Consider the following 123,183-nt stretch of genomic DNA (forward strand, 5'->3'; position numbering starts at 1 on the left):
GGCACCACTGCTGTGAGCAGGACCTGTGCAACACGGCCACCACGCTGCGGCCGCTCCCCAGCCCCCTCCTCGCCGCCCTTCTCCTCCTAGTGGCCAGCTTCACCTGGGGAGGCCCTCTCCTCCGCTGGCTTCACAGTGATCTGCAGCCTTCAACCCAGGACTCTGCCCCCATCACCACCGCCCTCGAGACACCTGCATCTAAGATATGCCCAAGAACCTAATTCTGTAGAGACCTCAGATGCCCGGCCTCACACCCTCCCAGACCCCTCCCAGGCCTGGTTCCACCTAGCCCCTATAGGCACCTGCCCAGAGCCCCGCCTCATAAAGAACACCTGTTCTAGGTCTTTTGTCTTTTCTAGATGCCCACTGCTGATGCCCTATCTCAGCTCCAGGTCTTGGGCAAGGCAGGCAGTTTGATGGAGCCGCGGGTCCCAGGCAAGGGGCTTGAAGGGGCACCAGGTATGGTGAGGAGAACAGTCTTGCTAGAAAGATTAATTTGGCAGGTCGGGAACTCAGGAGGGAGGTTCTTGGGGGAACTGTGAAGAGTAAATTTAATAAAAGTGCTATCTGGGACATTGCTCTGTGTGTGTGTGTGTGTGTGTGCGTGCGTGCGCACTCTCTCTCTCTCTCAAAACAAACTAGACCTGTTTGGTGGGTTGGGCTGGGCTGCTGGGTCCTGAACTGTAACTTTCACCTCATTCTCCATCTGTGTCATTCGCGTCCTGCTTCTTGCTAATAGCTTAGCTGTAGCATGAAGGCTTTCGGTGAGACTTCCGCGAAAGCTTTTCTCCAGGGAGGCCCAAGCTTGAGCAGACTCACAAAAGGGCATCTGGTGGAGCTGCCTGTGAGGGCGTGGTGGGCAGTCTAGTTCCTCTCTGCCTGACACTGGGAATGGACCAGTTAGGAGCATCAGTGGCCTCCCCTGCTTGACCAGCCCAGGCTTGTCCGTGGTTCACAGACAGCCCAGGACACACCCCACCAGGGAATCCACCCACCCACCCCTGTGGACACTCCCTCTACGCAGGGAGATAGCATGTGACTCTTGGGGCTCCCAGGATGTCAGGATGTTGATAAGCCTCTCACTGCTCCGGATGCCACATGAAGCGCTAGGATAAGGAGGGTGACTCGGAGTGGGGGCTAAGCATAACCACCCCCATCCTGAGTCAGTGCCCTCCCCATCCATGCAAGGAAGTCTGAGGTCTGATTAAAGGTGCGTGTTCTCCCTCAACTTCTCTGTGCGAATAAGATTGAGTGGGGATGAGGGGATGGGGGTGGGGGGTGACCTGGCTTAATTTAGAGGCAACCCGAGTCTTCCCATTCTCTGTTATTCAGTCCTCCTGCTTGGTGCTTCTGTTGTTTTCCCTCTCTGCCCGTCTCTTTCCTCTAACTTGAGTCCCTTCCCTTCCCTCTTCTTCAGTTCCCTCCGTTTGTCCTGTAGTTTCCCCAAGACTGACTCTCCACAATTGCTCAAGTCTCTGGATTCTTCTATCTCGTTTCTGCCCATCCCCACCCCTCCTCACCCCCTCGTCAGCCACCCTGGGCTCCCCTCAATCCCACGGTACTGGGGACTCAGGGCCGCCCCTTCACTGGCTGCTATGAAACAGGAGACTACACCTTCTCACAGGTAACATCACAGAATAATGCTTCTGCATTCCTTCAGTGCCTCCCCAAAACACACACACACGCACACGCACACACGCACACGTACACACACACACACACACATAGCTTGGCTGCTGGAGACCAGCTGTAAAGTAGCACTCTCAGCCCTTCCCCCCTTGCCAAGGTTTTCAGGCGAAGCCTTCAGGTGCCAAATGGCCAGAGAGACAGCAGGTCACACTTCCAGCAGATGTCACGGAGATCATCTGATCTTGGGAGCAGGTGGGCTGTGGGTTTTGTGAAGTAGAAAGACAGATTAAGCATACTTCCATTCTCCAACTCCTCAGGAACGGAGACCCCCATACCCACCCCAACCCCAGTCTCCTCTGGGATTTAAGCCTGCACCCCCTAGTGTTCCTCACCTGAGATGGGCCAAATGGATGTTCTCATAGACCTGGATTTCAGGTTTGAACTGAGGAATCGAGGCATCTGGGAAGAAGGAGCCACCTGGGGTACAGCAGAGAAATCACCAGATAACTCAGAGCTATATTTCTTACCATCCTCCTCCCCTGGAGAAGATCGGGTATAGAAGCAAGATGTGAGCTCCACCCTCTGCCTCACACCCACATGTTCTCTTCTTTCCCTCTGGGAGGGAGGGACTCACCTTGGCGCTGAGCCCCCTGGACCCTCTGCCTGCAGAGCATGACGCTGAGGGCCAGGATGGTGAACCCCTGACCCACTGTGAGCGACAGCATCAGGATCCAGGACACATCCCAGCCCGTGGAAGGGGCACAGAGGGCAGGGGAGGCATCCATGGAGGCTACAGTAAGGGCAAGACAATAGGGATAAGGAGGGAGGTGGTGAGGGGTTTGTTCCTGTGCCCCAAAGAAAGGCTTCCCCTCATAGTCTAGTGGGCTCTTCCCACCAAAAAAAACTTCATAAGCTTCTTTGCCCCCAGTTTCCACCAATCCACTTGGCCCATTTTCAAGCCTCTCATGCTGACCCCGTCAAGCCCTGTTGGTAGCGAATATCGACACACCCCCACCCACATATGGACAGCTAACTCCAGAGCAGACCGTCAGCCATAACTGCAATCTTCCCTCAAATCCTTAATAGTAATCCAAACTTTCAGGAAAAAGTAGTGCCTTCCAATTCATTCATTTTTTCACTCATTTACTCCATAAGCATTCCCTGAGTGCCCACCAAATGCCAGGCGCCGTACTCGGTGCTGAGGTTGTAGAGAGACCCAGTCACTCTACCTGGCCTTTGCTTACCAAAATAATGGCCATTTGCTCCTCCCTCCTGCCTTGTTAATGGGTTATTCTACATCCAATAGCATTCGTCTGTGTATAATGGACTTCTAATTATAAAACAATTATATATATTTTTCCCCTTCTATTTTCACTCTCAGTAGTCGTTATAACGATAGCACATATATCTTTTCTTCAAAAGACAATTCCCCCATCAATAATTCTTCTTCTCTTCCTCTCTGCTAGGAGATAGTCCACAAAAGACATAGATTACCCTATTTCTAAGTAATGGTATATTCTGCCAGAGTCCTTCTCACCCTTTTTGGCCAATGGTCTACTCCACCAGAGAACTGGCTTAAACAACCCCCTTCTCTGTTAGGGAGTTAGTCAGGGAGAAAAAAGCCCCCCTCCTACAGGTGATGGTCTGTTCCACCAGAAATAATCCCCCACCCAAATCTGGCCAAGTACAAAGTCTCGTGCTCCTCCCCTAGCCAGCAGGTGCGGAATGCACCAGAGGCAATATCCTCTCCCACATTCTCCCTCAGTTTACCTGCCAGGCTAAAGCTGACTCCTTTGTGGTGAGGCACGAGGCAGCGGATGATTCTTGGTCTGTGTTCCCCGGGCTCAGAGAGCCCCTCCCCAGGACACACCAAGAGCAGGGCAGCTCCATCTCCCCAAAATGACTGTACATGGCCCCTCACAGAACCCTTTCCCTCTAGCCAGGTCACAGAGTCTAGGCGTCTGGCAGGGGCCACAGAGCACAAAAGGACAGAGCAGGGGGACCCATCTGCAGCCCTCGCGGATAGCTGGGATCCTGTGGGGAGAGAGGGACCTCTTAGTTCTCTGCTGGACTTCCTGGTCCCAGTGGCCCCTGATCCACATGCCTTCACTCACCTCTGAGCACGGAGACATCATACACCCTCCAGTTCTGGTACTTGTGGTGCTGACCCAGCACGGCACACCAGTACCGACCGGCGTCTGCCTCTTTGGCCCCTTCCAGCCACAATGAGTAGTTCCCCAGCACTTTGAGCCTCGATGCCCTTATGGGCTTCCCAGGGTCCGGGGCTGGTCTGGCCACTTGGACTTGGGCCACCAGGGCGGTGGAGGAGCCTGCTACAGGACTGCGGAGCCAGGACAGGAGTTCGTCTCCACTCAGCGTGGGTGGTAAGGGACATGGCAGCTCCATTGCCTCCCCCAAGGCTACATAGATGGTCTGGATGTTGTCTGTGGGGTGGAGGTTGTATGAGACTAGAAAGCTCCATCAGATCAACAGCTCCCACTTGACCTCCAACCCCCAGCTTCTGCCCTCTCGGGGATTTCCCAGCATGGATCTGTCTATGAGCACGTTTCTCAAGTGACAGCTACAAAAAAGTGAGGAGGGGAGGAGAGGGCAGGGCCTTCCTCCCCTCTCCTCCAGTCGGTGAGGGAATCTGAAGGCAAGAGAAAAAAGGCTAGAATAGTTGGCAAAGGCCCTTTCTCTTCCTCTCATTGGACGCATTTTCTCATCTATTCTTATTTTCTAAGGGAAATTATACATAACCAAAAAAAAAAAAAAAAGAAGAAGAAGAAGAAGAAAGAAAAAGAAAAGAAATAGACTGTACAAAACAAAACAAAAGCTCCCAAAATTAAAAAATTAAACATTAGGGATGCCTGGGTGGCTCAGTTGGTTAAGCATCTGCCTTCTGCTTAGGTCGCAATCCCAGGGTCCTGGGATTAAGTCCGGCATTGGGTTCCCTGCTCAGCGGAGAGCCTACTTCTCTCTCTGCCTGCTGCTCCCCCTGCTTATGCTCACTTGCTCACTCGCTCTCTCGCTCTCTCATTCTGATAGATAGATAGATAGATAGATAGATAAATTAAAAATTAAACATTAAAAAAACAAAGAAACTGTACATGACCTGGACCCTCATAGTCTCTGGGTCTTCCCCAGAATTAGAGGCAGGGGGAGTCAGTTGGGGTAAATCTATCTTCTTGAGTCAGATGCCTTCCCCAGGCCTCTAAGGAGAAATAGCAGTAGTTCCTTACAACCTTTGGAATAGGCAAAGAATCCCCCACCTCCTGCTCCTTACCTGCAGCAGCCCGGGGGGGTCCACATAGGAACGGAAGGAGGAGGAATAAGGCGGCCATGGGGAGAGCCTGCCAAGTTCTCTTGCCCAGGACCTGGTGCCCCATGGAGGAAGCAGAACCCAGATAAAGTCCCACGCTCTCTGGTCTGCAGTGACATGGGCCTCTAAGGGGATGGGAATGCTGGGGAGATAAAAGACTAGCTTCATGTCTACTAGGGAAAAAGTGACCATCACCTTTCAGTCCCGAGGGGTACAAGACCCAGTCCAGGGTGTTCTGAAGATAATCTCCTCACACTTCTGACTCCACATCAGCTGAAGGACACAGATCAAAGACTTCATGCTAAAAAGCCTGTGCAGAAGGGGGCACAGCTGTCCACCTTCATTCAGTCTCGAAGTACATTCTGTGCTCTCTCCTCCATCCTGAGAGAGACGCCAACCATGAGCGAAGAAGCTGAGTCTTCATGTTGGTCTCCACACAGCACAGCATAAGGCTGCATACCTGGTCAATACTCCATAAATAATTTAGAATGGCTTTCCCTGTGGCTGCCTGGCACACCACAGACCTCTTCTGAGCCCCTGATGAGTGGATTAAGTTACTACCGAAGGAAAAGGATAGCAGGAGCCTGGAGAATTCACCAAATCCCGTTACCCCAGGCAGGATTCTCAAAGCAGTTCTTCATATAGCTTTAATAGTTTTTAATGTGTTATTTATTTTTAAAGGTTATTTAAAATTTTTATGGTTGATATATTTTTAATTATTTATTTATTTTTTAAAAGATTTTATTTATTTGAGAGAGAGAACGCATACGCCTGAGAGAGCACAGTGGAGGGGGTGGGGCAGAAGGAGAGGAAGCTGCAGACTCCCTACCAAGCAGGGAGCCCAATGCAGGGCTCAATCCCAGGACCCCCGGGGGATCATGACCTGAGCCAAAAGCAGATGCTTAACTGACTGAGTCACCCAGGAGCCCCTTTAAGTTTTTATTTTAATTCCAGTTAGTTAACATACAGTGTTTTATTAGTTTCAGGTGTATAATATAGTGTACTTCTATACATCACCTGGTTCTCATCACGACCAGTGCCCTCCTTAATCCCCATCACCTTTTTTACCCATGTCCCACCTCCCCAACCACAAGTTTGTTCTCTATAATTAAGAGTCTGTTTCTTTTCTTTCTTTCTTTTTAAGATTTTATGTATTTATTTGAGCCACCCAGGTACCTCAAGAGACTGTTTCTTGATTTCTCTCTCTCTCTTTTTTCCCTTTGCTTGTTTGTTTTGCTTCTTAAATTCCACATATGGGGGCGCTTGGTGGCTCAGTCAGTTAAGCGTCTGCCTTTGGCTCAGGTCATAATCTCAGGGTCCTGGGATGGAGCCCCATGCAGGCTCCCTGCTCAGTGGGGAGCCTGCTTCTCCTTCTCCCTCTGCTGCTCCTCCTGCATGTACTCTCTCGTGCGCACTCTTTCTGTTAGACAAATAAATAAAATCTTAAATAAAATAAAATCTTTAGAAAAAATTCCACACGAGTGAAATCAAATGGTATTTGTCTTTCTCTGGCTGACTTATTTTGCTTAGCATTATACTCTCTAGCTCCAACCATATCATTGCAAATGGCAAGATTTCATTATTTTTTATGGCTGCATAATATTCCATATATATGTGTGTGTACACACCCACAAACGCACATACACATATCTCACATCTTCTTTCTCCATTCATCAACGGACAAATAATGCAATAAACATAGGGGTGCCTGTATCTCTTTGAATTGGTGTTTTTTGTCATTGTTGTAAAATTGTTTCTTTTTTTAAAGATTTTACTTATTTGAGAGCAAGCGAGCACAAGCAGGTGGGGGGGTAGGGGCAGAAGGAGAGGGAGAAGCAGGCTCCCCACTGAGCAGAGAGCCCAACATGGGGCTCCATCCCGGGACCCTGGGATCATGACCTGAGCTGAAGGTAGACCCTTAACCGACTGACCCACCCAGGCACTCCATTAAAATTGTTGCTGATGAAATATTCCATGCATACCAAAGACTATATCAAATGTAACATAACAAGTAAAAGAAGCAAGAAACAAAGAGCATGATTTGTATGATTCCATTTACATAAAGTATAAAATTAGGCAAAACTAATCTATGAATTTAGAAATTAAGATAGTGTTTACCCTTGGTGGGGCAGGTAGTGACAAATCAAAAGGAAGAACTTGTAGATGTGGTATAATGTATTCTTGATCAGGATACTGATTACATGGAGATATTCAAATGGTGCACTTTTCTGTATAGGTGTTTACTGCAATAAAAAGCTAAAGAATGTATATATTATGTAGGTGTAAGGTACAAAGAAAAATAAAACAAACCTGAATATCTATTAAGAAATAGTATTACCATTTCAAAGATCCTCTATGCTGTGTTACACTATTCTAAATTTGCTCTTTATCTTTCACTCTCTTGATCGTTAAATTTTCTTTTTGGACGTTATACAATGGTGTTATTTTGTATGTAAGCTGTGGCTTTCTTTTTTCCACTCAACATAATGGTTTTGAGGTTTTGAGATTCATCCACGCTTAAGAACGATAATTATTCTTTTTTTTTTTTTGACCAGTATTTCACACCCCTTAACAATACTGAGTCCTCCTACCAATGACTGCGATGTAGCTCTCCATTTATTCAAGTCTTCGTTTATCTCTTTCAAAAACTTGTGTAATTTTCTTCATAAAATCTTGCATTTCTTTGGTTAGGTGTATTCCTAGACACTTTTTCTTTTTTGTTGCTATTGTCAAGTGCTCCTAATTTTACCCTTCGTTCCCACTGTCGCTCGACAGCCTGCCAACATTAAGGAATTAAAAAAAAAAAAAGGACTTAACTACGCCTGATGATCTAACTCGCCGCGATCTAAACGCCTCCAACTAATTTCTGACCATTGCTCTACCCGTAGGTCCAACTGCACGAAAACCGTCCCAGGCAGCGCGGAAAATGTCTCCCTCGGCACGAGGCGGGGCCGGTACGTGCTGACGCCAAGGGCACGCAATACCTTAGAGGCCGGGAAAGGGCGGGGCCGGCAGGGGGACCTGCTGCTGGGAGAGCAGCGGCCGGAGCGGGGGCCATGGCGAAGCTGCTGAGCTGCGTCCTAGGCCCCCGGCTCTACAAAATCTACCGGGAAAGGGACTCGGAAAGGGCCCCGTCCGGCGTCCCCGAGACTCCAACTTCAGTCACTGCCCCCCCTTCCAGCTCCTGGGTGAGTCGTGTTCTCCCCTGGTCAAAAACATGGTACGGCCCAAACCCTTTTGTGGCCTTCGCTCCCCAGAAGCGCCCATTACTGGAAATCGGGGGAGCCTGCTTGTCAAGCCAGTTGTCTGCAAAGTGCTCTTTGTGCTTCCTGGGTTAAAGCCACGCCTGCGGACCGGCTGCCCCTTTATCGCTGTTTGCCACCGCTTTCTCGTTCTGACTGCCACTCCTTGCTTTTTCCTCACGCGGCCCCCCACCCTGTCTTTCGTGGTTCGTGCTGGTCCCAGTTGACTCTAAGTCCTGGAAGAGACCCTGCGCGGATTCGAGAGCTGGATGATTTTGCCGTCTGACTCTCGATTTCTTCTGACTCGGCGCCTTCCCCGGTTTTGTTTTATCTTCCTTCTACCCTGGCCTTGAATTTCAAGATGACTTCGACATGTGTATCCGCTACCTCCCACCCGACAGCCCACCCTATCTTGGAGACCCCAGGGTCATCGCATCCGTGAAAGCTGGGGGTGGTGGTAGACTGTGCCCCTACATTTTCTCTACCTTTTCATTGGTAGTCTCAGATTGTGTTTATTGCCCTCCAGAACTGCCTGCTCTCGGCCACGTTCTCTTCCTTAATCACCCTACTGTTATTTCTGATCTTCTTCTTTCCCTCTTAAAGTTGTCATGGTGTCTCCTTTCTTCTCTAACTCCTCTCCCCACACGCACATGCCCACAACTCATTTGAAACTGGGTTGTGGAAAAGGAGCACAAAATGTCCAGTGAGGCTTTGACTTTTCCTCGCAAGTCCAGGCCCCTATGTTCTCATGGTCTGGGGTAGAAAATCAGGTTTGGAGTGGGGGTTGGGAAGAGGGGCTTTTTCCAGAGCCAGAGATGTCCCAGAAGGGATAGCTTTGGAGGCTAGAACCAGAGGACACATCAGGGCTCTCAAAGGGGAAGGGGAAGGGCTTGTCAATGGACATGGTCCTTGACACAGCCATCCGTTTTGGCAGGATACGTACTACCAACCCCGTGCCCTGGAGAAGCATGCTGACAGCATTCTGGCACTGGTATGTCTGCGCTGGCGTCTGGGACAACTGCGTCTTTTCCTACCCGGTTGGCCTCCCGAACTTTCTCCTCCCCAGCCTGGGAGAAGGCAGCGCCCCTGGGGGTGGGGGATGTTCTGGGCTCTGCAGCCAACCTCTCCAACCAACCTCTCCAACACACATGTGGACACACTCTCAAGCACACATACTTGGCACTCCCCTTTTGTGTGTGCACTGCTTTCTCTGGGGCAGCCTGAACCCTGAGGAAAATGTGTTTACTCTTGGGACCATCTGCAGGTGCTGAGTCCTGTGGTCCCCAGTGACCTGTCCTCCCTGGCAACTAACCTCTTTGGCTGCAAAGACAGCTGTTTTCTCTGGCAGGGTTCCGATGGTGACGTTTGTGCATCTCTTGGGGACCAGGCCAGGCGCTGTCCTGAGCAGGGCTGATTGAAAAGGCTTGATGAACTTGAGCAGAAAAAGAAACTGGCCTTTAAACATGATGAAATTATGTTCGGAGAAAAAAGGAAGAAAACAACCTGTACCTAATTTCCCCAGCCTCTGTTAGGCTTTGATACATTGCCTTTCAACAAATATTAAGCACCTACTGTGTTATGCACAGAATAGGTACTTGATAACAACCTCCCTCGGGTTATCCACTTTGCTCAGAGACTAGGCCTGGAAATGGCAGACCTCTGTGTGTACTGATTGCTTGTTCCTGTCTCCCTGCTGCAGGCTTCAGTCTTCTGGTCCATCTCTTATTACTCCTCTCCCTTCGCCTTCTTCTACTTATACAGGAAAGGTCAGTGTGGTTTCAGAGGTGGTGGGCAGGTTGTTGGCAGATGAGCTGACCCCCCGAAAGAGGAAAGGGGACCTGTGAGGATGGCTTGGCTTCCCTCTTCCATCAAGCATCTTCTTCCTCCAAGGGCATGGCTGTCCCAAAGAGAGGGTATGGGGCGGAGGTTGGGGCTGACCTGGGAAGAGAAGCCAAGGAGCAGTGGGGAAAACCTCTCATATAACACCTTTCCCCTCCCAGGTTACTTGAGCTTGTCCAAAGTGGTGCCGTTTTCTCACTATGCTGGGACATTGCTACTACTCTTGGCAGGCGTGGCCTGTCTCCGAGGTAGGTCCAGAGAGAGCCTGGTTTGGACCTATCCTTCCCTGGGTAAATATTTATTAAGTATCTTTTGCAAATATAATTTTGTGCTGGGCCCTGAGGGGGAATAATTGGGAATGGTGAAGACATCATCTTTTCCTTAAAGCGCTTGGTTGTAAGTATGAAAAACTAAGTATGGCAGAAAACTTTGCTGTTACCTGGAAAAGATGCATACACCCTACAAGAATTCCCCATATGTCCGTATATATGTTTGTAATAATCCGAAACTGGAAACAAGTCCATGGCCACAAAGAGTAGGATGGATAAATACGTTAGAGGGTCCAGTTCTACAACAGAACACAACACAGCAATGCAAGTGAACAAATTTAAGCTACCCCCAGCAGTGCAGATGAGTCTCACAATTGTAATGTTGAATGCAAGAGGCAGACGACCAGATAATGTATGCAGTGTGTTTCCATCGATGTAAAGTTCAAAAGGGATGCATATAGAAGTAGCAAAACACAGGCGTGGTTATCTTGAAAGTCAGAGTGATTACCTGGGAGAGGGAGGGAACGGGATGGGGTGGACTCCTGGGGGGACGTGACTGTCTTCTCTTCCTTGACTCGGGTGATGGTCACATGAATGTTTGCCTTGTATTTTTTAAACTGAATGTGTGTTGTATGTTATATCTCACAATTTAAAAATGAAGAGATGATCCAAATCATTGCCCCTTGGCAGGTGCACATGACAAAAACTGGGCAAGGGAATGCTTGGAGAGGGAGTGGCGGGTCAGGAGCTGGATGGCTGCAGTTGGGCAGGGGTGAGGACCTTCTGGCTGCGGTGTTCTGCCTCCTGATCTCCACTGGGCTGAGCTCCCTCCTCAGAGAGGCCTTCGCTGACCTCCCAATCTAAAAGTAGCTCCCACTCCTTGGTTTTGTCTTACTTTTAAATTTTATTTGTTTTTGATTTGGGCACAAAAATTAAATACAGAAAAGTCCAGAGAACACAATATCATAATAATTATTTTCCTAAGATTTTATTTATTTATTTGACACACAGAGAAAGCAAGCACAAGCAGGGGGTTGGGCAGAGGGAGAGGGAGAAGCTCAGCAGGGAGCCCGACACGGGTCTCCATCCCAGGACCCTAGGGTCATGACCTGAGCCAAAGGCAGACACTTAACCGACCAAGCCACCCAGGCGCCCCATTATCATAAAGAACTGAAATGCTTATGTTCTGTGATATTGCTTCAGGTACCTTTTGTCAATACCTTTTGTCAGAGTTGGCATTCCCATTGGAATCTTCCCCAGTTCTGTGTTCTTCTTTCCACAGAAGTAACCATTGCCATTTGGCGTGGTTTCTTTCCTGGTCAACATTTTTATACTTTTGTGAAAGATAGGCCTCATTTTATCAAATCTAAGCTGTTATGAATTGTAAACTGCATTCCGATTTCAGTTTTCAAATGTGAAAGAAAAATAGGCATTTTAGAACCTATGAAATATGGTAACTGAAAACAATATATAGCCATTCTTTTGTTCATTTTACATTTTTGGCACAAATGGCATCACGCTGTACAAGTCATTTTGCACCTTGCTTGGTTCCGTAGTATTTTCTGGGGTCTCTACCCCTGATGATGATAGCATTGTAGTTCGTTCTGGTTTTATTTTCTTGATAGCACTTACCCCTCTCTGAAATGTACTTGTTTACTGGCTTACCGTTTTTCTCCAGCGAACCCCACCCCCAACCAAAGCCCCAGCCCTCAGGGCTAGAACCTGTGTGTCTCATTTCCAGTGCCTCCCATGCCAGTGGTGCCTGCCCCTGTCAGGTCAGTGGAAGCAGAGAAGTCAGGGCTTGAGACTCCTTGGCAGTGAAGGGAGAGCAGACGTGATCGCCAGAGGGCCAGGTGAAGAGAGGAAAGAGAGGAGCATTGAGGATGGCTCTTGTTGCAGACAGGAAAGTGGAAGGGAGGCTGGGAGGAGCAGTCTGGGAATCGGAAGGTGGCAGAAAGGGACCCAGGAAGCGGAGGAGGAAGGAGTCTCGAGGGACAGTTGGAAGAGTAGGGACAGAGGAGGGGCACTCGGATTCAGTGAGGAAGTGATTATGGGGCAGGAGCGGGAGCCAGGAAGCCAGATGGCGGGGAGTTAGACCGTGTGGGAAAGAGATGGAAAGCAAGCAGCAGAGAACGCTGGCAGGGACAAGAAGAGAAACTCTGTGCTCACCAGGGTGAATAGTAAGGTTGCATGACGCTGTGGTAAGACTGGGAAAGTGAACATTCTGGAGGGTGGAGGGTTGGTAGCCTATCAGGAAACAAACTAAAGCCGCTGGGTGGAAGGAGAACACTGAAGCCAGATACGGAGGAAGGAGGTCAGTTCGACTCTCCTATTTCCCCAGACCCTGGGCCATCTGTTCCTTTTCCTCCCACTTCTCTTTCTGGGGCCTTCTCCTTGCCCATCTCTAACCCTCTTCCTGAAGCTTACTCAGCTTGCTCTTCCCACTTTTCCTAACACTGTTTCCTATCCTCTCTCTACCAGGCATCGGCCGCTGGACCAACCCCCAGTACCGGCAGTTCATTACCATCTTGGAGGCAACACATAGGAACCATTCTGCAGAAAACAAGGTGAGAGGTGCCAGACGGGCGCCCTGGCAGCAGTTTCCTCAGCTGTGTCCCCGGAGCGCCGGGTGCCAGCTTCTGCCCAGGGGAGGAGGTGGGTTTTGCCACAGACCACACTGGGTTTTCGCTTGCCCATTGCTATATCCCTTCTCCCCAGTGCAAGTGAACTGTCCACCCAAGGGATCTTCCTCTCTACCACTGCTAATGGAATGTTCCATGGTGTTTCTTAGAAGGGGGTCTTCTATCACAGCAGCTCAGTTCTGTAAATGGTGTTTATTTTGGCTGTGTGCATCGAACACTATGCTAGTTTTGTTCAGGGATGGGACAAGATGGACAGGTATGTCCACTCTTGTGCCCAGAAGCACAGTGTGGTGCCAAGAGGGAGAAAAGCCAGGGCCCAGTGTCCTTGGAGTTGTGCCAGCCCATCTGGTGCTGGAGTGTGATTATCTTGCAGAAGGGGCTTTGGGGCCCCGTAAAGTTCTTTCCTGTTACAAAGCGGTTCCTGGGAGCAAACAGCCGTGACCACCACCATCATGCCCCCCGCCGCCGTTTGCGGAGCAGTGGAATGATGCTCTGGCACACCGCCGTCTGAGGCGTTTTGCACACACCCTTCCCGACCCTCACAACAACCACAGGAGGTGCTATTATTACACCTTGGAGGGAACAGACATAAAGAGGTTAAGTGACAAGCAGAGTCACAGAGCAAAGGAAGTGGCTGGGTCTGGATTTGCGTCCAGGTCTGAGCAAAGCCTGCCTGAAATTTGCTTTTCTTCATTTTGTTTTGTTTTGCCATTTACATTTTTGTACAGTGTTTCTATTGTTCCCTCTTCGTCAAGTTATTTCTGAAAATGTCAAAAAAATTCTGTGACGGAAAATAAAAAACAGCTCTGAAAATAGAGTGCTGGGTGCTCCGGGGGTGAGGGAGGGAGCACAGCAAAACAGAAGACACAGCTCCCGCCACCCTCAAAAAGCATGTGGGCAGACTCGGTGGGGTGACTGGAGGCGTAGATAGTCTGGGAGGCGTCCCCAGCCCCTGGCTGCAGAAGCTGAGGGAAGGGAGGTGGTCATGAGGATGGAACAGTCAGAGAGGGCCTCATTCAAAAGGTAGTCCCAATGCAAAGGAACCACCGTAGGCATGACTTCCCTCTTTCCCTCTCACCCAGCCTCATCAGGACCCCATCAGGTAAAGGACCCAGTAGGGGAGGGGGGCATGACGAGCCAACAGACCCCCCACTTCCTCCCTCACAAGCACCAGCACCTCCAGCCACCCATTCTGGGAGTGGGTCTGTCTTACATTTTGGAAAAGCAAGACTGTTAAGTTCCTCTTCTGGAAGCAGCCAGGGCAGTCTTGATAGCAGATAGGGCATCCCCTCTTGCCTGATTTTTCTGGCCATGACGGAGCTTACCCTCTGTAAACTGGGGGGGCAGGGGGCGGGGTGTTGACTTGTCTCCCCATGATTGGGGGGGCCCGTCCTGTGGATGATGAGGTTGACCAGGGTGGGTAGGTAGGCCTGTCTTCTGAGTCCCCCTTTGCCTCCCCTCCTCTTTCTCCCTGCCCACCACAGAGGCAGCTCGCCAACTACAACTTTGACTTTAAGAGCTGGCCAGTCGACTTCCACTGGGAAGAGCCCAGCAGCCGGTGAGGTCCCAGTTCTTTCACTCCCTCCCTACTCTGCCCTGTCCTACACCTCCAGCCCCATCTCCTGCAGCTCCAGGGCCTGCTGTCCAGCGCCATCTCCTCGTTCCTAGACCCCCCTGCCCTCCGGACCGCAGATGTCCAGCTTTCCGCTCCTGACTCCATCCTCCCCCGCATCTTTCCATCCTCAGGAAGGAGTCTCGAGGGGGCCCTTCCCGCCAGGGTGTGGCCCTGCTTCGCCCAGAGCCCCTGCACCGGGGGACAGCAGACACCCTCCTCAACCGGGTCAAGAAGCTGCCCTGTCAGATCACCAGGTGGGAAGCAACAGGGAGGGAGGCCAGCTGGGGTGGAGGGGATGTGGAGCGGGGACTCCAGGACTGGGTGCTCCATTGTAAGGTAGCTGTCATTTATTTGGCCTCATGCTGTGTACTTTGCATTGTTTGTGGGAGTTTCTAATCTAGATTTTTATGTGAAGAAAAGATACTCAGAGAGGTCCAGAGTCTCACAGATGGTGAGTGAAGGATTGGAATACTAACACAATTCTGTCTGATACAAAAGCTCTTTCATTTTGTTATTTTAAAAATTTATCTATTTAAGTAAGCTCTACGCCCAACATGGTCCTTGAAGTCATGACCCTGAGAGCAAGAGTCACATGTTCTACCAACTGAGCCAGCAGGGCACCCCACAAAAGCTCTTTTAATGAGGCTGGGAGGGAAGAATGAGGTTGGGGGTGTGGTGGAAACAGATAGCCTTAGCCGGAGCAATGCCTGGTGGCAGCTGTGTCCCTGTCTTGGGCCCTCTGCACCTTGGCTATTCTACCTTAAGCAAGCTACAATTTCTGCATCCGTGAATAACCCACCTCGTAGGATTGGTGAGGTTAAGTAGGGTAACATATTCACAAGGGCTTCCAGCTTGCCTGGGGGCCTGAGATCAGAGCACATGGCAAAGCCCAAGTAAATCACAGTTGAGGACACTGATGATGTCAGAAGTAACAGCAGTAAGCGTCCATATCTTACGTGGCTCAGATGCTGGGGGAATTTTCTGTTGCTGGAGGCTGGGAGGCAGGTTCCGGGATACCAAGGAAAGGGGAGGGCTTAGTGATCAGTGTGGATAGTGTGCGGATTGGTCAGAGGGGAAAGCCAAATTTTCAGTTTTCAGGGGATGCTGGACAGAGTGGTACGGTGTTTTTCTGGGGACAAATCCAATTTCAGGATTAACTGGAAATGATTAATTGTCTTTTTCAGGAACAGCACCTCCCAGTCCGTCAGGATTAGCTCATTGGTTCAGTAACTATTTAAGCCCCTACTCTGTGTCGGGCTCTGGCCACCTGCTACATGGCGGAGACAGGGCACATGGCAGTGACTAGAACAGTCAGGTCTCTGCCCTGGCGGGGTCTGCAGTTTAGTTTGGTGTCTTTCAAACTGTGGATCTTGAGGCGCTTGGGTGGCTCAGTTGGTTGGGCGTCCAACTCTTGATTTTGGCTCAGGTCATGATGTCAGGGTTGTGGGATTGGCCCACTTCTAGCGCCGTGCTTGCTGGGGAGTCTGCTTCCCTCCCACTCCATCCCTCCCCTCATACATACACACACATACACTCTCGTGCATACACACACACTCTCTCTGTCTCTCAAATAAATAAATAAATCTTAACACAAAAACCAAACTATGGATCTTGACCCGTTTGTGAATCTTGAAATCAATTAAGTGAAGTACAGCTGTCATTTTTTTAAAAGTATTATTTACTTGGAGACTTTTAATAAGGTGCATTTTTTAAGATTAATTTATTTGAGTGAGAGAGAGCGAGCGCATCCGTACACAGGCATACACGGGGTGGGGTGGGGTGGAGGAGGGGCAAAGGGAGAGAAAATCTTAAGCAGACTCCGCACTGAGCCCGGAGCCCCATGCAGGGCATGATTCCACGACCCTGAAATCGTGATCTGAGCCGAAACCAAAGGTTGGACGCTTAACTGACTGCGCCACCCAGGCGCCCCTGAGTTGTACTTACACATTAACAGAATCATAATTAATAATAACTTTACTTTTACTTATCATATACAGAAAACATCATCTCCTAAACTTTTCAGTATTTGTACGGATGTGTGTACTGGGCCACAATGTAAAATGTGCCCCTTATAAAGGTTGTAGTAAAAAAAGTTTGAAAAACACCAGCTTGGTACATATAATTTCATTAAGTCCTTCAAAAGGCAAACAAACCAAACCTGTAAAGGTCAAGAAAACAAAACTGAAGGTCAGGGGTGAAGCAGGCCCCATGGTCTCTGGGTGCTAGGGCTGGGTTGGTCCCTAGCCCTCCTGAGGTCAAGGGTCGGTTAACCCCCCCTCCCTGTTCCCCGCAGCTACTTGGTCGCGCACACCCTGGGGCGCCGGATGCTGTACCCCGGCTCAGTGTACTTGCTCCAGAAGGCCCTCATGCCTGTGCTGCTGCAGGGCCAGGCCCGGCTGGTGGAAGAGGTGAGGCGCCCCCGCCCCCGCGCCCCGATGCTCCTTCCCCCCCCAACCAGGGATGTGACCTCCCACCCCTCACATGTCCCTCACTCAGTGTAACGGGCGACGCGCGAAGCTGCTGGCCTGCGATGGCAATGAAATTGACACCATGTTTGTGGACCGGCGGGGGACAGCCGAGCCCCAGGGACAGAAGCTGGTGAGGAGCAGGGAGCCCAGAGGCAGTTGGGGGCGGTGGCAGTGGAGGCTCTGGGGATCGCAGGTCTCCAGCAGCCCCAAGGAAGGACAGCTGGGGATAGTCCCTGTCTCAAGACCTCTTGGTGTCGGAAAGCCCTGCCATAGCAAAATGGAGGAAGTAGGAGTTGCTATTCAAGGACCAAAAAGTAATCTCGTAATAGTTACCACTTAGACAGCATTTGTCACATAGAAGGCATATATTTCATCCTTACCACGACCCTGTAGAATAGGAACTATTTTTATATTGCAGCCCATTTTACGGATGATGAAACTAAGGCCTGGGATAATTTTCCCAGATCACATAGTAAGTGAGAGAGCTGGGATTTGAACCCAGGCAGCCTGGCCTCCCAAGCGGCCTGCCTCCATGAAGCAGCCGTGGAAGGAGCCCTGAGCCAACAGTCTAGGGAGCTGGCTTCTGGTCCCGGCTCTTCCCGACTGCTGAGAGAGTCCATGCCAGCCCCGCCATCTCTGGGCTTCGGCATGGGGCACTGTGGAATTAGAGTTTATCTGACTATAGGTCTGGAGCCCAGAGATGGAAAGCGAGTAGCATACCACACAAAAGAAACAGTCATGGGAAAAAATAGACCCCAAAACCAGAAAGGAAACAAAGTATCCATAACCCCATTTCTGAGAGCCAGCCCCCTGCTGGTCTTCCAAAGAGAAGTGGACACTGTGCTGGGTGGTTGAGCAGTTCCTCTTCCTCTGAGGGCTCAGTTTGCTAAGCCTTTGCATCCACTTTGCTTCTCTTCTTACGCACCTTGTGGGGTGAGAAATTTCCATTCCCCTTGAAGAGAACAGGCCCTTTCCTCTTCCCTACAAAGCGGCCATATCCTACCGCATGGGGGATTTTCTGTCCCAACTTGGCTCCTTCCCAGCCCTCCTTCCGGCCTCCCTCCGTAGGTGATCTGCTGTGAGGGGAACGCGGGCTTCTATGAGGTGGGCTGCATTTCTACGCCTCTGGAAGGTAGGCCCGTGCCTCAGCTCTTTTGTCCCTGCCCTTTGGAATGGAACAGCCCCACCTTCCCACACTGACAGAACCTCCCTGGGCCCGATCACCTCATCTGAGTGAGGTTTAAAACGCTCACATCAGGGGCAAAGTGTACTCCCCATTTGCTTTGCTAACTGTACATCGCTCCCCTTGGGCTGTGTCCCTAACAGGATGGCCTCTTTCTGTCCCCCCTACACAATCACTTATCTCTCCCTTCTGCTGCCTCAGAACCTCTGGTGTCATCTCCCCATTCTGGGAAGGCTTGGAGTTCCTCGCCTCTGAGTTTGGGGGTGTTTAGAGCTCCACTGTTCTGTTGCTCTTTCCCCCAGGGCTGGAAGGGAGGGAGGTGTGCTCCATGAGGTCCTAGCCCCTCTCCCTCCTCTGTTGCAGCTGGATATTCAGTCCTGGGTTGGAACCATCCAGGCTTTGCTGGAAGCACGGTGAGACCCTCTCTGAAATCCCTTTCTTTTCCTGAATTATGGTCTGTTTACCCCTGGTCAGCCACTGGAGTTAGGGAAAGGGGTGTGTATTTTTTGGGGGGGCTCAGCAGGAAGTCAGACCCCTCCTCTTGCATTGGGGAGTGGTGGGCAGGCTGGTTTCTGGGGAGTGCAGCCCCTCCCACTACCCTTTTCTTCTGCACCCTCCCTGTCTGTTGCAGGGAGCTGCAAGAGTCCATGCTGGGAGCCTGCGAGTAACCCAGGTGGCATTTGGTGCTGACTCACTCCTGCCTTTGCCCTTCCTCCTGCAGGGGGTGCCATTTCCTCAGAATGAGGCCAACGCCATGGATGTGGTGGTCCAGTTTGCCATCCACCGCCTGGGCTTCCAGCCCCAGGACATCATCATCTATGCCTGGTCCATCGGCGGCTTCACTGGTACCAACCTGCCTCCTGCCTCTCCCCTCCCAATTTGTGCCACCCCTACCCTACCCCAAGGAGAGGTAGGGAAGTGCACTGGGGGCCCGGCAGTGGAGTCGAGGCTTAAGGGAGGAGAGAATGGAGGTGGGATATCTGCTTGGGTCTGGAAGATGGTATCCTATTTGTATACATTCACATTTCTTCTACTCTTATGCCCATTTTTTTTTTAAGATTTTATTTATTTGAGAGAGCGATGGGGAGGGGCAGAGGCAGAGGGAGAGAGAGAGAGAGAGAATCCCACGCAGACTCCCCGCCAAGTGTGGAGCCTGACACAAGGCTCAGTCTCACCACCCCGAGATCATGACCCAAGCCAAAACCAAGAGTTGGATGCCTAACTCACTGAGCCACCAGGTGCCCCTCTTTCGCCCATTATTAAAAGAAGTAGGGCAGGGCCCTGGGCAGCGTGGGGATCAGGAAAGTGAATCTTTCCTCTGCACATCGTCTTTGATGCCCTTTGATGTTCTCTCTCCATCCTCTCTGGATAGTACCCTGGCCAAGTGAATTGAGGGGTGAAGGGAGACCTGGGGCTAGCCTAGTAGGGAGGATGGCGTCAGCCTGTGGGGTCAATGGGACAAGGGTGGGGTGGTGGGCAGTAGCCCCTCGGTCTTCACCCTTCTTCCCTGTCCTGGTACCAGCCACGTGGGCAGCCATGTCCTACCCAGACATTAGTGCCGTGATCCTGGATGCCTCCTTTGATGACCTGGTGCCCTTGGCCTTGAAGGTCATGCCAGATAGCTGGAGTGAGTGCAGCTCCCAGGCCTGCCCTTCCAGGGAAGGGGTGGGCTGGACCTGGGAGCTTAATTCTAACTGGAGATGGATCCTTTTTCTGTGGGTGGGGAGTGGGTCCGCCCATTGTTGAGAAGCAGGAGGACTCCCCTGTCTGGGGCCTCAGTTTTCTTTTTCTGTGAACAATGGGGACCTTTGTGTTGGGCAAGGGCTTTGTCTTTGTCGTCCCTTCACTTTTATCCCACTCCAGGGGGCCTGGTGACCAGGACTGTGAGGCAGCATCTCAATCTGAACAACGCAGAACAGCTATGCCGGTGAGGGCAGGCCAGTGCCCAGCATGTAGCACCCTTCCCCACCTCCCCCTGCACAGGCTCAGCTGGGTATTTGAGCAGATCTCCCAGTAAGGCCAGACTTTGGGCAATGCCCATTCTTAAATATTTTCTCACCCCTGGGTGATGGGCTAGCCCATGGCTGGGGGTGGCCAGTTGTCACCATCTCCCTCTGAGCACTCCCTCCCCACAACTCTCTCCTCTGAAGGTACCAGGGCCCTGTGCTGCTGATCCGCAGAACCAAGGATGAGATCATCACTACTACGTGAGTGCCTGGGAGGCTCTGCCCTCCTGGATCCCAGACGGAGCTAGGAAGTTGCCCCTCCCACCTCTGCCTACCAGAAACCTGGGTATCCAGACCCTTCCTCCCCAACCTCCAGCCCCTGCAGTATCCATTCTTCCCACCCCAGGGTTCCCGAGGACATCATGTCCAACCGAGGCAACGACCTCCTGCTGAAGCTCCTGCAGTATCGGTGAGCTGGGGCGGGGTGGGGGGTGTGTGTGTGTACATGTGTGTACTGCCACTGGCACGGCAGGGAGGGAGGGAGAAGGGTTTTGGGGTGAGGAGCGAAGGGAATTGGGTCCTGACCTCCCGTCCTGGTGCTCCCTCTGTAGGTATCCCCGTGTGATGGCAGAGGACGGTCTGCGAGTGGTGAGGCAGTGGCTGGAGGCCTCCTCACAGCTGGAGGAAGGTGCCAGGGGACGCCGTGAGGCCTTTGGGTGGGGACGTGGCAAGGCCAGGTCACTGACGGGCGCCCCTCTCTCTCCCTGAGCAGCTTCGATTTACAGCCGTTGGGAGGTGGAGGAGGACTGGTGCCTGTCCGTCCTCCGCTCCTACCAGGCAGAACACGGGCCTGACTTCCCCTGGAGTGTGGGTAAGGAGGTCCTGGGGCAGGAGCGGGTGTCGGGAAGAGTCCGGGAGGGGGATGAATACCGGGATGTATGTATGGTCCCTGTGTGAGTGCCTCTTCCCTGCAGGGGAGGACATGGATGCAGACGGAAGGCAGCAGCTGGCCTTGTTTCTGGTGAGCTAAGGGGTGGCAGCAGGAAGGGGGTGCCGGAACGGCCAGGGGGCGCGTGTGGGGCTGGGGGGCAGCATTGGAAGCTGCGGCTTGTAGAGAGTGAGCGGTTTCAGGGGCCATGGAGGCGTTCGGTGACTGCTGCTCACCGCAGTGCTCTGCACCGCACCTGTCCTGCCCTCTTTCTTCAGGCTCAGAAGCATCTGCACAACTTTGAGGCCACACACTGCACCCCACTCCCAGCTCAGAACTTCCAGATGCCCTGGCACCTCTAGCGACCACAGTGGGACTCGTTCTGAAAGAGTGGGACAGGAGGGGACATGAGGAAGGATCCTCTTATTTCTCTGTGTTCATGTTGCTGTTTATAGTTTGTGGAAAGTGGGGGACTGTCCCCCTTCTCACTGCCCTCTTGCACGTTTCCCCTCATCCATCCGGCAGTACCTAATCTTCCCCAACACACACCCTGCATTCAATGAATGGGTTATTCCTAATAATTAATAAAAAGGTATTTTTTCTACCTTCTGGCTAATTGTTTGACTTCCCAAATGTCCAGGATCCTGTGGCTGGTAGTGGGGACAGCTGAAGTCCCGAAGGGCTGGGTTTTGGGAAACCCAACCCCGGCCAGCCAATTTAACCCTCCCCATCCCTGCTGTTCCCCCAAGCCTTCAGCCCCCAACCTGAACTGTCCTCATGCAGTGGGTCCCCAAGCCTCCCCGTCCACTGGTCTGTCTAGTAGTAGTACCACGTACAGCCTCCCCTGCCCACGCCCCAGTCTGTCCTGCGTGACCCTGCAGCCGTCCGAGGAGCTCATGGTTGCCCGCTCTCTGCTTACAGCTTCACAGCTTTGTCGCTTACAAAGTGTTTTCTAGTACCTGATTTCCCCTACTCTGGACTCTTCTCCTGATTTCCAGATTCAACCCGCGTGGCTTCACCATCAGTGCCCCCAGTGTTCCTTGCTCAGCTCTTGTTATTCCCATGGGGAGTGAGGAACACCCACCCCCCACGTCTTAAGCAGCAAACCCTACACACCTCCTCACCGTGTCATCAAGTCTGTCTCCTCACACATTTGTTGCAATTCCACAACAGGGCCTGCCAGGGGCTGAGGCCTGGGCACCAAGGGCTTATGATCTCCCAGAGCCACACTTCACCCTTCTGGACAACTTAGAAGAAATTCCTTAGGTTGAACCTGAGGAAATTAGTTTCCTCTAACTTCTGTCCTATTTCCAATCCTTGGATTTCATGAAACAGAATTGGTCCTTCTCCCACCCATCAGTATGTTCCCTGGCCACCTCCTTCTTTGGGAACCTCTTTTCTAGATGAAATTCCCACAGATTTACCCTCCTTGGCCACTGTTTTGAACAAGCTTAACATGGGGAAGCAATAATGCTTTGATGTCCCAGATGGCCTCTGGCTAATTTCAGGGTCTCCTGGAACCCCAGGGCATGAAGCTCCTTCTGCAGTCTCTGGGGCAGAAGCAGACTGAGTCTCCACTGGAAGGGTGATCTCTGGGACTTGTCAGGTGATATGACACCCGGATATTTGGGGTTAAAAGAGAGGAGGTGGCCACAGTTCCAGAATGCTCCACTTCTGGCAAATACTGGAGAGTTGATGCTGGCACTCCGCTCCTCTGCCTGTCCCAGGGGGCACACAGGGTGGGAAGCGTGGAGCATGAAGCTGTAGGGCCAGTTGCTGGATTCTGAATGTCACCCTCCCTGACCTACCAAGACAGTTAATCCCCTAGAAAACAACTCTGTTCAGCTAAGTTAACAACCTTCTTGAATGCAAATAGGGGGCACCTTCCACACCCCGGAGACAAAGGACTTCCCCTTCCTGGCCATGGCCACCAGGAACTCTGTTGACCTGCCTCAACCACCATTTCCCCCTCCCCTCTTCTTCCTGCACGTACTATAAAGAACAGTGGATGTTATGAGGAGCCCTTGGATATCTGAAGTGGATGGAGAGGGGGAGGGGGATTTGAATTCTGGACACCCCCACCCACCCAGGGGCCTCCGTCTACCTCCTTAGATTACTCCCCACCTGATAAAGCTCACATCAGCTGTTTGTTTTCAGAACAACCCCTCACCAGGGTGGAACCAGCTCCCTGTCCAATCCTCACCCCCTATAGCAGGGTTCCAACAGTCTCAGGAGAAGAACAGCTGAGATGCAGATCCCACAGCTGCTGGGGCTCTGGACCTTGCCTTCCTGGGCACCAGGTAAGGCCCGGACGGCCAGGCGTCCCCGAGGGGCTGGGCACACTGGGAGAGAGGATGGAGGCTGAAACAAAAAAGAATTAGCACCTGGGCAGGAAACCTGGGAAGGAGAGGTGGGCCCTAGCCTGGGCCATTCCTCATCCTTCCCTATCTTTTAGGCGCTGGCTCTACCTGCGCTGCGTTCAGTGTGAGCTGCAGGAGTCGGCTCTGGGCTCCATGTTTGGCCTGAGGATTTGCTCCACTTCCCCGGGAGGGGCAGGTGTCTGCTTCACGGCTGTCACAAGTGAGTGAGGGCCACGTACCTATCCATTCATTCAGCCAGCCACTCAACAAGCCATCCCAACTCCCTGAGGAACCAAGTCATTCATTTCTTCCCATTCATTTATATTCGGATTAAAGATCGCTTCTCCATGTCCTTTCCAGACCACCTAGTCTAGCCGTTCGGCTAACAGAACTTGGCTCTCGCCCAGCCCAATCATCTACGGCCCCGCCCCCTGTTGGCCCCGCCCCATACCCCCTGACTGTAGAATTCTGTCCTCAGGCCCCACCTCCTTCTTTCGTCACTCGGCGGCTTACCCCCAGGTATCCCCTGTCCCGGGGGAGGGGCACTCAGCGCAGATACCGCCCTTCGCTGCTGTCACCATGGCGACTATAGAAGCGCCCCGCCTCTTCACCCAGGGAAAGCCTCCTTGGAGCCCGTCACCATGGCAACGAACTCGGGAGGCTCTGCCCGCGCGCTGGCCGCGCCGGGTGGCTTAGACTGGGGAGTAACAAAACGAAACAGGGGCAGCATTGATGGCCCTGAGGCCACGCCCCTTCCGAACAACACCTCTTCCAGCCCCACCCAGCCCAGCCCCGAAATACCTCTCCTGTCTTCCCTCCGGCTCCGCGCGGGGCGCATGGTCTCAAACTCCACAGCGAGTCTTCCCGGACCTCTCAGGGTGTCTCCTTCAGGGAGCCCAGCCTCAGCTACCCATAACTCCCTAGTGCTTGGACTTTGAGCTGCGGTTGTATTCGAGAGAGGGATTCTGAGGACGCTGTGAAATTCCCTTTTAACTCCCTTTTGCCCCCTTCGCTTCAAGAGGAGCTCCCGCTCTCTGATTCTCTTCGTCTACCACTCTGTCGTTCATTCAACAGACATTTCGGCTGGTGCCAGGCGGCCCCCCACTAACTTCATTACTCTGACTTTTCAGTAATACATTTTTCTTATTTCATTCATCCCAAGGCTCTTGGGAGCGCAGTGGCGTGCGTTTTCCTTTCGTGTTTCTTCTTTCCCGTGCGTCTCCCTTGGGGCGAGTCTTCGTCCATTTCTTCCCATCTTCCCCATCAGCACCTCGAGGCCGGATGATTCTTGGATGGTCCGGGACTGTAAGCAGGGAGCCCTCCTGCAAACGGATAAGTGAAATCTTAATAAAACAAAAATAAAGTGAAAACCCCGAGTCCCTCAGACAGACTGATCTGGAGAGGGGCATGCAGAGGGCCCGCCAGGTGGAGAAGCCGGGCAGGCACCGTCCCCCGCCGCCCGCAGAGGAAGGGGGCGGGCGCCTGCGACGCCCACCGCCACTTATTGGTTGTTAAGTAGCCTCGCACCTGGGAGGGTTGGTGGCGCCACAGCGCCGCCTTCCGGGGAAGCCTCATAGTGCTCTGGGTGTCCGTTAGGGGTGGATGTCTGGGTCGGATGCGGGCGTGGCTTTCCCAGGTTTTCTTCTCAGCGGCTCCCGGCCGAGAACGGAGCTCGGCCTGGGGGCCGCCCCCTCATCCTCCTGGGAGCCTTGAGATGCAGTCAAGCTCGGAAAGCGAGCGCACGGCGCCGGAGCCTGTGGGCGCCGGAGATCAGAGCCACTGACCTGCTGCTGAGCTTAGGCGGGGCCGGGAAAGGGGGGCGTAAGGAAATGTGCTGGCCACCCGGAACCCCCACAGAGGCCACTGGACTGAATAGGACACTGGGGACCCAGGTGTCCTCGCTTTGGGATTTCTTACCGTTCCACGTTTTCCCCATCTTGGAAAATGGTACCACCAATCACCTCCTTGTGCAAGCCTATTCCCCCACCTTCCCTCTTTCCATATTCAGTCTAACTCCAAATCTGTCCAGTGTTTCTTCCAAATATGTGTCAGATTCATTCATGGCTTCGCCTGCCTCTCTTCTGCTAGAGCAGGCCGCCATCTTGTGACTGGACTCAGGAATAGCTTCCTAAATGTTTCCCCGGCCTCGCAATCTTTTACAAACAGAAATCTGATCTCACTGCTCTTTTGGTCAGTGCCTCCCGGGAAGCACTCGTCTCCCCGCCCCCCATTACTTCTTGTCTCCCCCACTAGACTGCTCTGTGAGGGCAGGGATTTTGTGCAATGTTGTATCCCCAACACCAGATACCGTGAATAAACTTCTGTAGATTAAATATGAAAGAAAGTTTCCCTCTCATTTCCCTCTTGCCAGGGTCCTGTCCCCAAGCCAGGAGGTTAGGCCTTAGAGTGGTCATGGGTGAGGACACTCTGTCTCTCTGGCTATTCTGGCACTGATTGCCACCCCAAATGGGTGTTACCTGTCTCCTTCCTCTTGGCCAATTTCTCTTCCATCAATATAAGCCCCAGCTGGAGGCTGGTGGGCAGTCATGCATTTTATGGCAGGTCCTGCGGGTAGTCGGAGTATGGGGCCCCTGGGCCTCCACAGCACCCCCCAAGCCCTTTGCATGGTCCTTTCAATAGCGCTGGTCATGATGAGCTTGGTGTTTGGTAAGTGGCTCTAAGGGGTCAGACGGGTCTCCTGGTCTGCAGGGTAGAGAAACCCACAGACACCAGGTGTCTGGGTCCATCTGCTTAGGATGCTCAGGGAAACCCAGGCGGGAGGAAAGATGGGATGGATGGGCTTGGTGGGATAATGCCTGGGGATTGGTAATGGACTGATGTTCACTCTGAGGGAGATTTCTAGTTATCACCCCAGGGCCGTCTCAACAGCAGTGACCTGAATGGAGATGTTGAAGGGACCCATTCCAATCTGGGGCAGTGCAGAATAGGAAGGGTTCCAGGAATGTGCTAAATGACAGAACCAGGATCCACAGACTAGAACAAGCCTCAATCCAGCCTGATAATCTCCTCACTTGGCTGCAAACCACCACCTATGTAGAAACAGGATTCAAAGTGTTTGTTCAGTATCTGCCTTACACTAAGTGCTCCGCTGGGTCTGGGGACTCACAAACATGTGGTCTGGGCCTGGGACCAGAGGAAGAGGGAGGTGTATATACTCGTAGTGGGGAAGGGCTTTGGTGACGGAGTTTAATATGAGTCTTTCCAGTGATAAGACCACCAAAGGAAGAATGTGGTGGTGGGCTGCTTGAGGTCTGTCTACACAAAGCACAGATTCCTCCTATCCTGTGATGATGCAGACTTGTTTTCACTTCTGAACACTACAGATTAAGAAAGCATATTCAAAAGCGAGTCCATAGGGATGAGGGACTGTAAAACAAGAGCCAGAGGACGAACTGTCTTCACTGAACTGCCCAAAGCTGGGATGAGCTGTCCCTGCCTAACCTTTGAACTTAGAAGCTTGCAGAGCGCTGGGCACTCAAATACATGTTGAATGAGTGAATGAAATCCTCTTAATGAGTTCCTTATTTTAGGATGTGTAAGAGCAGAGAATGGAGATTTTAACAAGGACTAAAGCCTCTGTTAGAGAATTAAGCGAGATGGTTTTCAAGAATTGGTGATTTTATGGTTTTCCAAGATGGGGAGGTACGGAGGGGGTTGACCAGCCGGGAAATTAGGTGGGTTTGAAGTTAGTGTTTCTCTGTGTTCTAGGTAACTTTGATCCTGAACCCCCTCATCCAGTTCAGCTCCCCAAATACCTGCGCTGCTATCGATGCCTCTTGGAGACCAAGGAGTTGGGATGCCTTCTTGGATCTGACATCTGCCTCGCCCCCCCTGGCAGCAGCTGCATGACTCTCCTCATAAAGAACAGTGAGCTGCTTGTCTTTGGCTCAGCCCATTCCCAAAATGCATCTTTCGGCTGCACCCCGCGCCAGGTTCCTGCAACTCCTAGACGCTGCTCCCCATCTTGGTCTCTCTTTCCTTACCTTCAGAGCCATTCTCTGTCTCCGCTTCCATGCTCCTGTTTCCCCAGCCTGCAGCTGACCGGCTTCTGCCTTCCTTACAGCACCCAGCCTTGTGGGGGACCCTTGTGATCACCAGATCCCCCTGCCTGTCCTCAGGCTGCCTTCTCCCTGCCTGACAGCCACAGGTCCTGCAGACATCTCTGCTTCATCCACTGCTTCTTCCCAGCCTCTTTCCCTTCCTTGACCCTTAAGGGTTCATGTTCACCAAAGTTCAGGCCTTAGCTGTCTTCCCGCTTTACTCTTCCCACAGAGGATTTGCTCTGCTTCCTCCCGAATTTGAATGTTAAGCCAAACTGTCATGTCAAATGGCCCTCTGGACAGCTCCACCTCATTTTCAATTTGCTGAAAATTGACTATATTCCCCTGTTCCTCATGCCTGCTCTTCCACACAATCCCTCACACTTTTCTTTCTCTTCTCCTCTTTTCTTTCTTCTTTTTCTTTCTCTTTCCTTCCTTCCTTTTTCTTCTTTCCTCTCTCCCTTCCTTCCTTCCTTTTCTTTTTCTTTCTTTCCTCTCTCCCTCCTTCTTCCTTTCCTTCCTTCCTTTTCTTTTTTCCTTTCCTCTCTCCCTCTTTCTTTTCTTTCCTTCCTTTCTTTCCTCTCTCTCCCCCTCCTTTTTCCTTTCTTTCCTTCTTTCTCTTTCTCCCCTCCCCTCTCTCTTTTCCTTCCTTCCTTCCAGCTGGGTGCCCCTCCCTTACCCTTTTTAAAACACAAAACATGTATTATGTGCCAGCACCATTCTAAGCACTTACAACCCTCTGAGATAGGTATTGTTATTACTACCCCCACCCCATTTTACAGATGAGGAAACAGAGGCACAGAAAGGTCAATACCTTGCCCAAGTCTCCTAGAAGCTGAGTCAGTTTGTGGTGATTCCAGAGATGGTGCTCTTAACAACCACTACATGAAATTACCTTCAAATTCAAATTCAAGTCTTTTTATTACACTTCTTAAACATAGATATGGACCAATATCAGAGTACTCAAACATATCAAAGAGAAGCCTCTCCCAACTTCTTATATGGTCCCGGCCAAAGTGATGGTTCTCACCCATCAAGACCCAACTCAGCCCCCTACAACCATCATCATATTTTGAATGGCTCTTTCCTACCAACCTTCCACAAATCCATAGCTGGTGACTCCTGGGCATTCCCAGCCCCTGCCCAGTTCCAGGAATCTTTGCCTTTTGGGGGTCCAGGGAAGGGTGTGGGGGCAGTGATCCTAAGTCCATATGGAGTGAGGGGGTGGAAGGGTTTGGGGCTGTTCCTGGGGCCTGGGATCTCTGTATCACTGGTTGCTGCCACCCTTCCCCAGACAGTGGCCCCGACATCATGGTGAGTGACTGCCGCCGCAAGGAGCAGATGAGTGATTGTTCATATACCCGCTCTTCTCCAGTGTTTGGCTTCTGGATATTTTCTCGATGCTGCTTCCGGGAGTTCTGCAATAATCCCCAGAACAGAGTCTTCTATATTCCTTAGAATTTCTGCAGAAACTTTTAGAATAAAATCCTGCCAGTCGCCTTTCATCTTCCTGATTTCCAGCTGGCTGGCACAGCCAGAACAACTTCCAGTTCCTTCTACCAGGCCTCCCAGCCTCCCTCAAGTTACTGGACCCCAGCCCTATCTGCCTCTTGGTTGACACCCCTCAACACCCCTATTCCCAACGCTGTCCCTCTCAGCTGCTTTTTTGCCCGGCTTTGTCCCTTTTCCCACCATAGGCCTCTCTCACCTCAAGTCCCCAGGTGTTCCTCCCAAATAAATTGTTGTGCAAAACATACGGCTTGTGTCTCTTCTGGTAGTGGTGGAGGCTGACAGAGGCTGAGGTCCTGCCTGACTGCCCCATTGTGGGGGCAGGTAAGGGGCTCCCAACTCTGCTGAGCTCTGCTCCTGCCCGGACTCCATGTCTTGGATTCAGCTTTAGGCACAAAAAAGTGAAGAGGAACAGGAAACACTCCTGCAAGGAAGGCCAAAAGGGAAGGGGGCATCCTTGGCAGTGGGGTCAAACCCAGAGCTGTGTGAAAACTGGAAGGGAAGTCCACAGGAGCAAGAGAAGGGTGCTGGTGGGAGTGGAGCTATGAGAGGCCAAGGCCCAGGGAGAGGGTTGGGGAGGCACTCTGTGGAAGAGTCCCTAGGTCTCATGGAGCCCTGGCCTGATCCCAGCCTCAGCTTCCCTCTTCAAGGACTGTGTGGGAAGTCACTGCAGTTTTGGGCCTTGCATTCCTCAACCTCTGAGACCATCCTCCACTTGACTTGCTAGAGCTGCATAAACCTAGACTTTTACACTGAAGTCAGAGGTGGTGGAGAAAGTGGCCCCAGACAGAGGCGAGGCACACTGAAGGTTTGGACCTATTTTTTCTACCTCCAACTGCTCCCTGACCTACAAATTAGTATCGGTGCTTCCTGCCAGAGCACAGGCCACGAAAGGGGCACAGAGCTCTGTTAACATACGCACAAAATGTGTTAAGTGAACATATATGCTGCATGATGCCATTTGTATCAAGCACAGACAAAACTCCTCTAAGCAGCTACAACTCAGGACATTGGCTACTGCTGAGTTGGGGACGTGCCTGGGAGGGTGCACAAAGGCAGTTTTTGGCGCTGATAAAGGCCTTTATACTGACTTGGAGACTGGTAACACAGGTGTGTGGTTTATAAAAACTCAAGTTATGATGTATGCAAGGTTCTGTGTTTTGCCAGAGGTTTAAAAATAGGCCAAAGGGGCACCTGGTTGGCTCAGTTGGTACAACTTGTCACTCAATCTTGGGGTCGTGAGTTCAAGCCCCATGTTGCGGATAGAGATAACTTTAAAAAGTAGTAATCAGGAACTTGGTGGCTCAGTCGGTTAAGTGTCTGCCTTTGGCTCAGGTCATGATCCCAGGGTCCTGGGATCAAGCCCAGCATCAAACTCCCTTCTCAGCTGAGGGTCTGCTTCTCTCCCTCCTCCCTGCTTGTGCTCTCTCTCAAATAATAAAATCTTTAAAATTTAAAAAGTAGTAGTAATAATAAATACATACATAAATAAATACAAATGCCACAATCCGTATGTACCTTTGTCCCTAAGGTATGTGTCAATTTTGGAGGCTCTAATTTTCACCTGTGCACACACTTACGTGCATTCTTTCAACCCTATGAGGTACTATCCCTCCTTGACAGGTGACCAAACTAAGGTAGAGACTAACTTACCCAAATGGCAGAGGGGCTGGGACTGGGTCCCCCAACCACAAAGCTGCACTACTTTTCAGAGAAAGGTTTCACAACCCCAGCACTGGTTTACAAGACTCAGAAGGGCAGGCACCCAGCTGTATTCATGAACACCAAGCCCAGAGCAGTGTGTTTATTGTATGTATGGAAAAAGTTATGAATATTCATTATTGCTTTCTTTATGCTTGTGGTTTTTTGAATGAAGTATTAAAGATCTAATCATGTATCTCTGAACACCCCCCAACACCCCAACCTGCTCCGTACTGAGGGGTCCTGGGTGCCAGTATCCTAAAAAGAACAGGCACGAACGAACTCAGATCCCTCAGTACCAGGTAACTTGAGATACAGACCTGGGCCCTTTGGTTTGTTCCCGAGTTTTCCTGGTTCAAAAGAGAGTTTTCCCCCGCTCTCTTATCTGGAAAACCCTGAGGTAACCAGGGGTTTAACTTTCTAGGTTTTGTTTCTAAGGCAAGTTTGTCTGTTTTTTTTAATTAAAGATTTTAAGTAATCTCTACACCCAACATGGGGCCCGAACTTACAACCCCAAGATCAAGAGTCACATGCTCTACTGACAACCAGCCAGCCGCCCCTGTGGGGTAAGTCAAAGGCTGACAGAAGTCATACTCCTCATCGCTGAACAGATCTCTAGCTAAGCAGAAGGTGGGATGGTTATAGGCTCTTAGGGGGCAAGCCATGAGGAAGCCACAAAGGCCAAGTGGAGTGGGCCAGGCTGTAGATGGTTTGATCCCCATGCCCAGTCAACCTTCTTTAACTGGTCTATACTTGCCCATACCTGAGCCTGACCCCATAAACAGTGTGACACAGACTTAGCCCAGTCCATTTATTGTGGAGGTTGTGGAGAGCAAGCAGTGGATGTGGAAGAGAGCAGGCCAGACCCTCGCCTCTCCTCTCCTCTCCCCTGGCATCTATTGAAGTGGGTGTCAGGACTCAGTGACGCGAAGTGGGGCTGAGAAAGCCAGGGACTGCAACGAAAGGAGAGCAACAGACAACCAGGGCAAGGGTGGGGGTGGAGGCAGTGAGGCAGGGACACCACAATGCCTAGTCAGGAGATGTGCACAGAAGTCTACCCTTCATTCTTCTTGCTTCAAGTTCAGTCTGGGTCTAAAGACAGGCATAGGATGTGATCTACAACCAGATCGGAATGGGGACAGCAGGTGACCAGATTGACAGGGGACTGGAAAGATGAAGGGGATGATGGACCCCGGTGACAGGAAAGGGACGAGGAAGCCACTGTGTCTTCCCAGGCCAGCCTGGGCAGACTCTGACCTCATTATTTTCTGGGAGGTGCACCACCACCAGTTTCTGGGCAAGAAAAGACACCAAGATCGTAGTCACGATAGAAGTACAGTGGAAGGGAGGCCAGAGTAATCACAGAGCAGAGAACGTGGGTGTTCTAGGAGGGCAGTGCAGGGGGCTGTGGTGTTAGGGGAGAGATGCTGGAATAGAGTGAAATCCAGGAAGGCTAAGGCATCAAGGCCTAGCCCAGGGAAGAACCAAAAGCCCCGAGCTGTTGAGGAACAAATATATGCGGCGCAGGTCAGCAATGGACAAGCTCAGGTTCAGGGGCAGGATGGCCGGGGGGTTCGGGCCTTCGGGCTCCTTCCCAGCATGGAAGCTGTGGAGGGGCAGTGAGAGGTTCAGGGCCTGGTAGAACCACTGAATCTGGGACTCGGACAGAGGCACAGCCCCGGCCCCGGCTGGGGGATCAGGCGGGGAGCTGTGGAGCTGGGGGCTGGACCAGGAGTTGCAGTAATCGTACTGGCAGCACTGAGCCTGGTACCAGTACTCCGAGAAGTAGGTATTGCGTTTTTCTTGGCAGCGGTAAGAATTATACTGTCCACAGCCTCGGATGAAGAAACGAATCTTGGTATCTGGAGAAGAGGGAACAGCTAGCTGATAACCCCCGCTGCCTCCCACAGTCCCCAAACCTGGTATCCTTACCCTAGACTCTCCCCATCCCTCACCCAGACTTCCAACCCAGACTCCTCCAGAAGGGGCCAGAAAAACTGGCTCAGCAGCTCCCCCAGAACCCTAGACTACTCCTTCCAGGATCCTGCTGTCTTCCTCTTGCACCCCAGGCCCTGAACAGCCCTCATCTGAGAGGAAAGGAGGCCAAGCCATGGTCTATCCCGCCAGCAACCCCTTCCCGGGGCTTGACTCACCATAATAGATGGTGATCACCATACATGGCGATGGGGTGCTGATGGTGCACTTCTCTGAGCCTGAAATGCAGCCCGTAGAAGGGTCTTCTAAGAGGCAGAGGTGGCAGGTTCGGACTTCAGGAACAGGAGCTGGGAAAGCAGCAGACAGGAGGGATGGGAGTGTCGGCTCATTCCAAGTTCTCTGCCTTGTGGGGAGCCCGTGAACCAGCGCTACAGCCCCACCCTCTTCCAGGACTCAGTCACCCCTCCCTCCTTGCCCCTGGGCCCCACTTACCTTTTCCCACTGCGAAGCCCACCATGACCAGCACACCTACAAGCATACGGCCCTTCGTGATGGGATTCGGGGGGAGAGGGCAGTCCCTGCGGGGTATCCCGAAACCCCACCTTCCTGTGACCATGCTCCTTGATCCTGAGCTGCAGGGTGGTTTGGACAGACAGTTTGAGCAGGAGCTGTAGACGCAGAGCTATATTCCCTGGCTGGGGGAGGAAGTTATTAACTTGGCTGGAGGACAGCATGTCCTCACCCACAAGGTCGGGTTCCTGAACGTGGGAGCAGCGGCCCAGACACCACCACCTAGGCCTTTATCCAGCTGTCTATCTTTGTCCCTCGTGCCCTTATAAGATTTATTCCCACACCTCAAGGGTCCATGGATCAGCTTCTGTCTCTGGTACCACATGCTGTCCTCCCTACACAACAGAACCATCCCTACTGTGCTGGGAAAAACTTTGGCCAGGCACCCAGGGCCCCCATCCTTCTGAGATGAGCATTGTCTTAGCTCCCCCAGCAGGGGGCGCACAAACACCACCTGACAACAATTCTGGACCTTGTCCCTCTCTCCACCCCCTGCAGTCCTGTTTATTTCAGGACCACTTGCCCTGTAAAATCAAAATCGAAGATTTTGCTGTTGATTATACTCCTTACAGTAAAAATATACAGCCTTAGATGGCCGAAAAAGAAGAAATATGTCTCTACACTTTGAAATCTGTTTTCCCCTGGTCTTTTCCTTGTGGCCTTGCACATCTCCATATCCAGTACTAGAAATTCTGCTCTACTGCTAAAAACCTCACCCAATCCACTGGGGATCAATCTGTGCTGGCTTTCAACTTGAGGAGGGTGGGCTGGGCCATGAGGGTCCCTGGAATCAAGCACGGCTGTACCCTCCCGTTCCCCAACCCCAAGCACCAGCAGACCAGCTCATGGCCTTTTCTTCCACTTTATTTCATATTCCCACCACAATAATGACTCCTTTAATTTAAACTAAAAACCATAGAGGGTTCCTGAAAGGGTTGCAGCAAAGGATCGGAGGTGTCAAAGACTGAGGGACAGGTGGGATGGGGAATCAGCGAATCGTCTTGACTGGGCTCTTGAAGTTGCTGGCGGCTTGGAGCTGCAGCTGGTAGGCCATTGGATGGATCTTGAAACCGTAGAGCCTGGGCCGGGGCAGAGGTCAGAGAGGCAGCAGGGTGAGCCCCACCCTGGCCCTGCCAGTGGCCTGAGTTTCTACCTCCCCACCCCAGCTTCTCCATGGGTCTGCTCAGTGCTTAGGACAGGGCTCCCAAATATCTTTCCTCCAGAATATTGGGAAATGCACCTTAAACAGCCATTAAAACTCAAAGTCTAGGCTACATGTAAACACACACACACGTAGGTGATTGTGTGTTTGTGTGTGTGCAGATCAGCGCTTATTTCAATATAACACCAAACTGTTCTTCCCAGTAAACATGATATTCCAGAAACACAAACCACACTTTCTCCTGGCAAAAGGCTGAACATCCAAGATGATGACAAGAACAGCTACCATTTAAATGGTACTTCAGGTGCCAAATGCTTTTCAAAGCAACTATCTAAATACACCCTATTGGTCAGATACTATCATCATCCCGGTTTCATGGATAAGGGAACAGAGGCACAATGAGGCAAATACCTTCTCTAAGGTCACTTGCTCTGGGAGAAGCAAACCTCAAGAAAGGACCATGCCCTGTCCTCCCTTCTTTCTGGGGAATCCCGAACCTTTCCTTTGACCCTGGGTGACTCTATCCCTGCTCCCCACCTGGGCACAAACTGGTTGGCGGGCCGCTTGGGCCGGTACTCGGGGTGCACCATGAAGAGCATGTGAGGGAAACCGGTGCCGAAGTAGGCGCCGTCCGTGTGATGGTGCCTCGATGACTTGGGTGTGTACACGTCCATGCACTTGGGGCAGTAGAGCTTCACCATGGCCTCACCTGGGATGTCCGAAAGGCCTGGGAGACAGCCAGACTCAGCAGGCCGGGCACCCCCAAGCCTGCCCCACCTCCCTCCCAGACTCAGGCCCAGACTTGCTGAGCCCCAACTCCTTCCCAGGAGGACCGGCCATTTGACGTGGCCTCCTTTCCCTCCTCCAACACTTACCGATGGGAAGCATTGGCTGGTTCTCACAGTACACACGGGGACAGTAGCCAAAGTCTCCCTGCTGGTACTTTTCCAACTGAGGTGAATAAAATGAAAGGGGTTGGTGGGTAGGTATGAAGAGAAGAGGCGATCCCCTCATCAGCCCAAACATTGCTCTGTCCTCCACTCCTGCCTTTCTGTCCAGAGACCCCCTTCAAGCTGGCCCAGATGGGCCCTCATACTCCCCTGCTTCCTTTCCTCCAGTTTGGCAGGTTACAGACCATCAGAGCCATTCACTGTTTGTTCCCTGAGGAAGAGGCAGACTGCGACAACTTCCTGTCCAAGGTCATGTCTCCCTCCCTGTAAACACCTCCGTCAGCACGACCCCAATTAGGATTTAATTCCCAGGCCCCATATCTGGGGTTCTTCCCCTCTTCTCAGCTACATTCCTTGACAAGATTGAAAACATGTGACTCCTCGCTGTAGGAACCTCGGTTTCCCTTACTGCCTCAGAGGAGTCAAATGGGAGCAGAGAGGCCTCACCATCTGGGCGATGCCACGGTTGGTGAGGATATAGCGGGCGTGGATCAATCCATAAAGCATCTCGGCTGCCTGCTCAATCAGGTCGCTCTGGTTGGGGTTGTCTTCCAGCTCTTCATCTGAAACATGGCCCCAGCCAATTGCAACCACTTGTCTTACAGCTTTCTTAGATGCCCCACCCACCTCCAGGGGTTGCTGGCTACAGTTTGCCTGGCACCCATCTTTGCGCCACCCATCACCTGGGCATTTGACCCAGAAGCCTGGGCCTCTGGCCCTTCCACCAACCCAAGGCAGCTCTGCCTTCTCTCTATGCCTCTGCAGCCTTTACTCTCTGCTCTCCCTCCCAACTCTCTCCTCAACAAATAAATGAAAAATATCAATGCAGAAGAGGGAACTCTAGACTAAAAGGTGCAAGGCAAAACAAAGAAACGGGAAATAAGACCCATGGGGAAACTAGCATTAGGGAATAGAGCCAAATTACAGGATCAGAGCATGGAAACAGGTGGTGTAAGTCACAAAACCAGGCAAAAGTCAGATGAGGGACCAAAACGGACAGGACTTTGGATAAAGGGAATCAGAGAACCAAAAGAAAATTTAGAAATTCAAGAAGCAGATAAACAAGAATATGAAACGAAAGAAAAAAACCCATACACACACAAAACCACCCTGAGGGTGCCTCACCAGGCTCCAGGTCCAAGATCATGTCTAGAGCTTGTCGATAGTGAGGCACCTGCTCATTGAGTCCAGTGAGATTGAATTTGTCCTGGATGTAGTCTTCATCCACCTGTCAGGATGTGGAAGTCAAGAAGAAACCCATAGCAGAATCCTCAGCTTTGACCTGGGCACGTTGCTCTAACTGGTGCCTTATTCTCAACACAACTGCTTCTGTTTCCCGCCATTCCCCAATTCCAACTCAGCAGAAGTACTTGAGTCTTTTTCCCCAGTTCACATACACTGCCTTCCCATAAAAGCTCCGGCCTTTTTTAAAAAACAGCTACAACAATCCCCTCCTTAAAGAAACATTCCTTTCAAAATCCCTGTTCCTACTCCTGCCCCCCATCTCTACAAATCAGTTTTGTCCTCTCCTTAGGGGCAGTTGGATCTCTAAGAAAAGTGGAGACTGAACAGCTTGGGTCCTGTGGGCAGTTATAATCCTTTGTGTTATTAGCACACAACTTTGCACATTATAAAACATCTTCACAAACAGCATTTTAATTCTAAGAGACTCCCAAAGTATGGACTACCAGTACCAGTCTAATAATAGTAATAATAACAATAATAATAAAGTTGACTTGTCCAATGTTACATTGCTGGAGAATAACAGGCTTGGGATTTGGGCAGTCTTGTCACTTCACAATTTAGTGAGGGGGTTACTGAAAGGACTCTCCCCTGACATGAGAAAGTTTCTATGGCAGCCTGTGAGAGAAGTGTGTGGAAGCTAAATATGTGGGAAAATACAGAGACAAACTTTGTGTGGAGATAGCTGGGAGACTGAGAAGAACTCACTTCACAGAAGAATTCATTGCCACGGAGCCCACAGAACCAGGAAATCCAGGACACCTCCTCTGAGCTGCTCATCTTCACGTCAGCTGGGGGGGGGGGGGGGAGAGTGTAAGTAAATCCCAAGCTCTCCCACCCTGCCTCTGGTATCCTCCCTCCTCCCACACTTTGCTCCCCAACCATGGAAGAATTTGGGGCCACCTTTCCTTAAAGGATTCTAGACTCTGGAGCACCCCTCTCCAGTACCTGTTATTCACACCTCGGCCCCTTTTCTGAAGTTAGAGATTCTCTGGAGTTCCACCACTTTCGAGAAACCGACAGGTCTTGACCTACCAGTCCTACCCACATCCCTAGCGCTCCCGAAGACCTGCCCCCTCTCCTCTTCACGTCCACTCCGGCAGGGCTCTCGGCTCCAGATCCCTATCCTGCAGGTCTCTGTATGTCCCCCGCGCCTTTCCCAAAGGTTCCGAAGTTTATCCTTTCCAAGCAAAAGCTGGCCCCTTCTTCTCTCACGGCCTGGGGGTGGTGGTGAGGTCCCTTTCCCACCTCCGCCCCTCAGGCCATCCCCCCCTCCCCCAGTGCCGGACGGGGTCACTTCCTTCCCCACCCCCACATCACCGCGCGGAGACCCCATGTGCCGCGCCTAAGGACAGAGGACTCGGCGCGGCGACGACCTTAGACTCACCGGCTGGACGGGGACCGGGAACAGGGTGGGGGAGGGGAGTTGCTTGCTTCCAAGGAACCGCGACGGCTACAGCGCAGGCCGCGGACCCAACCGCGGCAGGCGAAGTGGGGTGGGGGGGGGGAGTGGAAATTGGGGAGGGTGGGGAGAGGGCAACGCGCAAACGCCAAGGGTCGGGCGCCGCAGTGAACGCCGGGAAATGGAGTCCCCGGTGAAGAGAAACTGGCGAAGTGAGGGAAAAGCGAACTACGAATCCCAGGACGACTCACGAACGACCCTGGCGTCGCGAGGCCCATGAGCCAGACGCTCGGGGGCGGGGCGCAGCGGGGTGCCACCGGAAGCGGAAGCGCAGTACCCCGTTCTGGGCCAGGGAGTATGGGAAATAGAGTTGTAGGATCTGGCGATTGAGGGGCCGAGAGGGGGCGGGGAAAGGAACGAGGCCGGCAGGCTGGTTTCCTGTAGCTCCCCTCACGCAGCAAGGGTTTGCTTCAGGCGCTCGCCTGATGCCCAGGGTACTGACCTCATCCCCGGGTAACCCACTGGGTGCTCACTGCCTGTCGAGCCTCTCGCCCGAGTCAGGCCTGCCGCGCTGGAGGCCCCGTCGGGGCCCGTGTTTCACCCCGGGGTCTGGTCTCCTCAGGCGGGAGGTGAGGCCGGGCTCCTTGCTGAGGGACGTGGGAAGGGTGGGCTGGGCTGAGGTGAGTGGTGTAAGAACCAGGACGGCCCCGTGCGCTAACCTGAGGTGGCGCCAGCCATTCTGCTACTCGTCCCCTTGCACTTCTCCATTTCCTCTGATGGGGCCTTCTGCTGCGGGCATTAAGTGTGACCTTCGAACCCTGGTCAGAATAATGGTGAGGGGCAGCGTGACGTTATTTCATTTCACAGCTTCGGGGCATTCCACGGGTTTCCTTCCGCCTCCTCGGAGCCTTTCTTAACTCACAGAGTGGTTTCACGGCTCCAAAAAATGAGCTCGGAGCGGGGTCCACGTTCGGGGAGGCGAAGGGCATTGTGGGGGCGTTATGTAAAAGAAGGACCCCAACCGACAGATCCTCTGACCTCGCGCTACCTAGGCACGTGGCATTTTGAGCGGATGCTATTGGAAAGATCCCGGGGCGGGAAGCTGAACCTGGCGCTTTGCACATGCCTGAGCCCTCAAGTTATGTTTTGCGTTGTTGTTGTTTTCCAGTTCGGGTCGTGTGGCTATTTGATCATCAGCTCCTTTGCGTAGAGTAGCGCCATTTCGCAGTACGGAGACTACAAAGTCACGGAGACTGGAGCTTCTCCCAAATCTGCTGCTCACTTCCGTAGAAGTGTTAAAGTCTGTTTTTGTTGGGGAAGACGGACCCTGACAGGATCGAGGAAGATTTAAAGGGCCAGGCTGATTGTTTTCTTAGTGATAAGTCTTACCTGGTGATCAAGTTTCAGAGAGAAGCTGTTTTTATTTATTATTGGTGAGGATGGGGGCAGAACGCAGGACCTCTGGGCAACTCTCATTGAATCTTCGTTAAATTTACCTTTACTAAACAGTATGGGCTGTTATCCCCAGTTTTTCCACATGACCTATGATCCTTAGGCCCTGCAGGGTCCTAGGCTGTAGTCACTTAGGGAACAAGAGGATTTTTTTTTTACTTTAAGGGTATTTTTCCTCCTCCCAGCAGATCTCTGGGGGTGGCTTTGGTCAGTGCAGAGCCACCAAGGGATTGGCTTGCTTTTCTCACACTCCCTTTATCTAGTCTCATCCTCTCAGTTCTCCCAAAAGCCATGTCCAGGCCCTCCCTCATCACCTTCACCCCAGCCACCAGCCCCAGCGACCTCTGGAAAGATGGGCAGCAGCAGTCACAGCCTGAAGAGGTGGAGCCCACCTTGGATGGGGCTGCAGCCCGGGCTTTCTATGAGGCCCTGACTGCAGATGAGAGCAGTGTCCCCGAATCCCAGAGATCTCAGCCTGAACCTGCCAGTAAGAAAAAGAGGAAGAAGAGAAGAATGATGAGGGAAGCTGCTGCAGGAGCCTCCGGAGGACATGGACAAAGGAGATCCCTTGAGGCAGAGGACAAGATGACCCAGTGGATACTGAGGGCAGCTCAGGAGGGTGACCTGGCAGAACTAAGAAGGCTGTTGGATCCCCGTGAGGCAGGGGGAGCTGGGGGCAATATCAATGCTCGGGATGCCTTCTGGTGGACCCCCCTGATGTGTGCTGCTCGAGCAGGCCAGGGGGCTGCTGTGCGTTATCTCCTGGGCCGTGGAGCTGCCTGGGTGGGCGTCTGTGAGCTGGGTGGCAAGGATGCTGCTCAGCTGGCCGAAGAAGCAGGTTTCCCTGAGGTGGCGCGCATGGTCAGAGAGAGCCATGGAGAGACGAGGAGTCCAGAGAACCGGTGAGGGGAAGCCTTAGCCCATGCCCATCTTTCAATGTGTTCTGCCCTTCCTAGCCACTCCACACCAGAGGCTCCAGCACGGAGCTGAAGTTTCTATCCCTGATCCCCCAGTATAGGTTGATAAGATGGTGTAATAGAGTGATCATAAACATGAGCTTCCTGGGTTTAAATCTTAATTCTACTTACTTAGGCAAGAACCGAATTTTTATGTGCCTAATTTTTCTTATCTGAAAAATGGGGGTAATAAGAGCACCTTTATTAAAGAGTTGTTAGGATTTAATGGGTCAATAATACGGAAAGTGCTGGAATGATGCTTACCACGTAGTAAGCATTGTATACATATTAATTGTAATCGTTATTATGCTTTGCCCAAGAGCTTGTGAGGCCTGGTTGCCATTTCTTCTCCCAACTGTTCCCCTCTGGGTCCCTCATTGCTAAGTGGGTTGGAAGGCAATTTGTTTTTTAGCAGAAAGACTGGAAGGACTTCCCACCTTGCCACCCCCTTCTGAGGCCTCAACTCTNNNCCCTGCCCTGAACTCTTTCTCTTTTTTCCTCTGCAGGTCCCAATCCCCCTCCCTCCGGTACTGTGAGACCTGCGATGCCCACTTTCAAGACTCTAACCATTACACATCCACTGCTCACTTGCTCTCATTGCCCCGTGATCTCAGGTCCCCCAGCCTGCCCCTTGGGGTGCCCACCTCCAGCCCAGGCTTCAAGCTGCTGCTGAGGGGAGGCTGGGAGCCTGGAATGGGACTGGGACCCCGGGGTGAGGGCCGCACCAACCCCATCCCCACTGTCCTCAAGAGGGACCAGGAAGGATTAGGCTACAGATCAGTGCCCCAGCCCCGAGTCACACACTTCCTGGCTCGAGATACTCGGGCTGTGGCTGGGAGGGAGAGAGCCCCTCGGGTGACCACACTGAGCCGGAGGGAGGAGAGAAGGCAGCAGGAGAACGACAGGGCCTGGGAGCGGGATCTGAGGACATACATGAACCTTGAGTTCTGACCTTGGTAAGGTCTGATCCTGGTCTATTGCCAAAGTCTGAACTTTGGCTTTTACTTCCTGGGGTCTGTCCAGGTCCCAGACCCTCAGATTTTAGTCAGTGGGGTCTGCCTTTGGGAGAGAGGAGCCAAGAGCTGAAAAATAAATCAGACTTCTTCTCTTTTGTGTTTATTGACTTTTCTGGAAGCTATTGTGGGAAAGCCAGACAAGTCTGGGGGCCACATGCAAGTCCCACCTGAGCCAGAAGGGGTAGCCCTTCCTGGTGGCATGATAGTGTCACCTCCCTGCCAGTCTGGTTCATTTCTAGGTCCTAGCCCTTGTGTGGAATACCCCACTGTTCTTTCAGCCCCCTGAACTAGGAATTGCCCAAGCTCTGTGCCAGTCTCGCCTACCCCAGGAAGCGCCCCATGAGCACTGCAGCCAACTCAATCACTGTTTTTGTTTTATTTTTTTTCAGCTGCTGATTTTAAGGTCATATACTATATGCTAAGAAGGGGAGTAAGACATAGTCCCAACCTTCTAATTGCTCATCGCTAGAGGTGGAGGCAGTTATGTGATCAAATATACATACAATGCATGGTGATAGGGGAAGCCTGGGAAAGCTTATGAAGGTGATGAAAGTAGTAGGGTCTTGCAGGAAGAGGCCAGTGGGCTGGGAGGGCCTAAGAATAGCCAGCCTCCTCGCGCATGGGTGGCTTAGTCGTTAAGCGTCTGTCTTCGGCTCAGGGTGTGATCCCGGAGTCGTGAGGCTTGATCAAGCCCCATACCTGGCACCTCCGCTGGGAGCCTGCTTTTTCCTCTCCCATTCCCCTTGCTTGTGTTCCCTCTCTCGCTGGCTCTCTCTCTCTGTCAAATAAATAAAATCTTAAAAAAAATATATCTAGCTTCTACGGTGATGTTGGCTGAACTAGAGCCAGAACCTCTCAGTGTACATTTGGCCTCCCAAGAGTAACCTTTAAGTCAAGGCTCTTCATTTTACGACCTGAAAACGCCTGAGGGCAGGAAGCACATTCTATTTGTTTACACTTCTCTCCGTTCCCTTCTGCTGCTCATACCAGATGCTGGGCTCAAGGAGAGCTCACTGTTGTCGGATCCAGGAAGTAAAACCTGCATGGAGGGGCAGGGAAGAGCAACACAAGTCCCAGAGAAGCAGCTTGCTTTTCAGGAAAAGCCTTTCATGAAGTCATGGACATGAAAAGGAGGAGTTGGGGGGGTGGTGCAGGGAAGAACCAAAGGGCAGGAGGCTAAAGGGAGCGGAAAAGTTTACGGGAGCACTGACGGCCCAGGGACCTGTGGGTGACGAGGAAGGAGGGCTGGGTTTATATTCCCGCCCCCGGATCGCGGCCGGAGCCCTGCGAAGCGGCGCGTACTAACGGCGCGGGGGCGCGGGGGGCGGTGGATCTGCAGGGTCCGCCCCGCGAACTGCGGGCTCCGCCCCCGTCTGTCCCTCCAGCCCCGGTGCAGCTGCTTCCGGGCTCTGCGGCTCCAGGCGGCCTGTTGAGGCCGCGGCCCCGACGCCAGGGCGGGACGGGTCGCAGCGTACAGCTCCCGGACGCCTGGGTCCCCCGCCAGGGGACCCAGGCTTGGCCTCGCGACGAGGACCTCCGAGGACATTTCTGGCCTGACCTTGCGGAGACCGCGCCTCAGCTGCGTGCTCGGGGACCGGTCGGGCCGCTTTGTAAGATTCCTAGCTCTCTAAATCGAGAGAAGAACGCTGCTGGCTGGAGTTTGAACACCTCTCTCCTAACCCCCAATAAGAGACTGCCTGTTCTTGAGCTCCCTTAGGTCAGCAGTTCAGGACTCTCCAGATTGGGAGCACCTGAGACCCAGGGCCACCTTCCTTCCTTGGATGGAGCACCGCCTCCCCAGTTTCTGGGGCACCTTGGGGCGTGGCCTTGGTGAGTGAAACTTGGGGTGCTGCCTGCAGGAAAGGAAACCCAGAAACCCAGGAGGGACACGGTGGGGGTGATCCAGGCCTTGTCAGGTCCTGGGGATTCTTGTCCTGGATCTTTTGTTTGGGGTGGTGGTAGTGAGTGAATTTGTATGTGCCTCCCTTCTTTACCTCAAAACTGAAAAGGAAACAAGCCACTTGCTACACTCAAGGCTGCAGGACATCCAGGGAAGTGGGGAGCCACTTCTAAATTCAGAGTAGGACTCACGAAACAGATAACAGTTCTTCGGAGCTTGAACAGACTCTGGCTTCTGAGGAGACATTCAGCCCCCAAACCTGAGAATCGAAGCAGTTCCAGGAAGCAGCCCCAGGATTTGGGGGCTCACTACACATCCCAACCATGTTCCTGCGGCGGCTTGGTGACTGGCTACCTCGCCCTTGGGGCCGCCGGAAACCAACGAAGCCTGACCTGCCTACCCCAGAACTCAGACGAGTGGACAGCTCCTCTGAGAATTCAGGGAGTGATTGGGATAGTGCCCTAGAAACTATGGGAGATGTGGGGCCTCCCAAGACCAAGGACCCAGGGGCACGGAGGAGCTCTGGGACTGCTCCAGAACCAAGTAGGGAGTCCCAAGATGAGCAACTGGGGAGCAACAGAATGGATTCCTTCAAGTGGGACAAGACTGTCTCTAACACTCAAGAGTCTGGGAGACTCGAGACTGGAGGGACCGTTCCCAAATGGGGCCGGGATCCTGTGGGCTCAAGTGGTGCCAGACCTGGAGTGTCCCCTGAGGGGGTACTCAGCCCCCCTGGGCCGAAAGTCCCAGTGGAGAAGCCAGGGCGGCGTCAGAAGCTGCTGGGCTGGCTGCGGGGGGATCCAGGTGGGGGAGCAGGGGCTCCCTTGCAGTACCTGGGGGGCCCAGAGGAGTGTCTGCAGATCTCAACCAACCTGACTCTGCACCTGCTGGAGCTGCTGGCCTCAGCCCTGCTGGGGCTGTGCTCACGGCCTTTGAGGGCAGCTTTGGATGCATTGGGCCTGCGCGGACCGCTGGGCCTCTGGCTGCATGGGCTACTGTCCTTCCTGGCTGCCCTGCATGGGCTCCATGCTGTGTTGAGCCTACTTACTGCTCACCCTCTGCACTTTGCCTGCCTCTTTGGTCTCCTACAGGCCCTGGTGCTGGCTGTCAGCCTCCGGGAGCCCAGTGGGGAGGAGGAGGCCACTGACTTGGAAGGCGAGAAGTTGGAGAGGGAGGGTGAGGAATAGAAGGGAGACCCAGGAGAGGGGCTGTGACTGCAGGATAGGGTGTGACCCAGTGCCCCCATCCTGAGTGGGGTGGGAGCAAATTGAAGATAGTGTGGCCTGTAGGATAGTGGGGGCCATGACCCAGATTGTAAGCACAGGGACCTCAGGGATGGGGAAGAAGCCCCAGAGTATGAGGGCATGGCCCCCCTTCACACACAGGAGAGAGTAGAGCTGTTTAGGCTATCTGTTTATGGACAATGGGGATATCGCCCTTGAATTCACCAGCTGTTGTTACTTTTTGCTTTTACATTTCTCCCACTTCCAGTTTTTTCTTTCCACCTTTACTTTTTAAAAGAAATAAGTGTGGTGGTGAAAAATAAAGACTAAAGAGTCCTCTTTACCTTTCAAAACTACCCAGGGGTGGAGGAGACCAGAGGCAGGACAGACAGGCCTCTGACTAGGGTAAGAGGGTGGTTGGAGACCCAAGGGATCCCTTGGATCCTAGGATCTGAGCCACCTAGGGAAGAGGGACTTCAGTGAGGTGGGTGGATTAAGGGGTGTGGATAGGAGCCTATGGTGACAGGGATCCTGCAGGAAGGATCTGGGTGTTTCTAGGAGCTAGGGGGAGTGGGGATGGTGCAGGCAGTGTTGAGTATTGGCAGGAGGGCCAATTCAGAGGGGTTGGCAGCTCAGACAGGCAGTATGGGGAAGAACTGGAGCTTGGAGTCCCCGCTCTGGGGTTAGGGGTTTGCACACTCAGCAATAAACAACTGTATCACACCAAATCCTAAATATACCACTACAAAGAGTTACCACCACTCAGTGTCCTTCCTGACGCCGCCCAGCTGGGGGTTTATGTGGTGGAAGGTCCAGGAGGGAGTACTGAAATGGAGGTGGGGGGAGACAAACCCAAAATGAGATGAGGATTGAAAAATCATCTTTATTACTCTTGAAAGCGAGTTGGGAGTCTCCAGCTTCTCCTCCCCCACAGCACAAATGCAGCTCCCACCATATCCATCTGGGGGCACAGATGAAGCCACAGGTCAGTTACTGGACAACTCGCAGGCCTCTGGTGGGAGGAGGGAGAAAAGAAGAGGATGGAAAGGACGGAACTCCAGGGAGATAAGCAAGGTTGGTGGTAATGGGGTGGAGGAGAATGCATTCCCGCTTTCCCCCCCGCATCAAAGAAGGGATCCCTGAGGCCTTTTTCCCTATGTATCTAAACCCCTGCCCCTTTTATCCACCACAAAGTCAAGAAACCTCTCTTTTGAGTAGCCCAGAGCCCATCTGGCTCCCTCAGGTGACACCACAGCTCTTGGCCACATCCTTCCGGTGCCATCACAGCCTATGACACAGATGGAGGTGTCAGCACAGCCACTTTAATGATGTCAGCCTTTGACCATGCCCTTCAGTGACATCACTTGAGTCCCTTTCATCTGGCACCTGCAGAAGACTTGGTGAGTCCTAGTTCTCTTCTGTGGGACTTTACCCCCTCACCTTGATTCCTGGGAGTCCGTAAGAAGGCCTTGAAGTCCAGGCAGGAGGTCAAGGACTGGAATTCCTCCAGGCACTTCTCAGGAGGGTGTGGTGAGCGATCTGAAAGAGTGGGGCAGGGCCAGGCCCATCAAAGTCCCAGCTTCTCAGTACCACCCTGGTGAGGACCTCATGGAAGCCCCCAGCCCTTCCTCGGGTGATATCATAGCGCCCAGAGTGAGAGGCTCTCCTGTCCTCCTGTTCTTTCTCTCCAACCCTGCCTGCCTAGCATCCCCACTCACTGTAGAGGAGGTAGCGCTGGTAACCCTGGCCCGACTCTTTCAGCACGATTCCACCTGGGCATGAGCTGGAGAAGAGCTTGGTCTTCATGTCAGGGCGGCCTGTTGGGGCAGGGGTTGGGGGGAGAGGGTGAGGACAGAGATGCAAAACCAAGCAAGCCCAGGGGACTTGGGGAGGGTGAGGGCTGGAGAGAACTAACCTTCTGTTCTGAGATCTGTGCTCCCCTCAGTCAGGTGGTAGATCCACTTTCGGGGCACACAGAGCCCATTTTTCCTGTGGAAATGGTGGCAAGGACGAAAGACTGAGTGACACCCCAGTCACACAGTACCAGCCTCTATTTATTCCATCTTACTGTCTTTGAAGCCTGGGTCCCCTTGGGTTTCAAGCTACCAAGGGACAGTTGGTTAGGCCCATCTCTCTTCAGAGGGAAACTAATAGAACTGTTAAACTCGGTAGGCCAAAAATAGCGGGTATCACAAAGACCCTAGCTCTTTGTGGGTGGGTGCTCATGTTTTGGGCAGAGACTGCACCCCCTGGTGCCTCTGCCTCCTCACCACTCACATTCGGATGGTAGCGCGAAGCTGGAGCTTCTTGGGGGCAGAACCTGTAGCCATGTTGAAGACAATGTTGTCCACAGGGTCAAAAGTCACCAACTCCTCCTCGGTGGGAGCTGCCCCTGCGATAAAGTACCACCTGCCCAGGTGTGGCTCTGGGAACTGCAGAGAACGAGGGGATCAGAAGAGGGTGGGTCCCCACTACAGGGCCCATTCAACCTCTTCATCATCACTCTTAAGACGGCAGGACTTAGCAGTGGCGTGGCAGCTGGTTTTTTCCAACGAGGGGTTGGGTTATGACAGGAAGTCATTAAGCGACTTTTCCTTTGTAGCCCCAATTAACCTGAGTAACCGTCCACCTCCCAATTCTACCATGTTTCCACATTGATGGCCAGAGTATTAATACTTTTACTTATTCATGCATTCATTATTGTGATACTCATACCCTTTCTCCCTTCCTTTTCCAGCGTGGCTTCTGGTCATCCAAGGCCACCCACCCAAGTCCCTTGGAGCCCCCACCATCAGCTCCCCCCTTCTCAGTCCATACCTCTTTCCCATCCACTCCCTGGGTTGTCAGTGGACTATACTCAGGGCACTGGTAGATGGAGTTAAGGAGAACAGCACAGAGGTAGAGCAGAGCTGCCCATATTTGGTGGAACATCTTCAGGAAGGAGGGAGCTGGTGCTCTTCGTGAAGTGGCTGGTGCCTTAACTGCTCTCTCTCCCCCTGCTAGTTATTCAGTTCACTCTGCTTCCAGCCCCCTTGCCTCGACCCTTGACCCTTTCACCTGCTAATGAGTAACTTCAACCTTGTTTTCCAACCCAAACCTGTATTAACTACAGTGTTTGGGCCTTCCTCCCCCTCTTCTAGATGCCATCAGTCCATAATATACCCTGGCATGTCCAGGGTCTCTCAGGAATTATGAGAGCTGAGCCCTTTAGGTAGAAGCCTGTGGTCTTTCAAGTCGTATCTGAGCTGGGTACCTGCTCTGTTATACAGCACTGAAGAGAGTTGAACTGATTCTTTCATTCATTCACCTAGCAAACTGTTGTGAGGCCCAGCTGTTTGCCCAGCTAAGCCCTAGAGACATAAAAATGAATGACATAGTCCCTGGCCTTCAGAGCAGTAAAACAAAACAAAACAAAACAAAAAACTAGCCTGATAAGTTCTTTAGAACAGGTATGAACCAGGTGCCAGGGCCTGGTGGATGGGAGGCCTTCTCTCTGAAGTTTGTAATTAGGGAAACAATGTGTACACCCCTGAGAAAAGTTCACTGACACGAGCTCATTCACTCAACATTTATTACTAAAAAGAGGCTACATCATGTAAGGGTTAGAGGATAGATACTGGTGTTGGGCAGAGTGGGTGCACACCCTAACTCCACTATTTGTTAGATCTTGGACAATTTTATTAAACTCTATGCCTGCTTTTTTTTTTTTTTTCACTTGTAAAATGACCAAATCATCAATCTCATAGGATTAAAAGAGATAATGCATGTAAAACCCTTAGCAAAAGCCTGCACATGGTTAAGTCCAAAGTAAATATTCACTATAATTAATGTTTGTAAAGGCACTTACTGCAGTTTCTGGTGGACTATAGGTTCTCAAACAATAGTACGGAAAGAATTGTCAAGAGGCACTCATTGGATAGTGCCAAGTGGGTGGAGCAATTAATGCAATGAAAGACGGGTCTTCCTTAATAGATTATGTATAAACCAGACTGTCAAAAAATTTCTAAGAGGTAAGGCTTGCTGTGGGCCTGCGATTTAGTGAAAAGAACAAAATTTGAGTGATGGGTATATGAGGGCCCATTATAACGTTTGGGGGTAATGTTTGCCACTTTTTATAGTAAGAAGCATATATATATATGTGTGTGTATATATATATATATATATACACATACACATCTGATACAACAATTTATTGGGGCACTAAAGTAGAAGTGCTTGACCCGGGGTCTGGTAGGCCTGGACTTGTCAGTTCTGCCTAAGTGTACTCCCCTATAAAATGGATGTAATAACTATCTCAGGTGTTGAAAGGCTTTTAAATGGGGCAGTTCGCAAAACCCTGAGCAAATTGGCTGGCACAAACCAACTGCTCGCTAAACAGGTGTTTATTAGAACTCTTAACTGCAACAGTCCTGGGACGTGGGCAGAAACTACGAATCCCAGAAAGGCTGTGGGCACCGGGGGCAGACAGAAGTTGCAGCGCCGCGGGGCCAGGGCCCTTGCCCGAGGGCGGGGCGCGGGCTTAGCCGGTAAACACTGCCCAGTCCACCCGTCGACCCGGATCAGCGGAAGCCCTTTGGTGGCCCCTTCAATACCCCAAGATCGGGAGCTTGTGCTTTGGTCCAGTCTGACTGCACTCGCTCCCAATTCCCAAACTTGGAGGCGCCCTTTTCGACGAAAGTCCTGAAAAGCAGTAAATCCTTAGTTCCTCCAGAACATGGCGTGTCCTTCCGGCCGCACTCCGCCGGCGAGGAACATGGCGCCCACACCCGGCCAAACGCCCACCGGCAGCACCGAGGTCAGTCCCAACGACGCGACGGCACGCACGAGCACCTAGAGAACCACCTCCAACCGCCTAAATAAAGGATGACTTCCGGAGGCGCGGAAGGAGGAGCGCCGCGAGGGCCAGTGAGAAGACAGAATTTTAGGAGGCCAGCACAGTGCCGCCTTTCAAATTCTCTACCGGCCAAGACTTTAACATAGATTCATGTGGCACAATCCCCAGAGCCCAAACTCCCAAGAGGCACACAACTGTCCACAGCCTTTCGAGGGATAGAATCTCATCTGGTAATTATTTTCAGGCACTTACAGTAGCCACCTCAATCTCCCACGGCTCATGCGCGTGCACAGAAGAAATGTACAGCGTTAGCGGGGGGTAGGGAGGTGCCTAAGAGTGTACGCATGCGTAGTGCGACGCACGCAGGCGCAGTACGGTCCCCCGGGCGACGGTGGTGGCGGCTCTTCGGGGTGCTCGGCTCCCTCCCATCCAGGCCGGCCCCGGCCCGTCTCACCCCAAGGAACTCACTGTTTGGGGCCGCGAACTTCCTCATCGTGCCCCACAAAAGTAAAGCTTGGGGGGAGCCGGAAGTACCGCCTAGAGATCCCCAAATACTATCGGGGAAACGGAAGTGGCCATAGGTGGCAAGTTGGGGGAGACCGGAAGTGACGGTACCGTGGGGAACTCGGGGGCGGAGCCCGGGGTGGTGGTGTTGGTAGTGGTGGGGTGTGTGTGTGTGTGTGTGCGCGCGTGTCTCTCTCTCTCTCTCTCTCTCTCTCTCTCTCTCTCTCTCTGGTGTGTGTTTGGTGTGTGTGAGTTGCTTCGCTCTGCTGGAGCATCGAGGGAAGGCGGAAGAGGGGGGCAGTCCGCTAGCCAGTCTGGCCCCCCGTGAGTGTCCATCATCTCGGGTCTGTCGTGACTTAGGCGGGTTCGATGGGCGTGGCGTGGCGCGCGTGCGCGAAACCACTGTCTCCGCAGAGTCTGGCGCGACCCCCCGTTCTCGTGTGCTCCCTAGGGTTTGCCGACCTTTGGGACCTTTGTCGTATGGCGACCGGTGATGACACTGGTCTCCTGTTTCCTACCTTCCCGGCTTCCTAGCCTGACTGGCCCTCCCTTATTGTAATTGGCATTGTGGAGCCCCTCCCATCTCCCCGTCCTCCAGCTCCCTATGCCGTCGATCTCCTGCCCTTTGTGTTTCTCTCCCCGTGCCCCGGAATCAGAAGGGGGATGGGGGCGGGTGTGAGTGTGTGTGCTTGTGTGGGAGAAACTCTTTAGGTCTTAGGGCGGAGACTCAGGCCGGGGAGGCTTCCGGGTATATAAAATCTGCTTTGGGCGACAGCAGGCCTCCCTCCCTCTATTCTTCCTTAGAGAGCTGTCGGCCATGGAGCCCGGTGATAGTACCAGTACCACTACCAGTATGGAGGAGCCTGACAGCCTGGAGGTGCTGGTGAAGACCTTGGACTCTCAGACTCGGACCTTTATTGTGGGGGCCCAGGTGAGACCCCAACACTTCTGGAAGACACTCATTAACTCTTCCTCTTAATAGGCCACTTATCCTGAGAGAAGAGCCTGATTTTTTTGGTCCTCGAATGTTCTTTCATTGGTTCCTTTGTTCGTATTTTAGACAGGACGTTTTCTGGTGTTCCTTGTTGAGTGAGAAGGTGTGGCTTCTGTTGAGTGAGGCAGATTTTGTTCTTCCTTTTTCCACCTTGATAGAACTCAGTGTAGAGGGAAATGTGGAGGAAGGGGAAATCTGTATGCCATCATCATGAGTGAACTCCAGCCCATTGGAGACATGGCTCCTGCCTTTGGGAAGGGAAACAGAACAGAGATCCAAAACTCAAATCTTAAAAACAAAAATTAGGTCTGTATTATGTTTTTAAAGGCTAGAAATCAGAGCCCATAGCGCAGGTAGATAGACCCCTAACAAACTGTTGAGTGGAAGTACTAGTATCTGTGGCATAATTTGAATGTTTTCATTTTAACGCCAGAGCCACAGCTGTCCGTGCCATTAATTCCTGTAATACTTGGAGACAAAATCATGAGGGGTTGGTCCATAGCTTTTAAAACGCTTTCAAAAAACTGTATAGGCTTGTGTGATTAGATGTATATAAACAATCTGGTACTTGCCAAGACTCACTCGTCCAGTTCGGAAAGTGTTATTTTCTCTCTTTCTGCTCGGTTGAGCCTTCCTTCCTTAACTTGATTTCCCACTCTCCCTTCCTTGTCATTGCATTTATCTTTGAGATTGCGGAGTTGTATCATTTTGTGTTTGGGGAGGGGTCACTGGTATCTGTAGACACACATTGCTTTGGGAGCCAGGGAGAGAAGGGAATGTCAGTTAGCTTTTCTGTTTTTCAGCCACATAATTTTCTTCTGGGCACGTAACCTGAAGTTTGTTAACATTTGTTGTCTGTTTTGACAGGTGTTAACATGTCTTAGTTTGGGGCTTTGCACAATAATTACCTCACAATCAAGACAAATGGGTAGTGATGTTATGATTGGGTGATGTTTTTTTTTTTTTTTTTAAAGATTTTATTTATTTATTCGATAGAGATAGAGACAGCCAGCGAGAGAGGGAACACAAGCAGGGGGAGTGGGAGAGGAAGAAGCAGGCTCATAGCAGAGGAGCCCGATGTGGGGCTCGATCCCAGAACGCCGGGACCACGCCCTGAGCTGAAGGCAGACGCTTAACCGCTGTGCCACCCAGGCGCCCCTGATTGGGTGGTTTTTACCCCTCACTCCCAAAAATCAGTCGTCCCCCTTCTGTCCTTCCCCTTTTCCTACTTTCGCTGATAGTTTTTGGTCTCTCTTTGCTTGTAGATGAATGTAAAGGAGTTTAAAGAGCACATTGCTGCCTCTGTCAGCATTCCTTCTGAGAAACAACGGCTCATTTACCAGGGACGAGTTCTGCAGGATGATAAGAAGCTCCAGGAATACAGTAAGAGTTTGGGGGAGACAGTTCAGAGGTTGAGGGATGAGCTGAGGATTTGGGCTTACCTGATCATGTAATGCTTTGCTGTGTGTCTTTTTTTTCCTGCAGATGTTGGGGGAAAGGTTATTCACCTGGTGGAACGGGCTCCTCCTCAGACTCAGCTCCCTTCTGGAGCATCTTCTGGGATAGGGTCTGCCTCAGCCACCCATGGTGGAGGACCTCCACCTGGTACTCGGGGGCCTGGGACCTCTGTTCATGACCGGAATGCCAACAGCTATGTCATGGTTGGAACCTTCAACCTTCCTGTAAGCTTGTGTTCCACATAGGCTGGTTTTTGTGGGGAAGGGTGGTTTGGTTGTGGAAATAGCAGAGAGCTCATAAGATAGGTCTCGGTCTTTAGATTGGGTTTCCAGGCCCCTGAGGTCTGTTATGGTCTCAGTCTTTGAGAAAAAGGGTGGGGCTCCAGAGAATGAGTTGGGGGTATGGGGGCCTTAGTATTTGGCTTCTCCCAGAGCAACTTCCCTTACCCTTTTCCCAGAGTGACGGCTCTGCTGTGGATGTTCACATCAACATGGAACAGGCCCCGATTCAGGTATCACGGGCCTGGGAGGGTCAGGGAAGGGGATCTGGGAGAAGGAGGCCATGAGGTGGGGGGGGACCTGGCTGAGGAGCTGGCTGGGTCCTGGTTCAGTGGGTGGTAGAGTTCATGGCTTCATCTCAGACGTACCCTCATTTTATCTCTTTTGTCATATAGAGTGAGCCCCGAGTCCGGCTGGTGATGGCTCAGCACATGATCAGGGATATACAGACCTTACTATCCCGGATGGAGGTCAGTGGGCAAGGCTGGCTAGGGTCTGTTTGTCTCTTCATTCTCCCTTACCGTTCTGTGTCTGCCTGGCAGCAGAGGCATGACTGGCCATATCAACCGGATTCTTCCTGCCTAATCTGGTCTCTTCTCTGCAGTCTTCATTCTTTGGGGCAGAAAAAGTATCTTTGTCGGGCTGTCTTGTCCCTGCCAATCCTCTGGTGCCTGGTATCTGGGAAGTTTGTTGCAGACTTATCAGATAACTCTCGTGGCATGTTTTTTCAATTACAGAAGCAGTCCATGCTTTTTTAGTTTCCTAATTACTGTGTTTGATGCTGAGGTGTTCGAATTCCATTGGTTTGTGCTGTGACTATAGCGAGTGATGTTTTTTACTCTTCTTGCAGAGGTTTAGGGAACCATCGTTTCTCTCTTTTGTTAGTAACTCTCAAGTATTACAGGTTATTTATTACGCGTCTTGTTTAAGTTTTGTGCTGGTTGCTGGGGAGTCAGAGAGACAGATGCAAAGCCCTGCCTTCAGGGCGCCTAGTGCGAGCTCGTTCTCCACTTGCTCTCCGTTGACCTAAGTAATCTGCAGCAGTCTCATCCTGCCTTTGGTGTCCCGAATCTCTGCCCTTCAGTGTCGAGGGGGACCCCAAGCACAGCACAGTCAGCCGCCCCCACAGACGCCGACTATGGCCCCGGAGCCTGCAGCCTTGAGCTCTCCGACATCAGAAGCAGTCGAAAGCGAAGTGCCGCCTCGGGAGCCCATGGAGGCAGAAGAAGTGGAGGAGCGTGCCCCAGCCCAGAGCCCAGAACTCACCCCTTCTGGCCCAGCCCCTGTGGGCCCGGCACCTGCCCCAGAGACAAATGCACCCAAGTGAGAACCAGAGGGACCCTTTGGGAGAGCGGTGGGGGATCGAGAGTAAAGTATGAGAGTCGGGAGGGGTACGATGGGAGAAGGGGACCGCTTGGCAGTCTTACCTGTAGGGTTAGCAAATGAGGTTAGGGCTGGCAGTTGAGCCGGAAGCACTGCTGTCCTTGGGGCGAGGAAATGCCAGATGGTATTTCCCCAGCCGATCAAGAGTTCACACAGGTGACGTTTCTTCCTTCAGAGTTTGTTTCTTGACATCATAGGGATGGGATCGTGTGGTGCGGGAGGCGGAAGCAATTATTTTCTTCTCCTTGTCTTCCCGTGGGTGCAGGTGAAGGATGGATGTTCTGCTGGTCCCAGAAGGGATTGGGCCAGGGGTCTGGGAGGTTGCGGAGAGACAGGGCAGTGTAGTTTAGGTCAGCTGGGAGGTCGGGGATCTGAGGACAGCCTCGGCTCACTGCGTCTCGGGGTTGCCCACAGCCATCCTTCCCCTGCGGAGTACGTCGAAGTGCTCCAGGAGCTCCAGCGGCTGGAGAGCCGCCTTCAGCCCTTCCTGCAGCGCTACTACGAGGTTCTGGGTGCCGCTGCCACCACGGACTACAACAACAACGTGAGCGCCACCCGCCCCTCCCCCAGGGTGTCCCGCGTGGAACGGGCTGAAATACAGCTGGCCCTTTCTCTCCAAAAATGCCATTGTCTGCAACAAAACGAGTTCTTTATAGACTCGTGATGTTTTCTCCCTTATAGGGACGGTGACAGTCTTGGTGACACTTGCTGTTTTTGTGTTGATTCCTTGAGCGAGCTTCTCAGGAAGCTTACGTAGAGCGAGGGAGACGAGGAGATGACGTGCTGATTTTCTAGGGCCTGTTTTAATAGGGGACTTCCTATGAATGTGGAGTAAAAATCATTTGCTGAGACCGGGCCTGCCAGGAAGCTTCCCTGGCTGTGCCCAAAGGTGTAGAGAGCATGGTGTTCTTCAAGGGTGCTTTCGTTACCGGGGTTCGTTCCAGCCTAATGTCTTGCCTTCCTGTGCTTGGCCCTGGGGGGCACAGCAAGAGGGCCGCGAAGAGGACCAGCGCTTGATCAACTTGGTGGGGGAGAGCCTGCGGCTGCTGGGCAACACCTTCGTGGCCCTTTCTGACCTGCGCTGCAATCTGGCCTGTGCGCCCCCACGACACCTGCACGTGGTCCGGCCCATGTCTCACTACACCACCCCCATGGTGCTTCAGCAGGCAGCCATCCCCATCCAGGTGGGTCGGGGGAGCCTGGAGGGACGGACGATGCAGGGCTGTGGGCGGAATGGCCCAGAGTAGCTGTCAGGCTTGAAGTGAGAAGGGGTGGGGACTTTGGCGATACAGAGCCACGGAGAATGAGGAGGCTGAAGAAGCGTATATCAGAGTGCCCTGGGTTAGGCTCTTGTTTTCCTCACTCCTGTTTCATCCATCTCTTCCAGATCAACGTGGGCACCACTGTGACCATGACGGGGAACGGGACTCGGCCCCCCCCGGCTGCCAATGCGGAGGCAGCTCCCCCTGGTCCTGGGCAGGCCTCGTCCCTGGCTCCCACTTCTGCCACGGTTGAGTCCTCCACCGAGGGGGTTCCTCCGCCAGGGCCGGCTCCCCCCCCGACCACCAGCCACCCGAGGGTCATCCGGATTTCCCACCAGAGCGTGGAACCCGTGGTCATGATGCACATGAACATCCAAGGTGAGTTAGGGCAGTCGTCGTCGTCGAGCAGAGCTGCACGATGCAGGAGGAGGGTGGCGTGGAGGTGTGCGAGCACGAGGGTGGGGAGGGGAGAAGCCAGGACCGGCGCCGGAGCCGGGGAACCAGGGCAGAAGCTTTAGTCAGCATGTGTGGGGAGGGGCAGGAGGGACTGCTTGTCCTTGCAGATTGGTGTGTGTGGTGAAGGGAGTGCCTCCTTCCTGTCCAGATGGAGGGAAAGGCAGACTTTGTGGTGGGGGAGTAGGGGCCTGAAGGATGCTGGTCTCAGGAGGATACAGTTAGGCCTTGGCCCCGCCTGTCTCAGGGCCGCTCTCTCTGTCTCCCTGCCCAGATTCTGGCACACAGCCCGGTGGAGTTCCGAGTGCTCCCACTGGCCCCCTAGGACTCCCTGGTCATGGCCAGACCCTGGGTAAGAGTGAGGGCATCAGAGCAGGCTGAGTTCTGGGTAGAGAAGGGGTAGGGCCAAGTGGGTGGGTTGAAGGGGGTCCAGGTTCAAGGTTACATCAGACCCGCCCCCCAGGCTCCACCCTCATCCAGCTGCCCTCCCTGCCCCCTGAGTTCATGCACGCCGTCGCCCACCAGATCACTCATCAGGCCATGGTGGCAGCTGTTGCCTCCGCGGCCGCAGGTAATGACCCGGAAGGGGAAGCTTGGGAGGTGGGGCACGGTCCACGGTGGTGGGTGCTGTTGGCTGGCGGGCCGGGGCCCAGCCCTCAGCCCTCTTCGGTCTCTGCCCTCTGCCACCCACAGGACAGCAGGTGCCAGGCTTCCCGACAGCTCCGACTCGGGTGGTGATCGCCCGGCCCACCCCTCCACAGGCTCGGCCTTCCCATCCTGGGGGGCCTCCTGTCTCGGGTACTCTAGTGAGTAAGGGTGGGGGAGTTCTGGTGGGGGAGAGTCTGGGGAGAGAATCCTGTGGTGGGGAATGGACAGGGCAGGACTGAAGGCCTCCCGTCTCTCCGTTCAGCAGGGCGCCGGGCTGGGCACCAATGCCTCTTTGGCCCAGATGGTGAGCGGCCTTGTGGGGCAGCTTCTGATGCAGCCCGTTCTGGTGGGTGAGTCCTCGTTCCTCCCCGCCTCAAACTGAAGGGATGGCCACAGCTCTAGAGGCTGGTGCTCCTCTCTTAGTCTCCTCATGGGTGCTTTCCAGTTCTTTCTGTAGGTCCTCTGTGCTTTCCTGCCAGGGAGACCGGAACGGAAATGCTGTGGTGTCTCGTTTTTCCTCAGCGTTCAACTTTTTTCTTTCGGTCTCTGTAGCTCAGGGGACCCCAGGAATGGCTCCACCTCCGGCCCCTGCCACTGCTTCAGCCAGTGCCGGCACCACCAACACAGCTACCACAGCCGGCCCCGCTCCCGGGGGGCCCGCCCAGCCTCCACCCCCTCAGCCCTCCGCGGCCGACCTGCAATTCTCTCAGCTCCTGGGGAACCTGCTGGGGCCGGCAGGGCCCGGGGCCGGAGGACCTGGCATGGCTTCTCCCACCATCACCGTGGCGATGCCTGGCGTCCCCGCCTTTCTGCAGGGCATGACTGACTTTCTGCAGGTGAGTGGCTGGCTTGCTCTTCAGCTCAGCCTCCCTTTCCCTCGGCCCAGCCAGGTGCTGGCGTCTTGTTGCTGTGATGTTGCTGCTGGGCTACAGCCTCTGGGGGCCTGTCGGTAGGAGGGAGCCTGGGAACAATGTTCATTGGCTCTGATTCCCCCCGTTTTGGAGAAGAGGAAGACGAAGCTGTGCAGGCAGAGTCGCTCGAGGGAGAGGGGCTGGCGCTCCACCTGACTGTGCCGCCTAAGCGCACGTCCTTGTTCTGCTTCGGGGAGCAAAGACCAGAGTGGAGCTCTCCATCTTCCGGGCTCCTTTTGGTTTGTGCCTTTCTGGTGTCTTGTCCCCATTCTCACCTTGTGTTTTGTTGTGTGTTCCTTCTCTGTCTGCCAGGCAACACAGACGGCGCCTCCGCCCCCTCCGCCGCCCCCGCCCCCGCCCCCGGCCCCCGAGCAGCAGACCATGCCCCCACCGGGGTCCCCTTCTGGTGGCGCAGGGAGTCCTGGAGGCCTGGGTCTTGAGAGCCTTTCACCGGAGTTTTTTACCTCCGTGGTGCAGGGTGTGCTGAACTCCCTGCTGGGCTCCCTGGGGGCTCGGGCTGGCAGCAGCGAGAGTATCGCCGCTTTCATACAGCGCCTCAGTGGATCCAGCAACATCTTCGAGCCTGGAGCTGATGGGGCCCTCGGTGAGCAAGTCGGGGGGTGCCTTGGTCTTCTCCAGGGAGGGGTAGGTCGTGGCCTCTGTCGAGGGGTGTTATCGAGGCGGGATGAGGCCGACGGGCTGGTGGTGGGCCGGCAGGCCAGGTGGGGAAGGCCACTGCTGACTTTGGCCTCTGTTTCTAGGATTCTTTGGGGCTCTGCTCTCTCTTCTGTGCCAGAACTTTTCCATGGTGGACGTGGTGATGCTCCTTCACGGCCATTTCCAGCCACTGCAACGGCTCCAGCCCCAGCTGCGATCCTTTTTCCACCAGCACTACCTGGGCGGCCAAGAGCCCACACCTGGTAACATACGGGTAAATGAATACCCTGGGCCCCAGAGCGCTCTTTTTCAGCTTCCATTCCTACTTCCTGTTTATCTGTCACCTAAGGCGACGATTGCTCCAGCCCAAGCCCTGGACTTACTGGAGGTGGAGGGGAGGGCAGGGTTCTAGGGCTGGGGGTTGGGTCTAAGCTTGCCATGTTTCCCCCATAGACGGCAACGCACACATTGATCACGGGGCTGGAAGAATATGTGCGGGAGAGTTTTGTGAGTAACCCCCGTTCCCTCCTCTCCCGCATGTGGTCACGGGAGCTGCTGTTCCTCCTGCCTCCTCGATCTCTAATTCCGCAGGGCTCCTGACTTGGGGGTCTTGGCGTGTCTTGTTTCTCAGTCTTTGGTGCAGGTTCAGCCCGGCGTGGACATCATCCGGACGAACCTGGAATTTCTCCAAGAGCAGTTCAACAGCATTGCTGCGCACGTGCTGCACTGCACAGGTCGGGGCGGGCACACGGGGCCGCGGGCGTTGGGGGTGTTAGAGGCGCAGGGTGCCGGTGCCAGCGTCCCCTCCTCACATCTTGCCCGCAGACAGTGGATTTGGGGCCCGTTTGTTGGAGTTGTGTAACCAGGGCCTGTTTGAATGCCTGGCCCTCAACCTGCACTGCTTGGGGGGACAGCAGATGGAACTTGCTGCAGTCATCAATGGCCGAATTGTAAGCACCACCCAGCCTCCCGATCTCCAGCCTTTTGTTTTCTTAGGGTTCCATTCTCTCTGCTATCCTGCAGTTCTTGTTTTGTTTTTCTTGTCCAAACTGCCATCCTTTACCCTGTGATACCTTTCAAAAGCTGGTTGAAGATGTTGTGCTCCAAGGCTGCTTTCTGCCCTCAGCGTCGCATGTCTCGTGGGGTGAACCCGTCCTTGGTGAGCTGGCTGACCACTATGATGGGACTGAGGCTTCAGGTGGTTCTGGAGCACATGCCCGTGGGCCCTGATGCCATCCTCAGATACGTTCGCAGGGTCGGTGATCCCCCCCAGGTAAGGGCCCTGATGGGCTATGGGGTCAGGGGACTTGAGGGAACTGGAGAGGCCTAAGAGGGCCTTTTGTGTTCTCCTCCTCTGTCCGATTTCATAGCCACTTCCTGAGGAGCCAATGGAAGTTCAGGGATCAGAGAGAACTTCCCCTGAGCCTCAGGTACCAGGGAGAGGTCGAGGGGCCAGATAACGGGGGGCAGAGGGCTGCGGGTGGAAGGGCTGGAGGCTGGGGATGCTGAGGCCTGCATCTTCCCGCTGTCTGACTCCCAGCGGGAGAATGCTTCCCCGGCCCCGGGCACGACGGCAGAAGAGGCCATGTCCCGAGGGCCACCTCCTCCCGAGGGCGGCGGCTCCCGTGAAGAACAGGATGGAGCTTCGGCTGAGACAGAGCCTTGGGCAGCTGCAGTCCCCCCAGTAAGTGTGAGGAGGTGAGCTGGGGGGCCAAGGGCAGCTGGAAGTGGTGCCAGTTCCTCGTCATCTTATCCCTCCCCAGGAGTGGGTCCCGATTATCCAGCAGGATATTCAGAGCCAGCGGAAGGTGAAGCCGCAGCCCCCCCTGAGCGACGCCTACCTCAGTGGTATGCCCGCCAAGAGACGTAAGGTTGGTCTGCCTCTTCCCCGAGGACCTCTCTTTACCCACATTCCCCTGTCGTGTTTAGAATCAAACTGGTTAGTGCTAGAAGGACTTCTTCCAACCTTTGTCCTGTCCCTTAGTGGACGAGGAAGCCTTCCTGGGACTGGACTTGGCTCACGGCGGTGGCAGCACACCTCGTGCGAGTGCGTGCCGGCACTGCTGTCCTCCCTCGGCCGCCTGACCCCCATGTGGCTAGGGCCCGTCTGGTCAGGGCGGGCTCCCTGTCGTGGACTAGCTCTGAGTGCCGCGTGGCCTGACTCGTCCTGCCCCTCTGGTTTTGAAGAGCAAGTCCAGCACACGCAGATGCCCTCTTGGCCAGAGCCAGATTTAACTAGGAAGGCATTTCTGCGGTCAGAACTACCTGTGGGCTGGCTCCCTTCTCTTCACTAGCCTAGAAACTCAGTGGTTGGCTCCTGGAAAGGGTGAGCTGGGTGGTGGCATTGGATCTGACGTTGATCCTCTTTTCCCTCCCGACCCCCTGTCCCCCAGACGATGCAGGGTGAGGGCCCCCAGCTGCTGCTCTCAGAGGCCGTGAGCCGGGCAGCTAAGGCAGCCGGAGCTCGGCCCCTGACGAGCCCCGAGAGCCTGAGCCGGGACCTGGAGGCACCAGAGGTTCAGGAGAGCTACAGGCAGCAGGTGCCCCCACCTTGAAGCAGAATAGGGATGGTCTAGCGGGAGGGGTCGGGCTAGGGCCCCTCTTTTCTGGTCCTTTCAGAGACAAACTGGTCAGTCTGGGCCTACTACTTGATGTTTTTAAAGAGTTTTTCCCTAGTGGCATCTGGGAAGGCTCAGTGATGCCATATTGGGCTCCTGACAGTGTGGCTGGTGGGAAGTGCTGGCTCCTAAGGGATGGCCTTGTGTGCTTGCTGGGATCCTAGGGCCTTGGCCAGTGCCCCTCCAACCTGCTTGCTCTCTCTCTCTAGCTCCGGGCTGATATACAAAAGCGACTGCAGGAAGACCCCAACTACAGCCCCCAGCGCTTCCCTAATGCCCACCGGGCCTTTGCTGACGATCCCTAGCTCTTTGCTCTATGGCCCTCCCTGAACAGGGGACCATTTCCCCCATCTTCCTTCACAGTATTTAAGAAATAAAAGTCAGATTTTCCTGGCTCTTTTGTCTCTTAGTTGTCTTTCTTAAGTCGTCTAAGTACTTCAGTCTTCTGTGAGTTTAAAGTGAATAGTCCCAGGGCACCTGGGTGGCTGTCGTTAGTCTGCCTTCAGCTTGGGTGGTGATCTGGGGGTCCTGGGATCGAGTCCCACATCAGGCTCCCTGCTCAGCTGGAAGCCTGCTTCACCCTCTCACATTCCCTCCCCCTGCTTGTGTTCCCGCTCTCTGCTGTCTCTGTTAAGTAAAATCTTAAAAAAAAGTGTGACTAGTCCCTAGGAACCCAGCTATAGAAGACCGCTTTTAACCTTCCCCAGTGAGCAGCCGCGCACTACCATGTTTTACTGTTCACGTGGCACAACACAAACAAAGCCTGGCAACGGCAGGTTTCAGGACACAATTTCACGCACAAGCATTTTACGTGTAAATGAAAGAACGGAGTTCAGAGATGGACAAAACCTATTTCTAGGCTAGCATACAGCTCTCAAACCATCCGGTAAAAAACCATTTAATTTCCAAGCAGCTGCAGACCTAAATACAGTCTTAGCATGCCTAGCCACGTCTGACAGTGGCGGCGCTCATCTACCGGGTTGGACGGACCTCCTGTCCAGGTGCTTGAATGCAGAGTCCACGCGACAGCTCTAAAGGCACATTCTCTCAAGTTTGTAGCCAGGACCAAAATGATATGAGGCTGCAAATTCCTTGCTACTCCCTGCGAGAGACACAGTTACACTCCCCTCCCCATGTGCCAGCTTAGTGCTGGACCTACAGAATATGGCCGAAGACATGCTAAGGCCAGGCCGTATACTTCACAGCTTCCACCAGGACCTCTTGGGACACTTAACTCAGGGTTGTTAAGAGGCCTGATGACTCAACTATCCTGCTGGACAATCCAGTGGGGTTCTAGCTTCTAGACGCACCACCAAAGCCCCAGACACACAGGAGCAGCCCAGCTGTCAGCTCCAGACTGGTAGCCAACAGACCTCCCTCACTTGCACAGGAAACTATTGCCCAGGGGAGGCAGCTCTAACTCCCAGCCCGTAAGACTTCAATTACAACTGAATGGTCCAATTTTGAGGTGGCTTGTTACAACAGATCACCAAGGTAAGTAAATTCCCCAAAACCACTCGACAGATCCCCGGGCACTGTACTGCTACGAGAGATTGCTAACAACCGACCCATCCCCAAAATCACTGCAGAAAATTTTTTTAATCCTTTTATTATTCTTTTTTAACAAACGGCCCCAGGGATAGGGGACCAGGGGAGGGGGGTGGAGGGGAAGCGAGGCCCCAGCCCCACAACCCCTCCCCACCCACCCCTTTCCCCCTTATATATTTATAATCTATATACAAGCCCCGGGGGATGGGGGGCAAGGGGAACTCCCTCAGCGGGGTGGGGGCAACCCAGGCTCCTTGTCCCCTCGGGACCCAGGCTCCTCTGCCCGTCGGGAAGACCCCTCTCGAGAAGGTGGTCCCGTCCGCTCCCAGGGCTTCGGCATCCAGCGCAGGGCATCCGGTGGGGAGGCCTGGGGGATAGCACACAGGCAAGGGTAAGTCCTACTGGGAGGCCAGGGATGAAAAGACAGGAACTCAGAGGGTACTCTTCGATTCAGACTTGGGGCCACAGGGGTCTCTCCTTCACCTGCTGGTAGAGGTCGATGCGCTGGGTGCGGAAGACTCCGCTGTAGGTAGAAGGTGGGGCCTTGAGACGGGAATTCAGGCTGCAGAAAGACCTACAGGAGGAAGAGCGTTTAAGGCAAGTCTGACACCTGCTCCCTGGTCCCCTAAGTAAGAAAGCCCTTAAGGATGAGCAGTCTGCATCCCCACTCCCTCTTCTTGCCTTCCAGCTGGGGGAGTGCGTGACGACCCGGGTCCCCCAAGGTTGCTGCTCAGTTTCCGATAATCCTGGAACGGCTTCAGTTCCACTGGGTGCAGCTGAAGGGAAAAAAACCTCATAAGCCTCCTGCCTCTCAACCTTATTCCTCTTGAGATACTGAATCCCCTACCCCTAGCTCTCGGGAGAGCCCTAGCCCTTCAGTTCCTGTACCTTACCTCTGCTCGCCCCAAGCTAGGGGGGAAAGGTCTGGCAGGTGAAGGCAGCACCCGAGTAGCAGGAGCAGGTGGGGGCCGCACAGCCAGGCTGGGGGGCTGCAGAGCAGGGCCCACAGGTAAGAGAGAAAGGGGTGGTGGGGCAGGAGGTGGCGCTGGTGGCAGGGAGCCAAAGTTCACCACAGGCAGCTGTGAGTCCACCATGGGTAGAAGCATCTGCAGTAAGAAATATGGGGTGTGGGGGGGGTGGGAGGCAGGAAAGAATGTCAGAAAACCAGAAATACAATAAGACAAATAAAAAAGCCAGAGGCTGGATAGAGAAATAGAACGAAGAGCAAGAGGCAGACAAAAGGTACCTGCTGGGTAGGGGCCCCTGAGGGGAGGAAGCCACTTTGGCCACCAGGTTGCAGAGGAGTAGAATAAAAATCTGACGGGGATGGCAGATCCTGGCGCACCTGTTGGGGACCACAGGGACCAATGTCAACTCCCCCAAAAGCATTCCCTCCCTTTCTACTCCTGAAGCCCAGCACCTGCCCACCTCTCACCTGAAGCAAGGGTGGATCGGGCAAAGGGCTAGGGCAGAAGGCTGGAGAGTAAAGGAAGGAAGGTGGAGGGTACAGGATTCCTCCAGCTGACAACTTCCCCAGCTCTGTTGCTTGCAGTGCAGAGAAATCCAAAAACTGGCCCTTGACAGCTACCCCGGAAAGCAGTGCCGAGGGGGGCGCTGGGCCCGGGGGGAGGTACAGGGGCTGTGACCTGGAGAAAGAAGACCGGGGTGGGGGGGGATTCAGGTGCAGGAGGGGGGTCAGGAAAAGGAAACCAGAATCATTTACTCCTTTGTTCTGAGCTAAGTCTACCACTTTTGATACCTCCGAAAGAGGTCTTCCCCTTCCCTCCACGAAACACAGTTCCCCCTTTCCTTCTGAGATCAACAGGCATCTAGTCTTACCTGTAAGGGTGAAGGGAGGGTGTCCCAGGGCGGAAGCCTCCATTGCTGGGATGTAACTGAGAGTCTACGGCTCCCCCCGAGACCTGCGGGACGACAAGGCTGGAAGAGCTCCAGTTTTTCTGGTTAAGATCACCCACCCCCCCTACTAGAGTAAAATCAAGAGGAAAAACAAAATCATACGTAATGAGGGTTTACAACTACACAAACCGGAAAGGCTGGATTGTGAGAAACAGCAGGCAGAAGGGGGTAACGGGATAGGAAGCAGGACCTACCTGTGAAGTCGGAGGCCCAGGGCTGCCGTAGAAGACCTCAGGGTACAAGCGCTGGCCTGAGGAGCTGGGCTCTGGGCCACAGTGCCCGGAACCCAGATTCTTGGACTGTGGCTCGGCTGAGGCAGCAGCACTAGGGAGCAGCTCCCAGTCTCGGGATATGGGCACGGCCTGTGAAGAAGCCTGGTGAGGCGCACTATCGGCTTCCTGGCCGTCCAGGTCACATCCAGCCATTTTCTCCAGAAACTGAAGGCCTTCCCACCCAACGCTCCCACTCACCTCAGTGACTGATGCTGCTAGCTCCTTCTCTGCTTTTAAACTGTCTCCGACCACCAGGCGCAGGTCCGAGTCCTGTGGTAGTGACACAGGGGAGAGCATCCCATGACCCAAGATGTGTATCCTCCATATCCCACCTCCGGTCCACCCCAAGATACTCAGATCCTGCCCACGCACACCTTGTCACTGGTGCCAAACTGGACGGGGGGGCCAGGTCGATGGGATGGCCGGAGGGAGCCAGGCTCTGGGCCTCGGTCTGTCCGCTGCAATCGCTCTGTGCCAATGGGGCCGGGGGGCAGAGGGTGCTCCCGGGGCAGCTCCTGGGTTGGGCAAGTAAAAGGAAGCCCAAATGAAAGAATGTCCAGAAGACACAAGCATAGGGAAGGAGGAGACAAACATAGGGCCGAAGTCCCAGAGTCCCAGAAACATTCCTCTTTTCTTGGTCTTTTACCTTTCTGTCCCCATCATGGGGAGCAGGTGGCCGTCTCCTAGGAGGTTCAGAGGGTTCAGAGCCAGGCGGACCCTCACCAGGAACAGCATTCAGGGGTGAGGGGCCTCCAGGCCGCTTGGGAGGCCCCTCTGCTGCCCCTTTGAGTCCTCCATCAGGGGAACTTCGCTGGCTGCAGGGACCTGATGACACCTGAGAATCCCCACTCAGGTCCACCCCACTGTCAGACTGACTCATCTGAGAGGAGTGGAGAAGGAGTTAGTTAAGTCAAGGTAGAAAACACTCCAATACCTAACTGATGCTTACAAATACACAAATGGAAGGAAGGAAAGAACTCCGTGAGTAGCCCCAGACAACCCAGAACAGGTGGGGAAGAATCCCAGCCCAGATACCTTCCCATCATCACTCACCTCTGTTCCAGCCACGTCCTCAAAAGGGCTCAGGGGTTCCATCCAGGGCTCCATGGAGCCAGGCCGGTAACTCTTCCGGCCAGTGGCTGGGAAGAGCACCACACAGCAGAGGTGAGAGACTGTCCCAAGACCACCCTGCCCTCTCCGCCCTCTGACACAGCCCTCCCCCTGGCCCCTCAGGCTTAGTCACCAGTATGTAAACGGTTCCAGATGTGAGGGGTCAGGGCCTCTGTCCCTGCGTCTCTGCACTCTCCCTGAGGGCCTGGGCCCTCGGGCTTCGGACCCAAGAATCCAGAGCTATGAGAAGGCGGCAAAGATTCCTAAAGGTGAGAAAGCCCAGAGGCAAAACATGAATGAGGTGGGAACTGGGGACTGGAAGATGCTGGGCCAGAGTGAGGTGTGGGGCAAAAAAGGTGACAGAGGAAAGATAAGCAGTGACTAATACTGAGAATTTGGGGTGAGGACAGTGACGAGAACAGAGAAATGAAGAAAATCTAAGCCAGAATCTACAGGAGTAAGAGCAGTGAAGCACGACCTCAAGCTCCATCCCTCACCTCCTGCAGCAGCTCCGGCTTTCTGGGAGGCCGCTCCCGCCGTTTTGGGGGGAAGGAATTAACCCCAGCAGAGTCCCGGGGAGTCCCGCTCACCCCCCTCACCATCAGCCCTGGCTCCTCGAAGTGGGAGTCTAGGATAAAGGGAAAATCCATCGGCATCCACTTTGCTCTATCACTGACCCTAGCTTTTCCCGTTAGCCCACCCAACCCTTCCACCCTTGCTCAATGCAGACACCCAGCATCAGGGCCCCAAGCGAGACCCTTTCGCCCCTGCCACTTGACCTTCTCTGGGGATGGAGACGTCCCCACCCTTAGCCCCTCCAGCTTACCCGAACTGACACCGTTGTTGGTGGCCCTCTGAGGGTCGTATCGGGTTGGCGGCCGAGGGGAGGGGCCTTGAGGGGTTTGGGGAGGCCCAGGCTTGGGCCTTGGGTGCCCGCCTGGTGCAGCTGCACTCCCCTGGCGGCTGCTGAGTTGGGCCAGAGCCTGTTGGATGCCAGCAGGGTTGCTGTGGATCACTTGGTCCAGGCGGAAGACAGCAGAACTGCTGGGCGGCGGGGGAGGCAGAGGAAGCCCTGGGGGCCGCTCCTCAGGAGGGCGGCTAAAGAAAATAGCATCAGCTCCCATATTCTCGGAATTATTAACACTTTCCCTACCAGTCCAATCTTCCAACTCCTCCCTCTTCCCTGTTAAAATCCAGGTGTTTCTGAGTACGTCTAACGAATTCTATGTATACGGGTCTTTAAGACAAAAAGCAAAGAACCAAGGATACACGCGCACTCCTGACTTGATCAGTAACTGCTTTCCAGTTACCTTCCCTGGATATGGCTGTTCAGGGCCTAGCAGCCCCTGTGCCCTTAGACCTCAAACTCCACCACAGCCCCCTTCCCTTTCCTTCAGGTTCTCTCCATCCCCCACTGCTTAGCCTTAGGAATAAACTCAACAGCCGGTCCCTACCCACCTCCGGTTCTTGGGAGAGGGCCAGCTCCTCTTGTCCCCTCGACCTGGGCCGGTCCTCCCTCCAGGTCCCCCTCCACCTCCGCCACTGCTGCTACCACCGCTGCCAGCCTTGCTGCCTGGGCCCGGGCGCCGGTTCTGCCTTTCCATGCCCGGCCGCTGACTCGAGAAGCTCCGCTTGCTCAAATCCTTGGCTCTCTGGCTCAGATCTCCACGGGACATGGTTGAAATGCCTGGTCCGGTTCCACCTCCACTGCCCCCAGGAGTTCCCACAGCTTTGGGGGCCAGCAGTGCTGCTGGGGGAGCCTCCTTGTCCCCCCGGCGCTCACTGGCAAAGTCGCTGCTCTCTGATGCAGTCTCCCATTCCTCATTGGCTTGATCGGAGTTCTGGTTTGACAGATCAGGAGACTTGGCAGCTGCCCGGCGAGGGGGTGGGGGGACAGACACTGTTGTGAGTGTCTCCTCCGCTCCAGAGGTGGGGGCTGGAAGGCCTAGGGAAGAGGGCTTGCCCTCGGCCCCTCTGGCAGCATTCTCCCGTTCCTGTTTCAGCCTCCGGAACCGAGGTGGTTTGTCCTGCTGCTGAGCCCTCCCATGCCGCCTCCGTCGGGGCCGCTCCCCGTCTTCCACACCCATGCCGACGTTGCTGCCGCCACTGCTGCCTCCCCGGGCCACGGGGGACAAAGGCCCTGGGATCAGCTTCTCTTTCAAAGGCTCCTTACTTGGTGGCAAAGGAGCTGTTGGAAGCTTTTTGGGAGCCAGGGACTTGGTGGGAGGGCTCCAGCCTGGACAAATGGGTGGAGGGGGCCGCCCGCCCCCTCGCCCCCGGCGTGATGGCACTCCTCTGGGAGTGAAGACGCGCCCGCCTCGGGCGGTGGAAAAGCGGGCTGGGGCCGGTGAAGGAGGGGCTCCCGATGGTGGTGGAGCAAGAGGGACTTGGGTGAGCACTCCTTCCTTGGGCGGAGGAGCCTCCTTGTCTGAGGGGGCCAGATCGCTCTCATGGGTCTCACTGCCCGTTTCTGAGCCCCGCTGCCGACGCCGCTTGGGGATTTCTTCGTACTCCGAACCCTCGCTTCGTGTCTCACTGGCAGTACGGCCTCGAGGAGCAGGGGGATGGTTTGGTCCCCCTGCTCCACCACCACGCCCATCATCTCCCCGGAACTCTCGGTAACTGCGGAACTCTCGGCTTCGGGCTCCCCGCCCCCGGCCCCCATAGGTCCCCCGAAAACCCCTCCCTCTGGCAAAATACTCGCCTCGGCCCCGGCCCCGGCAAGAGGCAGGACCCACTCTTTCATAAGAGTAATCCCTCCGAAGCCTCGGGGCAGGGGAAAGATTCCCACTGGGTGGGGTCTCCTTGGGGACCCCTATCTTCCCCTTTGCTGTCTTGAGGAGGTCTGGCTTCGCAACCTTGGGGCTGTCATCGCCTTGCTCCAGAGGCTTGGGTGGCGGCTCTTCAGCTTTCGTAAGTGGTAGGGGTTTCTTTATAGGCCCAGCCCGGCGGGGAGGGACCCCTGGCTCCTCTGGAGGGATCCCACGACGACTGCTGCCTGGGCGAGGGCCCCAGCGGGTCTCAGTGCGGCTCTCTCTGCGAGGTGGAGGGGGACCTGGGCCTCCTACTCCGCGGGTAGGCTTTCGGCCGGCTTCCGGTCCCGTCAGCTGTGGAGTCTCTTCCTTGGGGGTTTCCTTCTTGGGTGGCGGAGCTTGTATCTTGGTAGCTTCATCGTTGCCTGGGGGCCAGGGGAGTGGACGGGGCCCTGGGGGAGCTGGTTCATCCAGAGGGAAGCGAGGGATCGGGGGCCCAGTGGCTCCATTCTCAGGAAAGCCTGGATAACTGGCCAGATAGGGTGGTGGGGGAGGTACTGGAGGGGTCTCACTCCTAAAAAGGGACACAGAAAAAAGTGGAAATTAAGTGTCTTAGCATGAGAAAAACTGGAACTAGATAAAGAGAACATTGTATTACCACCCCGACGCTCCTCTCACATTTATTCCTGTCACCTCACCAATAATCCAAAGAACCTCTCCTCCTAACCCAGGTCCTTTCACTGGCAGATGCACCCACTTCCGCTACACAGACTCACCGCATCCCCTTGTCATCCTCCTCGGCAGCCTGGCGCAGTGGGGAGGTAAGCGGGCGGGGATCAGTGGGTGTGGTGGTGAAGACATCTCCTACCCAGGCCAACTTTGGATCCACTGGTGGGGTGCCCCGATCCCGTAAGAGGGGAGGTGCATGGCGCTCAAACGGTTCTGAGCTTGAACCCCCACTGTCTGAGCGCTCCCGGGGAACTAAGCCTAAGAAAACAAGAGGGATGAGAAAGCTAACCCTCTTCTATGTAACAGGCCCTCTGGCTCAAAAGGCATCTCCCCAATCTACTTCTGTCAGTCACGTCGATGTCAACTCCTCCGTCTCTTATTCCCGACAAGTCTGAGCCTGACACACTCTCCTGGAAGAGTTATCCACTCAGCTTCCCTATGAATGAATTGATGAATCCCCCCCAAGTAAATCCTGGCCAATGAAAGCCCACTGCTTCTTTCCCAAGGCCATTCCTGAAACAAAGAGCGATCTCACAGCAATACTTAGCACATACCCTCCCTCCTTTACCCATTACCCTTCATCCACACAGCAAGATGCAGATGGCCACTTCCCAGGACTGCGGTGTCCCCTACCCATGCCCTCGAGGGCCCTTACCAGAGGGATGCACACCAGGAGGGTAGAAGTCCAGAGGGGGCCGACCCTGGAGGAGCCGGGGGTCCACATAAGGAGGTATCATCATCCAGCGGGGATCAAAGTTCATCGGGGGCATGGGTGGGGGCCGGCCCAGAGCACCTGGGTACAGGGCCTTGGGGGGCGGTGGTGGAGCCTGTGGAGCTGGCACAGCCCCAATGGTCACAGGCTGCGGTGGTGACGGCGGTACCGGAGCAGGTGGGGCAGAACCCTGTTGATGCTGCTGCCACTGCTGCTGTTGCTGCTGCTTCAAAAGCTGCTCCTGGGGAAGGACAGCAGAGGGGACGAGAGAGGCATCAAAACCCCTGCCCCTAACAGGAAACAAGCCCAGAAGCAAAGTTAACACACAGATGTGACAAATACTAGGACTAGACGGACACAAGGGTGACACACCAGAGACAGAACTGGTAGAGGGACCCAGAAGACACCTTCCGAAAGGGGTACGCATGTGAAGCCAGGGAAGGAAACTGCTCTGACCAGGAGAAAGAAGGCTCTCACCTGCTGCTGCCGCTGGAAACGCGGTGGCAACGACTTCTGGTATTTGGGGTAGCCCAAGCCCTGGCTGGGGGGCTGCCGGGTGGGACCAGCCCCATCACCCTTGGGTTCCACTTTTGGGACCGGGGTTGTGGCAGGAGAGGGAACCTCTTCTGGTTGTTCAGAACCCTCTTTTGAGGGCAGTTGGGGTTCCACTGCATTGACAAAAAGATTATCGTTAGAGTGACCTAGTCCCCCGAGAGACCTCCCATAAACATGAACAGCCCCACGTGCTCCACTCTCACCTCTAACACCCTCTCTAAAGATAAACGCTTACTTCAAGAGCCAATGACAGTGGTGTGAACTGCCCACAAAACCACCAAAGCAACAGACCCTGTCTTTACTCTCACTCCATGCTAAGCTTTTGGCAAGTGCTTTTAGATTGCTGCTTATCCAGGAACTCATAGTAAAACCTCCCCCACCTTAGATATCCACATGAGCAAAGAAACCCCCCTTTTCCTCCACCACTGATAATCCGATAAACCCAAACCACTGATTTCTACTTCATTTCCTCCCATCCTTACCACCTGTGCCCTCAGCCCCAACAGAGAAGAAACAGGACACCCAGTAGTACCCTATCCCATCTCCATACCTGGGCTGGCTTCGAAGCTGCCACTGCTGGTGCTACTAGTACTGCCACCACCACTCACCAGGGTGGGAGCTGGAGCCACACCTGGAGTGGGGGCGGACTGCGCAGGAGGGGACTGTGTCGGCTCTTCCGGTTCTTTTTCTGGTGTTGGGGCTGGTGCTGGTGGAGGAGCTGGAGGTGCAGAGAGTTCTTTGGGAACTGCAGGTGGTGGAGCTGGGGCAGGAGGGGCAGCAGGTGGGACAGCAGGCTCTGCTTTGAGCCGCTTGTCAGGCGCCCCAAACTTCTCATCAAGTCGCTTGAGCTTTTCAGCGCAGGCTGCCCGGCGCTCCTCCTGCCGCTCCACGGCCAGGGAGATCTCAGATGAAGACTGTTTTCGCCGCTGCCGCCACGCCTCATCCTCGTCTTCGGGAGCTGGGGGCTTGCAGGGAGGGCCCCCCCGATCCTGTCAATGGGCAGACCCGGCAGGGCCAGAGGTGTCAGTCGTCAGATTTATCTTTTTTCACAGACTGACCAACTGTCTCTAGCTGTGGGGACAGGAACTGGCCTTGGGTTGGTGGTCTCTTTGGGTAGAGACAAACTCATCCTAATCTTGTTTCCTTTCTCCTTTCAGAGACCTAAACACCAGGCCTCCTTGTTTTTCCTCACTAGCATCCCAATTTTGTTTAACCCAGACTCCCGTAACACCAAAGATGTCCCAGAGATGCTCTGGATGCTTTTCAGAGATGCTCCACTTTTTTCTACTTCCTGTGGCCCATTCCTGACCCGCCCCCCAACTTCCTCAATTACTAGTGCTTCAACTTCTCAGCCGACACTCATCTCCCACAACTGACCCTTCTCAATGCCCTCATTATAGACACTCACTGGGTAGTCCCCAGGGGGGCCCCAGTTCCCGGCGGGGCCCCGGTGAGGTGGGGGTGGGGGAGGCTTTGGGGCAGGAGGCCCCGGCTCTGTCTCTGGAGGCCGAGAGGTCTCTGCCCAGGCCGTCTTGGGAGGGGGCGGTTCGCTGCCAGGGGAGTTGCCCTTTTTGCCATCTGCTTCAGGGGGCCGTTCCTCACCAGCAGCTGATTGGGACTCCTTGCTGTGAGCAGACCAACAGTGGAATTAAAATCAGTTGGAAACCAGCTCCTTTAAGAGGATATTACTACAAAGGAACTGAGCCCCCTAACTCACTGGCCCTCAGCTCCCTCCTCATCGGAGTCTCGCCCGTCTTCCTCATCGCTGAACTTGAGCTTTTCAGTGTAATCGACCTCTTCGTGGGCCCCTGTGCGGAAAAGTGAAAAAGCAATAACCCAAGCATTCTGCTCTCCAATCTCAGATAACTTCTGGAACACAGGAAGGGGTCTGGTATGATGTAGTGCGATGCACTCCCAACACCAACCCCCCCTCTGCATGAAGCCACACTGTGAGTCTTGGCATTCCCACACCTCTCAGTTCTTTACCAGAACTTGGCTTTCCACCACGTGCCTGCCCTACCCTTCAGCATCTCCTTTTCTCCCACACAATTTCTCCCACACAATCCCCTATTTATTCATCAGATTTTGACTTTTGAGACCAAAAGGCTTCATCTTTCATATGCACTAACCTGCCCAACCATCATCATTCTCCTGATCCAACTGGTCAAACTCTTTGAGGTTATCCTCTTTAAGAATCGAAGGCCGACCTACAGGCTCTACAAGGCGCATTGGCGGCCCTGAACCCCGAGGGCCCGCCACACGGGGGAAACGGCTACGTATGAAAAGACAAATGGGAGAGAGAGTATCAAAGATGGCATGTTGCAGAACCATATACAAGACTCAGCCTCTGGGCCAGAAGGCCATCTCCCTTTCTAAGAGGCTTCCCCTGCCCCCAACCAGAAACCCAGACCTGGATTACTCACCTGGGCCCATCAGGAGTAGGGTATCGGTAAGGCCCCTGGGGTCCATAGGGTGGAGGGAACGGGAGATATGGGGGATACATCTGTAAAACGGCCCAACAGCAGATGCTTAGAGGGACAAATATGCAAACTAGCTCCCTAAACCTATTATCCTTTCCTCTGTCAAAGGCCCCTGCTTTCTTTCTGTTCCCTCCAAAGGCTAAGTCCTAGTTGCTAACTCTCTAGTGGCAAGTGCAACCATCCCAAAACAAGATATACAAACTCACGAAGGGCGGCATCATTCCGCGGTAGGGAGGGAACTGGGGTGGGCCCGAAGGCTGCAGCGCCCCCCGGGGATCATGGCTGTGATGAAGTTTGGAGTCTGGGCCCTCCAGCTCATCAGGGCCACGCCCACCTCCGTCCCTCCAAGTTGTAGAATCTGTATTTTGGAAAAGGAAAAGAGGAAACATAGCTAAAAATGATGAAGAAGGTGAATAAGCCAGCACTTGGCTCTGAGATGGAGTAAGGTACTGTTCTGGCCAAAATATAACCAACCACTCACCCACGCCACTCAACTCACAAATGGCAACCACTCACTTTGGGGGCGGAGGCTTGGTCCGGGCCCAGACGACTGTTCGGCAGACTCCCTTTCCTTGGCAGCCTTGTCCTGGTCGCCAGCCGCCTGCAGGGTCGGAAATTCCTCTCGAGAGAATCGTGACAGTAGGCTTGATGCCCTTCCACCTGTTGGTAGTGCAGAGTAGCAGACCAAAAAATACCAAAAAAACCCAAACAAACCGTATTTACTGAGAATGGACCACAAAAATCGAAGGCTCTGATAGTACCAGATCAAATTCCTGCTTTCAAACTCACTCCCTATACACTGTGTACTCATTCCCCAATAATCAAGGTCAGTTCTGGAACACCCCCCTCAGCCTCACGTAAGACAGAAACGAACTTGCTCACGTGGCCCATGAAACTGAATATGGGGCCCAAACTTAGCCAGAGAACTGAGAACACCTTGCTGAAGGTATAGTACAGGGTTCCTGCCTATCACAGCGCACAGAGAAAGCTCCCCAAGTAGCCCTGCACTCACCATCTCCATGTGCTCCATGGGTGACGCTGGCTTGTGCCCAGGACTTTACCCCGCTTGGAACCGAAGGAGTGTTCTGGGGAAGCAGAGAAATAATAAATGGTGACCTGGGTGGTAGAACTACAAATCATTCTTGCCCCCAGACCTTTAATACCCTCCAATTCTTCACATACCTCGGGGGCTACTGGGGGTCGTTTCTGTTGGTTGGAGGCAGGCGTCTGTGAAGCCGGCAGTGGCTGCGATTCCGGCGGCTGAGCGGTTGAGGCATCGGAACTAAGGGGATGGTAGGACAGGAAGGTTATCCAGGACCTGAGATGCTTCCCCTACTTGTCCAATTGATGGGGGAAAGGAAGTGAACCCAAGCCCATTTGTTACTATTTACAAATATTTGTGACAAAATACTATAACTTAGTCACCCCATGTAGGCTGTCATCTGTTTTGTTGATCCCTTCCTTCTACCTCACTTCTTTAGAAAGCTAGAAGTGTCATTCCTTAGTTCTCTAACAGGAGCCCTGGAATAACCAAGAAAGGGCTTCCCTCGGTCTCTGGATCTTATGTGGCTGGGCTAGACAAGCCCTATTTTATCCTGAAATTCAAAGTTAAAGTAGTCATCACTCTACATCCCCCAAACCTCTGTCTACCTCTTGGGGTCGGACTGCTCCTGTTTGCTTGCCCATCCTGTTCCGTCTTTCGGCACTAGTGAGACGTTGGGGTCATTGCCTTTGTTCTCGGCTTTCAGGCTCGGAAGGTTGGCTGGGGGTGGCATACGCCGGGCAATGGCAACTTTCCCGAGACTCTGCAGGCCATGGCGAGGGGCAACTGGAAAAAAGATGGGAGGGCGAAGAACGCCCCACATGGGTGATTGGACACCTTCCTACCCTAGGCCCCATTTGTACCTCCTCAACGTCTTATTATGAAACTTCTTTTAGAAACCACTCCTTCCTTTGCCCTCAGCAATTTCTGAAATTCCACTGGAACACTAAGATGCATTACACTTGACGCTTCTTTGTTGGATGGTTCATCTTGAGCCTGCAGGGAGCAAGCTGGCCCCAGACTTCTCCAACTCCACGTTTCTTTGCCTCCAATTCTTACGTGTCCAAAGACAGGGAACTATAGACACGCCTTTGTAGGAGGGTCACTGGTGTTCATCCAAAGCCCAACATTCCCTAGGGGACCCAAGATAAAGCTGGGAAGTCTCTAGTGTTCTTCTAGTCTTGTGATACTTGTACTATAACCATTTTCCTTCTAAGAGCTTTAAAATGTATGCCCCATTCATGCCCAGACTCTAGGAATTAGGAACATCTTGGCAGGACCCTCACCAGCGGGTTTCTGGATCTCTAAGGACTTGCCCTTATACGTATCAAACAGGTTGAGCGAGGAATACTTCTTTCCATCCTTCCCCTTGGCAGTCGGCCCCGAGCGATCGGACATTGCGCTGGAAGCTCATTGAGTACGTTGGGTCCTGCAGGCACCTCCCCCAAAACGTGCCGGAGCCTGTGGGCCAGACACCAAGTGTTTCACTCTCTGTTCCCTAGATGCTCCTTTGCATTTTCATTAGGGGCCCAAATACTTGGTCTTCTGATGTCTTTTCCTCCAGCCTATTCAAACTTCCTGTCCCTTTAAACAACTCCCACAGAGCCCAAATGCCATGGTCCCTCTTTCCCCCAGACACCTCTTGCCAAACAAATCCAAATTAAAAATCTAGTATGCTCCTAGTAGTAGACACACACTTTCTTTTGCGCCAGTCTATAAAGGGTAGCCGCTTCTTCATTATCCCAAGTAATAATCTTTTCTCCCTTCACAAAAAGCATTCCGGAGAGGTACAATAAATCGTGGCAAGTCCCAGCCCCAGAGAAAACCAGAAAAAGGCATACAGCTCCATCCTACAAGGAACAGAGCTTTAAATCCCTGACTTATTAGACACCAGCTCCCTAACTGTGCCCCAGGTTCCTTTCCCAGCAGCCTCACTCCCATCTGGGGAGGTTTGCACAAAGGTATGCCGGGAGTTTAACGATTTTATGAGCTTGCTCAGCCAGGCTGGGGGCTGGTGCCAGATAATTCCTCATGGAATTGGGGCTCTACATACTCCCAAGCTACAGAACCCCAAGTATTTGGAATATTCACCCTATCTTTTCCTACACTTGCCCCCATCCCAGCTCCTGGGAAAAAAACCTAGTCTCCAGATGAAAACACTGGTGGGCTCTGGCTTACCCTATGCAGATGTGAGAAAAACAAAACATTATGAAGCCACCTCAAGCACACTCTGTAACCATGGGGCCAAAGCCAGAATCAACTTCATTTTCCTGCCCTCAGTAAGAATGTTCATCAGAAGTCGTTTCTTTTCCCAATATTCCTTCCTCCCCAAGCAGGCCAAACTCTGCATCGTCAGTCGGTTCCTGAGTGACCAGGCATTCATTTATAGGAAGGAATGGCGTACAGGAAAGAGATGGGAGGTGGTGGGAAATCCAGGCAGGCCCACGATAAAAACTGGGTAAAATCAGGATGAAAACCAGGGAGAAGTTTAAGACAGGTAAGATGAAGGAGTGGGAATTGGATTGGAGTTTAAAGACTCCAATCTTTGAAAAATAAATACATGAAGGAAAAAGAGATAGACAAATGGTGGAGTAACACTAATAAAAGAGGATCAACACAAAAGCAGGTGGTTAATACACTTAACCAGAAATGGTAAAGAAAAGCTACAGAGCCAAGTAAGAGGGCAATGTCAAGAGACCCAAGAAAAAAAGGAGGGGGTGTTGAGACAGAGGAGAAAGGAAATAGGAAAAACGAAAAAGCAGATAAAGACTGAGGAACGTAGAAAGCAAAGATGTAGGATAAAAGCAGGGTTCCAGGGTGGGAGTGACTAGACGCGAAGAGGGGTGTCAAGAATGGGGAACCTAAGCACTGGGTGATGGGAGGGTGGCCCAATATGGAGGAAAAGAGACTCTCCGCGGATCGGCGGGCGCGGCCCATCCCAAAGTGGCGGCGGGGAAGGGGACCCACAGATTGGGGTGAAGAGGCCAAGAGCGCAGCAGAGGGTGGGGAGTTAGGGGCCCAGAAGAGGGGGTCGTCCCATGAAACCAAGAATATGGGTAGTGAGGGGCAGGCCATAGATTCTGTGTGAGGGGTTGGAGGTGCGGGTACCAAGCTGGGGTATCAGAGGGGGAGGGGCAGGCAAGCCCCGGCAGGAGGAGGACAAAATGGCGGCGGCTAATGGCAGCTTCTCCTCCCCCCCCCCCCGGCCCGCCGCCGCCGCCGCCGCCGCCGCTACCACCGCTCCCGCGCCGGAAAAGGACGTTAGCACTCGGCTCCCCAGACTCACCTGGCCGGGTGCGCGGGGGTCCGGGACCGGGGCCTAGGGGCTCCCCGAGGTGGGATGGCGGTGGGGCGGGGGCGGATGGCGGCGGATGGCGCCGGGTTCCGCTCCTCCCGTCTCCCTCGCTCACTCCGCGGCTGGGCTCCGACTAACGGCCCATCCGGGCAACCGCCGCCCCCGGGAGCAACCCCCCCCACCTCCCGCCTCCCTCAGCGCATGACACGCCCCCTGATTTGCATAAAGGGCGGGGCACCTTCTACCCTATCACTCTTTACTTCGAGGGCTGTCCTTATTTAAAAAAAAAAAGCAAGGCCTGCGGAGCAGGCTAGGTTATTTGCATAAAGAGGAGGGACTTTCGGGCGCTAGGACTCCGGTTGGCTAAAGAGACGCGCCCTCGGCGCCGGCCGTTAAGACGCGTAGAGGGGGCGGGAATGCAGTGCCTGTCTACCCGGCGGTTAGGGCGCAGAATTTGCGCGACAAATCGGGGAGGGGGGGGGAAGGGGCGGAGCGTGCGTCGTGCGTTCGTGGAAAGATGGGAGCGGAGAGACGTAGGGACGCGGGGAGTGGAAGGAAACGATGCAAGACTGGCAGCGCTTTCAGCGGAGAGGGAGCGAGAGCTCGGGGCGGAAGGGATTAGCTGCTGGAGGGCGGAGCTTTACGTAACCAGGGAAGAGTCCCAATTCACGCGTCCATTCGCGAGAGGTGAAAGCATTAGAGAGGTGGGGCATTCTAGTTATTAAATCACGTCATGCAAATGCAGTGGATAGACAGGCCAATCCTGGGGTCCCGGGGAGTGTACCGTCGGCCCCGTGCAGTGTCGGCATTCTTTTACTAGTTCTATTTATTTGCATAATACATGCAAATCATTTGAACAAAGATAGGGTTGGAATGACCTCTTCATCAACATATCGGCAGCCAATGACTAAGACATTTAATTTTATAACCTATAATTTTCATGAATATAATTTGTATTCTCTTCACAGTAGGTTTCATTCTACGAAATGTGGTACTAGTTCGCTCCTTTGTCTCTATTATTGTATTCCAATCAGACCCACTACCCGTTCAGCAGATCATTCGACAACTATGTTTCGAAGGCGTGAGAGATAACCACAATATGTTATGGAAGTAGAGGAATAAAATCAGATCCTGCCTGGGGAGGTTCAGAAATGATTCTAGAAAAACGTGGATCTTATTAATAAATGTGAAGCACTAGTTAGTATTTAGCCAAGTTTGAGGAGAGGGTGCACAGCTCAGGCCCAGTGAACTGATGAGCAGAGGCATGGTCTTAGGGACCCGTGCCTCAGCTGGTGTGACTAAATTAAGAGTCTACCTGTCCATTATGGAAAATGAGAGCAGAAAAATTAGCAACTATCCGATAAGAATTTTATCCTGAGGCACATTGAGATAGTTGAGATGACTTCAGTTCTTAAGCATTCAAAATTATTTTCTTGTCCCCCTCTCCCTGGTCACCTACCACAGCAAAATTTCTTGGAAGAGTTATCCATACTTACTGTCACCAATTCCCTCCTGTCATTCATTCTTAAACCAACTCCAGTCAAGCCTTCACCCCAATCTTTTACCCAGCATGAGTGTGTCAAGGACATCAGTCTCATGACGTGAAATAGCATTTATGTGCTGATGACTCCCAAATGCATATCTTCACTGCAGACCTCTCTCCCAAACTCCAGACTTGGAGTACAAGTACAGCTATGTACTTGACATCTCCTCTTGATTATCTAACAGATCATTTCAAATTAGGTATGTCCAACACCGAACATTTGTTCTCCAGACCCTCAAAATTTGTTTTCTCCACAGCCTTCATCATTTCAGCTGATGGCAATTTAAAAATTATAGTTAAGCCCAAAACCCTGGAATCCTCATGGACTCCCTTCTTTATTTCGCTCCCCACTTTCAAGCAGACAGGAACTCCTGTCATGAGAAAATATCCAGAATCCAGCCAATTCGCTTATGCTGCTTCCACCTTGATCTCTCACCTGGGTTACAGCGACAGCCTCCTAACTTGTCTTTAGTCTACCTCTAGCCCTACTGCCTGTTCTCTGCGCTGCAGCCAGAGTGGGCCTTTTCTCAAAGGAGACCGCAAAGGACTCCCTTGCTCAAAGTCCTACAATGCCTCTCAGTTTCTCTCAAAGTCCTTAGAGTGGCCTACAAAACCCTAAATTACGTGGCTCCCTAATTTTATCACTTTCCCTATTTCTGCCAGGCATGTCTCACCTTGGAGCCCTTTTGCTTCTCTTTCCTCTGCCAAGTTGATTCTTTTTCTTTTTTTTATTATAATTTTTTTATTATATTATGTTAGTCACCATACAGTACATCCCTGGTTTTTGATGTAAAGTTCGATGATTCATTAGTTGCGTATAACACCCAGTGCACCATGCAATATGTGCCCTCCTTACTACCCATCACCAGCCTATCCCATTCCCCCACCCCCCTCCCCTCTGTGCCAAGTTGATTCTTCACACAGAAACCCACGTCCCTCACTCCTTCACCTCCATGAGGTCTTTGTTCGGTGTCGTTCGTCTTCTCAATAAGGCCTACCCTGATTACTCATTCAAAATAGTAATCTTCCCTGACCATCCTGTTACCCCTGATCCCCTTTAACCTGCTCTACTTCTTCTTCTAACATCATATAAATTTTAAATTATATTTATTGTTTGTTGTCTGTCCTCCTCCCATACCATTTCCCACAACAGAACGTAAACTTCACAATGGCAAGGATCTTTGTTTTGTTGATTCTTATATCCCAAGCACCTAGAATGGCACAAGATTGATGCCCAAGAAATGATTTTTATTTTTTTTTAAAGATTTCATTTATTTGTTAGAGAGAGAGAGAAAGAGAGAGAGAGAGAGAGCACAGGAGCAGGGGGAGGGGCAGGCAGAGGAAGAAGCAGGCTCCTTACTGAGCAGAGCTCAACTTGGTGCTTGATCCCAGGAGCCTGGGCTCATGACCTAAGCTGAAGGCAAATGCTTAATCAACTGAGCCACCCAGCCCCCCCAACCAATAAATGATTTTTTAAGTCTTTTTATCAAAGCATATTATATCTATCTATCTATCTATCTATCTATCTCATGAATTTTCACAAACTGAGCAGAACATGTTGCCAAAAATAAAACCTTAATTAGTGCCATGGAAGCTGCTAGAGGGCCTCTTCCAGTCACTGCTCTCCCCCAAGACTACTATCCTGACTTATAACAACATATATTAGTTTTACTCATTTTTGTACTTAATACAGATGGAATTGTACAGTAAGGGTTCTCCTGTGTCTGTTTTCTTTTGCTCAAATTGTGTTGAGGAAGTTCATTCACATTGTTGCATGTAGTTGTGGTTTGTTCATTCTTGTAGCTGTATAATAATCGTCTGATGTGTGAATAGAACCCAATTTATTTATCTTGAATGGATGAACTATTTAAGCTCCAGCTCCTTTGTATCCTCCTTGGTGTCACCAGGGTTGTTGCAAAGATTAGGAGAATTAGTACACAGAAAGCATTTAGGATGGTATACAGTGGGTGCTTAATAAGTTTAGCTGTTGGTTTTGTTATGTTCAGATATTTTATCCAACTTCCGGTGATCTCTTCCTCATCTGAAGCCCCATACAGTTACTGTAGCACTCTTTAGGAGGCCAACCTGTCTTCACCACTGGGAAGAACCAACATTCTGTCCTCAGTACATGAAACAAGCTGGGCTAATTGGATTACCCCTTCCCAGAAAGTCAGGAAATCTGAAATAGTGCCCAGATACTGGGAATTGCTAGAGTTAACTCATCTGGACCTGTTGAGGGAAAGGTCCAGGAATAGCCTCACTGAAGGCTTGGGAACTCTGAGGTTCCTTCCTTCCCTGGGATTTGCTTTTTAATCCTTTCTGCCATCCAAGTATTCTGAATCCCCAGTATCTGTTCTCAATATCCTCCAAATAGAAGTCCCCTTTCCCTTCGTTAGACTCAGTTTCTGCAGCTTGTCCCCCAAAAAGACCTCAATGACTCATTTAATGCTTAACTTTAATCAGACGTTATAGTTTTGTGAATCCTTTATTCAATAACATCAGTTCTTTTATCCATCCATCTATCCACACATCCATTCAAGTTTTAAACATTACTGAGGGCTTATGATATGTCGGGCGCTGTGAGGTAGATCATACTATCCCCACTTTCAGGTGAAAGACTCAGAGAGGCTTAGTGATTTGTTAGGTAACAAAGACTAATGATGGAGAACATTGGTTCAAGATAATCGTTGCTCGGGGCGCCTGGCTGGCTCAGTCAAAAGAGCGTGTGACTCTTGATCTTGGGGTTGTGAGTTGGAACCTCACATTGGGTGTAGAGATTACTTTTAAAAAGTAAAATCTAAAAAAAAAAAAAGAAGATAACCCTTGCTCTTCCCCATGGGCTTGGGTGATATTTTTTTTGTCTGTACATGTCTTTTGTCCCATCTAAATTCCTTGAGATCAAGGGTATCATATATCTGGAATCTCCCTTGAAACACAAAACCATCTGTTGTAGTTGACACATTACAGAATTGTGGATGGATTGCTCATATGAGCAAATCTTTGCTGCCCTTCCCTCAAAGATGCTTCACTTCTTCCCAAACCCAGGAAAAAAAATTTCCCCCAAACAGAGACCAAGCTGACTTGATCTGGAGAAGGATAGTTTTATTTAATTTAGTGTACCTCTGGCTCACAATTCTGTGTCCTTTTTCCATGTTGGGGTCATTAGAAGCCCCACCAATCCCACCACATCTACCCTAGCACAAATCAGGGCAACTCAGAGATATTTTTCTTGGCTGGGGGACCTGCTGGCTTCTCCTGTTCTCTCGCTTTCTCCTCGTACATCAGGATCCTGGTTGAGATAGGAAGAGACAGAGGGATCAGGGGACAGTCTTCTCAAGAGAATAAATCTAAGGCTGCTGTGAAAGTCTGGAAGACGACAGGGGTTATTATGGTGGGAGGAAGAGAAAGAAGAGCAGGGTTGGCTGTGCTGGGGGTTGTAGGGACCAGAACAATGGATAGGGATAGGAACTTGGAAGTGTCCCTCAAAGGAGAGAAGAAATGGAGGCTAAGTAATGTGCAGGTGAGCCTGGGGATGGGGGTAGGGTTGAGGAGAAAACGGGTAAGCATAGGAAAGGTTGGCAGTGGACCCTCACATTTTTAGGATGGCAGATCTCTTGCCCAGCATCATCTTGAGGAAGTCAGAGTAGCTGAAAGTTTCCCCAGAGCTGCCGGACACCTCCCTGATTAATTTCTTGAGCTCCAGGTGGGTCTTGGGGACCCCAAGTTTCTCCAGCATCCGCTTCAGGGACATGATATCTAGAGGCAGAGGAAGGGGGTGAGAAGAGGGGAGCCCCTCTCTCTCTCTCTGTCTTCACCTTCCCATTCCCATTCTAGTCCCTCCTATTCTGGTAGCTGGGCCCTCTCCCAAACCACCAGGAAGGGAGGACGGCAGGAGAGACCTCCCTCTTCCTGGGTCTGCACACTCCGCCATCACCCTTTTCTCACCGATATCTCCGTTTCCATTCAGGTCAAACTCCATGTATTTCTCTGGGTGAGGGGAGAAAGCAGATAGGGTAAGTGCTGGCTGGAGGGTCCCAGGCAGGGGCAGGGCAGGGGAGTGAGAGAAGGGTGCCAAGCGCTAGGTGGGGAAGATGTGGAAGCGGGAGGTGGGGCAGGCAGAGGAAGTGCGGGTTGGGTTGAGGGGCCCTGTTAAGGTGTAGGGAACCTGGGAGGGTGCTGAGAGGGGCAGCCCATGGAAAGAGACTGCAACCAGGGGGAACAATAGAGGCAGCCTCCCTTTTTCCCACCACACATGTAGACTGCGTCTCTGCGGTCCGTCTCTGTTCTTGAGGAAATCCTACCCTCCCCACTCCCCCTCTACCCCTACGGTTTTCCCCTCACTCTTGAAGGTTTCCAGTTTGGAGGGCAGATCGTCGTCACTGCTATATTTGGGATCATCCAGGAATTGCTGTGGGGAGAAAGCAAGAGCCAGGATAGGTCCCTTGGTCCAGGGGCCCCTCCCCCCAGGCCCTGCCCCCTTAGATCTTCCTTTTACCTTGTTGATTTCTTCAAGTCTGGCTTCCTGCTGGGCCTTCAGCATCCCGAAGGATTTTCCTCCTGAGGGCACAAAGGTTAATGTTTCCTTACCCCGCTCCATTCCCCTTCTTTCCCCATACCGGCCCTGGGTCATCACAATTCTGCCCTCCTAGGCCAGCTCACCACCTCCTAGCCCTGCCCAGGTCTGTCCATCTCCTTGCTCCCGTTTTAGGCTCTGCCTCTTCTGCCTTCCCTACCCTGTAAATCCCTGGTTTGGCTCATAGCTCAGCGGATGTTGATGGAGAGACCAGTAGATAGGTGGATAGAGACCGAGCTGGTGCTCTGTCTGTCTGCCGGTTCTCCTCTGCCATCAGCCTCCTCTGAGGCCTCCCTCCTAAACTTCCCCTTTCCCCTCATTCCCTCCTCCTCCAGTCCCAGGCCTCACTTCCCCCTCAGCTTCTGCTGACGCGAGCACCCTAGGAGGAAGGGACTGGTGGCTCTAGGATTGAGATGAGAAACTAACATTCTCCCAAATTCCTCTTAGGGAGAGCCCAGTCTGTGCAGGAAAGAAAGAAGCCACTGGAGGTGTGGGGGAGGGGTAGTTACTCTCAGGAACAAATAAATGGTCTTTGAACAGGTCCAGAGGGTCAGATAAATCTTAAGGCTTGCATTTTGTTGTGTGTCCTGAGTCTGGGCACGCAGGTTTGGATACACAGCCGAGGAAGGGCTGACTGGACTTTTCTATGCTGTCGGTGAGAGAAAAATCTGAAGGCTACTGGCAGATCTAAAAGGATGGCAAGATGGTGGAGGGTCGGAAAGGGAGAGAAGCTTCACCCCCAGTCTGGCAGCTCCACAGCGGCACTTGGAAATATGGCAATGCCTAACACATGAAGTGTATTCGTTCACCTCAGGATGTGCAATGTAACCCCTCAGCTTATCTCCCTTGAAATATTTAGTGAAATCTGCAGAGCTCAGGAATTCAAGAATTTAAGTAGATTCTTTGGAGGAACTGAAAGTGGTGCTAGAGACAGCATATGTGGACACAAGAGCCAGGGCATGAAGCCAACGTTAGGAGCGCGTGTGTGTGTGTGTGTGTGTGATTCTGTGCCAGTCACATGGGTTCAATAGAGTGGGTAAGTAGCCTCTAATAAATGTTTCCCCCACATGTATCCTTTTTCCTTTTTTGTTGTCGTTGTATGGGTAGTTGCTTCCAGCGGAAGTAAGCCTGGCCCCTTACCCTCACTGAGACATTTTTGTTCAAACTCCCTACCCAGGGCTGCCTGGGTGGTTCCGTCGGTTGATTGACTCTTGGTTTCTAAGGATTGTGAGATCTAGCCCTGGAGGGGGCTCCCAGATCAGTGGGGAGTGTGCTAAAAGAGACTTGAGATTCTCTCTCTCTCTTTGCCCCTCCCCCCTCACTCTCTCAAACAAATAAATACATCTTAAATAAATACATAAATAAAATAAAAACAAACTCCCCACGCAGAGCTCCACCCACTCTACCCCAGCATCGATGGAGACACCTTCCCTTCTCCTCTCTCCTTCACCTTACTTCCCCTTCTGCAGCTGGGAGTATTCACTTCTCACTGCCCTCTCCCTGACCCATGCAGGTGGGGGGGAGATACTGGGGTGAACTCTGAATTCTGGACTTCCCTTTGCTGTAGCTGCCTCTCTCCTTTCAGAGAAAGCTGCAACCATACACTCAGGTCTCAGTGCCTAGTGGGGGGAATTCATTTCTTTATTCATACATTCATTCCACAAAGAAATATCAAGTGCATACTATATGCCACCTCAGTGATCCGAACAAATGTCAATTTTTTTAAAAGATTTTATTTATTTGTTTGACAGAGAGAGAGACAGCCAGAGAGAGAGGGAACCCAAGCAGGGGGAGTGGGAGAGGAAGAAGCAGGCTCCCAGCAGAGGAGCCCAATATGGGGCTCGATCCAGGACGCTGTGATCACGCCCTGAGCCGAAGGCAGACGCTTAACGACTGAGCCACCCAGGCGCCCCAAACAAATGTCAATTCTTGTCCTCATGGACAGTCTAACTGCAGAAGACAGACCATAAAAACAAACATATTGGGGTGCCTGGCTGGCTCAGTCAGTGGAGCATGTGACTCTTGATCTTGGGGTTCAAGCCCCATGTTGGATATAGAGTTTACTTAAAAAATTCTAAAAATAATAAACATATTAAAGGCGGCAAGTACCTATGCAGAAAAACAAAGTAGGGAAGGGGGACAGGAAGTGCTGTGGTAGACTGCAGTTTTAATTAGATTTTTTAAATTATTTTTAAATATTTTATTTATTTATTTGAGAGAGAGAGAGAGAGAGCATGAGCTGGGGCGGGGCAGAGGGATCAGGAGAGGGATAAGCTGAACAGGGAACCTGTGGGGGGACTTGATCCCAGGACCCCGAGATCATGATCTGAGCTGAAGTCAGATGCTTAACCGACTGAGCTACCCAAGCACCCTGGACTGCAGTTTTGGAGGAGGTGATCAGAAAGGCTTCTCTGAGAAAATATTTGAGCAAAGATTTCAAGTAGGGGGATATCTGGCTGGCTCAGTCAGTGCAGCATGTGACTTTTGATCTTGGGATTGTAAATTCAAACCCCATGCTGGGTGTAGAGATTACTTAAAAATAAAATATTAAAAAACATTTTCAAGAAGGTATGGAAATAAGCCATGTGGCTATATGAGAGAGGAGCGTTTCAGGCAGGTGCAAAGATCCGGAGGTGAGAACATGTCTGGATATCTGGAGTATTTGTGAAGCAGCAGGATGGCCAGTGTAGCTGGAGCCAGGTGTATGAGGGAAAACAGGCAGGAGATGAGGCCGGATTGTGTAGGGCCTTACAGGCCATTGGGAAGGCTCTGGCCTGTATTCGGGGTGAGGCTGCCTCTCAGACTGTTCTTTCCATCAGGGATGGTTTGGCAGACTACCATAGTGGAATAGAGTTTAGATGCTCAGAGTAACTTCCTGGGATAAAGTGATAGCTGCTGTGACGCGGGACAGAAGTGAAGAGCAAGAGGATCTAGAAGGACGAAAGGGTGGAGAACAAAACCCAGCCTAAACACAGACGTGGGGAAAGACTGTGAAGAACAGACATACAAGAAGACATCGCCCACCCAGGCTCAGGGGCTCAGCCCCCACGGTCATAGAGAAGGCTGGCTCCTTGTGGTAGGGGTGAAGGGGAGGGGGGGCTTCTGGGCAAGGGTGGGAACGGGGCTGCGGGGGTGCATTAGAAGGCAGCTTCGAGGAATCCAGGAGAACACACAGAGATAAGGGAAGTAGATAGCTCTCTGACAGGCTGCAAAATCTAGATCTGAGCAGAGATACGCAGAAGCTCCTTAAAACAGTGGCTCTCTCTGAGTGGCCCTTCCAGCAGCATTATGTGAAGCATGGTAGAAATGTACCTGGTTGGGCCTCACCCCAGACCTACTGAATCAGAAACTCTGGGGGTGGGGCCTGACAATAGCTTTTTTTTTTTCTTAAGATTTTATTTATTTATTCGACAAAGATAGAGACAGCCAGCGAGAGAGGGAACACAAGCAGGGGGAGCGGGAGAGGAAGAAACAGGCTCACAGCAGAGGAGCCTGATGTGGGGCTCGATCCCATAACGCCGGGATCACACCCTGAGCCGAAGGCAGATGCTCAACCGCTGTGCCACCCAGGCGCCCCTGACAATAGCTTTTTAACAAGTGCTTCAGGTGCTTCTGATATGTGGTCAAGTGTGAGAGCCATTGCCCTAAAGCAAAGGAGCCTGCCGAGCCTGTGGGGCTTGCTGAACCCACGCTGAAGGTGTCAGCGTAGTTTAAGCATGGGTTAGTGGGTGATAGGGCTGGTCAGCCTTGGAGGAAGAAGAAAAGGAGGAGTCATGGAGGCCAGAGGTGTTAGTGTCCAGCCAAGCAGTCAGGGTGACAACGCTGAGCTGGCTCAAGAAATGACCCGCTAGAAGAACCCCATGAGATTAGAATCCCTACGGAACCCGCACCGTGTTGCTAAGGGCCCTTGTTATGATTCCACGCCCTTGGGGAGCACTGCTGCTTAGAATTAGGCCCCGCGGAGTGTGCTTACGGGGAAAGCATACATGGGCCAGAAAACTTGGTGTCTGTGTCTTGTTCACCCCTCCACTTTCCCTCTCCCACTCTGCTCTCTGCCGCAGGAGGCTAACCTGCACAGAGCGCATCAAGGGCACCTCTGGCTTCCGGCTGGTTTTGGCTGTTGGAGAGCCTGCAGGAAAACAGCAGGAGGGAGGGCATTAAGCTGCGGGTGTCCGTTCCTCTGGCTCCCTTCCCATGAGGTCACCTCAGGCTGGCCAAAACCTGCACTTAGAGGCCTCTCTGCAGGCGACCTGCACTGCAAAGTTCTTTTTCCTGGTTTCAGTAGCCCAGGAGATGTCAGGGGGTCCATGAACTTGGAAAGGAAAAAATGTACATCCTTTTCTCATATTCAACATTACATGTGTTTTTTGTAAAAAACCACATCACAGTTTAAAGTTCTTTTTTTTTTTTTTTAAGTTTATTTATTTAAGTGATCTCTGTGCCCAACGTGTGGCTCGAACTCTCCGCCCTGAGACCAAAAGTTGCATGCTCTTCCAACTAAGCCAGCCAGGGGGCCCCCCCCGTTTAAAGTTCTTGTTCAAGCCAAGCAATAATATAGTTCGCACTGATGTGTCTTTATTTATTAAAATCTAACTTCTACATGCCTGTGTTTTAAGTGAACTCTACCCCCCACGTGGCGGGGCTCAAATTCATGGCCCCGAGATCAAGAATCAAACGTTCTACTGACTGAGCCAGCCAGGCGCCCTAACTATATCACTAATGAAGTTATTTTTCCATTATTGTAAATAATACTGTCCATTTGAGTACAGAAAGCTTTATCCACTTCTATAATTTTTTTAAAGTAAACGCTAGCACAAGCAGGGGGAGCTGCAGAGGGAGAGGGAGAAGCAGGCTCCCCGTGGAGCAGGGTGCAGGGCTTAATCCCAGGACCCTGGGATCATGACCTGAGCCGAAGGCAGACGCTTAAGCAACTGAGTCACCCAAGCACCCCTTGCCTGTACTTTACATGTTTTGTCTTTTATATAATGTGGTAATAAAGTACATGATTTATTCTATTGCAACTTTTTTTGGAAGTTAGTTAGTTAGTTATTTTTAGTAATCTCTAACCCAACGTGGGGCTCAAACTCACAACCCTGAGATCAAGAGTCGTGTGCTCGTCTGACTGAGCCAGCCAGGTGCCCCTCTCTTACAACTTTTTATTACTATTTTCGTAACCGGAATTCAATGTGATTGGTTTACTTTGTTATATATATATTTTTATTTTATGCTTTACTAGAATGCCAAAGACATCTGTGATACAAAATGAGTAAGAATCCCTGCTGTAATCTCTTTCTCGCCTCATTCCTTTGGACCTGGGGTGGCAATATCCCTTGGGATTCCGCTATACTCCACTCACCTTTGTAAATAAACTAGCTCCTCACGTTAGCCTAATTAAAAAAAAATTTTTTTTAAAGATTTTCTTTATTTATTTGAGAGGAAGAGAGAGAGAGAGAACGAGCGTGGGGGGGAGGGGCAGAGGGAGAAGCAGACTCCCTGTTGAGCAGGGAGCCCCATGCGGGCTCAGTCCTGGGACTCCAGGATCATGACCTGAGCCAAAGGCAGATGCCCAACAGACTGAACCCCCCAGGTGCCCTCAAATTAGCCTAATTTGAGGGTGCTGTTTCCTGTTGGGACTCGGACTGATACAGTGTGCATACGTGTGTATATAAGTGAGTGCAGGGGGCTGGGAAGAAATGGATTTCTGAAGCTTTATGTCTCACCGTAAATGGGCAGAAGGGCTTCCTGGTGTACGCGCGCACCGGACTCGGGAGCTTGGTTAACAAGATGCTCTCCCTGAAGCAAGGCGGAGAAGCATTGGCCTTGTTGAGAGACTTTTCTTTTGTAGGATGTCTTTTTAGGCACCTGGGTGGCTCAGTCAGTTAAGTGTCTGCCTTTGGCTCTGGTCGTGATCGCAGAGTCCTGGGATTGTGTCCCGCATCGGGCTCCTTGCTCAGTGGGAAGCCCGCTTAAGCTCCTCCAGCTTGTGCGTGCGCTCTCTCTTCCGACAAATAAATAAATAAATAAAATCTTTAAAATAAATAAATAAATAAAATCTTAAAAAAACAACAACAACACGTCTCCTTGTAGGGCTTTGAGGGAAGCATAGCTGCAGTTTACTCCTAAATTCCACCTCTTGTCTCCTGGAAACCATATCCAGCAATAAGGAGATTGGTCACACACACACACACACACACACACACACACACACAGAGGCATGCACGCTACATTTTCACTGACGCTAGGAGACACAGCATACCTACAGACTCCCAGTTCAGTGTTTGTGTGCCCAGATTCCACATCAAACAGTCCCCAGCAGTGCCTCAGGGAAGATCAGGGAGAGAGGGAGGGTCCAAGTGTCAGCTCTGAAAAAAGCAAATATTCTGGGGCGCCTGGGTGGGTCCTTCCTTAAGGGTCTGCCTTTGGCTGCAGGGGTCATAATCCCAGGATCCTGGGATCGGGCCCTGCATGGGGCTCCCTGCTCAGCGGGAAGCCTGCTTCTCCCTCTCCCACTCCCCCTGCTCGTGTTCCCTCTCTCGCTGTCTCTCTGTCAAATAAATAAATAAAATCTTAAAAAAAAAAAAAAAAAAAAAAGCAAGTATTCCCTCCTGGGAGGAAAGGCCTCAGCCCCAGAAGGAGAAGCTGAGCTCAGGGCTGACCAAATGCATTCATGGACTGGTACAGGTGGAGAGAGAATGTTTCGAAGTGCCCAAAAGGACCCAGAGGTGGCACGTCTCAGAAAGTCCTAGCAAGGGGCGCCTGGGCGGCTCAGTCAGTTAAGCGTTTGCCTTGGGCTCAGGTCATGATTCCAGGACCCTGGGATTGAGTCCCACATTGGGCTCCCTTCTCAGCGGGGAGTCTGCGTCTCCCTATGCCTCTGCTGCTCCCGTGCTCATGTTTTCTCTCTCGCTCACTCTCTCTCAAATAAATAAATGAAATCTTAAAAAAAAAAAAAATTAAAAAAAGACACCTGCCTGGCTCAGTTGGTAGAGCATGCCCCATGTTTGTTAGAGTTTATTTTAAAAAAGAAGAAGAAAAAGAAAAAAAGAAATGAACAGAGATTCTGTTTGATTAACTATGAGAAAAAGGTAAAAAAGAGCAACACAAAATCTTGCCATTTGCAATGACGTGGATGGAACTAGAGGGAATTAAGCTAAAGGAAATAAGTATTATGCTGAGAGAAAGACAAATACCATATGATTTCACTCATATGTGGAATTAAGAAACAAAACAGATGAACGTAGGGGAAGGGAAGGAAAAATAAAAAAAGATAAAAGCAGAGAGGGAGGCAAACCATAAGAGACTCTTAACTATAAGGAACAAACAGGGTTGCTGGAGGGGAGGTGGGTGAGGGGTTTGGGTAACTGGGTGGTGGGCATTAAGGAGGGCACTGATACAATGAGCACTGGGTGTTATGTACAACTGATGAATCACTAAATTCAACCTCTGAAACTAATAATACACTGTATGTTAACTAAATTGAATTTAAATTAAAAAAAAAAAAAGAGCAACCCAATTTACTGACAGATGACAACACACCAGAAATACACTGCCAAAAGCTGATGGAAATGGTAGCTCAAAATTCCATCATGAATTGAAAAGCAACAAAACTTGATGTAGCCTTTTAGCAGCGAAGGAAGGACATATATCAGAAACGCAAGTACTCAGTGAACAGATGGTGGATCACGAAAGGGTATGAATGGGAACAGGAGAAAAGCTATAGAAGAAAACTACAAAACTATTTCAAAAATGAACACTAAATTTCATGGGAGAATAAAGACACACATTCGTAATTTTTAAAATCATAAATGACTGTAGTGAAATATTTTCCTCTTTCTCTTTTTTAAAAAGATTTTATTTATTTGCAAGAGAGAGAGAGAGAGGGTGCGAGCAAGGGGGAGGGGCAGAGACAGAGGGAGATGCAGACCCCCCGCTGAGCAGGAAGCCTGATGCAGGATTCCATCCCAGGATCCTGGGATCATGACCTGAGCTGAAGGCAGACGCTTAGCCATCTGAGCCATCCAAGCACCCCTGTTAATATTTTTATTAAGGTCTTTTTTTTCTCACATCTATGTTCATGAGTGAAATTGTTTCATAATTTTTACTTTCTCAGATTGCCCTTACCTGCCTTTTGTATCGAGATTACATTAATCTCATGAAATAAGTTGAGAAACTTTTCCTGTTTCTAGATCACTAGAACAATCTTTATATGATTGGAATGATCTGTCTTAAAGGTTTCATTACTACCTGGGCTTGGTGATTTTTTTTTGATGGCTAATTTTTTTCTAAGTTTATTTATTTATTTAAGTAATCTCTACGCCTGATGTGGGGCTTGAACTCAAGACCCTGAGATCAAGAATCATGTGCTCTGGGGCGCCTGGGTGGCACAGCGGTTAAGCGTCTGCCTTCGGCTCAGGGCGTGATCCCGGCATTCTGGGATCAAGCCCCACATCAGGCTCCTCCGCTATGAGCCTGCTTCTTCCTCTCCCACTCCCCCTGCTTGTGTTCCCTCTCTCGCTGGCTGTCTCTATCTCTGTCAAATAAATAATAAAATAAAATCTTAAAAAAAAGAAAAAAAGAATCATGTGCTCTTCCAACTGAGCCAGCCAGGCACTCCATTGATGGCTAAATTTTAAACAACTGATTGAATTTCTTTAGTGGTTATAGGTATATCAGGCTTTTCATTTTTTCTTTAGTCACTGTGGTCATATATTTTTCTAGAAAATTATTCATCTTGGGGCACCTGGGTGGCTCAGTCGGTTAACTGTCCGCCTTTGGCTAAGTCCTGATCCTGGGGTCCTGTGATGGAGCCCTGCTTGGGGCTCCCTGTTCAGCAGGGAGCCTGCTTCTCCCTCTCCCTCTGTCCCTCTCCCCACTCATTCTCTCCCTCTCTCGTAAATAAAAAAATAAAATCTTAAAAAAAGAAAATTATTCATCTTATCAAAATTTGTGCTGTAAATATTTACTGTATCTGACATTATATTCCCTTTAAATTATTTATTTTTGTGTGTGTTTGCCTTTTCTCCCCTTTTCCTTTTTGCATAATCAATTTGGTCAGAGATTTTTAATATTACTAGTCTCTGTAAATATGTAATAAATACTTAAAAACGTTTCCTGCTCTATTGTTTCTTTTTTATTTCATTAATTTCTAAAAATATCTTTATTATTTTCCTCCTTAATTTTTTATGATTACTCTGTGCTCTTTTTCTAATTTCTTTTTTTTAAATACCTTATTTATTTATTTATTTATTTATTTATTTATTTATTTATCTATCTATCTATCTACCTATCAGAGAGAGAGAGAGAGAGCGCATGCACGCACACATGTGTGAGAGCAGCACGGAGCAGCAGCCAGAGGGAGAAGCAGCCTCCCTGCTGAGCAAGGAGGCCGATGCAAGACTCCATCTCAGGACTCCGGGATCATGACCTCACCCGAAGGCAGACACTCAAGTGACTGAGCCACCCAGGCACCCCTCTTTTTCTAATTTCTTGAAATACCTGTCCAACTCAATGACTTTCAAACTTTTTCTTTCTCTTTTTTCTTTTATTTATTTATTTTAAGGATTTTATTTATTCATGAGAGAGAGAGAAAGAGAGGCAGAGAGAGTACAAGCAGGGGGAGAGGCAGAGGGAGAGGGAGAAGCAGACTCCCTGCTGAGCTGGGTGCCAGACCGAGGGCTTGATCCCAGCACCTGGAGATCATGACCTGAGCTGAAGGCAGATACTTCTTTTTTTTTTTAAGATTTTATTGATTTATTTGACAGAGAGAGACAGCGAGAGAGGGAACACAAGTAAGGGGATTGTGAGAGGGAGAAGCAGGCTTCCCACCAAGCAGGGAGCCCAACGCGGGGCTGGATCCCAGGACCCTGGGATCATGACCTGAGCTGAAGGCAGACGCTTAAGGGCTGAGCCACCCAGGGACCCCTGAAGGCAGATGCTTAACCATCTGAGCCACCCAGGCGCCCCCTCTTTTTTTTTTTTAAGATTTATTTATTTATTTGAGAGAGAGAGAGAGCATGAAGGGGGGGGGGAGGCAGAGGGAGAAGCAGGCTCCCCGCAGAGCAAGGAGCTCTCAACAGTTTAAACAGGCAGGATTTTTACTATTGTTCAGTTCAAAATATTTTAAATTCTATTATTATATTTTCTTTAACATTTGAATTATTTAGAGGTAAGTTTCTAAAGTTTCAAAATACATTAGAAAACATCTAAAATTTTTTCCAAGCATATAATAAATATTCTTTGTTACTGCTCTTAAATTGTCATGGCTTTTGGTCAGCAATTGTATTCTATATAATTTTGATTCTTTTTTCTAAATGTCTATGTTGTACCTGAAAAGAATGCATATTTTCTAGTTTTTCTAAGATTTTACATATTTCCCTTAGATCAAGCTTGTTAACTATCTGGTTTCACTATTCTTTGTCTTTCGTAATTGCCTGTTTGATTTACCAGTTTCTGATGGATGTGAGTTAAAGTTTTCCTTTAATATTTTAGATTAATTTTTTTTGTTGTTTTTTTCAGTAAAGAACCTGGCACAGAGAATCTGAGGGCAGCTGGGAGTGGTCCCAGCCAGCCTTGGTGGAGTCCGGGAAAGCTTCTCAGGAAAGGAGCGATCAGCGCCCAGAGGAAGAGGGCAAGTGCCTTGCCAGCCTTGACTCATTCTCCCATCCAGAGAGAAATGGAGGAGAAAGAGAATGAGAGATGGGTTGGGAGAAAGAGATGTGCTGGGAAAATGTAGGGAAAGATGGGGAGGCAGAAAGAGATGTGGAGAGAAATGGGGGAAGAAAGAGAGGGATGGAGAGAGAGGTGCCTGGCATACAGAAGGTGCTCATCAAATATTTGTTGAATGAATGAACTAGTGAACAAGCAGCTGGATGTGGGGGAGGGGGTAAAGATGTGTGGACAGATGTGGGGTGTGGGTAGAGACTTAGGGAAGAAACAAATGATATGAATAAAGATGGTGAGAGGAAAGAGTCGTGGACAGAGATGTGGGAGATAGGAGAGAGAAGGGGAGAGGTGAAGAAAGATAGAAGGGGAGAGGGAGGCAGAATGTCAGCATGTGGGAGTAAAACCATTGTTGAATGGATGGATGAGCCACAACACTTGGAGTGGGAGGTATGGAATGGATGTTGAGAAGAAACCACACCGTCCATCAGAGAAGCTATTTCATCCTGAGATGACGAGGGCCTTAACTAGCAGCGACAATTAACAGGTGGAAAGATACTTGAGATATTTTCGAGGCAGAATGGACAAGACTTAGAGATTATTTGCATGGGGGAATTGAGGGAGAAGACAGAAAAATATAAATCCCAGGTTTTTGCCTTAACTGATGGGTGGATTGTGCTTCCATGCACTGAGATGGGGACTAGGAGGCTGAAGCTGATGATTTTGAAATGCCTGTGGAACACTCTGGAGGAGATGTCTAGAGGACAGCCAGATAGTCCAGACTTGGACCCCAAGAAAGAGGCCTCAGGTGAAGGTGTAGACGGACATGGAGATATAGACTGCAGTCTGGACAGAGAATAAGCAGTAGTTAAAACTGGCTACAACAGGATTGCCTAGGTAAGCCCATGGTAGATGTTCGCATTTGTTGAATGAAAGTGAGAGAGAAAGAACCCAAAAGTCTGCCAACAGCCGAATCATGTGAAAGCACATGTACAGGGTACAGGAGTCTGGAGGGACTCAGGCCCAGTTGCTTTTATTTCTCTGGGAAAGGGGCGGTAAGGTTCCAAAGTGGAGCAACTTCCGTGGTGACATGGCCTAAGGTTTAGGCCATGTGGAAGCAAGGTGATGGTTGAAGTAGACCAGGTAAAGCAACTGTGAAATCAGTGTATTGAACAATCATTTATTGGGGCACCTGGGTGGCTCAGTCGGTTGAGCATCTGACTCTTGATTTCGGCTCAGACCATGATCTCAGGGTCGTGGGATCGAGTCCTGAGCCGGGCTCTGTGCTCAGCACGGAGTCTGCTGAAGATTCTCTCCCTCTGCCCCTCCCCACCCCTCGCGCACACTCTCTCTCTAAAAAAAAAAAAAAAAAGAAAGAAAGAAAAAAGAAAAATCATTTGTAAGGTGTGTACGAGAACGTTCATGCAACCCACTTGTACATCAGCCGGTGAGTGGATAAACTGTGGTACCTCCATTTTATGGAATACCACTCAGCAAAAAAAAAGAAAAAAAAAGGAACAAGCTACTGATACACACAACAAGAGATGAGTCTCACAGACGTTACACAGAATGAAAGAAGCTGGATACAGGAGTGTATACTATGTGATTACAAGTTCAAGAATAGAGGTATAATATAGGGGTATGCATTTATAGGGGTATAAATCAGCGGTTGCTTCTGGGAGGGGAAAGGGACTGACCAAAAAGAGGCATGGGGGAATTTTCTAGAGTGATAGAAATGATCTGTATCTCACTTGCAGTGTTGTTTACAGGGGTGTGTAGATTTGCCAGAGAACATTGAACTGTGTATTTAAGATCTGTGCACTTAAAGACTTTTTTTAAAAAAAAGATCTGCATCTTGCTGTATATAATTATATTTCAGTGTTTAAAAATATCATTTATGCAGACATGAAGTCTCCCAGAGAGATGGCAGATGTTGAACTACAGAGGAAGCTGGAGAGTTAGCCGCCTGCTCTTGGTGAGTGTGAGGGAGATTAGACCGTGACGGCAAGGGGGCGGAAGGTGGTGAGGTCCGATGCGTGAGCCTCAGAGGAGAAGCTGTGGTTAGAGACTGAAAGTGGAACGTGGGGGCCCCTAATTCGTTGAAAATGTTTATAAGGACTTGGCCAGAGGAGAAGTCACCCACATCTCACCACTAACAACACAGGAGGAAACCCCTGATAAGATGGGATCACTGGGCTGGGATTCCAGAGTTCCTTCTGGGCCTTCTTCGCCTCTTTTCCTGCTCTGAGCTCTGACCACCCTCAAGGCATCCCACGGTGAGGTGTTGAAGAAGTTAGACCAGAGGGGTACCTGGCCCGCTCAGTGGTGGAGCAGGTGAGTCTTGATCACGGGGTTGTGAGTTCAAGCCCCATGTTGGGTGTAAAGATTAATTAAAAATAAAATCTTTAAAAAAATAAAAAGTTGGTTTCAAAATAAATAAATAAAGAAGTTAGACCCAAGACGGGTGCACAGCCACTTCACAACTTCTTTATTTGTTGCCCTTCCTCTTGAGTCCCCGGTAAAAATTTCTTTTGAAAAAGTCCATCCTTGGGCTGATTAGTGCAGCAGTTCCCATCCTGCAGGTTAAAGTTCCCCAGAGTCTCAGAGCTATTGAAAACGGTCCCTGAACCTACAGATATGCCAGGATTTATTCTAGATGGACTTTTTTTTTTAAGGTTTTATTTATTTATTTGACAGAGAGAAAGAGCACAAGCAGGGAGAGCAACAGGCAGAGGGAGAGGGAAGAGCAGGCTCACTGAGCAGGCAGCCTGATGCGGGGCTCGATCCCAGGACCCGGGGATCATGACCTGAGACGAAGGCAGACTCTTAACGACTGACCCACCCAAGCACCCCTCTTCTAGATGGACTTAAAAAAATCCAAGTACAATCTTTGGAATCCACAACATTTTTGGATATTGGAAATCTTAGGTAGAGACAAGAGATGGAGAGAGCAAGGAATCCCTGAGTTCAGGCACAGCTCTAACAATTGCCATCCTGGCCCCGGACTGGGGAGGCACTGGGGGCTAACACACACTGAACATCCAGTACAGTGAAGTCTGGAAATTGACAGATGTTGTTCTCATCTCACAGATGTGTGAGTAGTGGAACCAGGACTCCAACTTAGGCTGACTTCACTGCTGAGACACATTGTCCTGGGGCGTGGAGCAGCGTCCTGTGTGTGTACCGTGAGAGTAAAGAGCTTTATCTTCAGGCCAGTTCAGCCCTACACCCCACTCCACTGGTGATGATCTCTACTCCCTCCTCAAACTTTGGGCTTCTCATAGTTGAGTAGAAGAGACAGTTACCTCCACATTGACTCTTTGGGATGGACATGGGCTGTTGATCGGACGATGCGAGGTGAGGGACTAGGCAGAGGCTGGAATGAAGGCCCATTCGGGGAAAAACCACCCATCGGGGTCTCAGGTCGCCCCGTGCTGCGTTGACCACCAGGGGGCAGCCCTTGCCTCGCCATGGCACGTCCGTTCCACACCCTCCGGTCAGAGGATGGAGGCCGGCTGAGTCAGTCCTCCCCAGATGATGCGGTGCGTGTGCTTGTGTAGGTGGTTCGGAGAGGTTAAATAATTTGTTCAAGATCTCACAACTAGTTTGTGAAGGAGCTGGCATTTGAAGCCAGGCTGACTCCAAGCCAGCATTCTTAACCATGACATTGCTGCTTGTCCAAAGCAAAACTTTAGATCACTGCAGTGAAGAATGGGAATTTCACACTGTGAGACAGAGCTAGAAACAGGGACACACAGGGAAAAAGATGCAGTAATATAAAAGGAGCCAGAGAGAACTGTGCGGTGAGGGCTGGCCGCATGCCTCCCCTGGCATTGTTCGTGTAATCCTCCCCTTCTGTGTGCTGTGCTGTCTCGTGCAGGTGTGACGCATGTACAGGAATGGGTGGCGTATTCTTGTACCAATCCCTGTATAGCCGTGGAGTCACGAACTCAAAGTCTTTCCTTTGTGTCCGTAAGAATATTTTTCATGGAAGGGGCACTTGGTAGTTTCTCAAGAAATGCTAGCTAAACAGTGAATAAAATAATAGATGAGTGGGTTTACCAGTGGGCGACAAGTACTTGCAGAACACAATGAGTAGAGCAGACCTCAGCGAGAGGTATATTCCTTTAACGGAGATCTGAATATGAATGAGTCCAGACCCCTCCAGCCGTTGCTTTCGCTCGGCCAAACCACCCAAGTCAAAGCGATCTAAGTAAAATAGGTCGATTGCTATGCAAATGAGCTTCCAAACAAAGTCCCTAGCAACCGCCTGCTACCACCACCAATCAGCTTGCTTCTCCTAATCCCCTCCATGATAGAATTTCTAGAGCAGTCCTGGGGGCGGGCCAGCCTAAAGGCAAGGCAACAGATGGGGTGGGCCTGGGCACTGCTGAGCCAAGAGAGAGGGGAGTCGGTTAGCTCTGGGCCCAGGAGGGCGCCTGGAGGCTAATTCTGGGTAAAGGGTTAGTCTTCTTGAACCTCAGGAGGTAGGGGAACCACATCCTGGTCTCACCCACCCGCCCTAGTGTGAGCTGTCATCTCAGCCCTACCCTCCCCCTCAAAAAACTTGGGCCACTTGACCATGTGTTGTCCCCGCCTCCTAATGACCCAGATACTGCCCTTAGCAGCATCCTCTCTCCTCAGGGAGGCATGCATGGGGTGCCTGAGGTCCCAGACAGCTGAGGTTCTCGATAAGTGATGTGTGAGTCCTGTGTGCCATAGGAAGCTCCGCACCTGCCTCTGGTGACCAAAGGCCTGGCCACAAGCAGTAGGTTGTTCTTCCTCCACCCAGACCTTACTTCTCAGGTCCCCTTGCCAACTGGAACAGCCTCTGACATGACCCGGATGCTGTTGCTCATCTTTACCATGGTCCATCCAGGTGAGAGGGCTTTCTCCCAGAACCCTGAGGGGTTGGGAAGAGTGAGGATGGGAGAGGCTGACATTGAAGCCTGAGGGGAGTGGCCAGGAAAGGAGAGTGGGCGCAGGTGGGGTCCTCTGGAAGCGAAAGCAACGTGGAAACCCCCAGTTCACAGTTCCCTCCATTTCTCCATGTTGCCCACTGGGAGGGTCACACCCCAACTTCCATCTCAGCGGTCCTTTCTTCTCAGCCACATCCCAGGAAGATAAAGTTGAAGAACCAGGGTAAAGGGCTTGAAGGGAGGAAGAGGTGAATTTTTTTGAACGGGTCATTTTTAATTTGATGAGCTTAATAAGCCTATTAAACAAGGCTTATTATCTCGGGTCTGGATGTAATTAGGAGTTTGAGAGTCCTAATTAACTCAAATGGAAGCTTCTTAGTGAAACTGATTTTAACTAACCGAGAGACGTTAACTATCAGCCCTATCCATGAACTAAATGCAGTGCAGACTCCAGACCTGCAGCTTTAGCCTCAGCTGGGAACCTGGGGCAAATTCGCAGGCCCTACGCTAAACCCGCTGAGTAAAAAACTTGGGGGGGGGGGGTCGGGCCCGGGAATCTGTTTTAATAGACACTCGGGTGATTCTGATGTGCTCTCAAGCTTGAGAACCACTGAAATGGAAGCACGGCGGGTAAATTTCACGAACTGGAGAATCTGATAGGAGATTTTACTAATTGCTTTAATTCATCAATTTGGTTGAGTTAAAGAAGGATTTCAATCAATTATTGCTATGTCTTCACCTTCATTAGTTAATGCTCTTTAACAGAAAACAAAGTAGCAAGGGTGGTGTACTGTGTGAAAATAATACCTGGAATAATAGACTTAATTATTAGGTACGAGGCAGCCACACTCATTAGCTCCAATTTCAATGGGACAGGTTAAGTTTCAGCAAGACACTACTAGTGAATGTAGCTGGAGAATGATGGGATGGGGTGAGGATGAGAGTTGGTATAGGAAAGGATTTGAAAAACTATTTAATAAGCAATGTTAAGAAATGAGGCTGGTGGAGAGGAAGGGGTTTCATGAGGTAGCAAAATGCTTGTTCCTCTGGGTTCTCCGTGGTGGGGGAGCTGGGATATTCTACTGCGAGCTCTCTTCTCCTTTCTCTATATTGTAACTGGGGAGGTGTTTCTCTGGCTCTTCTCTCTGCCTGCCAGGATCCTGTGCTCTCTGGGTGTTCCAGCCCCCTGAGATTCGTACCCAGGAGGGCACCTCTGCCTTCTTGCCCTGCTCCTTCAATGCCAGCCGAGGGAAATTGGCCATTGGCTCTGTCACGTGGTACCGGGACAAGGTGGCCCCAGGGAAGGAAGTGAGGAATGGGACCCCAGAGTTCAGGGGCCGCCTGGCCCCTCTTTCCTCTTCCCGTTTCCTCTGTGACCATCAGGCTGAGCTGCACATCTGGGACACCCAAGACTATGATGCTGGAGTCTACGTGTGCAGGGTGGAGGTGCTGGGCCTAGGTGTTGGGACAGGGAATGGGACTCTGCTGTTGGTAGAGAAAGGTGAGATGGGAGGCCCCACTCTTCCTGGAAGCTGGGAGTCTTTCCCTGAGGCCCCCTGCTCTCTGTCCCTCCCTGGGCCTGGGCCTGCTTCTTCCTTAGGCCCCCTTCCCCCCTTCCTTCTACCGCCCCCATGCAGGACCTCCTCGGCTAGGGGCCAGCACAGTCCTCCTCCTTCGGGCTGGACTCTATGCCTTCAGCTTTATCTGTGTGGCCATGGGCAGCACCGTCTATTACCAAGGCAAATGTAAGGAAGGGGGCCAGGGCAGCGGTGGAAGAGAGCTGGAGGAGGGGGAGACAGAGGGCAGCAAGAGGAGGGCTGCGGCGCCCAGCAACGAGCAACTCCTGTCGTCTCTCCTGCAGGCCACCGTCACCTGGAACACGCTGCCACTTCTCAGACGGCCTCTGATGAGTGATTCCAGACCCCAGGCATCCAACTCTCTTCAAGAGACCCCAATAAATCCTCCTCTGCCCTGCTGCTAATGCCTACTTAAGAGTCTCATGTACTTGCTTTTCCATTCTCCAGGTACTCCCAGTATGCCCATCTCCGGGGTCCCCCGACTCTTAACTCTCCCTTCTACCAAGCCGGGCCTGGAAGGGTCCAAGAAGCGAGCTTCCCAGTAACTGCGCCTGGAGTCCCCTCCCATCACCATCCCAGGGCTCAGCACCTCCACCTGTCTGGGGTGCAGGAGGACGAGGTGGATTCTGCTGAGAAATGGGGAGCATCACATCTGATGAGCCCTCCGTGTCAACTCCCCATTCCAGCCAGGCCCGTGTGTGTACTCTTTCTGGCCTTCAGAGGAGCTTGGGTTCCTCAACACCCTTCTTCACCTGAGAAATCACTACTCGACCCCAGAACGGGTGGGAAGATAAGTCGCTTAAGTTTTGACGGTGGCCCTGTTGAATGGGACAGAGTTGAGTTGGACTGAGAAGCTTGAGACATGGAAGGTGGTGAGACACGGTTTTTACTGGGTAGACCACAGGGTCCGCCTGGGTTCAGGGGGGCAACTGGGGGAGCGCCAGTGGCTTAGTTCTTGGCAATGCAGGCATAGTCGGTGCTGGGGTCCTCGTTGGCACCTTCCCTGCGGCTGAGGTAGGGCCTCTCGCTGCAGGGCAGGGGCAACAGAGATGCGTAGTGTTGCTCTTGCTCCGAGAGCTGGGCCTGGGGCCGGGGAGAAGGTGCTATTGGGAGGTCTCCAGGGGGTCCCCCTCCCCCGGTCCTTCCTGCGCACTGCTGCCCACCCCCCTGTACCTCACCGCCTTCTCAGCGCCCCCTGCCCTCTGTCTCCACCGGCCTGAGCCCCTGCACTCTTCTCTCGTTGCCTCTTCTCCCTGGGTCTCTGTTGCTCTTACTCTCCCTCTCTTTCTCTTACCCTGTGTCTCTCGAGCTCTCCGTTTCTCTCTCTCTGTCTCTCTAGTTTCTTCCTCTCTTTCTCCTGTCTTATTCCTTTTTCCTTTCTCTACACCATTTCTCTCAGCTCTTCTCATTCTTACTTCTCTCTTTCTGCCTCTTTTTTCTCCTCCTCTCCAGCTCTCTCATGCCCCAGCTTTCCCTTGCTTCTCTTGCCTCCACCCGCCTCAGCCCTCAGCCTCCTCTTGCCCCCATCACCTGTTTCCCAGCCCCCAGACTCACCCAGCTCCTCTCCAGCCTCCTCACTGGAAGAAAAGAATCAGTTCAGCAGACCCTGTCCTCGCACTGCCCCCACCCCAGAGGGGGTTTCCTCCCTTGCTGACATCTCTGTGGTTCCCACAGCACACGGCCGCGGCCTCTCTGTTCGGACACTCTCCTCTCTCGCACCTTCCTCTCCCAGGGAGGGTGGGAACTGATGGGGACTTCCGGGAAAGCAGTAGGAAAGGGTGTGGGTGTGCTGACCCGGGGCATTGCTGTGGGCGATGGGGCTCACCTTTCCGATGGAGCCGACACAGACAGGCTGACACAATGACCACAGCCAGGAGCAGGAGCCCCCCCAGCCCCAAGCTCCCGCCATATAGGTAAGGGCATAGACCTGCAGGGAAAAGGGGTAGGTATCAGGGACCCATTTCCCCTTCGGCTTACCCCATCCTCCTGGTTGGCCATAGGCATCACAGGCGGGCTCTCCAGCAGTTTTAGAGGCAGAAAAACATACTCAGCTTCCTCACCCCAGATCGGGTTACCTGACCTCCTACGAGAGGTGCCCATCTCTCACCAGTTACTCACTCATACCCACGACCTCTCACCCCTCAGGGTCTTCCCACCGCCATCCCTGCTGTCTCTGGGTCTCCCCAGGAGGTCCCTTGCCCACCCACACCAGCTGTCCCCTGGCCATCTACTCAAGAATGCACATATACTGCTTTCTATCCTCTGTTCCCTGTACACCCCCCACCCTCCCTGTGCAGAGGGTTACCTTACCTCTTTCCATTCCTTACAAGCTGCCATTAGGTCGAGCACTGAAGACTGACCTGGAGGTCAGGAAACCTAGCCCTGCTCTGCGAGGCTAACTGGCCTGAGCCAAGTCACGTGCCTCCAGTTCCTCATCTGTAAAGTGCGGGGCCCTGTGTTACAACCGTTCCAGAGCTGAGGAGCCCCACTGATGTGCCAACTCTGCCCCGGGCACATTCCCTTCGTCATCGCTAATCCCCACAACGGAGGGTACTATGGTGCCCGTTTCCCTGGTGAGGACCCTGAGACTCAAGTCCAGACTCTTACAAGGAGGTCCAGCCTAGAAGTGGCAGAGCTGGCCTTGAACCCCAGAGCTCCTGAGCATACCCCCTTTCCTCTGCCCTAGGCTTTCTAGGTGGTTCATAGGGGCCTCTCCAGCACTGGGTAGTTCTAGGTTGTGGTGAGGGGCTGACGGAGGAGGAGGAACCAGGGTTTCCAGTGTGTGTGTGGACCAGTGAAACACAGGGAGGGTGGTGTCCAGTGCTACCTGGCAGCCAGGGCCCCTCCCTCAGCCCAGAGCCACTCTGGGAAGCAGGGCCCTGCTTGGCTGGTGTGGGGAGCTACTTCCCACGGACAGATACTGCTGGGGCCGAAGTGGGGCATGGAGGAGTTTCTGGGCCCCATAACTTCCCTTCAGGCACTTCCTGCCCTGCAACCACTGGTTCCTGTTTGAGGGCAACGAGGGGTGTCACCGACTTCACGCCACCAGAGCCAGCTGCACTGACCAGGGTCTGGAAACTGGGACCCTCCTGGGCTCAAGAGGAATGCTTGGGGTGTGTGTGTGGGTGGGTGGGGGAGCAGAAACACAGGCCGAGAGGAGGACCTGTGGTCGCCATGAGGGGAAGTGGGGGCAGAGTGGATTGTATTTAATTCTTTGGGGAGCAGAGACAGAGGCTGAACAGCAGATGCCTCCAAGGCTCAGGGAACCCCAAAACCATTCTCTCTCCATCATCTCAGCTTCCCCTCACTGTGGGGTGTGACTGCCCCTCCCCACCCCGTTTTCCCCACCAGGGTTCTTGCTCTCTCCCAGCTTATCCAGAGCCCGTGGCCTGCGGACAGACAGACTCCAGACTGCCTGGAGCTGCCTGGGTGGAGAGGTGTTGCCACTTCAAACATTCTTGCCCCTCCTCTGGCTTTAACGTCTCCCCCAGTCTGGATGCTTCCCTAGCTTTGTCAGGAGAGGAAGTTAGGCTTTGAAGGTTAGGGTTACACCATCTTTCGTCTCAGACTCGTAGGACTGTGAGGAAGCCTATAACCCTCAGCTCCAGCCACCCTATTGATGGTGCAAGCAGTCGGTGAATGCGCACCTCCTCGAGTACCTTCCCTGCCTGACTTCTCCCCAACTGCCCCTCGCCCTGCATCCGCCGAGAGCTCACGACCCCAGTGCGTATGTGTAGACACACACCCAGGCCCCCGCGTCAGACTGGGGGCTCTGGTAGATTTGGGGTAACTTGCCTGCTGTTCTGGGGCTGTACCTAGCAGGGCGCGTGACTGATTAACCAGCAGAGTCAGCGGCGGCTAGACTAGATAGATGCACAGGAGCACATGAGTACTGCTGATGGTCCAGGACAGAAAGCTGGTGACAAGTTGGTGTTGGGAAAGGAAGTGAGGGCAATCTAGGTGGACTTCCTGTAGGAGGCAGCATTCTGATGTTGAGCACAAAAATAAGGACAGTGATCTGAGAACTTCTGGATGGAGACCTGGATGATGGCCTCTTAGTGGCACCGAGATAGGGAGTTGGGTGCTGGAGGACTGCACATCCAGTCCTTAAGGAGGGTGAAGACTGGGGGGCTCATGTGGAGGCAGGAGGTAAGGAGGATAATCTGTGCCTTGGTCCATGTGCATTTGCATTTCCTTCTTCAAATTCAGAAACTTTCTGGCATTTCTTTCCTCTCTCCCCGTCCACAATGTTCCCCATGTTGGACAGCAGGACAATATTCACGTTTTTTTTTCTTCACACATTTTATTATTAAAATATTCGAGCAGAACAAAATTGAAATAATTTTACAGTGAACATATCCCTACCACCTACATTCTAAAATGGACAGTTTTCTGTATTTGCTTTATCACGTACCTATCAATCTATCTCATTTTTTGGATACCTTTCAAAGTTGCAAACAGCAGTACACATTTTACCCCTAAACCTCTTACCATGCTTATCGGTGACTCGAGTCCAGCTTTTGTTTCCCCATTTCTTTTTTGGGGGGCTGAGGAAGGCAAGATTTACATACATTAAAATGCACAAATCTGAAGTCAGCACTCAGGGGTTTTTTTTTGTTTTGTTTTTTTAAACTGTCTTGTGGTCAAGGCTCTGGAGCCAGACTGCCTGGGTTCAAATCCTGACTCTGCCACTACTGTGTGGCCTTCTATAAGTTCCTTAACTTCTCTGTGCCTCCGTTTCTTCTTAGAGTTTTGTCGGGATTAAAAGAATTATTATATATAAAGTGTGTAGATCAGGGGCGCCTGGGTGGCTCAGTCGCTAAGCATCCGCCTTCCTTCGGCTCAGGTCATGATCCCAGGGTCCTGGGATTGAGTCCCACATTAGACTCCTTGCTCGGCGGGGAGCCTGCTTCTCCCTCTCCCTCTGCCTACCGCTCTCGCTGCTTGTGCTTGCTCTCTCTGTTAAATAAATAAAATCTTAAAAAACAAAATTAAAAAAAAAGTGTGTCGATTGGTGGCAAGTACTTGCTAAGTGCTATTTGTATAATAGCTATATATTATTATTATTATTATTACCTAATTGCAGAGATGTCACCAAGAAGGGGACGTGATCTGAGACCACCTCCAACTTCCTTGGACCTGGTCTTTCCTCCCACTGCACTGTCTACCATACCATTCGTTGCTGCTCTGTTTTGCTTCCTCATTCATTCATTTTTCCTTCATTTGTTCATAAACATGTAGTCAGCACCTGCTAAATGGATGGGGCTCACTCTAGACAGCAAGCTCTTTGAGGGTTGGGGCCGTGCCCTATTGCTCTCCCATCTACACTCTGTGCAGCAAGGGACGTAATGTAATGCTCATTTCCATCCCTCCTCAGTGAGTCAATAGTCAGTGGGGAGGCCGAGGCCCCTTTCAGCTGCTATTTCTGTGGATTGGCTTAACTCTGCTTCTCACCAAGCTCTGGGGGTTAGGGGTGAGCGAGGGAATGGAAGGAGGAGATTGGTCTAGTGCGGGCATAAGTTCTTCTAAGGGACTCGGATATCCATCCCTCAAGACCTCAGTTTTTGTCCTCCTATCCCAGCCCTTGACCTCAGGGAAGAGGACACAGCCCTCCTTCCGGCACCCACCACTGGGGTATAGAAGAATGCAGACCGCCCTGGAAATCTGGAGTGCGGTGCTCTCCTCGCAAAGCCGTGCTGCCTGACTTTCTGTAAGCTACCTTCCCTACCTAGGCCTCAGTTTCCCTCCCTGCTGAACCAGAAGATCTCTAAGGCCCCCTCCAGCTCTACCCTGCAAGCCTGTCTCCTCACCCCAACTCCTTCCCCAGTTCAGAGAACCCGGGCATCCAGCTGCCCCACCCCAGCTCTGGGTAAACAGGAAGCTGGGTGAGGGGAGCAGGGGTGTGTGGAAAGTCCCAGCCAGGTGTGTAGGTCTATGGGGAGGGGGTGGCCCCACCCCTGAGGTATGAAAGCCCCCCTGCCCTGGCTCTGGCTCAGTCTCAATGGGGGCACTGGGGCTAGAGGGCCGGGGTAGGAGGCCCCAGGGGAAGGGCTGCCTCCTGCTGGCTGTGGCAGGAGCCACTTCCCTGGTGACCCTGCTGCTGGCTGTGCCTGTCACTGTCCTGGCTGTGCTGGCCTTGGGGCCCCAGGACCGGGGAGGAGGACTGGTGAGTAGCTGCAACAAGCCCTGGAGGGGCTGGACAGTGCTGAGGCTCACTTACCTCTAGCTATGCCTGGGGCTCTCTGGTCTCATCCTGCTCAGTCTGTCCCCGGTGGGGATGCTTTGTCTGCCTCTTCTGGTCATCTTTCCAAGTTCCTGTGATGCTGTTGTGTCCTGAGAGCTCCAAGCTCCTTCGTATTCTCTGGCTGTCTCCTCTCCTCTTCCCCAAGACATACTCAGGCCTCCGTCTCTGCCCAAGCACATATGCCTTGCTTGCTCTCCCTCCCAGGGAGATGTGTGTTGGGGATGGGACTGGTAGGAAAAACCACAGGCCTGGAGCTTGGGTCTACGTTGGGAGGGGTGGGGTTGGCATCAGTTAACATTGAACTCTGGGCACTGTGACCCCACCCACCCAGGTAACAGGGACCGCTGACCCGGGGACCCAGGCCCAGGCCCAGCAGCGATTGGGTAAGAGCAGACCATCTCCTCCCCCCACCCTTCAGCCCTTCAGGGATGCCCAGCTCCATCCATCTGCATCACCTCATGCACTCTTCCTCCCCGGAAACCTGCCCTGGCGCCCTGTCTTCTTGGGGGGGCCAAGCATGGAAGGCTGCCCTAGCCCGCAATCGTGGACTCTTCCCCCCTTCCAGGGTCACAGGAGCTGCCAGAGGAGAAGGAGGCAGAAACAGATTTCAGTTCCAGGCTCCCAGCCGCCCACCTCATAGGTAACTGCTGCCCACAGTTAGAGTCCCTTTGCTCCTTTATTGCAGGGCTCGGTTTCCGACCTGCCTCACCACCCCTGGTCCCTAAAGTGCCCACCTTCCGCTCCTCCCGCATTCCATCTTCTTGCTTTCCTCCTGGAGCTGTCAAAACCCCGCCTGGATCTCTCCCCCCCCCCCCACCGCGCTCCGCACCCCACACTCGGGTGCCCTTGGTCCCCTCCCCCAAATCACTGCAGAGGTGGCGCCGCACGCCCTCGCCCCGCTCCCCGGCTCGGTTCCTGCAGCGGGTTAAAAGCCCTCTGTCTCCCTCCTGCTCACCCTCCCAGAAGTCCCGGGCCTGGGGCCTTCCTCCAGGATCGGGGTCCCGAGCGCCGACAGGCCCCCGTTTCTCCACAGGCGCTTGGACGAAGGGGCAGGGGCTCGGCTGGGAGGCGAAGAAAGAAGAGGCGTTTCTGAGGAGCGGGACGCAGTTCTCGGGCGCCGAGGGGCTGGCGCTCCCACAGGACGGCCTCTATTACCTCTACTGTCACGTCGGCTACCGGGGCCGGGCGCCCCCTGCCGGCGGGGGCCCGCTGGACCCCTCGGTCACGCTGCGCAGCCGGCTGTACCGGGCGGGGGGCGCCTATGGGCCGGGGACCCCCGAGCTGCTGCTCGAGGGCGCTGAGACCGTCACCCCGGTCTCGGACCCGGCCCGGACGCGCGAGTACGGGCCCCTGTGGTACACGAGTGTGGGCTTCGGCGGCCTGGTGCAGCTCCGGAGGGGCGAGAGGGTGTACGTCAACATCAGTCACCCCGATATGGTGGACTACAGGAGAGGGAAGACCTTCTTCGGGGCGGTGATGGTGGGGTGAGGGCGGGGGAAGCCACTGCCTGGTAGGGACGCGTGACTCAGCCCAGATATTGGGGACCCAGACTCCAGGACCCCGTGGCGGTGGGGAAAATGCAGGACACTGTCTGGAAACTGATTGCGAGCCTGAAGAAAATAAAGAATGTAAAGCGTTAGTGCTGCCGGACGCGGGTGCCCAGGTCTCACCTGTCTTGACTCAGCGTGGGTACGCAGGGGGCAGTTACATAGTCTCTTCTGGTTGCTCGAGACAATTCACATCACTTCCTATGGCCTCTGCCCCCTGAGAAGGCCATCTGCTGGTTTCCCACCCACCTGTCTCTGAATGAACTTGCCCCCACATTAGCCCAGTGGGAAAGTGGAAGAAGGGGATCTCCTCAAACCCCAAAGCATTTCCAAGCTTCCTTCTCAGATCCTCGGAGTCCTCACTGACTCCACCTGCATTCTTTTCTCTTGGGTTCCTTCCATCAGTGAGAAGGATCCTGACTGGGGAAGGCCAGCCCTGCTCCGAGAAATCAGGCTGGGGAGGAGGAACGAAGCCGAGGGCCTAGCGCTTCCTCCCTGCGGCCTGCCTGGCTGCCTGCAGGCCCTTTTAGCCACTACCCCACAGTCAACTGTCCTCCAAGGAAAACCCCACAGCTCATTGGGTGTGAGGGAGGAGGCCGAAGGATAGGGCCTGGGACACCAGTGCCATGCTGGGGAGGAGAGGGAGGAAGAAAATCTGGGGCCATCGGCCCTGTCCAGGGTGAAATGGAAAGTCCTCACCCTTGTTCACACCTCAGGTCCGCTTTCCATACGTCGGCAAGTGTGGGGGCCCCAGGGTGAGTAACAGCAGCCCCCTCACCCCAAGCACCCCATGACCGACTTTCAGCTCCAGGCTGAGGGAGGCAGAGAGGGACCCAAGGCCCTATCTAGGTCACCCCAGTGGGTCATCCCACCCCTGCGGCATACCACACAAGTTTCCCCTGCCCAGCAGCCTGGCAGGAAGGAAAGCCCAATTTCCGAACCCAGTGGGGACTCCATATTTGTGTGTGACTCTGTGTCCAGAAGATCTTTCCTGAGGAGAGAGGGTGCTTTTCTCTTTCCAGCCCATCACCTCATGACCCTCCCCTCATCATTCACCAAGAACATCTGTGAGAGCTGGCCTGTGAGTCCTTCACCCGCATCCCATTCCTGTTTTTAAATTTTCTTTCGTCTCTTCAATTCCACTCACTGAGAGATGGAAGCAGATAGAACGGCTGGCGCCTGGACAAAGAAGAAAGTCAGAATTCACTGAATGCTTACTATGCCAAGGGCTATGCTGGGTGCTCTCACCTAGCTTAGGCCTGCTATTCTCGAGGGGCCGCGTATGCGGAAGGTGTTCCTGTCTTCATGGGGAGATGAGGCCCAGTAACTGATTCAGGGTGTAGAGTTAGGGCTGCTGGGGGAGCCTGGGATCAGGCGATTTGGAGCCCTGATGCCGGAAGGTCTGGAAGTCCTTGGCTGTGATTCAGGCGCGTGAGAATGTGGCCCTTTCCAGACTCTGCAGGCTGCAACAGCAGGAAATCTCACCTGAGCGCTTAAGGTGCAGGACTTCCCCGTCGGAATTCCCGGAGTCGGAAATTCCCACGCCCCGAGGGAGAGGTGATTAGGCTCAGGCTCCAGTCTCCGGGGGGAGGGGCCTATGTGCCGGGCCTTTGTTACAGGCAGGGTCTCCCGAGCGCCCGCAGGCTCCTGAACCGCACGGTGTTAGGAATCTTTTTTTTTTTTTTTAACTTTTATTTATATTTATTTTATGGGTTCAGGGGTCTTTTTTTTTTTCTCTAAGATTTATTCATCTCTTTGAGAGAGAGAGAGAGAACGGTGGACGTGCTTGTGAGCAGAGGGAGGGGCAGAGAGAGAGAGAGGGAGAGAAGCAGACTCCCTGCTGAGACGCGGGGCTCCATCCCCCCAGCCTGAGGTCGTACCTGAGCCAAAATCAAGAGCTGGACGCCCAACCCACTGAGCCACCCAGGTGGCCCAGGTTCAGGGATCTTAAGGCTTGCAGAGAGAGGACTTCGGGGAGTGGCCTTCCACCCCCAAGGAGAGGAAGATGCAGAAGTAATTCCAAGAAAGAGACCGTGTTTCTTTTCTAAGCACATTTTATTTCTCGCCACTGACCAGTAGGGCGGTTACAGACACAACTCCCCTGGGGAGCAGAGGTTCAGCGCTGTAGCGACAGTCAGTCACCAAATCAGCATTATTTAGATAACTCGATCAGATAAATATTTTTGAAAAACATAAGCAAAAGGAGGCACAGAGGCCAGGAGGCCCGGTGGGAACAGCCTCGAGTTCAGCTCCGTTTTCACAGAAAACATGTCTGAGCCAAGGCAGCCCCTACATTTGGTCTCCCAGGACACCCCAACCTCCCAAATAAATACATCCATCAGTAAATAAATAAATAATAAATAAATAATAAATAATCACAAGTGCAAACATAAATAGAGAGAGCTGGCCCCATGTAGGAGGGACTGCGCTTTCCTTCTCAGGAAGAGTCTGGAAACATTCGAAGAAAGGGAGGCCTGAGGTCCGTTCATGTCAGGTTCTAGGTGAGATCTTCTCAAGGGATGTTCTGAAGTGTTCCAGCCAGAACTAAAGGTTCCCTGACCCCCACATTCCAAGTGTTTCAAGTTGTATTCGGCGATCCAAACCTGAGGTCTCCAGCGAGTGCTGGAAGCCCCAGTTTACATTCTTGGTGGTGGCCAGTGCTCCATTGTCTGGGTCGCACATCCCTGGATCTTAGGTTTCTAAGTGTTGTTGCTTGGGGCCCAGCCCTGAGCCCCTAATTCTCTTTCTAAGCCAGAAGGGGATGAGGGGGTCAGAGAGAGTGGATAATAAAGGGGTTGAGGTGGGTAAGGATGAATGTCCCGCCCCCTCACAGGGCAATGATTCCAAAGTAGACCTGCCCAGACTCGGCAAAGTCGAGGTAGTCAGGCAGGTTGATCTCAGCGCTGAGTCGATCACCCTTCTCCAGTTGGAAGACCCCTCCCAGGTAGATGGGCTCGTACCAGGGCTTGGCCTCAGTCCCCTCTGGGGTCTCCCTTTGGCAAGGGCTCTTGATGGCAGAGAGGAGGTTGACCTTGGTCTGGTAAGAGACAGCGAAGCGGCTGATGGTGTGGGTGAGGAGCACATGGGTGGAAGGGCATCCTTGGCCCTTGAAGAGGACCTGGGAGTAGATGAGGTACAGCCCGTCTGATGGCACTATTAGCTGGTTGTCTGTCAGCTCCACACCATTGGCCAGGAGGGCATTGGCACGCCGGCTCAGCCACTGGAGTTGCCCCTCAGCTTCGGGGTTTGCTGGAGGGAAGGAGAGAAGGAGGGAGGGGTGAGTCAGTGTGACCCTGTCAGTTCCACTCTCCACATCCTGGCCCTCAAGTTCTGCCCACCCCCCACATCCGGTTCCTGTCCCCTCTGTCTGTCTTCCCACATCCCATCTGGCCATGAGGTGCTGAGTATCCCCCTCAAGGCCAGTGAGTCCTTCTTATACCATCTCCAAGGTCTGTCTACCCTCAGCCTGAGTACAGCCCCCAAATCATGTGCCTCCACATCCTATCTGCTTCACCATCCCCCAGCTGAATCCTCAGAGCTCTTACCTACAACATGAGCTACAGGCTTGTCACTTGGAGTTCGAGAAGATGATTCTGAGGAGGAAAGAAGAAAGAAAAGGTGAGACCCTTAAGCTTCCCAGAAAAGATCCCCCTACTTTGACCTCCATGCCTCCTCCCCTCAAACCAAAACCCTGAATTTCCCCCACTGCTGCTATCCCAGGACCAACCCCCACCCCCTCCCCCACCCAAGCCCAGAATCAGGAGAGGGGCTTTGGAGACACTTACTGACTGTCTGGGCCAGAGGGTTGATTAGTTGGAGTCCATCTGGGAGCTGTTGGAGAGAAGAAGGAGGTTTAGCAACAGAGCAAGTCACCCCTAAATGAGAAACAGCCAGGCTGCGTTATGTAGCTCGTACCTTAGTTTTCTCTCACCATTCTTCCATTCCACAATACTTTCACTGAGTGTCCTCCACGAACCAGACACCCTATCTTCATCTTTCCTTATCTCTTTCCTCACATCTCCCCTTATCTCTCTCTCATATTGTCTACATCTCTCTGTCTCACCATCTTTATTCCTATCACTTGTTCTGTTCCCATCTCTCTCCCCCACGTCTCTCTTTACGGAAGTCTGCAGGCTCATTCATTCATTCAAGAAGCATTCAGTGAGCACCTTCTGTGAGCTCCTCCCTCTCTCTCTTCCCCCATCTCTCTCCATGTCTCTTTCTGCCTCCCCGTTTTCTCTCTCACCGGTCCCCATCAGCACACCTCTGCCCCCACCCTGTCTCTCTCTGGGTGGGAGAATGAGCCGAGTCTGGTGAGGCACTCACCTCTTCCCTCTGGGGGCCGATCACGCCGAAGTGCAGCAGGCAGAAGAGCGTGGTGGCTCCTGCGACGAGGAGGAAGGAGAAGAGGCTGAGGCACAAGCACCTTCTGGAGCCCTGGGGGCCCCCTGCCTTCTTGGGGAGTGCCTCCTCGGCCAGCTCCACGTCCCGGATCATGCTTTCAGTGCTCATGGCGTTCTTGGCAGAGGGGCTCAAGTCCAGCTGGGAGATGGTAGAGCCCTGGGGCAGTGTGTATTAGAGGGAGAGAATTGCCTGGCTGCTTGTCCCAGGGGGGTGTGTCGTCTGAGAGGTTATTTCCAGGGGGGTCTGGAGTTGCTTCTCTCTCTCCTGGCTGGTGCCCTGGTGTCCTCGCTGAGGGAGCTTCTGCTGGCTGGGTGTGCAAACAGCTGCATTTATATGCCCGTGGGGCGAGAAGAGGGCGGGGAAAGGCTCTCGTTCAACCAGCGGAAAACTTCCTTGGTGGAGAAACCCATGAGCTCATCTGGAGGAAGCGGTAGTGGGCCCTACACCTTCTGTCTCGGTTTCTTCTCCATCGCGGGGGTGGGGGTTTGGAAAGTTGGGGACACCCAGGCATCAAGGATACTTCCTACCCCACTTGGATTCTGAGGGAGGTTGGCTGGGCCAGTCACTGCAGTGTATGTAGGACCCTGGAGGCTGCACCCCAGTTTCCCTCTGCCCCCAATTTCCATTTCCTCCTTTTTTTTTTTTTTTTTTTTTTTTTTTTAGACTGGACTTAAGTGGGTGTAGAGCTAGACATGGGAGGGGCTTCAGAAAGCCAAGCATTTGATGGGGAGAAAACTTGGGGGGAAAGCTATGCTGGGTCCTGAGACATGTGTTTGGGTCCCTGGGGAAAAAGGAGCTTGAGAGAAGGGAGCTTGAGGTGGGGGATGTAGATGGGGTCTCTGAAAGGGCTGGGGAGGGGTTGGTAAATGGCAGGGACACTCCTGGGACAACCCCAGTGGGAGCGAAAGCAACCCTGGGAATTCACGAACCCCGTGAAGGCAGACCTTCTCCTTTCATTCTGACCAGGGACTCAGCAGTACTGGTTTCAGTCTTGGCTTCCAAGGGAATCTGAGGGCCTGATTTTTGCATGAAACCCCCATCCATTGGAGCCCCTGTGTGTGGCCATGTATCCCAAAGAACTCCAGCACCCTCCAGATTTCTGGAGATAGCCCTAGCTCTCAGAGCTCCTCTGCATGACCATGTCTTCTGAAACGTCTCCTGTATTCCTCGTCCCCCCAGCCTTGGGGGTCTCCCACTCCATTCTTCCAGAGGGTCCCCATGTCCACCCCCATAGTCCTGAACACCCTTTGGTGTGGTCACTTCTCCCCAGAGGACTCCTGTAACCCTCATTCCTCAGAGCCTCTACACATGGCCATATCTGCCAGTAGTCCCCTGACCTCTATTCCTCCAGACCTTGGACCCCCACTTTTCCTTTTTCTTCCCAGCTTATCCTGTGGCTTCCCTGCTGCAGTCTGGCTGCCTCACCCTGTGATTCCACCACATTTCCCCAGAGCTCCTAAGGCCCCTTCATCTCCTTGTAGTCCACAGTTCCTGTCTCTTCTGAGGCCCCTGTCCTCCTTCCTTTTCTTCGGGACCTGGGAAATTCTCCCCTCCCAGACAGACAGACATAGTCAGACAGCATTTCAGAGAAAAGAGGTTTATTGGGCTTCATTGAAAGTGCAGATGTCTCCTCATGGGATGTTCAGTCAAGCAGTGGCTGGATCTGAAGAATCTTTTGCTTCCCTCTGGAGTTCCCCGGTGTCTCAGCCACGCTTGTCTCCTCTTCAATGGTGTTATCCTTATGCCGATGTTCCCTCTCTCTCATCATCCCTTGGGCGTATTTCTCTCTCTCTCTTTTGGTGGCCCTCTATTATTCCCTTCCCTCCATCCTCCATAAATAAATAATTTAATTTTTTCCCTTCATAAATAATTCCCCCTCCCATGCCCCCCGTCATCCACCCAAGCTCCTCCTGGAGTCTGCCCCCTCCATGTCCAGGGCTAGGTCATCCTTGACTGGCAGGACAGATGAAGAGCTCTGGGCAGGAATTTCTAGGCAGACTTGAAATCCTCAGCCTAGCATTGGGTTTTGCTGAAGGGAAGTATGGTCCCCTGGGGTGCCTAGAATTCCTTCTTTGGAAGCTCCAGGTAACACGAGCAGGGGAGACTTGAGGCTATTGGAAGGGTCAAAAGAGAGGTTTAGTGACCCTTGAAGTGGTTGGAATGGAGGCTAAATGGCGAGAAGTTCTTAAAACAAATTATTTTTCTTTCTGGATTTTTCTACAGAGCAAAGGCTCCAAAGAAGACACTACTGGGGCTGAGGAGTAGGTGGGAGACACCATCCGTGTGAGTGGAGAGCTGATCTCCCTGGGTGAGCAGGAACACCGCTCCCTGGTACACAGAGCGCACCCAAGGTCCCTGTGGCCCTGGGCACACAGACTTCTGAGCACTGAGGAGAGGCACGTGGAAGGGGTACTGGGAGGAGAAGAGCTGGACCTCATGGGCCAGGTAGAGAGGGGTGGGGGTGGCCTTGGGGAAGCAGCCTTCTCCAGAGAAGACCACCTGGGAGTAGACAAAGTAGAGGCCACTGGTGGGAACCAGGAGGGAATTGTTGCTCAAAGAGAAGCCATGTCGGAGGAAGGCACGATCCGTGTTTGCTCTCCAGCGCAGTGAGCTCTGGGTGCTGGGGTCTCCTAGGAAGAGCCAGAGGGGATGCGAGAGGTCAAGAACCTGGGGGTCAGCAGTCTTAATCCCTGAGGAAGTAGGTGCTGGGCCGAGGTCCTGGGGAATGGCTGGGAGCCCAGATGGCAGTGGGATACCTCTGTTCTGGGAGGTGGGGGAAGCTGGGTCCCTTGAAGGCAGGCCCTTGAATGGGGTGTAGGAGGAGAGCTGGGGGCGACATGTCCGGGGGGCCAGGTGATGTTTACCAATAAGATGAGCAGCTGGTTTGAGGGTGCCTGGTGCGAAGTGCTTCTGAGGGTGCTGGTAGGCAGTCCGGGCAGCTGAGGGTGAGACACCGACCCCAGGAAGCCCCTACGGGACAAGAGATTGGAGGGTGGCTCTAGGGTCCAAAGTTTGGCGGGCCACCCCGCAGACCCCATTCTCCTGCTGCCTCACCTGGGCCTCAGGCGGCAGGGCCAGCAGCAGCCCCAGGAGGAGGAGGGGGGGGGCGCTGCACACCCTCAGGAGGTAGAGCCGTCCAGGAGGTGTCATGGGGAGAGCCTGCAGGGAGAGAGACGGTGAGCGGGGCGGGGCGCGGGCTGCACGACGGCCTCTGCCGGGCAGACAGCCAAGGGAGAGCCAGGGCAACAGAGGAGAGAAGGGGACCAGATGCAGGCAGGAAAACCCCCGCGGGAGCAGGGGGGCACGAGAAGGGAACAGAGAGGGATCGTGGCAGAAACAGAGAACGTGTGACAGAGACAGAGAGAAAAAAGACTGACTGATGAAGAGTCGGAGCGAGGGGAACAAAGCACACGGAACCCACCGAGGCCCAGCCCAGGCAGGAGGCACCGGAGGCGCTGGGGCGCAGGCGGAGGGGCAGAGCACCCAGGGGAGTCTGCCGCCCGGGCGGCCCAAGGAGATGGGGCGGGAGAGTCTCACCTGCTATGCGGGGCCCCTGGGCCTGGACGCCTGGGTCCCTTTATAGAGGAAGCGGCGGCGGCAGCGTGGCAGCGTGGCAGGCGGCGGGCGGGTTCTAGGCCCCGGGCTGGGCCCGGGGAAGCCCCCAGGGCTTAGAAGATGCTGCCGTTTCAGTCGAAGGCAGGAAAGGCTGAGGCCTAGGAGTGAACCACAGGCTGGGGGCTCAGATGACTGAGTTCTGGGAAAGGGAGCGGGGTCAGGAGAACTGTGGGCTGGGGGGCCAGGGAGCGGGGTCAGGCTTAGGAGTTCCAGAGAAGGGACAGTCAATTCGGGGAGGAGGGGGAGCAGCTGGGGCGTGGGCTGGAGGCCCGGTTCCCTGAAGAGCTATTATACATAACACCTCTGCACCCTTGGGTGATTACAGGCTACTCTCGGCGCCCATTTCCTCCTCTGCTACCCCCGTCCTTGTCCCAAATGGTTCAAGTCACACGCGTCCCAGTATGTGTACTTTCCTGATCGTCTGGCAGGTTTTCTACCAAGAAGTGGCATTATATACCCCTTTGCCCGGGATGTTCTGGTTTATGCCTGCTGTCCTGGTGAAAATGTTCATGGATCTCCCTTTTGCTCTCACAAGTGTCCTGGTTTGGAAGAGAAATGTCACGGCTCTCCTACCGAGAGATGTTGCCATGCGCTCATGCATGATGAGGTCCCACCTCACTCCTGGAGGATGTCCTCCACCTTGCCCCACCTTAGGCGGCCTCTACAGATCGGATTTATATTTTTTAATATTTTATTTATTTATTTATTCGAGAGAGAGAGAGCATGAGCCGGGAGGAGGGGCAGAGGGAGAGGGAGGAGTAGACTTCCGACTGAGCAGGGAGCCCAGCTTGGGGCTCGATCCCAGGACTCTGGGATCATGACCTGAGCCAAAGGCGGACGCTTCACCGACTGAGCCACCCAGGCGTCCCAGATCAGATTTATAGAAATTTATTTTTTGAAAGATTTTTATTTATTTATTTCAGTTAGAGAGCCAGCAAGAGAGAGCACGAGCATGAGCGGGGAGGAGGGGAAGAGGGAGAGGGAGAAGCAGACTCCCTGTTGAGCAGGGAGCCTGATGTGGGACTTGATCCCAGGACCCTGGGATCATGACCTGAGCCAAAGGCAGACGCTTCACCAACCGAGACACCCAGGTGCCCCAGATCAGATTTATATAACCCCAAACAAACACACACTCTGGGATTGAGGAGTGTAGCAACTTCCAAAGTTCTCTATAGGGAAGGCTTTGGAATTCCACACTGGATGGGGCTTGAGGGTGGTGAGCTAGGGTAGGGTGGGGACAACCAAAGGACTTGTCCAGAAGCTGCATTTGCAGAGCCAGGGATACTATTCAAGATTTCTCCCTTTTAACTGGGGTACAGTAAGGCATACGTTTTTTTATGTTTCCGGCCTGATGAGTTTTTCCATCTGTTTATAGCCATGTACCCACCACCCAGTTCAACATATTTTCAGGTCCCCAGAAGTTTCTCTCATGCCCCTCTCCCAGTTGACACCCTCCAAAGATAACCAACCACTTTCTTTTTTTTTTTTTAATTTTATTTATTTATTTGACAGAGATAGAGACAGCCAGCGAGAGAGGGAACACAAGCAGGGGGAGTGGGAGAGGAAGAAGCAGGCTCATAGCGGAGGAGCCTGATGTGGGGCTCTATCCTATAACGCCGGGATCACGCCCTGAGCCGAAGGCAGACGCTTAACCGCTGTGCCACCCAGGCGCCCCAACCAACCACTTTCTGACGTCTATCACCATAGATAAGTTGTTCCTGCTTTTGAATGTCATAAAAATGAAGCCACACAGAATGTACTTGTTGGGTTTGGCTTCTTCCCCTCAACATGATGTTTCTGAGATTCATCCATATGGTTGCATTTATCAGTATGGGTTTTATTTTTCATTATGATGTAATAATTTATTGTGTGAATATACTCTAACTTTTAATTTACCCATTCTTCTGTTGATGGACATTTGGTTTGTTTCTAGTTTTTGGCTACTATGAAAGATGTTGATATGAACATTCTTATACATGAGCCAGTTTTCACTTAATTTGTAAGTAAAAAAAAGCAAGGTTTCTAAAGACGATTTTATCCATGTTTCAGAAGATTGAGAAAATAATAACTGGCTATCTCAAATATCATGATTATTTTTATTGATGTTAATATGCTTTCATTTTGAGGGTTTTGAATGGCTAAAGCCCCCCCCCCCCCCCCGCCGGCATTGGGCATATTGCTGTTCTCTCTGGCACAACGTTCCTGAGTGGTCTTGGTGTCCTGTGGCACATAAGTAACATTCAGGGTGTGTGTGAGCCATTTCTCCTGCTTTCCTCCCCCTTCTTGAGGCCCTTTGCCTTTCATGCCTTCCTAGTTCGATAATACTATTATTTCTTTTCATTTTCCTTCCACCTCTTTAGCTTTCTCTCTATTTCACAAACTTTTATTGAGCACCTTGTACAGGCATTGAGAAGTCCGTATGACTTCTGGGAGCTCAAAATCCAGTGTGGAAGATAAGAAAATTAGCAGATAATTACAATAAAGTGTGACTGTGGGCTTATGGCAGTCCATAGAAAAGCCTTGGGCTTGACCTTGGCCTGGGGAGGGGTGTCAGGCATTAAGTGTTGAGATAGAGTCCGAGCAGTGTGGGAGGGAGAGGGAGAGAGAGTCTTAAGCAGGCTCCATGCCCAGAGTAGAGCCCAATGTGGGGCTTGATCTCAGAACCCTGAAATCATGACCTGAGCCCAAATCAAGAGTCAGGTGCTTAACCGACTGAGCCACCCAGGCAGCCCTTCACTAGCACTTTAGAATCACTTGGCGTTCTACCAAGATGACCTTGAAAAACTTAATTTGGGTAAACTCAATTGTCTCATTCTCGGAGCTTTCTTCTGGGTTGCCACACATTGCAGGAGAGTCATGTCACCAGAAGAGGCCTTCTGCTCATCCTGGCCATCTAACCTGAGAGGTATTTCTCAATCTTTCTTTCTTGATTCCCTGTTATACTCCTGCAGGTGATGTTCTAAATCTCTGTGCCTCTTACACCTCAACTTTACCTCTTTACTCTCAGTTGGTGAAGCTGTCGTCTATCTCATTGAGCTTAAGGCCATCCAAGCTGATCTCTTCACTTCCTTCTTTTTTCTTCATTTTACTTACATTTCATCTTTTTTTTAATTTTAATTTTTATTTTATTTTATCTTTTTTTAAAGATTTTATTTATTTATTTGACAGAGACAGAGATAGCCAGCGAGAGAGGGAACACAAGCAGGGGGAGTGGGAGAGGAAGAAGCAGGCTCCCAGCAGAGGAGCCCGATATGGGGCTCGATCCAGGACGCTGTGATCACGCCCTGAGCCGAAGGCAGATGCTTAACGACTGAGCCACCCAGGCGCCCCTCATTTTTTTTTTAAAAGAAATTTGAATACAACCTGTATTTTATTAATTTTTAAAAAAGATTTTACTTATTTATTTGAGGGAGAGAGTGAGAGAGAGAGAGAGCGAGGACAAGCAGGGGCAGTGGCAGGCAGAGGGAGAGGGAGAAGCCCCACTGGGCAGGGAGCCCAATGTGGGGCTTGATTCCAGAATCCCGGGATCATGACCTGAGCGCCACCATTCTGAAGGGTTTAAAACCAAGAAAAAAAGTTTAGATTTCATTCTAATTATGATGGGGAGTCACCAAAATTTTTAAGTGAGAGAGGTACTCATGCAGATTGGTACATCAGAAAAATGAGTCTGGAAGCTGCATGAAGAACGGATTGGGGTACGGGAGTTGAGGGGCTGGAGAGAAAAGCAGAAGGTGGAGACCAGTTAGGAAAGTTGTGCAATAACCCAGCAAGGAGATGACAAGAGCTTACATTTACACTGAGGCAGCAGCAGGAGGATAGAAAGGATGATAGAGTTTCTAGGCAAAATCTACAGGTGTGGGGGCTGAGTAGATATGATGGAGGAAGAGTAGCCACAGATGCCCCTTTTAAATATCTTGGTCTAGTGGCACCTGGGTGGCTCAGTCAGTTAAGCATCCAACTCTTGGTTTCGGCTCAGGTCATGATCTCAGGGTTGTGATATTGAGCCCCAAGCCCCACGTTGAGCTCTATGCTCAGTGGGGAGTCTGCTTGAGATTCTCTCTCTCCCTCTCTCTCTGTCCCTCCCTCAAGCTCTTGCATGTGCTCTCTCTCTCTAATTAATAAATAAATAAATATTTTTTAAAGATTTAGTTTATTTATTTGAGATAGAGAGTGAGAGAGAGAGAGATCACGAGCAGGGGGAGGGGTAGAGGGAGAAGCAGACTCCCCGCCAAGCAGGGAGCCCAATGTGGGGCTTGATCCTAGGACCCTGGGATCATGACCTGAACAGAAGGCAGATGCTTAACTGACTGAACCACCGAGGCGCCCCTAAATAAATAAATCTTAAAAAAAAAAAATCTTGGTCTATAGCTTGTCTTCTTATTCTTTTAACCTACTGTCTTTTATGTCACTGTTGGTTTCCCTCTTGGTCCCTGATTCTTTCCTTTTCTCTGTGTCTCTCTTTCTCTGGGGTTCCTTTTCCTTCCTGTTGTCTCTTTCTGCCTCTCTAATGGTAGGAGCTGATTGACTAAGAGACCTCCGTTATATTAAAATATAAAACAGTGTTGCAATTGACGATGAGAAATCGAGGAAGGGAGAAACTTAGGTCAGAGAGGAAGACATTGAGGGACAAAAAGGGGAAGGTGAGAAAGAGTGATGGGGAGACATGAGAGAGAGGAAGGGCGGGCAAGAACTGGGCTGAGGCTCAGTGTCACAGGCGTTTGTGATGTGCTGGAGGACACTTCTTGAGATGGGCCAATCTTGGTTTCAATCTCAGTTTCGGAGGTTGTGTGAAATTCGGTTTCTTTCTTGGAGAGGCCAGCAGTTGGTTTGGGGCTTTCCCCGGGTGGGAGGGGTAATGACTAGAGTCTTGTGTCCCAAACTCAGGGAAATACAGTCTCTATAGTGGGGTCTGTGGAGAAACTAGTGAAATCTCTGGGGCCTCTAAATGAGGTTGAAATGACATTAGCTTCAAACTTGAACTTAGCCTCAAAACCTATATTGGGATTTAATACTAACTTTGACCCTAACCAAAATTTTAACCTCAACCCAAATCGCAACTTGAACTACTCAACCCTAGCCTCAAATCTAAACACATTCCAATAAGTAAACCTGAAAATAAACTTATCCTCTAACCCAATCTTGTTTCCTACAGCTAATTTTGAAATCAACTCATCCCCACGCCCAACCCTATAGTTAAACCTGACTCTAAAGGTAAGTCCAGTCTAAGCCACAAACCTAAAGACGAGCTTTCTCCTGTTTTATCCCATTATTCACCCATCTCTTCGCTTAAGAAGATTTTTTTTGTTTGCCCCCATTTAAGAAGTTTTTATTGAGTGCCTACTATGTGCTGGGCACTGTTCTAGGCAATAGGAATATAGAGGCAAATAAATCAGACATCCTAGTAAGGCAAGGCAGAAAGGAAATCAACAGAAGAAGTAAGTAGTGCTATGAGGAAACAATACAGGGCACGTGAGGAGTGGCAGAGAACTACTTTAGACACAGTGGTCAGGAAGTACTCTCTAAGTGGCATTTAAGCTGAGACCCAAATGACAAGTAAGAGTGACCAGGTGAAGGTTTGGGGGAGAAGGATTCCAGGCAAAGGGAACAGTTACTGCAAAGGCTAGAAGTAGAAATGAGCTGGGGGTGTTGAGGAAGAGAAAGGAAGCTGGTGTGGCTGGAACAGAGAGAGAGCGGGAGTGGGGTGGGGGATGAGGTCGGAGAGAGGAGGCAGGAGCCAGATCACGCAGGACCATTCAAAGAGAAATAAAGCATCTGGCTTTTATTCAACCACGGGAAGCCTTTGGAGGGTGTCAGTGTGTGTGTGTGTGTGTGTGTGTGTGTGTGTGTGTGTGTATAAGGGGGGAAGGGAGGAGAAGGGTGTGAGGAGGAGGAGGAGGACAGAGAGGAATGAGGCAGAGGTGATTGGATTTATATTTTTAAAAGATCCTGTGTCTAGGGCACCTGGGTGGCTCAGTCAGTTAAGCATCTGTCTTCGGCTCAGGTCATGATCCCAGGGTCCTGGGATCGAGTCCGCATCGGGCTCTCTGCTCACTGGGGAGCCTGCTCCTCCCTCTGCCCACCGCTCCCCTGCTCATGCTCTCTTTCTCTCGCTCACTCTCTCTCTCAAATAAATAAATAAAATCTTAAAAAAAAAAGATCTTGTCTAGGCTGAATTGTAGGAGGAAAGAATGAAAGCAGGGACATCAGTTAGGAGGCAATGGCAGTAATAGCAGGAGAGAAGACATGGCAGCCATGAAAATGGAGAGAAGTACACAAATGTGGGATATATTTCAGGGGTAGAATGGACAGGATGTGATGATAGATTGAATGGATTTTGGGGGGGCGTTGGAAGATAGGGAGACTGGGAGGGATGTGGATTCTGATGAGGTGGGAGAACCAAAAGGTCAATTTTGAATATGTTAAGTCTAAATCCTTCGGGCAGACATCCAAGTGGAGATAACACCTGGCAGTGGATAGGAGACTGGCTTTCAGAAGCAAGGTCAGAGCTAGAGAGACAACGTTGGGAGTCATAAGCATGAAGATGGCATCGAAAGCCGTGGAACTGGAAGACATGCTTTGTCTCGAGCGTCCCCCTAAGACCTCCTTCCAGGTATTTATGTTTTTTTCTGGCATAATAAATGCTATGTACCTTCCATTCTAAATTCCAGAAGCAGCAACCTCCTGTTTCCAGAGGCAAAACCCTCCAGGCTTTTTCTTCTTCTCCTGAACTCTCACTGGGATCTAACCTCCATGGATTAGACTCCTTTACCTCACAGGACACTTCTACCAATCCATTTCACAATATGCTGTGGAACTCCTCATATATTCAAATTCTTTGTCTCATTTTTGAAAGAGTCTTCCTCTGGCACTACGAAACCCGGATTTACCCTAATGTTTCTCCTTTTCTCTTTGGTGAAGGCTGCTTTTCCTTTTACCCAGTCATGAGGGTCAGGGGGCAGAGAAGAGACCACTATTCAGCACCATTGGTACCCTCCTTTTCTTCTCTTGAAGCCCGTGCCTTTTGCAATTGCCATGCTCTTCCTATCTGCCCAGCAATCTTCTCCACCAACATCTTTATCACACTCTTTTTTTTTATAAAGATTTTATTTATTTATTTGACAGAGACAGAGACAGCCAGCGAGAGAGGGAACACAAGCAGGGGGAGTG

The 123,183-nt window shown here is 52.2% G+C and overlaps 16 protein-coding genes and 1 non-coding gene across 50 annotated transcripts in view; 8 read left to right on the forward strand and 9 right to left on the reverse strand.

Annotated features, from left to right (window-relative positions):
• Window positions 1–573, forward strand: part of LOC103682303 (lymphocyte antigen 6G6e-like) — a 2,567-nt gene extending 1,994 nt beyond the window's left edge. The window contains exon 3 of the mRNA XM_008711889.2: window positions 1–573. This exon is cut by the window's left edge and continues 96 nt beyond it. Within this exon, the coding sequence (XP_008710111.1) occupies window positions 1–221 (221 nt within the window). The 3' untranslated portion in view covers window positions 222–573.
• Window positions 1–5,303, reverse strand: part of LOC103682302 (lymphocyte antigen 6 family member G6F) — a 10,182-nt gene extending 4,879 nt beyond the window's left edge. Inside the window, exons 1-6 of one of the 3 annotated variants that reach the window (XR_573381.2) lie at window positions 4,916–5,158; window positions 3,744–4,073; window positions 3,400–3,663; window positions 2,264–2,419; window positions 2,022–2,106; window positions 1,783–1,886 (exon numbers count right to left, since the gene is read on the reverse strand). Coding sequence is in view for 2 of the 3 variants with exons in the window: in XM_008711888.2 (XP_008710110.1) it covers window positions 1,862–1,886; window positions 2,022–2,106; window positions 2,264–2,419; window positions 3,400–3,663; window positions 3,744–4,073; window positions 4,916–5,018 (963 nt within the window). In the remaining variant the exon portion in view is untranslated. Of the gene's footprint in view, window positions 1–1,628; window positions 1,887–2,021; window positions 2,107–2,263; window positions 2,420–3,399; window positions 3,664–3,743; window positions 4,074–4,915 lie in introns of those variants that run through there. The other 2 variants (XM_008711888.2, XM_040644825.1) reach the window with 2 other exon arrangements.
• A 2,640-nt stretch (window positions 5,304–7,943) lies between these two features.
• ABHD16A (abhydrolase domain containing 16A, phospholipase) lies at window positions 7,944–21,687 on the forward strand. 3 transcript variants are annotated; one of them, XM_040644826.1, is made up of 20 exons: window positions 7,944–8,139; window positions 9,128–9,184; window positions 9,893–9,959; window positions 10,194–10,280; window positions 12,783–12,868; window positions 14,428–14,501; window positions 14,690–14,812; window positions 16,852–16,966; window positions 17,055–17,156; window positions 18,095–18,158; window positions 18,573–18,622; window positions 18,931–19,054; window positions 19,732–19,836; window positions 20,073–20,136; window positions 20,360–20,416; window positions 20,562–20,624; window positions 20,767–20,843; window positions 20,928–21,026; window positions 21,130–21,176; window positions 21,362–21,687. In XM_040644826.1, exons 1-20 carry the CDS (start codon window positions 8,008–8,010, stop codon window positions 21,443–21,445), a joined length of 1,677 nt encoding a protein of 558 aa, XP_040500760.1. In that variant the 5' UTR covers window positions 7,944–8,007; the 3' UTR covers window positions 21,446–21,687. The 3 variants fall into 3 exon arrangements, with proteins under 3 accessions (XP_040500760.1, XP_040500762.1, XP_040500761.1); XM_040644828.1 differs by having other exon boundaries at window positions 7,998–8,139; window positions 9,955–9,959; XM_040644827.1 differs by lacking the exons at window positions 7,944–8,139; window positions 9,128–9,184; window positions 9,893–9,959 and adding an exon at window positions 9,985–10,106.
• A 4,302-nt stretch (window positions 21,688–25,989) lies between these two features.
• Window positions 25,990–29,214, forward strand: LY6G5C (lymphocyte antigen 6 family member G5C). Its single transcript, XM_008711892.1, has 3 exons — window positions 25,990–26,110; window positions 27,173–27,331; window positions 28,799–29,214. Exons 1-3 carry the CDS (start codon window positions 25,990–25,992, stop codon window positions 28,960–28,962), a joined length of 444 nt encoding a protein of 147 aa, XP_008710114.1. The 3' UTR covers window positions 28,963–29,214.
• Window positions 29,215–31,511: 2,297 nt separating this feature from the next.
• Window positions 31,512–33,939, reverse strand: LY6G5B (lymphocyte antigen 6 family member G5B). The gene is made up of 3 exons (XM_008711895.2): window positions 33,142–33,939; window positions 32,868–32,996; window positions 31,512–32,576 (listed from the first exon to the last, which is right to left on the reverse strand). Exons 1-3 carry the CDS (start codon window positions 33,263–33,265, stop codon window positions 32,176–32,178), a joined length of 654 nt encoding a protein of 217 aa, XP_008710117.1. The 5' UTR covers window positions 33,266–33,939; the 3' UTR covers window positions 31,512–32,175.
• A 128-nt stretch (window positions 33,940–34,067) lies between these two features.
• On the reverse strand, window positions 34,068–38,114 carry CSNK2B (casein kinase 2 beta). The gene is made up of 7 exons (XM_040644829.1): window positions 37,961–38,114; window positions 37,282–37,364; window positions 36,457–36,559; window positions 35,779–35,894; window positions 35,257–35,332; window positions 34,919–35,108; window positions 34,068–34,298 (listed from the first exon to the last, which is right to left on the reverse strand). Exons 2-7 carry the CDS (start codon window positions 37,351–37,353, stop codon window positions 34,208–34,210), a joined length of 648 nt encoding a protein of 215 aa, XP_040500763.1. The 5' UTR covers window positions 37,354–37,364; window positions 37,961–38,114; the 3' UTR covers window positions 34,068–34,207.
• A 189-nt stretch (window positions 38,115–38,303) lies between these two features.
• GPANK1 (G-patch domain and ankyrin repeats 1) lies at window positions 38,304–42,194 on the forward strand. Of its 2 annotated transcripts, none has more exons than XM_008711897.2 (3): window positions 38,304–38,808; window positions 39,144–40,329; window positions 40,890–42,194. In XM_008711897.2, exons 2-3 carry the CDS (start codon window positions 39,719–39,721, stop codon window positions 41,332–41,334), a joined length of 1,056 nt encoding a protein of 351 aa, XP_008710119.1. In that variant the 5' UTR covers window positions 38,304–38,808; window positions 39,144–39,718; the 3' UTR covers window positions 41,335–42,194. The 2 variants fall into 2 exon arrangements, with proteins under 2 accessions (XP_008710119.1, XP_008710120.1); XM_008711898.2 differs by having other exon boundaries at window positions 38,304–38,604.
• A 589-nt stretch (window positions 42,195–42,783) lies between these two features.
• Window positions 42,784–45,283, forward strand: CUNH6orf47 (chromosome unknown C6orf47 homolog). The gene has a single exon (XM_008711899.2). The coding sequence runs from the start codon at window positions 43,623–43,625 to the stop codon at window positions 44,484–44,486; it is 864 nt and encodes a 287-aa protein (XP_008710121.1). The 5' UTR covers window positions 42,784–43,622; the 3' UTR covers window positions 44,487–45,283.
• Window positions 45,284–45,385: 102 nt separating this feature from the next.
• On the reverse strand, window positions 45,386–49,738 carry APOM (apolipoprotein M). Of its 3 annotated transcripts, none has more exons than XM_008711902.2 (6): window positions 49,609–49,738; window positions 46,800–46,954; window positions 46,438–46,511; window positions 46,241–46,339; window positions 45,963–46,061; window positions 45,386–45,534 (listed from the first exon to the last, which is right to left on the reverse strand). In XM_008711902.2, the coding sequence occupies exons 2-6, from the start codon at window positions 46,850–46,852 to the stop codon at window positions 45,509–45,511; spliced, it is 351 nt and encodes a 116-aa protein (XP_008710124.1). In that variant the 5' UTR covers window positions 46,853–46,954; window positions 49,609–49,738; the 3' UTR covers window positions 45,386–45,508. The 3 variants fall into 3 exon arrangements, with proteins under 3 accessions (XP_008710124.1, XP_008710123.1, XP_008710126.1); XM_008711901.2 differs by lacking the exon at window positions 49,609–49,738 and adding an exon at window positions 47,340–49,572; XM_008711904.2 differs by lacking the exon at window positions 49,609–49,738 and adding an exon at window positions 49,305–49,565.
• BAG6 (BAG cochaperone 6) lies at window positions 49,739–60,917 on the forward strand. Of its 22 annotated transcripts, none has more exons than XM_040644830.1 (26): window positions 49,740–49,967; window positions 50,665–50,791; window positions 52,120–52,237; window positions 52,340–52,536; window positions 52,770–52,823; window positions 52,986–53,060; window positions 53,675–53,913; window positions 54,388–54,517; window positions 54,960–55,157; window positions 55,361–55,613; window positions 55,936–56,040; window positions 56,152–56,259; window positions 56,382–56,494; window positions 56,599–56,686; window positions 56,889–57,172; window positions 57,560–57,851; window positions 58,009–58,178; window positions 58,358–58,411; window positions 58,536–58,638; window positions 58,730–58,854; window positions 59,031–59,177; window positions 59,275–59,334; window positions 59,445–59,588; window positions 59,668–59,775; window positions 60,298–60,444; window positions 60,732–60,917. In XM_040644830.1, the coding sequence occupies exons 2-26, from the start codon at window positions 50,678–50,680 to the stop codon at window positions 60,825–60,827; spliced, it is 3,522 nt and encodes a 1,173-aa protein (XP_040500764.1). In that variant the 5' UTR covers window positions 49,740–49,967; window positions 50,665–50,677; the 3' UTR covers window positions 60,828–60,917. The 22 variants fall into 22 exon arrangements, with proteins under 22 accessions (XP_040500769.1, XP_040500770.1, XP_040500781.1 ...); XM_040644832.1 differs by having other exon boundaries at window positions 56,602–56,686; XM_040644833.1 differs by having other exon boundaries at window positions 49,741–49,967; window positions 55,963–56,040.
• Window positions 60,918–62,123: 1,206 nt separating this feature from the next.
• PRRC2A (proline rich coiled-coil 2A) lies at window positions 62,124–77,084 on the reverse strand. The gene is made up of 31 exons (XM_040644854.1): window positions 76,927–77,084; window positions 74,927–75,101; window positions 74,249–74,426; window positions 73,781–73,880; window positions 73,611–73,683; window positions 73,115–73,258; window positions 72,805–72,956; window positions 72,542–72,621; window positions 72,248–72,390; window positions 71,836–71,926; window positions 71,527–71,743; window positions 70,669–71,107; window positions 70,041–70,231; window positions 69,507–69,804; window positions 68,899–69,109; window positions 66,828–68,696; window positions 66,196–66,467; window positions 65,867–65,997; window positions 65,503–65,632; window positions 65,313–65,398; window positions 64,906–65,139; window positions 64,634–64,774; window positions 64,458–64,529; window positions 64,182–64,349; window positions 63,910–63,992; window positions 63,506–63,716; window positions 63,317–63,415; window positions 62,964–63,176; window positions 62,752–62,846; window positions 62,554–62,644; window positions 62,124–62,437 (listed from the first exon to the last, which is right to left on the reverse strand). Exons 2-31 carry the CDS (start codon window positions 75,036–75,038, stop codon window positions 62,297–62,299), a joined length of 6,465 nt encoding a protein of 2,154 aa, XP_040500788.1. The 5' UTR covers window positions 75,039–75,101; window positions 76,927–77,084; the 3' UTR covers window positions 62,124–62,296.
• LOC121106134 lies at window positions 74,612–74,742 on the reverse strand. Its single transcript, XR_005838884.1, has one exon. It is a non-coding gene; the product is annotated as a small nucleolar RNA SNORA38 (small nucleolar RNA).
• Window positions 77,085–81,563: 4,479 nt separating the features above from the next.
• On the reverse strand, window positions 81,564–102,676 carry AIF1 (allograft inflammatory factor 1). Of its 2 annotated transcripts, XM_040644861.1 has the most exons (7): window positions 102,517–102,676; window positions 102,032–102,133; window positions 82,974–83,035; window positions 82,820–82,886; window positions 82,424–82,465; window positions 82,072–82,234; window positions 81,564–81,767 (listed from the first exon to the last, which is right to left on the reverse strand). In XM_040644861.1, exons 1-7 carry the CDS (start codon window positions 102,524–102,526, stop codon window positions 81,683–81,685), a joined length of 531 nt encoding a protein of 176 aa, XP_040500795.1. In that variant the 5' UTR covers window positions 102,527–102,676; the 3' UTR covers window positions 81,564–81,682. The 2 variants fall into 2 exon arrangements, with proteins under 2 accessions (XP_040500795.1, XP_008710127.1); XM_008711905.2 differs by lacking the exons at window positions 102,032–102,133; window positions 102,517–102,676 and adding an exon at window positions 83,212–83,370.
• NCR3 (natural cytotoxicity triggering receptor 3) lies at window positions 95,423–100,616 on the forward strand. Of its 3 annotated transcripts, none has more exons than XM_040644858.1 (5): window positions 95,423–96,044; window positions 98,503–98,589; window positions 99,786–100,130; window positions 100,267–100,374; window positions 100,491–100,616. In XM_040644858.1, the coding sequence occupies exons 2-5, from the start codon at window positions 98,547–98,549 to the stop codon at window positions 100,541–100,543; spliced, it is 549 nt and encodes a 182-aa protein (XP_040500792.1). In that variant the 5' UTR covers window positions 95,423–96,044; window positions 98,503–98,546; the 3' UTR covers window positions 100,544–100,616. The 3 variants fall into 3 exon arrangements, with proteins under 3 accessions (XP_040500792.1, XP_040500793.1, XP_040500794.1); XM_040644859.1 differs by having other exon boundaries at window positions 98,517–98,589; XM_040644860.1 differs by lacking the exon at window positions 95,423–96,044 and adding an exon at window positions 98,180–98,197.
• A 3,301-nt stretch (window positions 102,677–105,977) lies between the features above and the next one.
• On the forward strand, window positions 105,978–108,100 carry LTB (lymphotoxin beta). Of its 2 annotated transcripts, XM_040644855.1 has the most exons (4): window positions 106,135–106,372; window positions 106,782–106,833; window positions 107,016–107,090; window positions 107,484–108,100. In XM_040644855.1, exons 1-4 carry the CDS (start codon window positions 106,208–106,210, stop codon window positions 107,936–107,938), a joined length of 747 nt encoding a protein of 248 aa, XP_040500789.1. In that variant the 5' UTR covers window positions 106,135–106,207; the 3' UTR covers window positions 107,939–108,100. The 2 variants fall into 2 exon arrangements, with proteins under 2 accessions (XP_040500790.1, XP_040500789.1); XM_040644856.1 differs by lacking the exon at window positions 106,782–106,833 and having other exon boundaries at window positions 105,978–106,372; window positions 107,484–107,643.
• A 1,933-nt stretch (window positions 108,101–110,033) lies between these two features.
• Window positions 110,034–113,007, reverse strand: TNF (tumor necrosis factor). Its single transcript, XM_008711909.2, has 4 exons — window positions 112,324–113,007; window positions 111,783–111,828; window positions 111,543–111,590; window positions 110,034–111,246 (listed from the first exon to the last, which is right to left on the reverse strand). Exons 1-4 carry the CDS (start codon window positions 112,507–112,509, stop codon window positions 110,825–110,827), a joined length of 702 nt encoding a protein of 233 aa, XP_008710131.1. The 5' UTR covers window positions 112,510–113,007; the 3' UTR covers window positions 110,034–110,824.
• Window positions 113,008–113,982: 975 nt separating this feature from the next.
• LTA (lymphotoxin alpha) lies at window positions 113,983–116,137 on the reverse strand. Of its 2 annotated transcripts, none has more exons than XM_008711911.2 (4): window positions 115,939–116,137; window positions 115,456–115,560; window positions 115,266–115,371; window positions 113,983–115,031 (listed from the first exon to the last, which is right to left on the reverse strand). In XM_008711911.2, exons 2-4 carry the CDS (start codon window positions 115,549–115,551, stop codon window positions 114,619–114,621), a joined length of 615 nt encoding a protein of 204 aa, XP_008710133.2. In that variant the 5' UTR covers window positions 115,552–115,560; window positions 115,939–116,137; the 3' UTR covers window positions 113,983–114,618. The 2 variants fall into 2 exon arrangements, with proteins under 2 accessions (XP_008710133.2, XP_040500796.1); XM_040644862.1 differs by having other exon boundaries at window positions 115,823–115,950.
• Between the last annotated feature and the right edge of the window lie 7,046 nt (window positions 116,138–123,183).

This window comes from Ursus maritimus, unplaced genomic scaffold, assembly GCF_017311325.1.
Source record: "Ursus maritimus isolate PB19 unplaced genomic scaffold, ASM1731132v1 scaffold_30, whole genome shotgun sequence".
In the NCBI taxonomy this organism is placed as follows: Eukaryota; Metazoa; Chordata; class Mammalia; order Carnivora; family Ursidae; genus Ursus; species Ursus maritimus.

Excerpts from the sequence above, each read along its gene's own strand:
- ABHD16A (XM_040644826.1), top strand. The coding sequence starts at position 8,008 with ATGGCGAAGCTGCTGAGCTGCGTCCTAGGCCCCCGGCTCTACAAAATC. Across the intron at positions 20,417-20,561 it reads GATGAGATCATCACTACTAC|GGTTCCCGAGGACATCATGT; the intron begins GTGAGTGCCTGG and ends TTCCCACCCCAG. Across the intron at positions 21,027-21,129 it reads TGACTTCCCCTGGAGTGTGG|GGGAGGACATGGATGCAGAC; the intron begins GTAAGGAGGTCC and ends TCTTCCCTGCAG.
- LY6G5C (XM_008711892.1), top strand. The coding sequence starts at position 25,990 with ATGCATTTTATGGCAGGTCCTGCGGGTAGTCGGAGTATGGGGCCCCTG. Across the intron at positions 26,111-27,172 it reads CATGATGAGCTTGGTGTTTG|GTAACTTTGATCCTGAACCC; the intron begins GTAAGTGGCTCT and ends TCTGTGTTCTAG. Across the intron at positions 27,332-28,798 it reads GACTCTCCTCATAAAGAACA|ACAGTGGCCCCGACATCATG; the intron begins GTGAGCTGCTTG and ends ACCCTTCCCCAG.
- LY6G5B (XM_008711895.2), bottom strand. The coding sequence starts at position 33,265 with ATGGTCACAGGAAGGTGGGGTTTCGGGATACCCCGCAGGGACTGCCCT. Across the intron at positions 32,997-33,141 it reads GGGCTTCGCAGTGGGAAAAG|CTCCTGTTCCTGAAGTCCGA; the intron begins GTAAGTGGGGCC and ends CTGCTTTCCCAG. Across the intron at positions 32,577-32,867 it reads GGTGATCACCATCTATTATG|ATACCAAGATTCGTTTCTTC; the intron begins GTGAGTCAAGCC and ends CCTCTTCTCCAG.
- CSNK2B (XM_040644829.1), bottom strand. The coding sequence starts at position 37,353 with ATGAGCAGCTCAGAGGAGGTGTCCTGGATTTCCTGGTTCTGTGGGCTC. Across the intron at positions 35,333-35,778 it reads ACCGTGGCATCGCCCAGATG|TTGGAAAAGTACCAGCAGGG; the intron begins GTGAGGCCTCTC and ends TATTCACCTCAG. Across the intron at positions 35,109-35,256 it reads CCAGCCAATGCTTCCCATCG|GCCTTTCGGACATCCCAGGT; the intron begins GTAAGTGTTGGA and ends GCTGTCTCCCAG.
- GPANK1 (XM_008711897.2), top strand. The coding sequence starts at position 39,719 with ATGTCCAGGCCCTCCCTCATCACCTTCACCCCAGCCACCAGCCCCAGC. Across the intron at positions 40,330-40,889 it reads ACGAGGAGTCCAGAGAACCG|GTCCCAATCCCCCTCCCTCC; the intron begins GTGAGGGGAAGC and ends TTTCCTCTGCAG.
- CUNH6orf47 (XM_008711899.2), top strand. The coding sequence starts at position 43,623 with ATGTTCCTGCGGCGGCTTGGTGACTGGCTACCTCGCCCTTGGGGCCGC.
- APOM (XM_008711901.2), bottom strand. The coding sequence starts at position 47,453 with ATGTTCCACCAAATATGGGCAGCTCTGCTCTACCTCTGTGCTGTTCTC. Across the intron at positions 46,955-47,339 it reads AGGGAGTGGATGGGAAAGAG|TTCCCAGAGCCACACCTGGG; the intron begins GTATGGACTGAG and ends CGTTCTCTGCAG. Across the intron at positions 45,535-45,962 it reads ACGGACTCCCAGGAATCAAG|AGGCCTGCGAGTTGTCCAGT; the intron begins GTGAGGGGGTAA and ends TCCTCCCACCAG.
- BAG6 (XM_040644830.1), top strand. The coding sequence starts at position 50,678 with ATGGAGCCCGGTGATAGTACCAGTACCACTACCAGTATGGAGGAGCCT. Across the intron at positions 50,792-52,119 it reads CCTTTATTGTGGGGGCCCAG|ATGAATGTAAAGGAGTTTAA; the intron begins GTGAGACCCCAA and ends CTTTGCTTGTAG. Across the intron at positions 52,537-52,769 it reads TTGGAACCTTCAACCTTCCT|AGTGACGGCTCTGCTGTGGA; the intron begins GTAAGCTTGTGT and ends CCCTTTTCCCAG.
- PRRC2A (XM_040644854.1), bottom strand. The coding sequence starts at position 75,038 with ATGTCCGATCGCTCGGGGCCGACTGCCAAGGGGAAGGATGGAAAGAAG. Across the intron at positions 63,993-64,181 it reads CTGGGCCTCCGACTTCACAG|GTCTCGGGGGGAGCCGTAGA; the intron begins GTAGGTCCTGCT and ends GTCGTCCCGCAG. Across the intron at positions 62,645-62,751 it reads CGCACTCCCCCAGCTGGAAG|GTCTTTCTGCAGCCTGAATT; the intron begins GCAAGAAGAGGG and ends TTCCTCCTGTAG.
- NCR3 (XM_040644858.1), top strand. The coding sequence starts at position 98,547 with ATGACCCGGATGCTGTTGCTCATCTTTACCATGGTCCATCCAG. Across the intron at positions 100,131-100,266 it reads TCTGCTGTTGGTAGAGAAAG|GACCTCCTCGGCTAGGGGCC; the intron begins GTGAGATGGGAG and ends GCCCCCATGCAG. Across the intron at positions 100,375-100,490 it reads CGTCTATTACCAAGGCAAAT|GCCACCGTCACCTGGAACAC; the intron begins GTAAGGAAGGGG and ends TCTCTCCTGCAG.
- AIF1 (XM_040644861.1), bottom strand. Across the intron at positions 82,887-82,973 it reads GACTTGAAGAAATCAACAAG|CAATTCCTGGATGATCCCAA; the intron begins GTAAAAGGAAGA and ends TTCTCCCCACAG. Across the intron at positions 81,768-82,071 it reads AGATCTGCCATCCTAAAAAT|GATCCTGATGTACGAGGAGA; the intron begins GTGAGGGTCCAC and ends TATCTCAACCAG.
- LTB (XM_040644855.1), top strand. The coding sequence starts at position 106,208 with ATGGGGGCACTGGGGCTAGAGGGCCGGGGTAGGAGGCCCCAGGGGAAG. Across the intron at positions 106,834-107,015 it reads CCAGGCCCAGCAGCGATTGG|GGTCACAGGAGCTGCCAGAG; the intron begins GTAAGAGCAGAC and ends CCCCCCTTCCAG. Across the intron at positions 107,091-107,483 it reads CCCAGCCGCCCACCTCATAG|GCGCTTGGACGAAGGGGCAG; the intron begins GTAACTGCTGCC and ends GTTTCTCCACAG.
- TNF (XM_008711909.2), bottom strand. The coding sequence starts at position 112,509 with ATGAGCACTGAAAGCATGATCCGGGACGTGGAGCTGGCCGAGGAGGCA. Across the intron at positions 111,829-112,323 it reads TCGGCCCCCAGAGGGAAGAG|CTCCCAGATGGACTCCAACT; the intron begins GTGAGTGCCTCA and ends TCTCTCCAACAG. Across the intron at positions 111,591-111,782 it reads CCCTCTGGCCCAGACAGTCA|AATCATCTTCTCGAACTCCA; the intron begins GTAAGTGTCTCC and ends TTTCCTCCTCAG.
- LTA (XM_008711911.2), bottom strand. The coding sequence starts at position 115,551 with ATGACACCTCCTGGACGGCTCTACCTCCTGAGGGTGTGCAGCGCCCCC. Across the intron at positions 115,372-115,455 it reads CCCTGCCGCCTGAGGCCCAG|GGGCTTCCTGGGGTCGGTGT; the intron begins GTGAGGCAGCAG and ends CTTGTCCCGTAG. Across the intron at positions 115,032-115,265 it reads ACCAGCTGCTCATCTTATTG|GAGACCCCAGCACCCAGAGC; the intron begins GTAAACATCACC and ends GGCTCTTCCTAG.